This window comes from Xenopus laevis, chromosome 2L (assembly GCF_017654675.1).
Source record: "Xenopus laevis strain J_2021 chromosome 2L, Xenopus_laevis_v10.1, whole genome shotgun sequence".
Taxonomy (NCBI): domain Eukaryota; kingdom Metazoa; phylum Chordata; class Amphibia; order Anura; family Pipidae; genus Xenopus; species Xenopus laevis.
The window spans coordinates 60,783,289-60,927,467 of record NC_054373.1 but is presented as its reverse complement, the minus strand read 5'-3'; the positions used below and the strand labels follow the sequence as shown (position 1 = coordinate 60,927,467).

The 144,179-nt window shown below is 39.2% G+C and overlaps 5 protein-coding genes and 1 long non-coding RNA gene across 11 annotated transcripts in view; 2 read left to right on the top strand and 4 right to left on the bottom strand.

Moving 5' to 3' along the window:
* The window catches only part of slc9a1.L (solute carrier family 9 member 1 L homeolog), a 20,934-nt gene extending 222 nt beyond the window's left edge, over positions 1 to 20,712 (bottom strand). Inside the window, exons 1-12 of one of the 2 annotated variants that reach the window (XM_018246435.2) lie at positions 19,908 to 20,712; positions 13,721 to 14,181; positions 11,471 to 11,721; positions 10,964 to 11,181; positions 8,739 to 8,938; positions 5,914 to 6,003; positions 5,333 to 5,403; positions 4,207 to 4,380; positions 2,934 to 3,048; positions 2,744 to 2,845; positions 2,437 to 2,509; positions 1 to 2,132 (exon numbers count right to left, since the gene is read on the bottom strand). The exon at positions 1 to 2,132 is cut by the window's left edge and continues 222 nt beyond it. In XM_018246435.2, coding sequence (XP_018101924.1) covers positions 1,858 to 2,132; positions 2,437 to 2,509; positions 2,744 to 2,845; positions 2,934 to 3,048; positions 4,207 to 4,380; positions 5,333 to 5,403; positions 5,914 to 6,003; positions 8,739 to 8,938; positions 10,964 to 11,181; positions 11,471 to 11,721; positions 13,721 to 14,181; positions 19,908 to 20,199 — 2,322 coding nt within the window. In that variant the 5' untranslated portion in view covers positions 20,200 to 20,712 and the 3' untranslated portion in view covers positions 1 to 1,857. The remainder of the gene's footprint in view (positions 2,133 to 2,436; positions 2,510 to 2,743; positions 2,846 to 2,933; positions 3,049 to 4,206; positions 4,381 to 5,332; positions 5,404 to 5,913; positions 6,004 to 8,738; positions 8,939 to 10,963; positions 11,182 to 11,470; positions 11,722 to 13,720; positions 14,182 to 19,907) is intronic. The other variant, XM_018246436.2, reaches the window with a different exon arrangement.
* On the top strand, positions 12,922 to 14,852 carry LOC108708101. The gene is made up of 2 exons (XR_001934385.2): positions 12,922 to 13,298; positions 13,658 to 14,852. It is a non-coding gene; the product is annotated as an uncharacterized LOC108708101 (long non-coding RNA).
* A 341-nt stretch (positions 20,713 to 21,053) lies between the features above and the next one.
* LOC121399716 (lamina-associated polypeptide 2, isoforms alpha/zeta-like) lies at positions 21,054 to 23,031 on the top strand. Its single transcript, XM_041581260.1, has 3 exons — positions 21,054 to 21,535; positions 21,623 to 21,661; positions 21,747 to 23,031. The coding sequence occupies exons 2-3, from the start codon at positions 21,633 to 21,635 to the stop codon at positions 23,029 to 23,031; spliced, it is 1,314 nt and encodes a 437-aa protein (XP_041437194.1). The 5' UTR covers positions 21,054 to 21,535; positions 21,623 to 21,632.
* Positions 23,032 to 66,409: 43,378 nt separating this feature from the next.
* sytl1.L (synaptotagmin like 1 L homeolog) lies at positions 66,410 to 93,224 on the bottom strand. Of its 2 annotated transcripts, none has more exons than XM_018246432.2 (15): positions 93,102 to 93,224; positions 83,802 to 84,043; positions 82,439 to 82,587; positions 82,239 to 82,323; positions 81,803 to 81,848; positions 81,363 to 81,405; positions 78,666 to 78,721; positions 78,464 to 78,553; positions 75,447 to 75,616; positions 74,449 to 74,551; positions 71,956 to 72,117; positions 71,472 to 71,550; positions 71,144 to 71,243; positions 69,969 to 70,174; positions 66,410 to 67,220 (listed from the first exon to the last, which is right to left on the bottom strand). In XM_018246432.2, the coding sequence occupies exons 2-15, from the start codon at positions 83,945 to 83,947 to the stop codon at positions 67,084 to 67,086; spliced, it is 1,572 nt and encodes a 523-aa protein (XP_018101921.1). In that variant the 5' UTR covers positions 83,948 to 84,043; positions 93,102 to 93,224; the 3' UTR covers positions 66,410 to 67,083. The 2 variants fall into 2 exon arrangements, with proteins under 2 accessions (XP_018101921.1, XP_018101922.1); XM_018246433.2 differs by having other exon boundaries at positions 75,447 to 75,613.
* Positions 93,225 to 103,031: 9,807 nt separating this feature from the next.
* Positions 103,032 to 114,901, bottom strand: tmem222.L (transmembrane protein 222 L homeolog). The gene is made up of 6 exons (XM_018246431.2): positions 114,724 to 114,901; positions 112,780 to 112,864; positions 110,293 to 110,324; positions 110,118 to 110,214; positions 105,661 to 105,788; positions 103,032 to 105,567 (listed from the first exon to the last, which is right to left on the bottom strand). The coding sequence occupies exons 1-6, from the start codon at positions 114,843 to 114,845 to the stop codon at positions 105,480 to 105,482; spliced, it is 552 nt and encodes a 183-aa protein (XP_018101920.1). The 5' UTR covers positions 114,846 to 114,901; the 3' UTR covers positions 103,032 to 105,479.
* Positions 114,902 to 118,635: 3,734 nt separating this feature from the next.
* wdtc1.L (WD and tetratricopeptide repeats 1 L homeolog) lies at positions 118,636 to 139,914 on the bottom strand. Of its 4 annotated transcripts, none has more exon segments than NM_001091481.1 (16): positions 118,636 to 119,788; positions 119,869 to 120,061; positions 120,149 to 120,314; positions 122,261 to 122,496; positions 122,596 to 122,769; positions 125,486 to 125,570; positions 125,648 to 125,723; positions 125,963 to 126,078; positions 130,284 to 130,375; positions 130,479 to 130,661; positions 131,547 to 131,734; positions 131,955 to 132,066; positions 132,993 to 133,039; positions 137,693 to 137,776; positions 138,554 to 138,687; positions 139,763 to 139,806. In NM_001091481.1, coding segments are annotated over 15 exon segments (2,016 nt in total). In that variant the 5' UTR covers positions 138,602 to 138,687; positions 139,763 to 139,806; the 3' UTR covers positions 118,636 to 119,572.
* Positions 139,915 to 144,179: the final 4,265 nt, after the last annotated feature.

The window sequence follows — 144,179 nt, the reverse complement described above, 5'->3', positions numbered from 1 at the left end:
AGTGCATAGACCCTGGCACAATTATTGCACAACTGTATTATTTGTATTTGTAATAGCTATTCTATACTAGTTTTAATGGCTCACCTCACCCCAAACAGAGAAAAGCAAGATGAAATATTAAGACGTATCTTATATGTTAGCCCAATCCAGGCTGCTTGTGCCGGATTTATTCAGTCACACCAAATAATGGGCTACCAATGTTGTGCAACAGAACCCCAGGAGGGGAGGAATGCATAGCAAAATGAATATGAGTAAAATATAAAAGTGAATAACCACAAATGGGAAGAAGGTGGGTGTATTTCCTGCTGGTGAGGTCCATGGCTAAAGTGTATCTACAGGAGAGCTCGTCACCAACAAGATCAAAGTCACTATCAGTTTACATCCTTTTGCCAACAAGTCAGGCTAACAATATATACTTTTGTGTTGGTGCTTTGTTGTGGGTTTTAGGCATATTTATAAATATATATAGGTACACAAACACAGTGTGTATACACGTATTCAGGTCTATATATTTTTACATCATACATTCACAATAATATAAGTTGTACCCAGGTTAGTATAGAATAATTTGCTATTTGTGGACACTGGAGAACCCAGGAAGTAGGAACCATTGTCACTCCAGCTGCTTGTGAATGACAGCCTCAGCATCCTGACAGTTTAGCTGGCAGCTGGAGCAGCAATGTTGCCTGTGCCTGCCCTGTGCTATTAAAGGAGAAGCTCTCTCTCGCCAAAAAATACCTTTGTATACTGTATGAAATGCAATACAACCATATGAAATTACGGAGCATTTGCAAAGTTACCTAGGAACCTCTATTCACTGAATACTGAAAAGTATTTTTCAGTGGACAGCTCACTTAATATAGTTCTGGATCTATGGTAAACCCTACAGCTACTAGGGTCTCAAAAGGCAAGCTTGGAGAAACTACAGCCAGAGATAGCACTGGTTATTTAGTATGATTGCTCTATCTCTAGGGCTGGTGCTAGGGTATTGTGTACATATGCTGAGATTGCTTACAGATACTTGACTAGAGCACCACTTGGCTAAGTAAGCGCTCTTGGTCTTTGTCTGATGATACAAGTAGATGAACTTCATTCTGTCTCTGTACTTTAGCAATTCTCATCCATATAAAGTATTCTGTAAGCAACAACCCACATGCTATTGTATGATATCATGAGGCATCTGTTTTTAGTGGGTGATTTATTGTTATTTTTATTTATAAGTGCATCTTCCAGTATGAGCTTCAGAGCGATGCATGTGTTTTGCAATGATTCTCTTAAGGGCAAAGGCACCTGTGGGATTTGAGGCATTTCCCTGTTGCATTTTTATTATCCAACCCATTTCCAAATGCCCTCTAGATCAATCACTTGAAAAGACATGTTCACTCATCTAAAAGCACATGGACTAGGTGATTTTCAAATAGGACAATGAAGAATAGATTCTAGCATTGTTGCCCTACAAGTTTTGGCTACTAAAAACACATTGCAGTGCGCCAATGTCCAACATTATATATATATATATATATCACTGTAGGGTACTTGTCCACCACCAGGTGTATACAGCATTAAAACAGGACAAATCCATTTAACTCAATAAAATTTACAATATATTCTTTGGTTATAAATGTAAAAAAAAAAACTTACGTAAATGAACGGAATGGGAAAGAAAAAGAAGGGGGAATGTAAAAGGAATGATTAGGAAAGAGAGAGCAGATTGGAGCCAGGAAAGGAAAAGAAGAGATGATATAAAACCCTTTGCTTTTCCAGCAGTGCAAGAAGATGGCAACTTGTAGATAATAATTAAATGCTCCCTTTCATACACATGTTTCTGTGTCTTACACAGTCTATAGGTCAATTGCATTATTCTTTTTTAGGGATGAAAGGCTGAATCTCCTCTGGGTGAGGTCCTGGGTCACTCAGACAGCGTTGAAGACGCTGAGAGTTGGGGCTTTCTTGGGGAATAAATACATCATCAGCACCAGGTGAATGGGGCTCTGGTACTGTCATAGTGATCCCTGCCTCTTCTTCCTCTTCCTGTGTTTCATTTACCGTATCCACCGATTCTGGCGATGCTGGATCAATAGTGATTGTTGGGATATTCTCAGAATCTGGTTTGGGTTCATAGGCAAGGGGGTCTGGAGAAGAGATTTTAGAAAGCAAAAAGAAATGTGAAGCAGGGAAGAAAGAATTTAGAAACCAATGGTAACAGCGCAAAACAATTATCTGAACATATTACATCAGGAACACGCCATAAACTCGCTTTCTGCACCCATAACACTGAGTATCATTCACAAACAAATGGCAAATATGTCCCAGCACATTAACGCACCAAAACTTCAGATTGACTTTCATTATTCTACTTTCATTAGCTCATTGTTAATGGTTTGTTATGGGTTAATTTATATTATTTACATAATAAGTAAGCCACGCAGTACTTACCTGAGCCAACTCGGGCTCTTGACATGGTAGGGGAATCCAGCTTGTGTGCAGGAACAGTCAAGTAATTGGTCACCTGTTAGAAATACATAAAATAATATTTCCCCAGCATTAGAACTTTCTAATGTATCTTCTACTTACGCAATTTTCTCTAGGCAAATTGCTAGCTTTCATTCAGTTTCATTCAGTGTATTTCTCAAAAATCTGTATTTACACCTGTGTCAAAGCGGAGTTTCTTCAGAACAGAAAACAAATCTCGAGCATTAAATGTGATCCCTACAGAACCATACATCTGTTGTGTTGCCCTTACCCTCTGCTCCATTTGATGAACTTTTTGTCTTCGCAGTAACATCTGGTTCCAGGCTTCTTCATATGGGTCAGCCATCAAAGTGTGACGGTTATATGACCGTAGCTGTAATGGAAAAAGGCATAAGTAAAGAGGCGGTAAAGAATGGTATAGAAATACTAGGTATGCTGTTCTAAACAGGAAAAAACTGTACCCGCTGTCGTGTCTTCTGAAGATTAGTTCGTAGGATTTTGCGAATTTCCTCTTCTTTTCCCTTAGACAGAGTTGGGATGATTCTATCGGACAGTTTGGGTTTAGGCTGAATATTCCTATGAAGGATTAAGAAGTTCCAATTAAAAAATCTTATAGCAATCCAATAATAGCCCATTCTATGAAACTTTGGTCCCAAGCAAAAGGGCCATATAATCTAGTTTCTCCCCATAAACCTGCTATGTGTTTATTAAACAATGTGGATTTCCCCCCTGGTATGTCGGCTCAAGCTTTCTCCTAGTGGGAACAGTCTTATTTAATTACTATACATTCACTCACCGGACAAACAAAATGGTGTCATTCCCACACTTACAATCCACCTATAAAGCTCCCCAGTCTGAATGGCTGCGTTACAGCCAAATCTCGCACTATATAAAGTCACTACATGAAGGGTCTGTGTTCACTTTTCCCACTGCTTTTGAGAGGTTATGTTTACAACTTTTACCTAATAAAGGGTCATTATCTTATCTATATGACAACATGATTCACATGGCACCTGCTAAATCATTAAAATTTGTAAAACAATGGGAAAAAGTCTTACGACAGTGTTTTGATGATGATACTTGGAATGGCATATTTAGAGATACAGTGAAATGTTCTGTTAATGTATTAATACAAGAGACCTCTCAAAAGGTCTTGCACCAATGGTACTTAGTGCCTGAAAGACTTTCCCAATGGTACCCGACCTCTTCCATGTTGTGCTTTAGGGCTTGTAATCAGAATGGTTCTTTTTTGCATGTGTGGTGGGAATGCCCAGTGGCAGTACGATTCTGGATCAGAGTTTACTCGCTGATAACTAGTGTAACAGGTCTCTCACTCAAAAAGAACTCTGCAGAAGCTCTGTTGAATAAGCAAGTACCTGGGGGTAACAAGTACATCAGACGCTTGGTCACATATATTTTTGTTCCAATTAAAAATAAATGATTGCAGGAGAGACCAAATACAAGCATTTGATTCAGAGTCTGATAATTAGCAGAGTAGAACTCATCTATCCTTGGAAGAGGTTAGGCTTTACACCATAGGGGAAGGGGAGTGGGAGTCTTGCTGTCAGAGAAGATGGCGGTCTCTGCATGTGTCCACACATTACTCAGATGAGCAGGGGTTTGCAAGCAAAGCTCGCAGAAAATTATGTGTGATACAACCAAATCCCTTTAACATTCTGCTCTCCTGGTTTCATTGTTTGATGCAAATTAACTTTGCTTTAACTGCTGACTTACTGCATTGACACAGTAGATACTGTGGAGGGGATTTTTCCAATGCCACCACTTTCCACCAGCTCAATTGCCTGCTTCATCTCCATCTTGTGGTAGAAGGCAATAAGTTGTGGTTCGGTAGATCTTTCTCCAGCAATAAGGCACTTTTTCACATAAGTTTTATTAAAGCGGTTCAATCTTGACAAGAGAGGGGAAAAAAAACTTAATTGCATGAGGGAAATTTTACTTTTTCCTCTTGAATTGCTGCTAGGCTACAAACCCCAGCATTCCTAAACAGTGTAATTCAGCAAAAAAAATAAAAAAAGCCCCAATTCTTTTGCAGAGGTAGTCCATAAACATTTCTTCCACAAAATTTCCTTCATTTGTCTCCATATTTAAGCTGCACACTATCCTGGGAAGTTTGGTTTTCCATGGAAGCAATATAATACACCAAGGCTTATGGCACATGGGCAGTTTTAATGAACAAGACCCATGGGCAGTTATAGTTACATAGTTAAATCGGGTTGAAAAAAGACAAAGTCCATCGAGTCCAACCCCTCCAAATGAAAACCCAGCATCCATAAACACACCCCTCCCTATATTCACACAAATTATATATACCCATACCTTATACTAACTATAGAGTTAAGTATCACAATAGCCTTTGATTTTATGTCTGTCCAAAAAATCCAAGCCATTGCTGGATTTAACTGAATCTGATTAACTGAATCAGCCATTGCAACATCACCCGGCAGTGCATTCCACAACCTCACTGTCCTGACTGTGAAGAACCCCCTACGTTGCTTCAAATGAAAGTTATTTTCTTCTAGTCTAAACGGGTGGGGGGGGGAAGGGGTTATGATGGACTAGACCTTCATAGTCAAAGCTGCAGCAATTAAAAGCAACCCCCTCCCCCATAACAGCTGTTTATGTTTCCGGTCCATAAACATTTTATCTATGGTAGACTCTTTTACCTGCAGATGAATATTCCATTACTGTTCAACACTTTTTATATGTTCAACCATTTATATGTATGTTATGTGGGCTGTCAAGAGAGGTGCATCTTTTAACCCTTAAACGAGAAATTGCCCAGGTAGATTTTGAATGATACATATATATACACATCAGATGAAAGTGTTTTATAACCTACTTGTCTTTCCAATGGTGGTGGCCATAATGACCACAGATATCCTCTATACCAGTCAGAAGGTGATCTAAAAACTGGAGGGGAGAGAAATGGCAAACAGACTAAAATGGCAAAAATATGGCATGCTTATATTAGTCACAGATGCTAAAGCAAGTGAAACATTAAAGGTGCCATCCCCAATAAGATCCCCTCGTTTGGCGAGGTTGCCAAATTAGCAGATCTTTCCATCAATATGCCCACGGCGATATTGGGTTTATCCGATTGTTCGGCCCTAGGGCCAAGTGATCGGATTTCAACAATGGGAATAGGAGCGAACAGGACGAGGACCGCATCAACTAGCTGATGCGGTCCTCGATTGCAGAGAAAAAAAACCTGCCCAACTTGATTTTTATACATGGGCAGATAAACTGATGAATCAGTCTAAAGGGCCCGAATAGTCATCTTAAATCTGCCCATTAAGAGTTTGGTAAAAGGAAAAGTTTGGAACAGAGACACTGGTATCAGTATCTGCTTCTTCTCACTCTTGCTTTTTCCCCATTAACTGGTAAGTGCCATAACAGAAAAGGAGTGATGGGATTGTTTACCTGAGTGTGTATCTCTTCATTTATTGATCGCTTAGATTCTTGCTTCTTCTTCACAGCCAGCAGCTCTACCAGTGGTCGAATAGTCATGCCCTAAATAAGTTAGGGACAGGTGGGTGTCAAACAGAGTAGGATTTTGGGGGTAAGCACTTATTTTCTGTTCTATATATTACTGGAACTGTAGCAGAATAGCTAATAAAGCAATATTTCTGTATCATTAATCTTATGAGCTAATTGGACCCCATGAAAAAGGTATGAAATGAAAAGTTACTAGGCAATCCATATAAAAAACATGACACTGTCTGGTCTGTCTGGATGTGTTAAGCATGGTATTTTAGGCTACAGTTCAGAGAATACATTTTACCACCTTGAGTGTCTATGAACAATTAAGTGCAAGATTCCCCAAAAACAAAGTATTCAAATTAGAAAGTATATAATTAATTTAGCATGGCAACGCAAATTTTTTAATATTTGCAAAATAGATCTGTAACATTTGGAAGACTAAGGTAAAGCACTGAAATTACCCACCCAACAGACAACATTTTACATTGAGTCTTTGCAATAAATTCTTCAAGATTCTTAAACCATTATCCTGCTATAAATGCAAGGGTTCTCAAAAGCATTATGCTATTTAAAACAGTATTAGCTGGTCCTGCCAGCTTTACTTGAGTAGTCATACGTAGTCCTGTGTTGTTGTACTCCTGTTCCCAGTAAAAGCTAAATTCTTTAGTATAAATAATATGACAATGACATTCTTGACAAGTCTATGCTTTGTTGAAACAGTTTGCTGAAGGCCCCGCACAATAATGCCCCGATGCACAAAGCAAGGTTCATAAAGGGGTTCTCAGAGATGATTGTGAATGAAAGTGACTGGTTGATGTGAAGGCACCCTGAACACCTCTGGGATGAAATGGAACACAAACTGTGAGCCAGTCCTGATCCTCAACACTCTTTAGTATAAATAATATGTAAATAAAATGTATTATTTACTGCACATATGAAAACTGTGCTATCCAGAAATGCACCATTTGGATGCTGTATGTTTGGCTGGTGTGTGACCATGTGATGCATTCACAGATCTGCTTATCTACCTACAGTGAATTTCCAAAGCTATCCAGACACATTTTTGGCCAAAATTGGTAGTTTCATCTAAAATTACCCCTTGGTTTGAACATTTACTACAGAGTTTCATTCTGTTTTTGGAAGCAAGTTCGGACAAGATTATTTTTTAGGAGCATGGTGTTGTATGTGTGAGCAGTGGAATTGAATTCTATGGAGTGATGACTCACCCTTCTCCATCTGGCAGTTTGAAAGGTTAGTCTGGGTTAGGCAGATGCCAGGAAAACACTACAGGTATGGGATCTATTATCCAGAATGCTGGGGCTTTCCGGATAACGGGTCTTTCTGTAATTTGGATCTTCACACTTTAAGACTACTATAAAATCATCTAAACATGAAATAAACCCAATAGGCTGGTTTTGCTTCCAATAAGGATTAATTCTAACTTAGTTTAGATCAAGTACAAGCTACTGTTTTATTACTATAAAGAAAAAGAAATTAGTTTTTAAAAATTTTAATTCTTTTATTATAATGGAGTCTATGAAAGACGGCCTTTCCGTAATTCTGAAATTTCTGGATAACGGGTTTCCGGATAACAGATCCCATACCTGTACCTGTCTTAATGTGTATAATGGCAACTGTATATTTGAAGGAGGAGGAATAATAGCATGATGCTATTTAATGGTTTGGGGTAGGATCCTAGGTTCTGCACAGTATACAATGACATTCTTGACAAGTCTATGCTTTGTTGAAACAGTTTGCTGAAGGCCCCGCACAATAATGCCCCGATGCACAAAGCAAGGTTCATAAAGGGGTTCTCAGAGATGATTGTGAATGAAAGTGACTGGTTGATGTGAAGGCACCATGAACACCTCTGAGATGAAATGGAACACAAACTGTGAGCCAGTCCTGATCCTCAACACCCTTTGTGCGATCCCCACATGAAAGCCTGCCTGCTGTGCCTACTTACCATATGTTAGCTTTAAAAGGTATCAATACAGAGATTAACTGGTCTCTACATTGTTAACCCTCAAATTCAGACTGTAAAATCTTGCATTGTTCACAGCCCTAAAGCCCTGTACCCGAGACCCAGACTGAAAGTGCCCACATTGTTCACACTCATACAAACTGCTGGAGGGGCACCAGAACTGTATGTAGCACATCTTATAGATGAGATTTCCTGCTCTGTTCTGCCTGCCCTATGCTCCCTGTGTGTGCCATACTCTGCCTGCCCTATACTCCCTGTGTGTGCCATACTCTGCCTCCTCTTTGCTCCATGTGTGTGCCATACTCTGCCTGCCCTATGCTCCCTGTGTGTGCCATACTCTGCCTGCCCTATGCTCCCTGTGTGTGCCATACTCTGCCTGCCCTATGCTCCCTGTGTGTGCCATACTCTGCCTGCCCTATGCTCCCTGTGTGTGCCATACTCTGCCTGTCCTATGCTCCCTTATATTGGCCATATAGTGTACTTGCTATGGAGTCAAATGTTGTTTTTTCTTTGGGAGAACAAACCTTTGGTGTCATGATATTTTACCCTTCAGAACATTAATAGTAGTTATGTTCTGCACCTACACAAACCCAGACAAAATGATGAAAGCAAAGCGTCTTATAAAGTTAAAGGCAACAAATCTCTCTATCTGTACAAATCTTGCCAATGGCAAAGATCATAGTGAACGCTCTTTCACATCCTAGAGGCAACTGCACCATCCTATATGCTCTCCTTTGCACCTCCACTCTCCAATATTTTATCCACTCCATACTTAGCTCACCTGCACAAAGACTGTAAAGAATATCACTGTGATGATTGCAGTTAGGAACATTTCTCTAGGGAAGTGATTATCATCCAGGAGGTATCCCAGCGAAAAAGCAATAGCTCCTCTTAAACCTCCATATGCAATGATAAACTGGTCCTTGGGAGTTAGTTTCACTATACGGAATTTGTTCATGAACCATATTAGGCCCAAGACACCTGTAGAAAAAAAATAAGAACAGTTAAAGCAGCTTGATGACCACCAATAATATAAATTGAAGAAAAATCTCAAACCTGCACCTAGCAGTTTGTGTGAACCAACTCCTATAATAAATGTGGAGTCATGTAGTTAGTCCAGATGGTCCAGAAGTTCTTATAAAACTCATCTCATACTTTACCAAAACATTTCCTGTCATCATCTAACACTTATTACCAGTATGTTGCCAATTGATGAGAAGAAAGCAGATACAATGCATATTATCCAAGAAGGATTATGGTCTCAACTAGGGAAGCGATACCTATAAAGACTATGTTACACAATAAAGAATAATTGCACAACACTAAGATATGTGTGGGGAATTTTATCTTCTTTTATGATTTTTCATGTTGGTGATGCTATATTTTATTATATCAGTTTCCACAGTTATAAAGGAATCAGAGATCCAGGAAGGAAGGGGCAGACTATTTGCACAGTTACATTATTATGCTCTTTTTATTACTGATGACATACCTTCCCATTGGTGGCTGCTTGTTGTGTTTGTCTCCTGACTTGTTCATTCAAAATCATTTAATAAAATTGTTAAAAAATAGGGAAGCTATTATTATTATTATGAATACAGATAAGGGAATTGTTATGCAGAATGCTCAGGGGGGCTTTCCAGATAAGGGGTCTTTACGTAATTTAGATCCCCATAATCGGATAACTGATTCCATACCAGTTCTCTTTTTATTTAGAGTAATATCAACAGCAGCAGTCTACACTAGCTTTCTAATTTTAAACTATTATAGGTATTCCAGTGCACTGCCCTAACAAACAATGTTGTGAAGCTTCAATCCTCAGAGATGGTCTAGCAGTGTATCCACATACAATGCAGAATATGCAGAATCACTGCTGCAAGGTGCTTTATTGGTGGCTACCAAACAATTATTTTCAAAAATTTATATTTGCTTTCTACAAAAAAGTAGAAAGTTGGACAGCCATGTTGCATGGAGATGGGTGTGTATTTGTGTAGACATCCTGAAAGTAACATCTGTAATGCCCTGTCCTTTGTACCTTATCTAGAAAAGCATAGCAACCAGAATTTGGGAACATGCTGTAATTAAAGAAGAACATGTGTCAATTAAAGTACCTGTTTAATACTGTTTAAATCTGTACAGTTTTATATGCATTTTTTTTGCACCTAGCACTTGTCTTTGTAAATTAGCCCTAATGAGTTTTAATGAAGCATCCTTGAGCCATGTTTTAAAAGAAAAACCTAAAAACAATTGATTAGCAGAATTAAATGGCAGATTAAAAAAGGTAGTTCTATTTTAGCTGTTAAAAGTGGTGTCTAGCTTTTTTTTCTAAATATCACATTATCACATGTCTAGCCAGTTGTCAAATTATGATGTTCAGAGACATATAATTTTGACACTATTAATTTATGTTGTACTCTACATAAGAATTAGCCGACTCACATTATACTCATCTGTTTAACCCATGATATTCATAAAAATGGACAAGGGGGCTTTTATTCAAATGATTCATAAAAACCTAAGTGGGGCTGTTGATTTAATTTATTTAATAAACACACAGAAAAAAAATATTAAATTTAAGTTGTTCCATGCTTACTTTTTCATAAACAGAATGTGCTAGTTGAGCACAAAACATGTCAGATTAGAAATATGCTATTGCTTCTTTAAAAAAAACAAGAATTTGTTTTGGAGTAGCTGTAGTGTCTACCCTCTATAAATTCTTTTAAGTTGAAAGTTTGAGAGCAGTACAATCCTTTCCCTTAGCAAATTTTACGTATTGTTGGAACTCCTATATGTGGTTGCTTGTTGGAAGACCCCCAGGCTGGCACAGTTTTTAGCTGACAGGAGCACCTGCTAGGGGTATCAGGTACATCAAAACAATTATTTGGGGGAGCCTAAATTTTGATTTTCCTTCACCTTTAAGACACGTGCATATCTATGTATAGGTTTAGAAAAGAGACGCTACAATATACATAAAACATATTTAAATATATATATGTGGTAGCATACCAAGAACACGGGCTACAAAACAGAAGATGAGTGTACTGATGACATAAGGCCAATTCCATTTATGAGGTCCAGCCACAGTTGAGACCCCAAGGAAGATGAAGATAAGGGTTTCGCTCACACTGCTCCACATCTTAAGAAAGTACTTGATGGTCGTATGGGACTTGTGGGAGATGTTGGCTTCAACATAGGGTCTCATTACAACTCCAGCGGCAATAAGACTGCAGGGAGAAAGAGAAGATATCAGAAGCAATGTGAGAGCTAAAAAAAATCATTAAAAAAGAAATTTATCATCATTTTATATATCATATGGTCAGGGTACAATTAAAAGCATCATATAAGAGAGATAATCCCCTGGAAGTGTCATTAACAAGAAAAGGAAACAAATCAGAATGGGCCAAAACGGTTTGATTGTTTGAAAGGGAGAGATTGCAACACAGAGACAGAAAAATATGAAATAAGCAAAACCCTAAAAAGTTAAAGGATATAAAAGACAGAGGAGAAACTCACGCCATGATGCCTGAGAGGTGGAAGAGTTCTGCTGACAAATATGCCATGTAACTACAGAGGAAAACAAATAGCGGCTCAATGACACGGATGTGGGAGGTGAAACGGGAGGTAAAAGCAGCGATTACTCCATACACCAAACCAACAAACAATCCTCCCAGGGCCACCACTAGGAAACTCAAGATGCCTAGTGAGATATCACGAAATGTGATTTGCTCCAGGTCAGCAAACTCTTCAAAGAGGTGGTACAGGACCTAAGGAAAGAGAATAAAAAATGACCTTGGGAAGAAATATCACTTTAGACTGGAGAAGAAAATGTAAATAATGTTGCTGGAAAATTACTAAAATTGTGGTTGAAAAAATTAGATATATGTAGTAAAGAGAAACAGCACAGATAAAAATTGTATAATCAATTTGTGTAATTTCTGTAGAGGAAGCAGAACACAAAGAAGATATAAGAGAAGAATATAAAAACTAAAGAACCAGTAAAAAGGATAGAGGTAACAAATGTGTGAGACGGGCACAAGAAAACCTGACTAGGGCAAACTTGATAAACAAAAATGCTCAAAAACATGATGACAGTGCCATTCACTGCAGAGTTAAATGCTAACCAGAAACTGATGAAAAAGGAGTGAATACAAAGTGATTCTAAAAATATGTGTAGTTCTAAGAAGAAGAGGACAGAGTAGTTGAAAACAGGAGATGTGTATGAAATTGTGCATGAAATGGAGTACCATATATACATCAGCATCACATATGAGGATCTTCTAATTACACTCCAAAAATGTGTTGGTGTTTTCAAACCATATTAGCCTAAACTGTGGAATTAACCTATGTGCCATTACCCCAAAGATTAAACTGGGCAAATGCAAAATGAAGAAAAAGCTCTCACAGGGATTAATCACTGTGAGGAAGCTGTAAGGTGGACAATGCTCACTTTATATAAAAAACGATCTATAGAAGGCACTGTAAACAAAAAGTGTATTATTGCATTGGGTTGAAAAGCCATATCTCCATATAAAGAGAATGTGTATAGGAATATAGGATTAATTACTCTTTTATGGGTACCATAATAAGAGTTCTGTTTATTTTATGGGTATATATTTAATGTTTTATTGGTGACAATATAAAAGTATAGTTTGTTTTTTCTGAAGTGTGTACAGGTATGGAACCTGTTACCTGGAATGCTCAGGACCTGGGGTTTTCCAGATAACAGATCTTTCGGAAACTTGGATCTTCATACCTTAAATCTACTATAAAATCAGGTAAAAATTAAAAACTATAAAGATGATTACATCTTGGTTTTGATCAAGTACAAGGTACTATTTTATTATTACAGAGAATAAAACAGTATGCTGAAGAATCCAAACTGTGTCACAATGTATTTAAAATGTTCTACACTGCACTCGAGGAACATTTTCATAGAGCAGAATGTAAGAAATTGTCATCTTGATTTTGTTATTTAATATGAAAGCTGTTGTTCAGGGAACTTACATGAAGTCCTGATTATCATAACAAAGGTTTTCCTGTGACTACTAAGGCCTATGTCTGCTGTGGGGACAATAAAACTGATTTTGTATGCGAGAAAACTTGTTCAACAGAATGTAGGCAAGTTGGGGGTTTATCACAGCATCTTGGCAGTTGGGAGGGTTTTCTGTGGGGGCAGGTGAGAAACCAGGAAAAAAGAACGCTGGACAAATGTGAGGGGAGCTGGGCAACTGAGAGGAGGCAGCTAGAGAGCTGGAGAAGCCGGGGACAAGAGAACATGTGAGGAATGAAGACCAGAGGAGAAGACAGAGATGAAGCTGAACTATATTCCCCTACCTTTTTGGTAACAACAATGTAGACTTGTGTAATGTGTAACTGTAAATATTGTAATTATTGTTTAGTCTAAGTGTAATCATTTATGTAGAACAATCAATTGATTTATTTTACAATACATCACTTTACTATACACTCATTGCTGTGGATTCATTGTCTGCTTGCTCAAAAGAACCAGAAACCCTAGTAAGTGGGTTGAGGTATATTATTAATAATGATATAATATACAGAAACTTACAAGAAGACCTGTACTCACCCATACTGAATGCTTTTCGAATGCCCAAAATACTTCCCAAAATCATGCTGTACATTCAGTCTGGGGGATGCAGTTTTATTAAGTCTCACTATGTCTAAATATTTCTTTTTCAGTGCTGCAATAATTATCCCAAATTTATTTTCAACACCTGGGAAAAAGATATTATAGAAACTCACCACAGTGACAGCATCATTAAGCAATGACTCCCCGAACACCAGAATGTGGAGCAGCTCATTGATGTGGATCTCCTCAAAAACTGCCAGAACAGCCACTGGGTCCACTGCTGAAATTATACTGCCGAAGAGCAAGTTGGCCAGGAGGCCCACACTCCTAAGGTCCTCCCCACCAATCTGGCACACACCAAACAGAAGTGAGCCTAAAAAGAAGGCATTCCAGAGTGTACCTACCACTGCGAACATCAAGATAGTTCCCAAATTCTCAGAGAAAGGGCGCAGTGGTAAGAAGTACCCAGCATCCAGGATAATTGGGGGCAGCAGAAACAGGAAGAACACATCAGATTTTAATACAGGTGGCGTTTCTCCAACTGCCTTGATAAGACCACCCACAAGAAGGCCCACAACGATCAACAAGCAGCTCTCAGGGACCACGCTGGATAATGTGGGGATCACATGGAACCCTGGGAAAAAGAGAAAAAGGAAAGGATTCACTAAACATGGTTTCTAGAAGGATAGATCAATAGCACTTCCACTATAGTTTGAGTCTAAACTATCCATCTTCATTTCAGGTTTCTGACCAACCTTGGAAGAGGTCACTTCCCTGTTTGATAGACTTTATTTTCTGAGACATAATATTGTTATTTATTAGGGATGCACCGAACCCACTATTTTGGATTCGGCCGAACCCCTGAATCCTTTGTGAAAGATTTGGCTGAATACTGAACCGTATCCGAACCCTAAGGAAGAAGGATTCAGGCGAATCCGAATCCTGACCGAATCCCAAATTCGGTGCATCCCTATTATTTATATATTGCAATTAACACATAAAAAAACAGAAGATCTGATGTATTAAAGGGCCCTGTTTTATTTACAAATTTTATTACCGGTAATCAGCCTTTTCACATTCACAAATGTTCACTAGTTCTGCTTAGAAAAACATAATTGTACATTTTAATTTGTATTATTTTTCCCCCAAACACAGACATGTGTTTAGGTTTACTGTTAATTCCATTGCGCATTTATTTTATTTGGTGATTTTATTGCATTTATGCATACTGGGTAACTGTTTATAAGACCGCTGACATATATGGGTGTACAAAAATTTCCACTAAACTTTCATTTCTACATTTGATTTGAAGTTTGGGATAGAAAGATTCATTTGCCTATACAGGTATGGGATTCGTTACCCGGAAACCCGTTATCCTAAAAGATCCAAATTACAGAAAGGCCATCTCCCATAGACTCCATTTTATCCAAATAATCAAAATTTTTAAAAATGATTTCCTTTTTCTCTGTAACAATAAAACAGTACCTGGTACTTGGACCAAATTAAAATATAATTAATCCTTATTGGAAGCAAAACTAGCCTATTGGGGGTTTTAATGTTTACATGATTTTCTAGTAGACATGAAGATCCAAACTATGCATTTATTTAAACCTGCTTTTGGAGTGCTGGTTCATTTTGAAGATTGTACATTACGATTATATATATATATATATATATATATATATATATATATATATATATATATATATATATATATATATATATATATATATATATATATATATATATATATATATATATTATATATATATATATATATATACACATACATGTAGCTTGATGTCAGCACTACTCGTATAGGGGTTCAATTCTGCCTGGGTGCAAAAAGCCAAAAGGTAGTTACGAATGTCAGTAAAGGCACGTACTCACACGACTTATGGTGAGAAGAAAATCTCTTTATTTCAACAAAGAATCTGCTAACGTTTCGGCTAGCACTCTAGCCTCTGTTCAAGTGCTAAAAAGAACAAAGATAAACCTTAAACCTTGTCTTTCTTTTAGGAAGGGCACGCAAAATTGAAAATACATTGTTTGAGGTAAGACAGTCTAGAAAAGGACTGCCACCAACTCCTCAAAGAATAGTTATACAGATTCTGGCTATAACACATTTTATTTTTAATACATTTATATTCACACTTTGATCCTACAGTAGACCAATTGCAATTGAAAACATAATCTGTCGGTCTGTTGTTCTCTGCACTGTTGGTTCTGATTCCTGAAACAATGTAGCAATTTTCAACATTCAATATATCCAATCAATATATCCAATACATTTACAAATAAGATATTGAAGATGTTTGAAAGTGTGGTTCACCTTTTTGTTAAATTTTAGTGTATTGAAGAATGTCCTAAATTTTTTTATAATTTTTGAATTGTATTTTTCTTCTGCCTCTTTCAAGCTTTAGGGGACCCCAGCAGCCAAAAAAAAAAAAAATTGTGTTATTCGGAAACTAAAAAATTATTAAAACTTTTTTCACTTAATGTCTTATTAATTCAGCCACCTATTAATATTCCAGTCTTCCATTCAAACCATAATTGCTAAGGTAAATTAGACGCCAACAACCAGTTAGCTACTGAAATTCCATACTGGGAAATTCCATACTGATTAACAAAAAGGTAAATAACTGATGAAAAATACAAAACAAAAAAACAAACCCATTGCAAATGGGCTCTGAATATCAATGGCTACTTCATACTAAAAGTTAATTTAAAGGTGAACAGCCCCTTTACTGCTATCTGCAAGAAATCTGTCTGTTATTCCTGTGCCATAATCATTTAGTGAAATTTAGTATATTCAGTAATCCTACTAATCTAGGGTGGCCATACACGGGCAGGTTAAAGCTGCCGATATCGGCATCTTGTCTGCCCACGTACGTAGGCTTCCGATGGGTCTCGCCGATCGATATCTGGCCAGATAATGAACGGGCGGGTTTGAGTTCTCCTGCTATTGAGGACCACACCCGTTGGCGCCCATTGCCATTGTAATAATCCAATTGTTTGGCCCCAGGTCCGAGCGATCAGATTAACCCGATATTGCCCTGCTGTTGGTGGGCATATCGGGGAAAGATCCACTTGTTTGGCACGGATCTTGTAGTGTATGGCCACCTGTACACACAAACCTAACAAAGATGAAGGGATATTTTACAGAGTGCTGTTATTATGATTGGTCTAATTAATGTCCCTTTACAGTTGTATTGCATAAATAGGTATTGGCAAATATAACTGTAAAGTGTGAAAAAGAGTTTTTCTACATTGCAGAAAATACAGCTAAATTAAAGAGGTAGTTCATTTCACAAACAGTATTGTTTTCAAACAGATCTAATTGATTTTTCCCATTTGCCTCCTATTTGTTAACCACTTTATCTGGCAAGTCATCAAGGTCTAGAGGCACCAAAGCATGCCCAAACCGTGATACTGCCCCCACCGTGTTTCACAGATTGTTGGAATCTGTTCTTATGTTGGAGTGCAGTCTTTGCCTTTTGTCAAACATATCACTTTGTGCAAGGCAACAATGTTCTATTTTTGTCTCATCTATCCATAAAACATTCTTCCAGTAGCCTTTTGACTTAGCCTTATAGTCTACAGCAAACTGTAAATAGGCAGCAATGTAATTTTTTTGGGATAGTTTCTAAAGGTTGGCGACACATTCAAAGATCAGCTTGTTTGGAGAAGTTGCTGAACGAGCAGATGTTTTTCTGATATACCAACCTTGAGGTGGGCGACATTGGATCTCTATGATGGGGATAAAGGCAGACAGAGCAATGAGTCCACTCCCCGATAAGATGTTCAAACCTGCCTGATCAAAATCTACCCTATTATTGGTAAGGTAAACCTATAGGAGGGCCCCATAAATGGGCCAATAATCTGCCGACTCAATCCGTTGGGCCATATATGGCCACCTTTAGTCATTAGCCTGGGGATATTTGAAAACTCTCCCAGTATTACAACACCTTTCTCTTGGTGTGATCTTTGTTGTTCAGCCATATCAGGGGAGGGTAACAATGGGGATGAATTGCCTCTGTTTGTGCCTGTCAGTGGACTGGAGAAGTCCAAATTGTTTTTTAACTTTCTCCAGCCTGCAGAGCATCAATAACTGTTTGTTTGACTGGGTTCTCGTTCTATAGTTTACAAACTTTCAAGTACCACTGTAAGCTGAGGATAACGAAACATACATTTTACAAAAAATAAAAATAGAAAGCAAATTAAATATTTTGCATAGTACTGTACTGATAAATACAGCTGGGAGCATTTAGAACACAACATTCTGTACTTTTCTCTTTCTTTAAAAACACTTTTAGGAACCTTTTTCCTAATGTGGAACAAATTGCCACATAACCCCCTCATATAATCTGTAAAAGCTTTGTCGCGGAAATGTGTGCAAGCATATGGATATTTGATGGCATATTTGATACTACAGAACAAAAAAAGAAATCAGTAACTCAAGTAGGTGATTATCTATGTGAAATGAAAAGCAACACTGCAATGTAAATATTACAACCCCCAATTCTGTATTGCCTACATAAAACTAATGTTCCTCATGTTAACAGACTACTTACAACCACACATGTTGCTAAACATAAAATAGTTATAATTCTATACATTCACAAGAACACAGCTGGAAGCGTGACACTGTACTTCTTTTTTCCATTAATTTGTATTACTCTTTTAAGACACAAAGGAGAGTTCAGAGGAGAGCTTATCTTCATTATGTGATTAGTTCTAATAAAACAAAAAACAGAGTGTTCCCAAACACCATAGTACTCTATTCTTGTCTATGAGGAGGGTTGTGGGTGTTCTCTACTAACTAACAATGAAAGAGAGATGTATAGGCTATTAACCAAAAATTTGATTTATGTATTTACTAGCCAGACTAGAATGGATTAATCATAATGAAATAAAGCATAGTTCATTGATCAAAAACACTGCATGGAAATGGTCCTTTTAAAAAAAACAAATATTTAACATGTCAAGCCAGTCAGAATAAACCTTATTTTTCATTACAATAAAACAATATAGCATCTTATTTAAGGAAATTAGTAAAACCACGAATAGTTCATTTTTAAAAACTGGCTTTTTTGGCTTTGTTCTTTATAATTATTGTATCTCCTCTTCAGAAACTGTTGCTGTTCCATTTCCCATGTTTACCAAGTTATGTGTACTGATCCAATCTCTATCATACAAATATTTGTTAAAGGTGTATGCTATATTTTAAAAAATCCATATTATCTTTTCATTTAAAGATAATTTACCATAGCAATTTGAACCTTGGGTTCTTGCTACAGTTTAACCCTGAGGGGGTGATCTATACTGACCTCTTTTTGTGGAGTTTCAATAGCTTCTAACAATGCTGGTTTAAGCCCCAAAAAAGGTATGGCACTGCACTCATGAGAATTTTTTTTGTGTGGTCTGTGATTTTTGTGGTCTGGGATTGGACTTTTATATTTTTAATAATATAACTTTTGTATTTTTTATGTTTTTGGACTTTTTCCTGATTGGACCACACACGGGGCAAGCAGGTGGAAGGAGGGGGTTGTCAATTTTGTATGCTTATTATTACAATTAATCAATTGTTATATTGTCTGCACTTTGGTTATGTTGTATGCTTGATACAGGGGCTTGCCCCGAAACATTGCACGTTCGCACAAAATAAATAGCAAGGGGCAACCCTGCATTGAAATGCCTTGAGTGCCAGTGTATTCCTATACCTGTGGTCAAAAGACACCATATGTAACCTTTAGCTGTGAACACAGCACTTACAGGCAATACTATTAATCAATAGAGAAGAAGAAAAAAAGTTTAAAATGTAAAAGTTGCAGAGAGAGAGAGAATGCAGGAAATGCAAGGAAAAATCAGTGCATTTTAATCATTTTACATGTGCCTTAAATATGCTTATGTGAACACAACCTTCTAAAAACCTTGTTTGCTATGTGACTGTGATATGGATCTGAGACTGTAAGCTCCATTGGAGCAGGAACTGATGAACAGTCTCTGCAAAGTGCTGCAATAACATAAAGGATAATAATAAAAAAATGACAATTTATAAGCATGTGACTTTCACGTCTTAAGATTGCTGGAATTGAGTGAAAACAGATTTGTTTACATAGTCCCAGGCAAATGGAGACATGTATCCTGATCGTATTCAACAACCGCCATTCCAGTAAGTAGGGTATAAACAACCCTATTGCAACATTTTCCATCCTGCAAATAGTTGGTGTTACAACTTAAGACCTGTGTCACATTGTAACATGACATGGAAGATGAAATTATTACCAGTTCAACTTCCATGGCCAATAAAAAAAAGTTTGGCTTTGGTTTAAGCTCTGACCAACAGCCTCTACTCACCAAGTTTCATAAGTGATGCCAGAAGGATCCATAGTGCTATCTCAAAGGGCATTCGAATACGAGTGTAATCCAGATCAAGGACAGGGAAGGCTTTCTTTTTTCCATGATGCCCTCCATGACTGTGATTGGTGCGATCATAGAGTTCATGGCGGGTATCCTCGGGGGAATCATAGGCATCAGTTATGCCAGGGTGAGCAGATTCAGGAGGATAGTTAGACTCACTAAATACTAAGGGTATCAGGACCAAAATAAATATACAGCCAAAGTAGTTTAGAAGCAATTTCTTCCCCATTATAAATGCCTGTACCCCTTTTGTACCTAGCAGCGTGATATAAACACCAGTGGATAACACACCTGCATAAAGGAATGCATCAGTCTGCTACGCCACACGGGAATACACACGTCTAAAGACTTCTGTGTGCTCCATAGACAAGAGCAAGGCAACCTGTACTCCCACAACGCAACCCTTTCTATGGACTTCTCACCCCTCAGGTCTCGAATACTCTATTGCATGTGTGACGTGTGTCCACTAGTCAATGGGCGAGATAGCAATCTGCAGAATACGATAAAGTGCCGGGTTATACATTTATCGCACATAGCATATTATGCGCACATGGAAATGAATGACACAGAAGTGTAAGCAAGAAAGTCAGAGCAGCAAACGCAGCGGTGTGTAAATGTAAAATTCTGGATACCCTGACTCATAGCTAAAATCCCCTGACGTCCCCCTGGCCCCTCCTCTCCAAATCCCACCCTACTACCAATCTCCTCACACTCCCACTGCTTCCTGGCCGCGCTCTCTCTCTCTGTCCCGCACCAGCCGGCAGCTCCTAGTTTATATGAGAGAGCATCGAGTCGCATTAGGAGATAGAGCGCCCAAATGAAAAGCTAGAGGAACACAGACACCTACGGCAGTAGGAGGAATCTGCAGATATTGAGCAACTTCGATTTAAAGGAACAGTAACACCAAAAAATGTAAGTATTTTAAAATAATGAAAATATCATGTACTTTTGCCCTGCACTGGTAAAACTGATCTGTTTGCATCAGAAACACTACTATAGTTCATATAAACAAGCTGCTGTGGAGCAATGGGGTTAACTAATGGATAACAGATTAGACACCATTAGACAGACAGAGCTTTTCCTGTCCTTTGCATGGCAGTGGGCCAATAAGGGGTTAATCCCCCGCCGGAAGGCGGCACAGGAAGTACAATAAAAGTCCATCCGGGTCCCCCCGCGCCCATCTCAATTTTCCTGTCGAAGATACCCCCCATACCAGAGGTGCTACTCTCTCCCTCTGAATCGCCTGGGACCGAGGTTTTTACCTTGTGTGTGTTCCAGGGGAAGCCGGCGGGCTTCTGGCCTTTGTTGCCGATGGCGCAATCAGCCGCAATGCTGCCTTAACGGAGGTAGCGCATGCGCGATAAGACGCCAGCGCCCATCTCTCTAATGGCGCCTACGTTTTCACGCTGCGAATTCACGCACGCGCCTTTTCGCGCCGGTTTAAAAGGACGAGCGCATCACAGGTTAGTTCCTCTTATGATTTCAAACGAACTGGCTGGTGTTCATTTCTGGCAAGACAAGACTGAGGAATCTGTGTGCACCTGTATTCTCGATTGATCCCAGGTGTAAGTTACATGGAGGTTTTAAACGCTGGAGCCTTATTCTTTGGAATATCTTTTTAATTACTTGACAATGTTATTTATTTCCTCCAGACTGTCAATTATGAGCTGCAGACGCTCAGGCTCCAGGGGGTAAGGCACTAAGAGAGTTTTTTTTCCATCGTGATTGATACAAACTACAAGCAGCGGTGAGTAATTATAATACCTTATTTTTCAGGAGTCCCCCATTAAGAGAGGAATCTCAAAGAAGGAAGACTCCCAGAACTGATTGTATTGCATGCGGAGAAGCAGCAATTCTAGGCAAAAGGCTCTGTGAGAAGTGTCTGCAGGAAGTGGCTGGGCCCTCCTCTGATCAACTGCACTCTATTAAAGACTGGATGCAGACTACCATAAAAAAATCTATGAGTGATATGGTCAATGTAGTTACTGAGAAAGTACTACACAATCTAGATGAAAGACACAAGGCGCCCTCCTCTATGACTGAGGTCAGTGACAGACCTCACAGGAACACGCACTACTCCAGTGTTTCTGAAGGGGAGCTATCTTTAACCGATCAAGAAGAAGAAGAACAGTCTGAAGATACCTGTTCTTTCAACCTTGAATACCTAGAGCCACTCATCAAAGCAATGAGATTTTCTCTGGAACTTGACAATACTGAGGATACTCCTAAACATGACAAAATGTTCAGATCAGCGGTCAAAAAAGGAGAAAAATTCCCGGTACACAGAGTCATTAAAGAAACCATTTTAGAGGAATGGAAGACGCCAGATAAAAAACTTAATTTCTCCAGAAGACTTAAAAAGATGTATCCATTCGAAGAAGAGGACTCAAAACTCTGGCAAGCCTCCCCTAAGGTGGATGCGGCCATCACTAGAGTGGCTCGACGTACTACCTTGCCTGTGGACGAAGGAGTCTCGCTAAAAGATGCGATGGAAAGAAGACAAGACATGACACTCAAAAAATCGTATCTAACATGTGGAATGTCCAACCAAGCCTCCATAGCCATTACCACTCTGGCCAGAGCCAACCACATTTGGATAGAAGAACTGGAACAAGCTGTCAAAGCGGGAACAGACAGAAAAAAGCTTATTGAAATGATCCAAGATGTCAAAACCGCAAACGAATTCACTACGGAAGCATCCATGGATCTTGTCAGACTCTCGGCCAAAGCTATGGGCCTTAGTGTGGCGGCCCGTAGAGCTCTCTGGCTGCGCCACTGGCATGCTGACCCGCAAAGTAAACATAACCTTTGCTCCCTCCCATTCGAAGGGTCACTTCTGTTTGGTGAAAGACTCGACAAAATCATATCCAAAGCCTCTGCAGGAAAATCGGCTTTTCTTCCTCAGGACAAAAGAGACAAGAGGCCCTTTAGAAAAAATCCCCTGCAGGAGGCCAAACAGTATAGACCGGGAAAGCCCTTTACTAGGCAACCCTGGAGAAGAACCCAGGGACAAGGGGCACCTGGAAGAAGGGACTTCAAACAGGACAAAAAATCGGCATGAGGGTGCGCGAGCCCCTCTGTCTTGCCTTGGAGGAAGACTTCAGAATTTCAGGACAGTGTGGGCTCAACACGTATCAGATCAATGGGTTGTAAAAACCCTAAGCAATGGTTATGCCCTGGATCTTCAAAAATTTCCGACGTTTTACTTTGTGTCTTCAGAAAAGCCTCGATCCCCACTAGCTGTTTCTACCCTAAAGATGATCCTTGGGGACCTACTAGACAGAAAGATCATCACAGAAGTCCCCAAAAGAGAACATTACAGAGGTATATATTCTCACCTATTCTTAAGAAGAAAAAAGAATGGGGATTTCAGAGTAATTCTGAACTTAGGCCATCTGAACAAATTCCTCAGAACAAAAAAATTCAAAATGGAGACACTGAGGTCTATATGCCAGTTCATAAACCATGGAGACTGGATGCTCAAGATAGATATACAAGATGCCTATCTGCACGTTCCAGTGTGGGAACCACACAAACAATTCCTACGGTTCCTGATCCTGGGAAAGCACTTTCAATACCAAGCGCTCCCATTCGGACTAGCTTCAGCCCCAAGAGTTTTCACCAAGGTGCTTGCTCCCATGATGGCTTTCTTAAGGCTAAAGGGGATCCAGATTTTCGCATATTTAGACGATATATTGGTGAAAGCTCCTTCCAAAAAACTCCTCCTACAACACCTGAGTATAGTTCTAGATACTCTGAAAAAATGGGGGTGGCTCGTCAACTGGGAAAAGTCCATGTTGGAGCCAACACAACAGATTCAATTTCTGGGAGTTATCATAGACTCCAAAAAACTTCAAGTAAGTCTAACAGAGGAAAGGATTTCAGACATACAACACCAAGCAGATTATCTGTCTCGTCATCCATCCTTGACTGCCAAGAGATGTCAACAAATTCTGGGGAAACTTATGTCCACCATAGAGGCAGTGAAATGGGCACGAATTCAAGCAAGACCTCTCCAGATAGAATTCTTGAACCAATGGAACAGGAATCACCTGGAAAACTCCCAGTTGATTCACCTATCACAGACGACGATATCTCATCTCTCATGGTGGCTCAGGAGAGAGAACTTGCAAGTTCCTGTATCTATCGCCTCCCCTACTTGGGAAACACTGACCACGGATGCAAGCAGAGCGGGGTGGGGAGCACACTTCAAACACTTCCAAATTCAAGGGAAGTGGACACCCATAGAAAGCAAAAAATCCTCCAATTGGAGGGAACTGAAGGCGGTGCTACTAGCGATCCTACACTTCCAAAAACACCTCAGAAAAAAATCTATACTGATCAAATCAGACAACCTAACCACAGTGAGTTATATAAACAACCAGGGAGGAACCAGATCCAAACAACTGTTGTGCTTGACCACAACTATTTTCGAATGGGCTCAAAACAATGCGAACCACCTCAAAGCCTCCTACATACCAGGGACATCGAACACCTTAGCGGATCTCCTCAGCAGGAAATTTCCGGCTATCGGGGAGTGGGAGTTGAACCAGCAGATTTACGACCTAATATGCCGAAAGTGGGGTCACACATCCATAGACCTGATGGCTACCTTTCAGAACAAGAAGAATCTAGTGTTCTGTTCGTGGGACAAGGACCCCAGAGCGACCTTTTGGGATGCTTTCTCATTCCAATGGAACTTTCAACTGGCTTACATCTTCCCTCCAATCTCGATGTTAGCAAAAACCATCAAAAAATTCAGGAGGACAAAGCTCAAGTCATCCTCATAGCTCCCTGGTGGCCGAGAAGACTCTGGTTCCCCCTCTTACTTCAGATGTCTCAGGAGGAGCCCTTCAGACTCCCTGTAACTCCGAACCTTTTACACCAGGGATCCCTACTGCACCCAGACCCAGGGTACTGGGCCCTGACTGCTTGGAGATTGAAAGGATAAAACTCAGAAAGGAAGGACTCTCAGAGGGAGCAATCAACACTCTTATTTCTTCTAGAAAGATGTCTACCTCTTCCAAATATAACAAAATCTGGGAGAAATTTTCCAGCTGGGGATTAGAGAAATTTGGATCGTCTTTCCTCATCTCAGAGGTCACCATCATCGAATTCCTGCAGTCAGGTTTAGAGGCCAGTCTCAGCGCTTCTACCTTGAAAGGTCAGATTTCTGCCATATCTGCTTATACGGACATTCAATGGTCCTCATATCCTCTGATCAAAAAGTTTTTCAAGGGCCTCATCAGAATCCATCCTCCAGTTAAAGACACAGTCCCTCCCTGGGACCTCTCCCTAGTACTGGATGCACTGACCAAAGCACCCTTTGAACCTTTAGATGATTTACCATTAAAAATCCTGACGTTGAAGACGGTCTTCCTACTTGCCATTTCCTCAGCAAAAAGAGTGGGAGAACTACACGCTCTCTCATCTGATGCAACTAAGATTCAGTTCCTTCATGATAAAGTTACTCTAAGAACTCGAGAAAACTTCATTCCCAAGGTTGCCACAAAATTCCACATGTCCCAAGACATAGTGCTTCCTACTTTTTTTGAGAATCCCAAGAACGAAGAAGAGAATAGACTCCACAATCTCGATGTGGTGAGATGCCTAAAGCGCTATATACACAAGGTGTCAAGTTTCAGGAAATCTGAAAATCTTCTTATTCTCTTCGGAGGTCCTAGATAAGGCATGGGAGCTTCCAAAAAAGTAATCTCAGCATGGATTAAAGAATGCATTCTCATGGCCTATTCCTCTCAAACAGTACCTGGGCCATCATCAGTCAAAGCACACTCCACCAGAGGTATAGCGGCGTCTTGGGCCTTCCATGCCCAAGTTCCAGCTGACGAGATCTGCAAAGCTGCTACCTGGAAAAATTTACATACTTTCTCAAAACACTACTCTTTCGATGTTTATTCAAAAAACCTAGCTGGGTTTGGGCTAAGTGTCCTCTCAGCTGCTGCAATAAAAGTTCCTGAATAATCCCTCCCTATGTGTTCTGCTTTTTACATCCCCTTATTGGCCCACTGCCATGCAAAGGACAGGAAAACAGAAAATCTTAACATACTTACCGTGATTTTCATTTCCTGGACTGTAGCATGGCAGTGGGCAGGGGTTTCCCTCCCTATTAGGGGGTATTGTCTCCAGTCGTTGAGATGGGCGCGGGGGGACCCGGATGGACTTTTATTGTACTTCCTGTGCCGCCTTCCGGCGGGGGATTAACCCCTTATTGGCCCACTGCCATGCTACAGTCCAGGAAATGAAAATCACGGTAAGTATGTTAAGATTTTCTGTTATCTGCTGTGTGACCTGAGCCTTTGAATGGCTGCCCCCATTGCTACACAGCAGCTAATTTATATAAACAATAATAGTGTTTCTTAAGCAAACACAGCAGTTTTACCAGTGCAGGGCAACACTGTATTATATTTTCATTACTTTAAAACACTTTTATTTTTGGACATTACTGTTCCTTTAACTGAGCATTACCTATAGAGGATTACCGCCCCGTTGTCATCTGCACTTTACCCGCTTGATACAGTTGATGGAAGTACTGCCTTTCTATTCACTGCTCTGATGGTTCTGACTTTTGAGACCAATGCATAAAGTCAGCCGATTGGTTAGACCTGCAAAGAAGTGTTTCAAGACTGACCCGCTAATTTGCTTTAAATGGGTGGTTGACCTTTAAGTTAACTTTTAGTATGTTATAGAATGGCCGACTCTAAACAACTTTTCAATTGGTCTTCTTTATTTATTTTTTATAGTTTTTTAAATGATTTGCCTTCTTCTGACTTTTGCCAACTTTCAAATGGGGGCAGGCCCGGACTGGCAATCGGTGGGTTCTGGCAAATGCCAGAGGGGCTGCTGTAAGGTTCCATAGACAATCACTATTTAGTAGGCTGGTGGGGGACTATTTGTGCCTCTATGTACTTGGAATGCCAGGGCCTATTTTGACTCCCAGTCCAGACCTGAATGGGGGGGTCACTGACCCCATCTACAAAACAAAAGCTCCATAAGGCAGATTTATCAAAGATGAATTTTCAAATGAAAAAAAAATCGAATATCGAGCCATTTTTTGTGTACTTCGACTAGGAAATATTCCAAATTTCATTTTTATTTGAAAAAAAATGTAAAAATTTGAATATCGAAATGTATCATGTACTGTCTCTTTAAAAATTAGACTTTGACCATTTGTCATCTAAAACCTGCCGAACTGCTGTTTTAGCCTATGGGGAACCTCCTAGAACCTACGTGTAGTCAATTGGTGGACTTTGAAAAATCAAAGTTTTTTTGGGAGAAACTTCGAATCGAATTTGATCAAATGCGTTATTCCTTTGATACGAACGATTCAAATTCGGCCAAATACAGACCTATTAGATCGAAAACAGACCTATTCGACCCAAAAAAAAACTTCAACTTAATTTTGGTCGTTCTTTTTAAATTCGAATTTCGATGTTTTTTTCAATTCGGAATTCGACCCTTGATTAATATTCCCCTTATTGTTATTGCTACTTTTTGTTATTTGTCTTTCTATTTAGGTCCTCTTCTAGTCATATTCCAGTCTCTTATTCAAATCAATGCATGGTTGCTAGGTTAATCTGGACCCTAGCAACCGTATTGCAGGAATTGCAAACTGGAGAGCTGTTGGATACAAAGCAAAATAACTGAAAATACACAAATAATAAAAAACAAAAGCCAATTGCAAATTGTCTCAGAATATCCCTCTCTGCATCATAATAAAAGTTATTTTAAAGGCGAAGAACCCCTTTAAGAGGCAGAAACAACAGTGCAGAAAGGGACAGAAAAATACTTGTTTCGGTTGCAGATATTTTAGGCTAATGTCACACCAAACAGCAGCCTGCTCCTATCTATCTTTTGGTTAGTGTGCACTGACAAAGAGGCATCTTACCTGGTAATGCCAACATGGAGCAGATTTATTCATGAAAATGGTTAAAGTGGTTTTTAGTATGTTATAGAACAGCCACTTCGAAACAACCTTTCAATTGGTCATCACTATTTTTATAATTTTTTTTTTTAAAAAAACTTCTGACTCTTTCCAATTTTGAAATGGGGGTCACTGATGCCACCTTAAAACAAATTGCCCTGTAAAGCTACACATTTATTGTTACTGATACTTTTGATTACTCATCTTTCTTTTCAGGCCCTCTCCTATTCATATTCCAGTCTCTTATTCAGGTCAATGCATGGTTGCTAGGGTAATTTGGATCCTAGCAACCAGGTTGCCGAAATTGCAAACCGGAGAGCTGCTACATAAATCAAAAACCACAAATAATTAAAAATCAAAACCAATTGCAAAGTCTATCAGAATATCACTCACAGACCTGGATTTGTGGCAAGGCCACCAAGGCCTGGGCCTAGGGTGGCAGAATTTTAGGGGGCATCATGCTGCCCAACAACACCCACATCGGTTCAGAAACATTGGCGATGCGCAGGAGATAAAATAGTTTTTTAAATTTCCCATGTGCTGATCCCTCTTGTCCCAATGATGAAAATTTGCACGGGGACGGGGGCGACAGACATCAGTGGGCCTAGGGGTGCCCGCTATGTAAATCCTGCCCTGATCACTCACTACATTGTAATAAAGGTTAACTCAAAAGTTAACAACCTCTTTTCGTGTGCCCGGTGTGACATTAGCTTTGCAAATTACTTTAACGCCACAGAACATTTTTAATGACTGGATATTAGGAGGTTGCATAAGAATTACCTTAACTTACATTAGTAAATATTTTCATTTTGGGTTTACACCCCTTTAATTTACAGGGGTGCAAGTTCCAATACAGCCGCTTATCTTTGGAGTATTCAAGTTTTTTTTTTTTTTTTTAAAAAAGGCAAGCAGTATTCCTCCCATATGTATGATTACTTTTCATGTGAATATAACATATGTTTTGCTGGGAGCCAACATTACCCATGTGTATTTTATGGCTAGGTAGTAATATCAGGAAGGAACATTTTAAATTTAAGTTAAAAAAATTAAAATGCACCAACATATTCCTTTGCAAATATTTCCCCTGTTCTCAGATTATCTTAAAGTTAAAAATATTTGGGGGGGCGTGGCTAGCTGGCAAGCAGCGTGGACGCAGATTTTAGGCGCTCCCAGGGTCCTTATCACAAAAGTTACTTTCCCCCAAGAGTAAAGCCCTTGCGGACTAGCAGTGGTCACCTGCAGCTCTAGGGGGCATCCGCTCCCATGTGCGGCCCAGGTGAAGGAGGAAAGGTGGGGTGAGTGCCTGGCAGACCCTGGGGGCGCCCCTTGTGAATACTTTTGGCTAAATCCCTGTTTCCACCACCTATGAGCTGGGAGGCATGAGGCAGTGAGGCCTGTTGCTACTTCCTGTGATAGAGGGATAGTGACTCTGCCTGCAGCCCCAACTGAGCTGGTCCCAGGGGGAAGCAACCAGTGTGCTCCACGCACAAAGACCATTTGCTACAAGGAGGGGCTGACTTTATAATCAAGTGGTGGGAATTCATCTGGGAGATCTCAGATACCCCTGTGCATAGCAACATACCACTTACAGCCCAGCATCTTGCAATCAAATGCCCACACAGGTTCTACAATAAGCTCCCTGACTAGGGCAATTACCCACAGACCCATACAGCACCTACAACACTGATCTGTCCGGTGGGACAGGAAAAGCATGGCTGCTACTATAATGTAAAGGGCTCAGACGAGAGCTCCGTGTACCGCAACCTACCACTACTTATTGAGATCCTACTCTAGCACCAAGTGCAGTATCTACTATAACAACACTGTCCTCATGATGGGAGGCAGCAAAACACAAAAACCGAAGTCTGATGCGGCATCCAAACTTGAGCAGTTTGCCCGGCAGGCCCCTCAAAATGGCTCCCAACCTAAGGAGACCCAAACAGCGGCTACGAGCTCCCCACCACCGCAAACAGAAGCGGCGACACAGCTGCTACTAGACGCAATTACAGATTGCAGGACCTCGCTCTCCACTAAAATAGAGGAAGTTAAAATTGACCTCTCACTACTTCGGGCTGATCTCCAGAATATGCGTGAGAGAGTGTGTGAGACAGAAAATAGAATCTCAACTCTTGAAGACACCAGCGCGCCAATTCCTTCAGCAATAGCACGCATGGAAGTCAAACTCAAAGCCTGCACTGACAAGCTGGATGACTATGAGAACCGTCAGAGGCGCAACAATGTGCGGCTTGTGGGGCTCCCAGAAAGGGTAGAGGGGACTGACCCAGTGTCCTTTGCAGAAAAATAGCTGAGAGACTCTGTCCCCACAGCTGCCCTCTCCTCATTTTATGCGGTTGAGCGAGCCCACCGGTTACCAGGTAGGAGCCCCCTGCCAGGAGCACCACCTAGACCCTTCCTAGTTAGACTGCTGAACTTCAGGGACTGCGACGCCATATTGCAGGCAACCAGACAAAGTCCAGATATTATGGTAGAGGGGAAAAAGGTATCCATCTACCCTGATTATTCTGCTGAACTCCAACGGCAAAGAGGCACCTTTACGGCAGTCAAGCGTCGCCTGCGGGAAGCTAATTTGAAATATGCTATGTTATACCCTGCTAAATTGAGAGTTCAAGCCGGAGATAGAGCCAACTTCTTTACCTCGGCTCAAGAGGCAAGCGCATGGCTGGATGTGCATGGCAATTCGTCCCCTAGAGCCAGCCCTCATCGCCCCAAATGAGCAGATGACAAATGCAGAAGCTGCAGCAGGTGAGACCATTTCTATTTATATTTCCCTGACTGGATATAGCCTTACAGTACAGACAAAGCCATAAGCCACAATCTTTACCCCCTGACGACACAGGGAGGGCGAAGTTGCCTAAGTGCCTACACTGCCCAGAGGAACATAGTCTTATTGTTTACTCTCCCATCTCTGAGTACAAAAGACCTGGAACTTCGAAACCCTCAAATATGGATTGTTTAATACAGACTATCCTTGTTTATACGTCTGAGCTCTCAGAACTACTCCAGTTACATTGCCAGTTAAATGCTCACCTTGCTCATTGACTATGCCTTCATTTGGAAGGCAGACAGCTCATTCTACTGAGTTATATTGGAACCCTCCCCTCTGCTTTGCTGTTGGGGGAAACCTACACATTGGGATCTACACAGTCCGGGTGTTGTTACCCAATGTACGTGCTAGTTGTTTTGCACCAATGCTTACTGTCCTTGGCTTTTTCAGTCTGTACCTGCTGCAGCAAGGAAAGTTAGGATCTACCTTATATACCTATGCTAATTTAGGTAACACTCAGACTCTGCCCCTGTTTCACTTATTTTAAGAGTTATTGCCGGGTGCTACCCACTCCCCTGTTGGGATTGTTCGAATTACGGGAAAATGTATCTCCAGGTTGGGAGGAGGATACCGGGTGGGGGTTTTTACTGTAATGGGATATTTTGTTTATCTATGTCTTTTCTCTTTCTTTTCTCTTTCTTCTCTGCCTGCTTCTATGAGGGGAGGTTTAAGGAGTAATACTAATTGGTGGTTGACCGAGACATCGCTGTTGACAGCTTTAGATACCTCACGAAAGTCAGAAACGCAGTCTGATATTGCCCAATACAGTCATCGCAGGCCCATTGGAGTCACTATGGCCCCACTGGCTTGTAATTTGTTCTAAGCATGATTATGGCTCCACATAATTTTAAATTATTATCCTGGAATGTGGGTGCATTAACGACAAAATTAAAAGAGCGGTGGTACTAGATACGGCTAAGAAGTCCGGGGCGGATCTTATATTGCTCCAGGAGACTCATCTAGTTGGGCAGAGAGTCCTCGCGCTCAGGCGAAACTGGGTCTCGGTGGCATATCATGCGGATTTTTCAACATACTCCAGGGGAGTTGCTATTCTGGTCAGGAAGTCATTAAACTTTCATTTTCACGCAAACACTTCGGATAAGGGAGGCAGGTATTTAATCTTAAAAGCCCAAATTGCCGGCACCACTTATATAATAGTTAATGTATATTTACCTCCTCCCGCTGATATTCAAATATTAAATAAAATTTTACAAAAAGTGGCTGAAATGGGTAATCATCGTATGCTGTGGGCGGGTGACTTTAACCTGGTCCCAGACCCGGCCCTAGATAGATTACACCCCTCTACCCATGATACAAGAAATTTTGCCCGTTGGGTGGAAACCACAGGCCTTCTGGATGTTTGGAGATGGCTATACCCTCAGCTTAAGCAGTATTCGTGTTACTCTGTAGCCTCTGCGGCGATGTCTCGTATTGATTTATGCCTCGGTACAATTGAAATTTTACTGTATGTTGACTCCATAGAATACTTGACAAGGATGTGTTCAGATCATGCCCCCCTCTTACTATCTCTAGGTGGAACCACTCAAGGACGAGGTGATAAATGGCGATTACCCCCCAAATGGATAGCTAACCCTTCAGTTAGTGAACACCTCCTCCCTTTGCTGACACAATACTGGGAAATAAACCAAGACTCTGCAGCAAACCATATTGTGTGGGATGCTGGTAAGGCTTATATAAGGGGTGCATATATCTCCCTTATTGCATCAACCCACAGAGAGGGAGAGCAAGCCCTATCTCTTGCCAAAACTAACCTAGCTAGAGCAGAATCAGAATTTACACAAAATGAGTCTAACGAAACTAAACAGGCTATGCAAGTAGCTCAGAGAGATTTGGACTTACTTCTCGTAGAGAAATACTCACAACAGGAGCTTTATAGAGCGGCTACCTGGTATGACAAGGGAGACAAGAATGGGAAACTACTGGCTGTACTGGCTAGGGGGAATGTGCCTAGGACTATGATACAGGCCATTGCTAGTGGAAATGACCTAATCACAGACATAGCACAAATGGTACAACAATTTGAGATGTATTTTCAATCCACATATCAATCTCCACCTGATACTTCCCCAGATAGACTCGAGGAGTTCCTAAATACTATAGATTTCCCAGAGGTTTCTCCAGATCTAGCCATGCAATTAGACCAAGACATTACTCTAGATGAGGTTAAGGATGCAATTACTGGGTTCCCTATGGGAAAGACACCTGGACCGGACGGGATCCCCATAGAATGGTATAAGAAATATGTGGACCTTCTAGCCCCTAAACTCCTAGCCTCTTTAATGGAATTACTAAAACGGGGGCTCTGCCCGATTCATGCTATGATGCTTACATCACTCTAATACATAAGGAAGGCAAACCCCCTGATAGATGTGACTCATATAGGCCTATATCCCTCCTTAATTGTGACATAAAGATATTTGCTAAGATCATAGCTAATAGACTCAAACTGGTAGCGCCTGCACTCATACATCCGGACCAGACAGGCTTTATGCCCTCAAAGGCCACTGATATCAATGTTAGACGCCTTTTCACTAACCTGGCGGTCCACCATGATAATGTGGGTAATAGAATTGTAGTGTCCCTCGACACGGCAAAGGCCTTTGACACGGTGCAGTGGCAGTACTTGTGGGAGGTATTGGCACGTTATAAGTTAGGCCCGAATCTCCGGAAATGGATTCAGACATTATATGCGCATCCGAGATCTAAGATTCTGGTCAATGGGCAACTATCGGAAAATATATCTTTGGGAAGGGGCACTCGACAGGGATGCCCTCTCTCACCATTGCTTTTTGCCCTAGCCATAGAACCCCTGGCCATCAGAATACGGGCTAATGAAGGAATACAGGGCTTACTTATAGGAAACCTGTGTGAAAAAATATCACTTTATGCGGATGATATGCTGATATATTTGGCTAACTCTGGTGCAGCCCTAGATAATCTCCTAACGACTGTCTCTGAGTTTGGCCAATTCTCAGGTCTGAAAATCAATCTTGATAAGTCGGTGGTGTTTCCCATAGATCCCCTTCCTCAAGACTCTCCGAACCCCTTACTTCAGCTCAAGGAAGCAGACTCGTTTAAATACTTGGGTATAGTGACCCATAAAGATCTTAACAGATTTGAGCAACTCAACCTGGATCCAGTAGTACAGGCTCTGACTAACAAAGTCTCTGTATGGCAAGACCTACCTCTCTCTCTACCAGGCAAAATTAATATGTTCAAAATGGTTTTCCTACCTAAATTTCTATATGTTTTCCATAATTCTCCCATAAACCCTCGAGCCCAATGGTTCGCCAGAATAGACAAAATAATTTGAAGCTTTCTTTGGGCAGGAGAACACCCACGATTGAGCTTTAGGGTGCTACAGGCACCAGTAACTGGAGGAGGCCTAGCACTGCCGAATCTCAAACTTTATTTCCTTGCGGCCCAGTTGGTATATGCCCGCTGGTGGTTTGTCCCTGATTTGAGCAACTCGGCAGTGGTCCTAGAAGCCGCAGTAATTTGTTCCCTTGAGGCCCTTGCCAAACTCCCTTACAGGGGTGTCTCCCCCTATCACGTTACCACTACTTCTATGCGCACGGTGGTACAGGTATTTCAGAAGTCTCAAAAACTAGCCAGGGGAACCTCTACAGCCTGATCCCCCTATACACCATTGTGGGGCAATACATACCTACCTCATTTTCACTCACTCCCTGACATTGCACGATGGGCACAGCTGGGGATAAAAACGCTTGGTGATATAACCTCTGGGGGTGAATGTAAAACATATGCTACACTACAACAGGAAGTACACCCTCACCCAGATATGCTGTTTCGCTATTTGCAATTAAGACATGCTTTCAGTGTACAATTTCCAGTGAGACCTGTAAATTTAGAGATGACAACCTTAGAGACATATTTACATAGAGTGGACCTAACAAAACCCCTATCCTGGTTGTATACTATCCTATCTACCGCTGGTCCCTCCCCCCTTGAGAGGATTAAGGGCAAATGGCAAAGTGATATTCCTGACTTAGATGAAGAAAAATGGAAGGACGCTCTCAAGTTAGTCACTGAGCTATCTATCTCTATAAGGGACAGGTTTATACAAATAAAATTCTTGAATAGAGTCTATTTAACTCCCTACCGACTGGCTAAAATTTATGAAAATGTTTCAGACATATGTCCCAAGTGCAGAGTGGAACCGGGTACCTTGTTTCATGTGTTCTGGACCTGTCTGGTAATCCAGGGATTTTGGAGTGTTGTACTTCAATTCTTGAATGAAAAACTCGCATTGCCAAGTATTCGTTCACCGGAAAATTGTTTATTGGGGATAACGGGTGACCTCCAGTTACGCTCCTACTCTAGACTTTGTTACCTACAGCTCTTATATTTTGCCAAGAAAGCCATATTAATGCATTGGAAGTCACTTAACCCTCCTACACTACAATATTGGCAAAAGCTGATAAATGATTCTCTCTCAAATCAGAAACTGACCTATCTGTCAAGGGGCTGCCCTGAAAAATTTGATGCTGTCTGGGGTACCTGGTTGAAAGTACAAACAGGTTAACTGCAAGTATTCTGTTGTAATGCATATGCCAGTCTGTACCTTACCTTACCCTCCCCCTTCCTTCACAACTTTCTTTTTCTAATATCTATTTCTTCTCTCTCTACCTCTACTATTCATATTGTGTATGTTGAATGTTTGAAAATTTAAAATAAAAACTTTTAAAAAAAGGTAAAAATATTTAGGGCACATGAAACTCATTTTAACCAAGGTAACATAAACAGGTAAGTTAAACAATTCTGTATCCAAAATTAAGAATTCAAGTTTAGAATTCATTATATGAAATATAATGTAATATGAACAAAGTATGAGGTAACATATACAATTGAATGAGGCTGATTTACAAAGATAGGTGCTAAACTGCCCTATTTGTCCTAAAATAGACAGTTACCTTTCGCGCCTTGCCCAAGATGGCTGTGTGCTTACAGTTTCATGCCTAAACCCTGTTATATTTCTTGTCTTTCTGGGTTGCTGACTGTGACTGTATTTTGACTACAATTTCTTGTGGCCTGACCTGACTCCTTGCCTGTCCTCACCCCTGATGCTGCCTAACCACATACCTCCCAACTGCCCTGTTTTTAGAGGGACAGTCCCTCTTTTGACAGCTCAACCCGCAGTCCTTTGTACTGTAAAATCCCGTTTTTCTCTGCACTGAACAGCCAGAAAAAGAAAAACAAAGTTTCTAACTTAATTGGCTTTAGGCAGAGAGCCCAGAACAGCCACAGTGCAATATAAGATACTTTTGTAACACTTTTGAGATAAGGAAATAAGTAATTGCAATAGGTCCCTTGGGAAAAGTTAGACTCACAGCTTAAGGGTAAGGGTCACACTGGGTGATTCGGGGATATTTAGTCGCCTGGCAACCAATCTTCCCGAACGCCTTCCCTCAGTTTTGTGCCAGCTAAAATGAAAAATCGTGTGCTTGTCACTTTGTTTTCCAAAGTCACCTGAAGTTGCCTCATGAGAAAACTTCGGGCAACTTTGGAATACGAAGCACTATGTGTGCTTTAGCGCAGGTGATTTTTAATTTTAGCCGGTGCAAGACAGAGGGAAGGCGTCCGGGGTGATTGGTCGACTCAAAGACGAGGCCATTAGTTGCCATGCTACAAAATTTCCCAGAATCGCCCAGTGTGCCCCTACCCTAAAAGGCAATTCACCTTCATTAGTAAAAAAAAAACACAGAAATATGTTCAAACTTTCATAACCTGCCAAATTTTGTAAGATGAACATGGTAATTAGGGGGTGTGGCCAAAAATGGGCATGGTCAAAAAAATTTTCACCACGCTATGCGCAGCAACTTTTTTGTCCCTCTTTTTATTTTCAAAATGTTGGGAGGTATGTAACCATTGCCTGTGATCTTGCTCCCATTAGTGCTCTTGCAGTTCTGCCCAGGCTCATCGTAATTCATTAACCTGATGAAAATCCCTGTGTGTACAAGCTTTCTCAGAAAAGACCACTAGGTGGAAGTGTAGTGAGAAAGTTCATTCACGCATGCATGGTCTCCTGTGTATGTGCTTGGAAATGCCTTCTATACTAAGCAACTAAGGAAAGTACTCTTGTTACCTTTGTATGTATGTTTGGATGAATATTTGTATTAAAGGAATAGTTCAGTGTGTAAATAGATAGGCTGTGCAAAATAAAAAATGTTTCTAATATAGTTAGTTAAACAAAAATGCAATGTATAAAGGCTGGAGTGACTGGATGTGTAATATAATAGCCAGAACACTACTTCCTGCTTTTCAGCTCTCTAACTCTGAACTAGTCAGCGACTTGAAGGGGGGCCACATGGGACATAACTGTTCAGTGAGTTTGCTATTGATCCTCATCATTCAGCTCAGATTCAAAAGCAACAGATATGACCGATGTGGACCACTGTGGAAAAAATGAACCCTTTGCCTGCCAAGCACATAGGTACTACATGCTTGCAGCCAAAGACTCTAACCGCCAAGCATGTAGTACCTGTGTACTTGGAAGTCAGAGGCATCTATCTGCAGTGGCAGCTTTTACCACACATAATCACACAGCTTTTAGAAGTGTACACACACGCATGCACAAATATTTATTTTTTAGTTTTTTATTTTATCATTGTACTTAAAGGACCAGTAACATCAAAAAAAAATATTTAAAAATTCGTTAGAGCACAACGAAAAATAAACATCAAGACAAATGAAATTTTTAAATAGCAAAGCTTTTATTAAGAAATAACTTACAGAATGTCCACTTCCTTTCCTTTTCAGAAACGGCGAATAGGCGACCATCCAGTGTGTAGTGATTGATTTCTCCTGCCTGGGTATTCACTGACAGACGTCGGCTTCCCTTCCACTGGCCTGACTGTGTAGTCTCCCGACGCACACTTGCTTCCTTATACTGCCTCGCAGCTTTTCACTGTGCTTCCCTCCACCGCTCACCTCCCTCTCAGCATGCACAATCCAGTCTCGGCATTCCTCTGCATTCCAATAGCGCACATATCCTACACATGGAAGACACAGACCGGCTTATGCCGTTTGTGTCTCAATTGCACTCTGTTCAGCTTTTCACTGTGCAGGGGGAATGTATTTCATATGTATTTCTGCCTGTAGCAAAGTAATGGCAAAGCAAAAAGCACAATGTGCATGCCTGGGTTTGGGGGAGGCGAGCTGGCTGGACGAGAGACGCCTGACTCAGTACACACCATCTGGATACAAACACTTGATCCGACTAAATTGCTGAACAGAGTGCGATTGAGACACAGACTGCATAAGCCGGTCTGTGTCTTCCATGTGTAGGATATGTGCGCTATTGGAATGCAGAGGAATGCCGAGACTGGATTGTGCATGCTGAGAGGGAGGTGAGCGGTGGAGGGAAGCACAGTGAAAAGCTGCGAGGCAGTATAAGGAAGCAAGTGTGCGTCGGGAGACTACACAGTCAGGCCAGTGGAAGGGAAGCCGACGTCTGTCAGTGAATAGCCAGGCAGGAGAAATCAATCACTACACACTGGATGGTCGCCTATTCGCCGTTTCTGAAAAGGAAAGGAAGTGGACATTCTGTAAGTTATTTCTTAATAAAAGCTTTGCTATTTAAAAATTTCATTTGTCTTGATGTTTATTTTTCGTTGTGCTCTAACGAATTTTTAAATATTTTTTTTTGATGTTACTGGTCCTTTAATAGCTGTTTAATTCACAGGATTACTATTAGACTACTAACCATGTTGTCGTCTCAAGTTATTTCATTGATTTGCCTAATTGTAATTGATTTTTGTGATTTTTTTGTCTTGCATTGCTGTTTGTTAAATGTTTTACTGTAGCTTTGCAGTTTGATAGCTTGTAGTATGGAGATGTTTTTACTCATTCAATAAAATATGTATTTTCCAAAAATATATGTTTTTTAGGGATCTTTGTACTGTTAGGTGGTCACCAGGGCTGTCTTTAAGTCTGATGCTGCCTTCGGCCCCTGACCTAAACACGCACCCTACGCAGTGTGTGTGACGTCAGTGTGTTGTAAGTGTGACATCATACGCATGGACAACGTGAAACTGACATCACCTGACGTGCATTCGTGACATCACTTCCCCCAACGAGCCCGGCCCCATACCCCTCACTCCTCAGCTCTTTTAATTTATAGGCACCTGAGGGCCGCCCCCCAAAACCTGCCGCCTTGGGCACAGGCCCTCGGGCTCCTTAAAGTGATAGTGACACTAAAAAACTACTTTTTAAAATATGATTGTAAATTAAAAGTTACCTATAGGTCATGTTGATCGTTTTTTACTGAGAGGTTTGTTTTTGTAAGCAATTGTTAGTTGACATTTCTTTTTTTGTAACTTAAAATTTTTATTAAGAATAAAATTCTCCAGAAAAGAAAAGAAAAATAAAACATTCCATGCTTGTGATATCACATGTATACATTACAGAGGTAGGTGCTAGACAATACATTATAAGTAGACATTGCCGCAATTCTGTATGACAAGCAGAGATCGTTCTGGATATTCTCATACATGTCAAAACATTAACATATAAACAGAAAACATAAGAAAAAACAAAAATAAAAAAGAAAGTTCTACCTTGCATGAAATAATCACTATATTGAGTAGCAAAAAATTATACCGTACATTGCTGAGTAGTTCAGATACCTGAGCAAATTCCACATCTTAAGACAGCATCGGGAGTAAACTAAAAATCAAGAATCTATACTACTTGTATCTCAGCAGTTGCCACCTAGTCAATTGTAAAAATAGTTAGGAATTTTGTGGCATTGCCAACATCTCGTAGGGTGCCCAAATAGCTAGAAACTTATGCGTCTTGTTTTGAGTATAAGCAATCATGTTTTCAAAAGCCATATTCGAAATAAGTCTTCTATGGACTTCTTGAACAGAGGGGGATTCAATTGATTTCCATTTGGCCGCTAACGTAATGCGAGCCACTGTCAATATATGGTTAACCAGAACCTGTGACGATCTAGAGATCTCCTCAATGGGTTTTCCCAATAGGAAGGTTATAGGGTCTTTCACCACCTCTGTGCAAGTGACCTTCGAAATTATACTATGGATTTCGGTCCAATAAGCAGTAATAAGTGGGCATGACCAAAACAAGTGATACAGAGAACCTGGGTCTTGGCAGCCTCTCCAGCATTGATTCGGGATCTGTGGAAAGATCCTATTAAGCCTCATTGGTGTCATGTACCATTGCATCATTACTTTATATACGTTCTCCTTCTGTTTGACACATGTGACTCCCTTCTTGGCATTAAACCAAATAGCTTCCCAATCATCCAGTGACAAAGTGACATTAAGTTCTTGTTCCCAGAGCGTCATATATTTATGTTTTACGAAATCTAGGGGTGGCAACGTTGAGAGAAGTGTATAGATTCTTGACAATAAAGCTTTTTGAGGCCAGCCTGTCTTGATTATTTTCTCAAAAGGCGAGAGAGCCAAATTACGCTGTTCATGGAGAAATGGTTGTACAAAATGTCTGACTTGAAGGTATTCATAGAATTTTAAGGGAACTTCAGGTAGCTTGGCCTGAAGGTCAGTAAACTGGAGGATCTTATTGGTATCATGTGTAATTACATCATAAATTTGAAATAGACCCTTAGTTCCCCAATTGCGATAAAAAGAAACCTGAGTCCCTGGGATGAATTTAGGATTCAGAAGAAAAGGGGTCAGCAATGAGTGAGAAGAACTTAAACAACGCTTATCTTTCCATCTATGCCATACGGTAAACATCGTTTTGGTGGAGGCCAGTATGGTTTTTGGGATAGTCGGACGTATACCCATATCCCAAAGGAAGGCGCCCAGATGCAATGGCGCTATAAAGGAACTCTCAATTTTAGCCCAAATTGGGGATACCCGAAATTGAGACCATGCTGCAATCCATCTTAAATGAGCTGCATCATGATAATTTCGTATGGAAGGTACTCCCAATCCCCCTTGTAGTTTATTGGTTGTCAGTACTGACTTAGATAGTCTATGCCGTTTATTACCCCATATAAATTTATGGAAAGACCTTTGAATTTCAGTCAGGGTGGATATGGGAACCAAGATTGGAAGTGTCCCAAAAAAATATAAAAATTTTGGCAAAATACTCATTTTGAGTGCATCGATGCGACCAAACCATGATAGGGGGTAATCAGACCATTTATGGAATAACAATTTAGTTTGCTGAATAAGTGGAAGAAGGTTCAGTTTAAACAGGTCCTTATACAACGGAGAGATACGAACCCCAAGATAAGTCAGTGAGTCCATCTTCCATTTATAACCAAAGTTAGATCTTAAAACATTCAATAGCGGGGCCTGCATACAAAGGGGAAGAGCCTCAGACTTGTCCCAATTAATTTTATAACCGGAGAGTGAGCTATAGGCATCAAGTGTCTTATGGAGAGATGGAAGGGATACATGGGGGTTAGAGAGAGACAATAAGACATCATCTGCAAATAATGCTATTTTGAATTCAATATTGTCGATCTCAACACCCATAACATCCCTTTGCTGTCTGATGAAAGCCGCTAAGGGTTCGATACTTAAAGCATACAATAAAGGTGATAAGGGGCACCCCTGCCGCGTTCCATTTCCAATCTTAATTGACTTCCCCTTTGCACCAGGCAGTTTAAGTTGTGCTGTTGGGAGGCTATATAAGGCCTTCAAAGCTGTTATAAAGTGGCCAGAGAATCCTATAGGATTTAGCAGAGAGAACAGAAAAGGCCAGCTCAACCGATCAAACGCCTTTTCGGCATCTAAACTCAACAGGACCACAGGTTTGTTTTTTCGTTGGATAGTTTCAAGTAATGCCACCGTACGCCTTGTGTTGTCCCCGGCTTGTCTTCCCGTAATGAAACCCACCTGGTCTGCATGTATCAAAGTTGGGGTTAGGGTAGCTAATCTGTTTGCTAAAATTTTAGTGAAAAGTTTCAAATCTGAGTTTAATAATGCTATTGGTCTATAGCTACTGCAAAGAGTTGGGTCCTTACCAGCTTTAGGTAATAACGTTAGGTAGGAAGTAAGCATTGTGGATGGAATAGGGGTTCCTGACAGGAATTGATTAAATAAAGCTGTGAGTTGAGGTACTAAAATACCTTGAAAGGTTTTTAAATAGATATAGGGGAACCCATCCGGGCCAGGTGCCTTTCCATTTGGGAGGGATTTCAATGTGGTTAATATCTCTTCCGATGTGATCACTGCATTTAGGAGATCTGTATCTTCTGGGTTCAATTTATTCATATTCGCTGCTACTAGAAATTCTTGGAGTGGAATTGTTGAAGTGGGGGGGGGAAGTTGGGGAGCATTCCTTGAGATTATAGAGATTATTGTAGTATTGACAAAACTGCTCCGCTATTTCCTCTGGGTTATGGGTATACGTTCCATTTGGAAGTTTAATTTTGATTATTGATGACTGAGCCTTTCTATCACGTAATTTGTTTGCCAGTAGAGTTAGAGGTTTATCCCCTTGTTCGTAATAAGTTTGTCTAGACCACTTTAAAGTCTTATCTATCTCACGTAATCTATAGTTTCGTAGATCTTGTCTGGCCTGGTTGAGTTTTTGCCAGGACTCAGCTGTGCCTAACAATTGGTGTTGGCCTTGTAGGAGGTTAAGGGAATCTGTTAACTTAGTCAAGGTGGATAAGCAATGTTTTTTCCTAGCAGTAGTGATAGCAATTATAGCCCCTCTTATTGTTGCCTTATGGGCTTCCCACAGAATCGGTTCAGAAGGAGCAGTTGGCGCATTTATGGAAAAATATTCCTCTATAGCCTTTACAAGTTGCTCTTTTGTTTGTAGGTCCGAAAGCACTAGCTCATTCATACGCCAATGCGAAATTCTACAATGAGGGGGGCCAATTGCAATATCCAAGACCAACGGTGCATGGTCTGACCATGATATAGGCAAAATGGTAGTCGTAAAATCAGATCTAAGACATGAATGCGATAAGAAAAAGTAATCCAGCCTCAAATGAACATGATGGGGGTTTGAATAAAATGTGAATTGCCTATCTCTAGGGTGGTTAATTCTCCAGGCATCCTGCAGGATATGTTGTCTCATTAATTGCCGGAATCTCTTAGAGAGAAGACTAGAATTCTTATCAGGTGAGGGATGAGATCTATCCTTGTCTTGAGAGAATGTTAAATTAAAATCTCCCCCGATAATTGTAGAATGGGATAGCAAATGTTGGTATTTCTCAAGGATTTGTTTCAAAAACGCAATTTGATTTTTGTTTGGGGAGTATAAATTGAGAATGGTGAGAGGAGTGCCCGCAAGGGAGCCCTTAACTATTAGAAAGTGGCCCTTAGGATCTTTATAGGAATCCAGAACCTGATAAGGGCATTGTTTGTGAATCAATACTGCTACCCCAGCCTTCCTATGCGGGCCAGATGCATATAAAGCCGTAGTATAGTGCCTAGACGTGATATGATAAGGTTTAAAATTGGGGAAATGAGTCTCCTGGATTAAGGCTATGTCCGTAGACTGTGCCCTTAGCTCTTTAAGTAACAGACATCGTTTAGCGATAGTATTAAGCCCTTTGGCATTAAGCGAAATAATCCTCACCATTGGTAAAATACCTTAAACCATGCATAAGATGCAAAACAGAAAACATAATTGAAAGGGAAATGTACAATTCTTCCAGGACCAAGAGTAACTATATAAGTTAGTGTAAACATTGCATGAACTACTATACATGTGATGAGCATTAATGCAAAGGTAGACAAAAACATATTCAAACTGAATAAACAGCAAAGAAATTGCAAAAAGTATACGTACATAAGAAAAGAGAAAAAAGAAAAGAAAAAAGAAAAAATTCCATTCAACCTGCTTGAGTCACTGTATCAACACTACACTCGTGTTGGGATATCCCTCTCGTCCACAGTATACTCAAGAAGGATATGGATGCCTCCAGGCTTCCTTGGGGGGGGGGGGGAACAGGTCCAAGCAACAAGCAACAAAAGTTAACTCACCAAAAAAAAGGAGTCGGTCCAGAAAGGCCCAGCTGGGACAATATCAGGGAAAAACATAGAAACTTATCTGCAGCACGACACCTGGTCCTCAAGTCGGTGCTCCGGAAGGGCATTCCTCCGGTGATGGGTGAACATGTGGACTCTGAGCCGAAGATGACGGAGTATGTGACGGAGATCGAACCGTAGACCAAATCGGGTTGGAATCCGACCTTGTTGACACGGGGTCCATTCCTGAGGCCTCGGATGTTTGATGTAGGCCGAGAGAACGGAGAAAGTTCTTGTTGTCACTAGGATCACGGAGAACATGTTGTTTACCCGCTCTGTTGACAATTAAGCGAAATGGGAATCCCCATCTGTAGGGGACACGGTTGTCCCGCAAAACTTGGATAACCGGTCGCAATTCTCTTCGCCTCTGCAGAGTTGCAGGAGAGAGATCGGTGAATATAGTAAGCTTGATATTTTGATAGAGTATCTCTGGAAGTTGGCGACTTTTTGCCAGTACCGCTTCTTTCGTTTCATAGTAATGGAAACATACCACTACATCACGCGGAGGTTTAGAGTCCGGTGGCTGTTAGGGAGCGGTGCGCTCTGTCCAGTCGGCAATTATCTTCCGTCAAGGTGGGGCATAACTGCAGAAATAGGCCCTTTAGAAAGCGTTGTAAAGCTTGCGGTTCTATCTCCTCTGGGATACCCCTGAACCTTAGATTCTGCCTACGTGATCGATTTTCCATGTCTTCACATTGTGCTTTCAACATGGCTAACTCTTCACGCACAGCCACATTATCATCTTCAATAGGCATAGCGTTGAGTCAGATCATCCGTAACCGTTTCTACACGATCGGTTCGATCACCCAGATCATCTATGTCTGTTCGCAAGGCCTGAATAGCTGTTGCGACAGCCTTGTTGATGGAATTAGTCAAAGTCTGTTGAAGGCCCAAGAGTTGTTCAGACAGTATTTGCGCCGTAACTGGCGCGTTGGGAGAAGTCGACAAATCTGGGGAAGGTATAGCTGCTAGCTGTGACTGACCTGAGGAAGCTGCAGGTTCGTGGCCGCTGAGCGAGGAGGGAGATGAAGGCAAAGTGCATTCACGTTTCATCTCAGCGCCATCTTGGAACGCCCGAGATCGTGACGCAGATGCAGACTTATGCAGAAACGGAGTCAGAGTGCCGGTCTGTTCCTTCTGCTTGCGTTTACCCATGGATAATGAGTGATTCCGGGTCCCGAATCCACAGTAGCTGAGTAAAAAAGCTAATTTTTCGGTCGCTTAAGAGCCTGTTGAACCGGAGCTCAGGTCGTGTGCGTCTTGCTCAGATCATGGTTGGCCACGCCCCCCGTTAGTTGACATTTCTAAACCTGACTGTTTTGCCAATCTGACTGTCACATCAAAGCCTGCCAATTAAAGTTTCTAATGCCAACGGACTCCTGCTGCACAAATATGGCAGCTCCCTCATACAGGAACATGGGGCATCAGACAGGGAATGTACAATCATTTGTGCAAATATTTTATGGCAAAGTTATAAGTAGCTTTCAAAGGCAATATTATGATAGATGTAAAAAATTGCTGATGTCAGTATCTCTTTAATATAAATACGCCCCTGCTTACAACACATAATACACAACCCCCCGGCCGAAATCAAGGGCAACCTGCAATGTAAAAAAAGGCAGTTTCGTGTGCATTGCGGGCCTCAGGTCCCAACATAGAAAGCAGATCTAGGCCCCCCTCCACAGGTCTCACTAGTTACACTAATAATATACAGACAGTGTGCTCTCTTCACAGACAGTGGATTGTACTATTTTCATTTTATAATGTTTGTATTAAAGAATTTGTACAAAATAAATGTGTCAATTTGTAATATTTTAGGTGCTTTTCAGAATTTTTTTTAAGAAAAAAAACTATACTCCCAAAAAGAACACTTAAGCAACAGATAGTTTATATAAAATTAAGTGGCATATTAAAGAGTCTTACCAAACTGGTAAATATATTTAAGTAAATCTTGCCCTTTTACATCTTGCCTTGAACCACCATTTTGTGATGGTCTGTGTGCTGCCTCAGAGATCACCTGACCAAAAATACTGCAGCTCTAACTGTAACAGGAAGAAGTGTGGAAGCAAAAGACAGAACTTTGTCTGTTAATTGGCTCATGTGACCTAACATGTATGTAAGGGGGTAGCCCTTATTTTTTAAAATGGCAATTTTCTATTTATGATTACCCAATGGCACATACTACAGTATATTATTATGAAAATGGTTTAAATACATGAAGCAGGGTTTTACATATGAGCTGTTTTATGCAATATCTTTTTATAGAGACCTACATTGTATAGGAGTATAGTGTGGCAAATTGTAAAATTTTTAGGCAATTTTAAGAAATGTCATTAAACCCCACTACATTTAGTGATGCTTTGCAGTTTGATAATGAGGAATAGAGAAACATAGTGAGTGATTTTGGATTCAGGACAATGTGTACTTTCCATAAATATATGGTTTTTAGGGGCAGCATACTTTTAAAAATGTTTTTACAGTTTTTACCACATAAAAATTATAGCATGTTTTTGAAGTAGTAAACCATAAAATTTGTATGTACAAGGTATATTTTGTTGGCATATACTTTGTTAAACCTATGTACATCGTACGCAGTAAACTGTTCAGTAGACCATTGGCATTCATATTTAGGATGTTTTATTTGGGTACCTAATGACGTGTAGGAGATACGACTGTAAAATGGAATGCAAAATGGAAGTAATGAGGCGATTTTATCAAAACCAAATTAATACTTTCAAAAAAATATAAAATATATGGCTTTTCTGGGGTAAAAGTCTTGTAATGCAATATACCCAGCAAAATCTTCTGCATTATATTACAACAAACTAGTGTGAGCTGTAGAACATCACAGTCTCCAAGTGCCCTCTGCAGAAAACTGTGTACACAGAGCAGAGAGATAGCCCGTGCCAATAATAGTGTATGTGTGCATAAATTATTTATATGTGCTACAGAATTCATTGTGAGAGCTGGTGTCATTACATGTCTCAGAATACACAAATGCACAGCTTCGAGGTAACATTGTACCCGTTTTTTTCCTGCACAGCAGGAACAGGCAACACAGCAAATCATTTTGCATTACCCCCATAAAATCACCAGTTGCAAGGGTGGTGATGGACATACTTTTTTTCCCTCCATTTAATACTTTAGCCATAGTCTCTGAAAAATTTCAGCACATGCCCCCTGTTTGCTCATGAGCAGTCCCAGAGAGGCAAGGGTCCTCACTGTGTCCAAGTCTAATTGCTTTTATGAATAAAACCCCACTGTCTGATCAAGGGGCCTATTTAATAAACCTCGATTTTTTTCTGGTCGAGTTTTTAAAGGGGAAAATTTGAATTTTCATAGGAAAAAATAACCTTGAATTTATTATATCCAAAAATCTGCTAAAAATCTGCTAAAAATCAGAAATTGCTCCAGCTAAAAACCTAGTAATCAATAGCAGATGTCACTGAAGATGTTTCTTGACATAGTGATCTGCGCTGGTTTTCGTAAGATAATCCAAAAGAGTCGGGGGTTTCGGGTGACAGTTCGAAAAAAATCGAGCGATTTTTACGAAGAATTAGTAAGCTACGAATTGTTGCACGATATTTTGAGCTGTTTTTATAAATGAATGAGTTCAATTTGTGGATGGCAGTGTTTTTTGACTTATTTTTAATTAAAAAAATAAATACATTTGCGTTTTTAGTAAATACCCCCTCAACTTCTCCTACCTCATCTCTTATAATCTTTGCAGAAATGTGTGGATGGAACAGGCCGAGGACCTTAATTTTACAACCTATTAAAACTTATAATTTCTAGTAACTCTCCTGCAAACAGCATGCAATTACACTGTAAAAAGGTGAATATGTAGTTGTAAAAATACACATTTTGGTGAGGGGCGGAGTCAACACCTCATGTGACCAGACGTGTTGCGGAGAAGCTCCGTGCAGGGGAAAATAAAATAGCAAGCTGGAACAGTTTAAACAGCAGCGGAAGAGCCAGAGAGCTAAGCACACGCAACCGGACAGTATGGGGAAGCAGCGGAAAAAACCATCGCCAGTTAAAATGACCGCTTTCTACCCGAAATCCGGAGCGCAGTCTGATACGTGTCTCTCCTCTCAAGATGGCGCCGACTATGGAAATAGCAGCCACGAGCGTACGGAGATAGAGGCAAGTACAGAACCGCAGCCTCACACAGAACCCTGCTCACCACAACCTATTACACTACCGATACTTAAAAATCTACTTACCACACTCAGGACAGATCTTCAGGCGGATCTCAGAGGGGCAGTGGCAGAACTCCATAGAGAGATTAAGCAAATAGGAGGGCGCACAGACCATCTGGAAAACAAGATGGCCGAATTAGTAAACTCGCATAATGAGCTGATTGACTCACATACAGCTTTGGAACATGAAATAGGCCAAGTGAGCAATAAACTGGCAGACCTAGAAGACAGAAATAGACGGAATAACATTAGACTGAGGGGTATCCCAGAGCAAGTTAAAATGGAGGAACTGCATCACTACCTAAACACTATGCTCCAAGAGTTATTCCCAGAGGTCAACCCTGATCTCCTTCTTATTGATAGAGCGCACAGACTGCCAAAAAATAAAAACGCACCCCCCAATGCACCCAGAGAGGTCATATTAAGGCTGCATTTCTTCCATATAAAAGAACTCACCATGAAGGCATTCCGGGAAAAGCAGGACATACCAGAGAATTATAACATGCTCCAATGCTATCCTGATTTATCAACTTACACGATGAGAAAACGCAAAGAATTTGCCCCGATTACCGCCACACTGAGAGAAGCCAATATACCGTATAGATGGCTCTTCCCAGTAAAACTCAGAGTGGTACATAACGACACAGTTCACATTCTGGATACACCACAACAAGGAACTCAACTAATACAACAATGGCATCTCACGCCTAACCAAAGCACACTGCCTCAAACAACCAATAAAATATCCAAAATTCCACAGGAGTGGCAGGTGCAAAACAAACCCAACGACGAACAGAAGAGCGCCGAAACACACCAAACTATGCGGATTCCGGGGCCACAGGGAAAACTTGACTGCCCACTATAACGGTCGACCCCTTGTCTACTCTACGACACCGAGGCGATAAGTAACCTCCATGCTTGAATATGACCATTTTGCGAAATCTTGTCCTCCCCCTGCAGGAAGTCTCCCCGATGACATTACCCCCCCAAAAAACATGGTTTCAGAACGCAACTATTTACACCCTGAAATGACTATATTGGACGATACAGACAATACTAACCATGTTGAACCAGAAACCACCCTAAACGATGCTATTTCTAGCATTGATGTAAATATGTTTATACATGCAAAAGTCTTACTAATGCTGTATATGATGTTTTTTCTCCTCTCTATTTTTCACCCCTTTCCTTTCTTCCCCCCTACCTCCCCTACCCCTGCCCAAGGTTTGACAGCACTCTTCCAAAAGAACGATCCAAAGGTTCAGCCTACATACCGTCTTGGCCCCTACGGATGGCTATCCTCCTCAAACAGCCAAATGTAAGTAAAAATTATAATTACCGCACCTTTACTACACAAGCATGGCTATCACACTGACAACGCTCAACGTCAATGGCCTAAACAGCCCAAACAAGAGGTCCCATCTGTTACTCTGGGCCACAAAATTCAAGCCATCAATGCTATGCCTACAGGAAACGCACCTGGTAAAAGATCAACCTACCAGATTACATTGTAAAGAATATCCACTACAAATCTATGCAACTGGGCCTGTAAAGAAAAAAGGAGTAGCAATATGGTTCCACTCCAAAATCACCCCTCACATCATCAAGCAAATCACAGATCCACAAGGCAGATATATCATTGCCATAATAGACCTGCAAGATCAAATATTCACAGTGGCGTCAGTATACGCCCCAAATGTAAAACAGTCCACCTTCTACCGCTTGTTCTTCAGACTTCTAAACAAAGCAAAACAGGGAAAAGTTCTAATTACAGGAGATTTCAATATACCTCTAGACCATAATCTAGATACTAGCTCGGAAACGGCCCAGATACCTAGAAGAGAAACTACCACACATGCAGCGAACCTACAAAATCACCTAAAAGGACATAATCTTTTTGATACCTGGAGATCCTTATACCCCACAGGGAGGGATTTTACACACTATTCTCACTCCCATGCCAGATACTCAAGGATAGACTATATCTTCACTGATAAAGACTCTCTCCAAACCATAGCTAAAGCTCAAATCGATCTAATAACGTGGGCAGACCACTCGCCAGTCTCCATCCTATGTAACATTACCAAATCCACTCCATCCACAACCCATTGGAGGTTGAATGAATCTTTATTGCTCAACAAAGAGATAACGCAACAATGCAAACAGATGCTCATAGAATATTTTGCTCTTAATAACAATGGTGAAGTCTCGACACCCACAGTGTGGTGCGCCCACAAACCAGTCATCCGAGGACAATTTATAAAATTCGGCTCCCAACTTAAAAAACAGCGGGAAAAGAAGAGGGCAGAGCTAAATAAATTATTACAAGACCTCGATGAACAGAACAAAATTAAACCCAACAAACAACTGTCCAAACGAATCAGAGAAGTCAAAAACCAATTATATGAAATAGACCTTATTAAAATACAATTCCACCTACAGAGGCTAAGACTAACTCATTATACAAAAGGCAACAAAGCTTCAAAGCTACTGGCTAACATTCTAAAACAAAAACAAAAGAACCAAGCTATAGACCACATACTTGATAACAATAAAAGGAAAATTATCAACCCCAAAGAAATAGCAGACAAGTTTGCAGATTACTACTCGACTCTATATAACTTGAGACAGGACACTGATACCCCACAACCAACTCTACAAGAAATCAATGTCTTCTTATCCCATGCAAACCTCCCCCAAATAACGCCAATGCAACTGACCTGCCTGAACACCCCTATCCAAGCAACTGAAATCCAACAAGCGATACAAACCACACCTACTGGGAAAGCACCCGGTCCAGACGGACTGACAACCTCATACTACAAAATATTCCAGGACATTCTCATCCCCCAACTCACACAACTATTCAACCAAATACAACAAGAGGGGACCATGCCCGAAGAGATGCTAAAAGCAACTATATCTACCATCCCTAAACCAGGCAAACCTCCAACTCATTGTGCGAACTTCAGACCCATCTCACTGTTAAATGGAGACACAAAATTATACGCGAAGGTGATAGCAAACAGGTTACAAAAGATTCTCCCAGGAATCATCCATAAAGATCAATCTGGCTTCACCACAGGAAGGCAAGGTGCAGATAACACAAGGAAGCTCATCTCACTGATAGAAAAAGTCACCCACTTGAACACACCAACAATACTATTGGCCTTGGATGCAGAAAAGGCCTTCGATAGAGTTAATTGGATGTACATGGAAAAAACATTGCAAGCCTTTGGATTCCAGGGCCAGATACTCCGATCAATCTCGGCACTATATACAGCACCCACGGCACAAGTCAACAATATGGGCTTCCTCTCAGCACCATTCCATATCACTAACGGAACGCGGCAGGGCTGCCCTCTCTCGCCGCTCATATTTAACCTGATTTTAGAACCGCTAGCAAAAACGATTAGAGACCTGTCAGATATCACAGGAATAAAAAGCTCAAAAGCAGAATACAAACTAGCACTTTTTGCAGACGACATAATGCTCACCCTTACCAATCCGGAAAAATCCCTCTCTAAGTTAACCCAGGTCTTACAAGCGTATAGCCGAATTTCCTACTATAAATTGAACGTAACCAAGACACAAGCACTTCCCTTAAATATCAAGAGAAATATCAAAGAAGAATTACAGAAAACCTACCCATTTCAATGGAGGAAAGACACAATCACTTACCTTGGAACAGAATTAGGAACCACAGTGGCTAAAACGTACAGCAGTAATTTCCCAAAACTCTTGAACGACTTCCAAACGCAGTTGGAAAAATGGAAATCTCTCTACATCTCTTGGCTGGGACGGATAGCCACAATAAAGATGATGCTGCTGCCCAAAATGCTATATTTATTCAGAACTCTCCCAATCACCATACCTAAAAGCTATCTTCAACAAGCCCAAAAAATATTAGAGTCATACATCTGGAATGGGAAAAAACCAAGACTCAAGAGATGTCTAATGCAACTCCACAGACAAGAGGGAGGATTTGGGGTCCCTAGCATTGAACATTACTACAAAGCCTCTATACTGGAACAACTTACCCTATGGAACTTACCTGTAGACCACAAACCTTGGCTAGAAATCGAACAAGAAAGAACCCACCCATATACCTTACAGCAACTCATGTGGACAAAATCACCTCTGCAGATTATAAAAACAAAACCTCTCTACCACACCACTACAACGGCACTTAGAATTTGGAGCCAATTCAAAGGGAAAAAACAAATTCATATGTATCCAGCAAAGAACTCACCCCTTAGAATATTGGAAGCAGAAATCCCAGAGCTCTCTCTAACCAACTGGGAGACACTAGGACTAACAAGAATCTCACAGATAGTCTCAGACGACTTGCTCAAACTATATGCAACTTTACAAACTGAATTCAATTTACCCAAACAAGACTTCTATAAATACCTTCGCTTGAGACATTATCTGAGTCCTTTTGTTGGCAACCTCTCCAGGCCACAGACACCCTTTGAACAACTATGCTTCCAAAAAGCAGGAAATAAAAAAGCTCTATCAAATATTTACAGACTAATCCTTCCTGGACTAGAAGGCCAAAAACCATTGCATACCAGAAAATGGGAGGAAGACTTGCGTCTAGAACTTACAGAACAACAATGGGCCAAATTAGCAAACATAGCCTCCAAGTACACCAAATGTACAAACCATATTGAAAATCATAAAAAAATACTGCACAGATGGTACAAAACGCCCTCACTCCTACACAAAATATACCCAACCATACCTGATACTTGCTGGAGATGTAACACGACATCAGGTAATATGATGCATATATGGTGGAGCTGCCACAAAATTTCCCCTTTCTGGACAGTGGTCAATTCCTTACTTACAGACATACTTGGTATCCGAATCCACCTGACACCGGCAATGGCACTACTCAACCAGGGCTTACAAGAGCTATCGCCCACTATAAGGAAAATTACATTTCACGTGCTCACTGCAGCCCGCCTGCTGATACCCAGGCACTGGAAAAACACGAGTATACCCAACAAGGACGACTTGATCACCCTAATAGACTCAAACCTCACACATGAGAAATATGCAGCTACGACCCCAACACAAATCACAAAAGACATTCCCACCCACAGTCTTTGGGACACCTGGAAAAAGAAACACAACGCAAAATAACTCAACAGCAAAGGACGAAGCGCACTCTGAACCTCTACAGAAGAAACCATGTAAATATGTCAAACCACCCCCCCTTCCATTAAGTTACAAACCAAGGACTATTACAACCCGCTCCATAGACTATCCCTATACCCCCCCCACCCTGTTCTATACTTACCTTTCTATTCACCACTTTTTTTTTTTTTTTCTCTACTGTTCTTCTCCTTTTCATTCTAAAAATCAATAAAAATTCAAATTATATAAAAAAAAAAAAATACACATTTTGGTATATGCTCATTTTAATTACACACAATATTCAATATTTATAAATTAGGTCCTCCAACTGCAAAAAAAATACGCATTTTGGTATATGCTCATTTTAATTACATACAACATTCAATATATGTAAATTAGGTCCTTCAAGTGTGAATGCATCTTTATATTTTCTTAATTTGTTTATAAAGACTACCGGTGTTTCTTAATTGTATTAATGCGCATTGCATGCACACTGTAAGAAGAATACGATATTTCACAGTTTCTTTCTGATCATGTAGGCAGGGCCGGCCTTAGGCCTATTGGACCAATTGGGCCCAATAGGGCCCCGCACCTCTGGGGGCCCCGCACCACAGGGCAGCACAGATAATATTTCCCTCAGCACATGATTCTGCCTGGCCTGCCCCCAACTTTGAGAGTCCAGCCCATCCCCAAATCCATAGGTCCAACCCACCCCCAACTCTGATAAACCAGCCTATCCCCCAACTCTCACAGGCCCAGCTTTCCTCCAACCTTGATAGGCCCTGCCTGCCCCCAATCCAACCAAGCCTGCTCCCAAGCTGAATCTGCCCAGCCTGCCCCAAACTAATTGGCCCAGTCCACTCTCCTATTTCCTCCCTCTCTCTCTTACCCTGTGTGCCCCTATTATGTGCCCCTATTTCATCCCTCTCACTCTCTTACCTTGTCTGCCCCTTTCCTTTCTATTTTGTGCCTGTATGCCCTTATTTTCCTAAATACTTGGTGTGTCAGTAGCCTTCAACACTTTGTCTAGGGGCCCCGCCAACATGGTCCCAAATGGGCCCCAAATTTGATAGGACCAGCCCTACATGTAGGAGGGTATTTTTGTACGTAAAACAACAGTTAATGACAATGTTATCACCACTATACAAATTTACTCTTTCTAGCAGTTAAACTCTGAGCCAATTATCACTGAACTAAGTACCCTTCTGTATAGGACTCGAGGAGTAGACTGGAAACTTGCTCACTTATCTACAGTAGCTAAAATCTAGCTGTTCTCTCTCTCTCTGCCAAAAAGAGCAAGGGTGGTGAAACTTGTTGTATAGGAGGGCACATACTCACTGGATTGGAATTTGTGTTGCTCTATGCTGAGTTTTATATATATATATATATATATATATATATATATATATATATATATATATATATATATATATATATATATAGTCACTTTCTAACTGCAACATTTGAGCACCTGTCACAGTGGACAGGAGCAAGTGCAGGTGGGGTCAGGGTGGGGCCCGGTGACTGTAAGTTCAGTGATAATTTGTAAATGTACTTGCTTTAGAATTAAAAGAAAAGTATCTGTCTCTCCTTTGCTATTGTTTGCTCTGCTAGTTCTCTTTACATCAGGGCTGGAACTAGGGTTAGACCAGGGGTCCCCAACCTTTTTTACCCGTGAGCCACATTCAAATGTAAATAGAGTTGGGGAGCAACACAAGCATGAAAAAATCCCTTGGGGTTCCAAATAAGGGCAATGATTGGCTATTTGGTAGCCCCTATGTGGACTGGCAGCCTACAAGAGACTCTACTTGGCACTATACTTAGTTTTTATGCAATTAAAACTTGCTTCCAAGCCTGGAATTCAAAAATAAACACCTGCTTTGAGGACAATGAGAGCAACATCCAAGGGGTTGAAGAGCAACATGTTGCTCACGAGCTACTGGTTGGGGATCACTAGGTTAGACAAACAAGGTGTCTACCGTTGATGCTAGACAATAGAGGGAGCAGTTAGCAGTTATTACACTTGTGTCCAGCTCTTTGCAGGAACAGTTGTTTCAATACAATGCAATCTGAATCTGTATTGGTAATGCTTCCCTCTATGAGAAACAACAGCTCCTTCTCTTCTGTCAAAGGATAGTGCCAGGCAGGAATTCAAAGTGAGCATCTCAATAGACTTTGTAATCAAGTCTATGGAGATGTGCATGCTCCTGCAGTATGGATCACTCTGCTTTTCAATGTGAGGGAAGATTGTAAAAGAAGAATGAGAGAGAACAATGTTTCAGTAGTCTGTTCAACTCCAGTCAGTACTTCAGTTCCAAGAAGTAAAATGTATGGTGGTAAGTGCACTGCAAACTCCTGAAAGACTGTATATTAATACTCCAGTAACCACACTGCTTGCACACATCTGGGATTCTCTTTCTTTAAAAGTCGGTAATTTACAGAACATACAGTGCATGGCATTATGCCAAGTGGTGCCATGGCACTCCATTAAAGGGACACTCTGCACCCTTATGCCTTCAGCCGGGGGGAACAGGGTTCCCACAGCACCTAATGAACTGAACGCCATTCATGTGGCCTCTAACCAGCAACCCACATGATACTCCTTACGTGGTGACCTCTTTATGCCTTTAGAATCTGCAGCACACATTTGCACATTTAATCTGGAATGCTGGGAAAATGGTGCATTGTATGAATATGGTAATTTGACTATTTTTTGCACCATTTTAATTAAGGAGTCCTATTATGTTTATATGGCAGTTATGGAAGTGTGAAAAACATCGCAAAATTGAAAACATTTTTAAATGTTTTTCATGGGAGTGGAAGCTGGTAAAGAGGCACCATGTTAATTGTTATCTTCCCCCTCTTCTTCCTTGGCTGGAAGCAATTGTATCTACAGGTGTAATGTTCTGTTCCTGTCTCACGTTTCAGTCACCATTTCAGCTTCTTTCTGATGTATGATCAGTTAACAGGTCATAAATAAATTGCACTAGAGTTTGCTCTGGTTGTGTGCCTCCACTGCGTTGGTTTGCTGCACTTGTTTTTTTAACATAAAGAGCATCTGGTCTTCTTTCAGCTAAATCCGTCGTCCCCCTTCGGCTGACATGAAGCAGTTTTGCTATGTTTTGGTCATTCTCTCCGCTGCACTATCTCTTTGCTCTGCAGGTAATGCATTCCAGTTGAACAGATCAAAAAATGTTCTTACTATACTGAATATATAAATGTTTCTATGTATTACAGGGAGCTGCAGGAAACTGGAGACCTGTATAAGATGCACTACATCCACATTAAATATCTCCTGCGAATGGATTACCTGTCGTAATTCAGGTAAGAAAATATGACCAACAACTTGCTTAGGGGGCTTGTATAGAGGCATGTATAGAGGTATATGTTTGGAACATAATACATAAGTACGTATTCTGCAAATTGTCATTCTTCTGGTGTAATGCAATAAACTGTAGGTCAACCAAATTAATTTGTTGCTTTTGCATTAAGCTTCTTAGAGACCTAACTATAAATACAAAAAATACAATAACATAAAAGCGAATTATCCATAAACCAACCAAAGCTTTTTCCTTTTCAGTAAGGTGTGATATTGAATAGTTGATTTATAGAGTTGGTGAAAGCAGAGTCAAAGTCAAGAAAGCATGGCGTCAGTTTCTGCACCACTGTCTAAAAATATTGTGTGTGCAATGTGGGCCACTCTGTACAGTTAATTTCGCTTGGCTTTATATAAAGGAAGAAAGGAAAACTATCATCAACCAACATAATTAACTTGCCAATGGAAAAGTAAGACATAAATAATGCAGAATCTTTAATTCAGTCATTGTTTTATGTGTTTCTGTATTCTTATATAAGATTTTTTTAAAAATATATCTTCGGTTAATACATCTTAATCCTCAATAGCTCACTGTCAGACAACTTGCTTTTTAAGGGAAATGGCTGGCGTCTGATGTAGGTGTACAGGAGAACTACAGCTGTCTGATAGGGTTGAGGGGGCATGTTTATAATATAAAGTACAGGTATGGGATCCATTATCTGGAAACCTGTTATCCAGAAGGCTCTGAATTAAGGAAAGACCATCTCCCATAGACTCCATTATAATCAAATAATCCATATTTTTAAAATTGATTTCCTTTTTCTCTGTAATAATAAAACAGAACCTTGTACTTGATCCAAACTAAGATATAATTAATCCTTATTGAAAGCAAAGCCAGTCTATAGTTTATTTAATGTTTACATGATTTTTAGTAGACTTAAGGTATGAAGATCCGAATTATGGAAAGATCCGTTATCTGGAAAACCCCAGGTCCCGAGCATTCTGGATAACGGGTCCCATACATGTACTTGACTTTTTTTCTCACCCTCACCACTAAAGTTATGTATACAAGTCTTCTCAACCTTCTCTTGCAAACCCAGGGTGCCCCTTTTTCCTAAAATTGCCTTCTTATCTATAAATGGCTGCGCTGACCACTACCACACATTAGAGGGAGGCTAACATTAGTTGTCTCCTGAGCAACAATAAATATGCCAGGTGTGCTTCAATCTTTATTCTGGCTGTATCAGGATATGTAAGGGTTGATATTTAGAAATGTTGGCAAAAAAAAAAACTATAAATAGATCAGACAGCTAAAGATCACCTTCATTTATAATATATTGTTGTGTACACTCTCTATGTCTCTTTCTTTCATTAGGAAACAGTAGCTGTGTTCATCATGGATCTGAACTGGGGGAGTCTTGCTTTGCTACTAACACCAGCAGCAAGTGTGCAGGTACGATGCTTTTATTGGTTGTGATACATAAGTACTAAAAAGGTGCTCAGAATTATTAAGTGTTTTGCAATTTAATATCCAGACTTAATGGAACCTTTACTATGCTGTGAATGCAAAGTGGAATGCAAATGTACTGGGGATGGAATCATGTCTGTCTCACCTTGGCATGTGCTGTCAATAATCTATCAGATTCCTCCGTCACTCCTTGTGTGCATGATATCATATGTATGTGCGTAACACTCTGCTGTGGCACTTTATACTGTAACAGCATCCAGGCCCGGACTGGCAATTTGTGGGTTCTGGCAAATGTCAGAGGGGCTGCGATAAGGTGGGGTCTGTTTGGGTCTCTGTGTGGGCTGATTGGGCCTCTGTGTGGGCTGATTGGGTCTCTGTGTGGGCTGATTGGGTCTCTGTGTGGGCTGATTGGGTCTCTGTGTGGGCTGATTGGGCCTCTGTGTACCTGAAATGCCAGGGCCTATTTTTATTCTCAGTCCGGACCTGACAGCATCGCTATCGAGAGCTCTCTCCCGGTACAGCTGGCTTAGCATTCGGGAGGGTTTAGCATTCATGGGATTAAAAAACTATTAAACTGCTCCTCCAATGGGGGGGGGGCAGATATAGGTGCCATATTATACAGGAGGGTCCAGTATCAAGATGAATGAGAATCTTTTGATTAAGATTACACATACCAGTCGATTCCCTAAAAAAAATACTTTTGAAATGTTTAATTGTATTTTTACTACATCAAATGTATGGCCACCTTTAAAGGGCATATAAAGCCAAGGAAAGATGTAGCAGTCAATAATACATAAGGCCTTAAGGCTAATACCAGATGTGGCTGATTCACGACCTGTGGATAAATGCAAGTTGCACAAAGTTTCCTCGTGAGGCAACTTCAGGTGACTTTGGAAAACGAAGTGCCGTGTGTGCCATGCCGCAGGAGATTTTTCATTCTAGCAGGCGGAAGACAGGGGGAAGCAGTTTGGGGAGATTAGTCCCCCCCAAAGAAGAGGCGATTAGTCGCCTGCCGACTAAATCTCCCTGAATCTCCCAGTGTGACCTTACCCTTAGCCACAGAAATATGAATAATAAACTGTCTATAATACAAAGGATTTATCTGTGGACTTATAATTTTTTTTACTAGCTTCTACACCTACAGGAAGCTGTTGATTCTCTGTCTGATTAAAAGACACAGACAGGGAGAAGAATTTGATATGCAATGTATACCCTTGCCCTAAACCCTGTTCATTGAGCTCATGTTGAAGGGTGTATACTGCCCCTATTTCCTTGTTCACATTACAAACTAAAAATTATATAGCAAATAATTTATTTTAATCATGTAGATAAATTTCCCACTTATTTTCCTCACTTGGTATTTCCTATTACACGGTTCCTTTAAAAAAAAATGAAAAACTGTGCACAATGTATAAGTAAAAATAGCTGACTTTGATATGAGATGATGATATACAAAGGGTTGTATTTGTACTAGCTTTCTGTGTTTATAGTTTTACATTACTTTAAATAATGGTGGAAACAATGTATTGTTTACTGTTATGTTTTCGGTAGCCGAGGATGAGTGGAGTATAACAGTGCTTTATTAGCAGGCTCATGCAGCCACTATACAACAGTAACTTTCACTTTCACTTTTAAGCTATCAGGAAGTATGCATAGTATAAGTCTGGGCACAGTGACATTTACAGGCCATTTGTATAAACATGACATCTACCAGCTAACATTTTGAATAGGAGTTGCATAAAGAGTAGAAGCAGTATGGCATTTTTGACATGTTGGTAAATCCATTTGGAATAATCTATAGAAAAGATAGACTCTAGATAGAAGTGATACGTTGTACTTTTGATACTTTGCGAAACACGTAAATAAAGAAAACGTAACATCTATCATTGTGTCTGTGTATTTTATTCAATGCTTCTTGAGAATATTTTTGGGGAGGAATTTGGTTCTAGCTTTAAACTGCCTGTATTGCAATATGCTATCTAAGATTGATAAACATTGATACACAAGTACTGGTCTCTCTTTTTTAGCCCCAGAAAGTGGTTCTGTGGAAAAGTCTGAGGGTAAGTATGACAAAACATTTGCTGCATTCACTGGGAAACATTGTTAATAACTATGGAAGACATTAACGCCAGATGCATCAAGTTGCACTGAGATGGGTGTAATGGATAGGTCATTACAAGGCTAAAGTAATTAATTGCATCAAGATCAAATAAGTCTGCATTATTTATTCTTAATTTCCTGCAAGAAGCTATTCTATAAAAGACTACAGGGGACCTATTGTTAACTTCTATATAAGAAGTGAAATGTTAAGAAGAAACAGGTATCAAATTTGTACTAAAGAATATAGCATAGCCTCTTCAGAAACAGAAATGGGGACACTTCTGTTGAGCATTGAAAAACAATTCCTACTTGTCTGTAGGTAGGGCATTTCAGGATTTAGTTTTAAAGAGGCAATGTGCACAATTTAAAAAAAAAAAAAAAAAAAGTGGAAAGTTGAGATGTGTTCATTATCCCCCTGAGATGTCTGGGGATTGTACTGGGGAGCTAAACTTCACAGTACAGGGCTCTAACATGTGCCCATGTTAGCTATGCTCAGCTAGTTGAGCAGGGTTTTAACATAGTGCAAGATGCAGAGTGCATAGAAAAGTGCTTATATTGGAATGTGAAGTTGCTACTCATATAATGCAGTCATATAGTAAATGAACACCCGTGTTTCTGTACAGGGGAGATGCAGGGGCAAACTTATCCAGGCACTTGAAAGCCTGTGTCTAGGGTGGGAGTTAGGGGTACACATATGGTAAATTAAAAAAAAACATAACTTCCCCCCAGTCCCCCGCTGCAGTGTCGGACTGGCCCACCAGGATACCAGGAAAACTCCCGGTGGGCCCAAGTGTCAGTGGGCCCTCCTGCTTCTAAGTATTTGGCCTATTTCATGGTTAATACCTACTTCTGTATGGGAACAGAGGGGCTAAATAGATAGAATAATAAAAAAAAGAATAGAAAGAAAAGATACTTGCGGGCAAATTTACTTATGGTCGAATATCGAGGGTTAATTAACCCTCGATGTTCGACTGCCGAATGGAAATCCTTCGAATATCGAAGTCGAAGGATTTACCGCAATTCGTTCGATCGAACGAAAAATCGTTGATCGAACAATTAAATCCTTTGAATCGTTCGATTTGAAAGATTTTAATACATCGTTCGATGATTTTTCTTCGACCAAAAAAAGATTGCAAAGCCTATGGGGACCTTCCCCATAGGTTAACATTGACTTCGGTAGGTTTTAGGTGGCGAATTAGGGGGTCGAAGTTTTTTTTTAAAGTACTTCAACTATCGAATGGTCGAATAGTCAAACGATTTTTAGTTTAAATCGTTCGATTCAAAGTCGTAGTCGAAGGTCGAAATAGCCAATTCGATGGTCGAAGTAGCCAAAAAAACATTCGAAATTCGAAGTTTTTTTTTATTCTATTCCTTCACTCGAAGTAAATGGGCTTCTTGAAGAAGTTAATGAGTTGAGTGAGATGAGGAAGAGGAGAAATAGTTTGGAGAATGGGCCCATGGACTAAGGTTTTCTTGTAGGCCCCTGGCACCCCAGTCCGACACTGCCCCATTGTATTTATCTGAGGGGGGGGGGTTGCATCTTTGCTGTGATCAGCACAGGACAGCATATCCTTCTATTCATGCACCAGTCGCTGAGATAAAGAGGAAGGCTAAGGTTAGGTGCATATGGCAGTACCAGACCTAAATACAGCTCTGGCAAGATGAAAATGGAAACACCCAGACATACAGTATATAGATTGGTCAGGAGTTATTGGTGCACTTGGCTTAACATATTATAATGCAGCATTCACTTTTTTCTGATATAGTAAATGCTTCTCTAATATATTTCATATGCTTAACAATGCTCCATGTAGCTGCTCTGCTTTGTTAGAATATATTGTGTGTTAGTCAACAAAATGTATGCTTTTATATTAATAAATATTTATATGCTGTAGGGTTCATTTAAACATATGGGGCAATGTACAAAGTGCAGGTTAATTTGCAGTATGTGGGCACCCCCTTGATTATTCTCTAGATTTTTCTATGGCAGGCATTTAGTAAACAGTGAACAATTGCTTTGCTCCATTCCTTGGGCACATTTAGCTAGGCCTGGCCAGACTATTGCCTTAGAAGCAACTGCTAAGTCAATGGCGTAACTAGATATTACTGGGCCCCACAGCAGATTATTTTTAAGGCCCCAAGGTTGACCATTTTTACCAAGATTTGATTAAATTGTATATGAATTAGGACCTCAGGGGCCCCTATTCCTCCTTGGCCCGTCTACAGCCGCAGGGTCTGCTTCCACTGTAGTTAAACCCTTGTGCTATGTACTGATGCTCAGGGGTTCAATTTTATACCCCTTAATGCTCTTGCACTTGCTATTGGGGCAATGCTAAATTAGCCCTTATATTAACAAAAAAATCTGGATATGTGCTAGACCAATATTTAAAAAAATAGCATTGCTTCTTCCTTTGGCAAATAATTCAACCATCAATGACTGTAAAACAGAGTACTATTAAAATTAATTGGGTGTGGATGGGACTTGCAAAAAACTTGAAAAGGCCTTTTAAGAGCATTTAACATTTATATATGCTGATTCAGTGTAGGAGAGCGAGGAACAGGTATAGCTGATAGTACTGACATATAAACATATTAACTACAGCTATGGTAGTGCTTCTAAAAGGGATCTAGGGGTTTCAATTTTGAAACATTACAAACTGTAAGGGGCAGATTTACAAAGCTCGAGTGAAGGATTCGAATTAAAAAAACTTCGAATTTCGAAGTGTTTTTTGGGCTACTTCGACCATCGAATGGGCTTCTTCGACCTTCGACTACTACTTCGACTTCGAATCGAACGATTCGAACTAAAAATCGTTCGACTATTCGACCATTCGATAGTCGAAGAAGTCTCTTTAAGAAAAACTTTGACCCCCTACTTCGGCAGCTAAAAGCTACCGAAGTCAATGTTAGCCTATGGGGAAGGTCCCCATAGGCTTGCCTGTGATTTTTTGATCGAAGGATATTCCTTCGATCGTTGTATTAAAATCCTTCGAATCGTTCGATTCGAAGGATTTAATCGTTCGATCGAACGAATAATCCTTCGATCGTTCGATCGCAGGATTTGCGCTAAATCGTTCGACTTCGATATTCGAAGTCGAACGATTTTAGTTCCTGGTCGAATATCGAGGGTTAATTAACCCTCGATATTCGACCCTTCTTACATCTGCCCCTAAATGTTGTATTATATTTAATGTTCTTATTAAGAATAGATAATAGTCTATATTTCTTTAAGGAATCATGCTCAAGCTTTGTTTCTTTAGAGGAAACATCACATACTGAGCACATTGAACCCACTGAGACTGAAGACATTGGACAAAATGAAGAGGATCCATCCCAACCACAACAACATAGTGAACATGACAGGCTTACCCAGGAACAATCAGGTGAGGACCATATTCACTCTTCTAAAATGTACAGCTGATTTATACCATATCGAACATAATAATTAGACAGGACACTGTGAGGTAAAAAATGCTTTTAATCTGTCATATATTGCTGCCCTACCTCTTTGCCTCAGGCATAGAGGCAGGGAAGGCAATTATTTTCACTTTCCATTCTGCACTTCCTAGATGTCACTGCATTCCCCCTCTCTCCTTTTATAAATGTGCAGCCAGTGCATGGGAATGGGCATCAGATTCCTGGATCTCGGAGTGATTTTTAATTTCCAATACTGATGGAAACAATATTTGAATAATTTTATAGTGTAAGTAAAGTAGTATAGTATAGACTTTCGTCACCCTTTAAATGGGGCTCATTTACTAATGGAGTGCTTTTTATGCTTAGTATCCAAAAACCTGCCAATATCTCTCAGCAGTTTACCTAGCATTTTTGAGGCAAGTGGGAAAGACTTACTAAAAATAGGGGAAATACAGATGTGACATGCCATGCTGCTATTACACTGTTCACCAGACCTCATCCCAGGACTGGTATATTGTAGAGGGCATTCCCTGGTGGAAACTTGCTGCAGATCAGTCCTTTTTTCTATTCTTATTCAGCATTATAACAATGTTAGTACGATTTTTACGTATGTTGGGCACAAGTTTAGTAACTGGACCACAAAAAGCCAAGGGACACAGCTACTATGTAGTTGAATAATAGGCAATATGAGACAGCTGACGATGGGTAAGTAACCTGGTATCATGATTGCATGGTAGAATAGTTTGTAAGAAGTCTTGCATCAAAAGAAGTCACCTGCAAGATCCTGCAGGAATTGTGTAATAAAAACCTCAAGCAGTAAGCCCAACAGATATGCAGCTTTACACCCATGAAAACACCTAACATAACATAGTTTTCTTCAACCCCCTGTGACTGTAAATAAAACATTAGACACAGGGTTGTAGCAAGAAAAAGAAAGTACAAAATCTCTGTGTTTATGTGAAAGTTTGTTCAGTTGAGGGTCATAAAAGTTCATGCCCATGGACCACCAATGAACAACCCATTAGAATAAATGTCATGTGACACAATAAACATTGATTATAATTGATTAAAACTGATGGCATGTGTAAGCACTGCTTATCTGCAGAATAATGTACCCTCTAATTGTAAAATATGTGGATAAAAGGAGTAATCTCTGAGTCTGATTACCAAATAAAGACATAAAGCTGAAGGATCTAGTGCAAAAACAGAAAGAGCAGTCAAATATCTACACCATACAGTGAACACCCCAGTTGCACACTCACTACTGATGTACTGTAAAGGTTATTAGGGGTTTTGTGTATTATAGGAAAAATATGGACATTTGATATAACCAATATTTCAAGATTTAAGTGTGTTTTCTCTACCATGCACAATAAATGAAAGCAAGCCTGTAGTTCTATTATCTCATTTAATTGTGTCCTTATTTGTATCAATTACCTGTCTCTGCCATAGATGACACTCCCTCAGCAACTTCGTCTCATACTGTCTTCCATGTTGGGAGTTTCATTGGAGGTGGTGTCTTAGTCCTCATATTACAGGCTATTGGATTCGTTGTTGTGAAACGCCTGCAAGGAACTCAGAGCGACTACCAGGCTATGTAAGATATCCTTTGTGATAATTATCATATTGTGACATAAAGTTACACACTTGGAATATTCCACAGAACTGTTTAGTTATTAGAACCTCTTCTCAAAATAACTAGCTATAATATCAACACTGCTGGTATCCACGTCACCTGTTAACAACATAAACATTGAATGTTGAAAATACACTTCCCGTTGACTTCTACCTCATCTCCACAAGTTTTAAATAGAAATATTTAAATTTTAAAGTTTTTGAAGATTTCCATTTAAAACATTTCAAAAAGTCACTGCAAAAAATGGGAATTCCCTAAATATATTTACAGATAATGTTTACCTGGACTATGGATCCATTGAGCACAGACTAGATATTTTGATAACTGATAAAAATGATAAGATAAAAAGCAAACAAACTGAACAACAAGGACTTCTGATTTACATTTTACATTAGCAATAAATAATATTTTTTACGACAATTTAATAATCACTTTTGGTATTACTAGTGCTTTAATTACTCTCTTACACTCTTTTCTATTTTTTCTCTTGCAGGGAGGAAACACCTCAGTAAAATAACACTAAAACTACCATTTGAAGAATTAATGATAACATTAATGTTTCTTCTGGGAAAGGCATTTTTAAAAAGGCAGCAATCTAATATATATAGCCAAAACCCCATTATCCAGAAAGCATCTCCCATAGACTCCATTATAATGAAATAATTTTAAATTTTTAAAAATGTCCTTTTTTCTGTAATAATAAAAGTACCTTGTACTTGATCCCAACTAAAATATAATTAATCCTTATTGGAGGTAAAACAATCCTATTTGATTTAATTAATTGGGTTTAAATGATCTTTAAGTAGACTTAAGGAATGGAGATCCAAATTATGGAAAGATCCCTTATCCAAGAAAACCCAAGGTCTGGTTCATTCTGGATAACAGGTCCCATACCTCTATATATATTGTATTGTCTAGAATGGAAATCTGTCTGACCCAAACATGACTGCGCTGACTGTCCTCAACTATATTGGAAATCTGTCTGACACTATACAAATGAATTCCGAATCTTGCAATCACTGTATAAAAATAGCTCATTGCATGTTAAAAAATGGCAATATAATAATATGGGGTACTTATGCGATGACAGTAAAACGTAACTTTTTGAATTGCTTGGCAGCCATGTTGAACAAAGCACCACAAGTTGTTGTTGATTGTGCCTGTGGATTCAACGCTTGAACACCCATTCAGACTCTTAATAAAAAGTTTGTTGTGTTTCCTTGATAATTGCTTGTGAGACTGTATTACTTTGGAAATTATTTGGTTTTAATGTGTGCACAATGTTGCATAGGGGAATAGTAGATCATGCCCAAAGAATATATTTATAATTCACTCCTAAAATATTTTGTTCTTAATTATTTATTATTATTTTCCAGCTAATGTGCAAGTGTGCTCAGAAAACATTATCCAGATTTGCTGTAAATATTCTCCTCTGAAATTGGCATATATTTTATTAGAATCATTTTTATACATATTTGCTGTGTTCTGGCCTTTATTATTGGTATGACTTCTTCCCACTTTTTTTAGTGTCTTTTTAGTGTCGTTATTTGCTTTGTGGGGCTTAGGAAGTCTGCTGGACAACACTGTGAACTCAGCGATCCCTTCTTTCTTCTTTCTGAAGGTCACATAGGCGAATATTCACTCTCAACCAGTGTTAAGTGAGGGTAGGTAGCTCCCGGCACTACTGAAGCATCAAGCGCTGTCCCTAGATTAATATCTTATTATGGGGTTGACATTCCCGGACAAAAATCTCTTTTCTAGCTTTCTTCTCTATGAATAATATTGACTTCAAGCATCATTTTAAAAAATATATAGAAAGTACCAGCCAGGTGGCAACCCTTTTATTTTCTGGGGCACGTTCATTCATGTTTCATTTCACTTGGGATTATGTGTAGTAGTTGTCAGCAAACCCTAAGTAAGGGTCTGTGTGAAATTAAAATCCTTCATCGGGTGTATGATTTATGCCTGGAGTAGTCTTCTTTGTAGGTCACCTCTTTAACTGGTATTAATCAGTCTGTCAACGTGAAGTTAAATTTTGTCTCAGTGGCAGCACAATCTCTGCCCATTCCCCTGGATTATTTATAACCAGCGCCCAGAATGCCTTCTCCTCCTCTGTGGAATCCATCCAGCTGACACTTGTTTCATAGCTGCTTCCTACAATACAAACGTTTCTTTAACATTCTGTATCAATTTACTAGGAACTGGTAACCAGTAGTATAAAATAGCATTCTGACAAATATCAGTCATTAATCTTTTACCCTGGTGTAATACCAACATACGTTATATCATATGAATAGATGGCTAGATAGAGAAATAGAGAGAGAGGCAGACTATGCAAATGCTGAAGACTAATGTATCTCTTTAATTAAATTATCCTTATATTTTCTAGCACTATTGTCATTGGAGGCCATGTGCCAAACATTACCTAAAATTGTCAGGAATCCAATTCTGGCATGTCAAGAGAAGAAAAAGAACAAGGTGGCACCAAGCTTTCTGCATGCTTAGCAACTTGCTTTTAACTATTTAAAATTTTTGTTTTCTTTTATTGAATGCCATAGTATAATTACAGTTTGCAGGGCAGTGTAATCCTGATGCAGACACTGGGTAGTCCCTGATGAGATAAATTACCTGACAATGAATCCCACATCAGTATGAATACATGAATTTTTGTCCTGTACAGCTGCCAGTAAAGAAGCTGATGCAGTGCCAGTTGAAAAATAAACATTTTGTGTTGATAGTAGTGTCTTTCCAATATAACAGATAAATGAATAGCACCTCCATTCTTTACAAGAAGTGTTTCTTTTTAAATAACAATAGCCATTGTTACTGACAAGGCTTTGAATGTTTAAAGCTGGCCATAGATGTTGAGATTTTTAAAAGATCTGATCGTCATCGTGAGACCACGATTATCTCGGAACGATCGTACGAATTGACCATCAACTAAAAAAGACCAATTTGCCAGGAAAACAAAGGGGAGCTGCCTGCTTGGCCCTGCAAACATATATAGATTGCACTGGGACTGACAAAGATTTTTTAACCTGGCCGATCAATTTCCTGTCAGATGTCGGGCGAAAAATCGTAAAATGTTCGATCGTTCGAATCCCACTAACCGCACGATAATTTCGAAGGATTGGTTGGACTTCGCTAAAATCGGTCATTCGGCAAGAGAAATCTTTGAGTCTATGGGGAGCTTAAGAGCACCTTGTACCCATTTTGTCATCAACCATTTTATATTGCTCTTCCCAGTGGGCAAAGAGTTACAACGCAAGTGTTATGTGATGGCTAGTATTTGAGCATGAACCCCCTATTGTAAAATATAAGGATATTATAAGTCACCGAGGAGTTCAATGACAATATAAAAGCACAAGGCCAAATTTTTAGTGTGACATTTCGTGTGACAAAAATGACATCACTACTCACCATTTATAACTGATGATATCACTAGTCACTGTTTATAAGGATATAATTTACAAGATATTCATGGCTTTTGTGTATTATATATATATAATACACAAAAGCCATGAATATCCTGTAAATTATATCCTTATAAACGGTGAATTCTGATGTCATTAGTTATAAGTGGTGAGTTCTGATGTCATTTCTGTCACATGACTCACTGAAACTTGTGTATTAAAATAAATAAAGTACCCCAAGTTGCAAAATATATTAGAAGTTACCTCGGAGTTCCATGACCTGTATAAAAACACTTGGCCTTTGGCCTCGTGTTTTTATATGGTCATGAGACTCCGCGGTAACTTATAATATCCTTATATTTTACAAGAGGGTTACTTTATTCACTATATAATTATTTATATATATATATATATATATATATATATATATATATATATATATATATATATATATATATAAAGAAAGCACGAAGTACCGGCACTCCCAGGGTTTGCATAAACAACTCAAATGTTCGATATGTTGAAATAAATGAAAAAAGGTTTATTAAATCCGACGTTTCGGTTCCTCACAGGAACCTTTCTCAAGGACAATTTGTCCTTGAGAAAGGTTCCTGTGAGGAACCGAAACGTCGGATTTAATAAACCTTTTTTCATTTATTTCAACATATCGAACATTTGAGTTGTTTATGCAAACCCTGGGAGTGCCGGCACTTCGTGCTTTCTTTATTTATTCTCTAACCAGAGCACCCAGGTATTTTTTGTGCACTTTAAGGTGTGCAGCTTGCACCCACCTTTCCCTATATATATATATATATATATATATATATATATATATATATATATATATATATATATATATATATATATATATATTTATTTTTTTTTGTAAACATAAACCACTAAAGAATCTCTGTTTTGTTTTTATCCTACAGCTAACTCCCTCTCTCTATAATCATCTTAATATATAAAGCCATTATCTCTTATATAAATAGAGATACGGTAATGGCTAAAGTCACATGTGGCATTTTCTCTGCCAGCTAACACCCAGTATGGAATAACAAACATGAATGGCATATACTAGGGGACTAGTTACATTACTAATTGGGATACAGATTTGTAGTAGCAAACTAAGTTTCATGTGTCAATCTACTTCCACTCGACTGTTAGAAAGTGAGGCATGAGAATGAGTCTAAATCTCTAGCAATTATCCATTTACAACACTATAGCTTGAGGCGATTAGATAATTACATGCAGTCATTCCCTCATCATATTTTCTTTTTAAAATTCATCTTATTTTATAATGTATACATGGTAACAGTGTTGTATAGATTTCTATATGTGACGGTTATATTCATCAAGGTTATGATTAACCCAGTGCTAAATCTAAATTGGACCTGGTTAATCAAAAATAAATGTTTCTTTAGTTCAACTGAATAGTAGCATTAGGGATTGATGGGGGTCTCATAATAAAATATAAATGCCTGTTAACCTTTTCCAGTGCTGAGACGAATGCCTCCAAGAGTTCGACTTCCTATTTTACCATGGTCCCAAATAGTGCATTCCACACAGGCTTCTTTGAGATCCTCTCTACTGAAGCCATCGTACACCATAGTGTGGTTAAACATTGGATGCAAGCTATATGGGATCACACGTGTGCGCTGAAGGTTGGATGGACTGGAATCAGGGAGCACAAAGCTGCAAAGTGCAAGAGAGGGAGTTGAATTAGAGGAATTAGAGTGACTGATGGGAAGAGCAAGAAAAGGAAAGGGCAGTTCTCTTAAAGGAATTGTTCAGTATAAAAATAAAAACTGGGTAAATAGATAGGCTGTGCAAAATAAAAAATGTTTCTAATATAGTTAGTTAGCCAAAAATGTAATGTATAAAAGCTGGAGTGACTGGATGTGTAACATAAAAGCCAGAACACTACTTCCTGCTTTTCAGCTCTCTTTTTTTTTTTCACTCACTGGTTACCCTTCTGACCAAGCAGTAACCAATAAGTGACTTGAGGGGGGGCACATGGGCCATAACTGTTGCTTTTGAATCTGAGCTGCATGCTAAGGATCAATTGCAAACTTACTGAACATTTATGTCCCATGTGATCCCCCTTCAAGTCGCTGACTAACTCAGAGTTAGAGAGCTGAAAAGCAGGAAGTAGTGTTCTGGCTATTATGTTAGACATCCAGTCACTCCAGCCTTTATACAATACATTTTTGCCTAACTAACTATATTAGATACATTTTTTATTTTGCACAGCCTATCTATTTACACACTTTTTATTTGTATACTGAACTATTCCTATAAGGCCATACACAGGCTCATCTGTTTGTGGGGCCACACATGACCAGTCTTTTCCTCCAATTGTTCATGCAAATAGCACAAACTACTGGAACAGCAGAAAGTGAAGAGGAGATGTGTTGCCCTTTTACAAACAAAATAGTAGTAGTCCTAACTTTAGAAGAATCCCATTGATATAATTAACATAGTAAAGCATCACCAGAACAACTTGAATCCTGGGTACCAAAGCTTTGCTGTCTGTTAAATGTGATTTGTTAAAAAGCCTCATATACACAAGTGACCTCCAAATCATGCATTCCATTTTTAATTTATTGAGAAATAAAAGAAGAATAACAGTTCTATTCATAATCAGATGACTTGGTACATTACCACTTTACAAAAGTGCTGACATTTCCAGCCTTGTGAGGTACAAGATGCTGCGCCTCCTTAATCCAAACATGGAGTTCCCCAGTGGGAGGGAGCCCTAAGCCTACAGTGGGTGGAAAAATAAATAAGAGGATGGCTGGGGGAAAAAGCAAGAGCAGAAGATGAAAACCTAAAACAAACAACAGCATATAGGGGGTTCATCTATAAAATGATGGGCCTTGTCTTTTTGCACTCTATATTATACAAATTATCTGCTTATAAAGAGTTGCACCTTGTTCTGTATGCATTTAAAAAAGAGTAAGTTAGAAAGAACAGAAGGAAGACAACTGACCTTCTGACCCTTGTGGAACATATTTCACAGCAACACCAAGTCGACCTCGACTGCAAAGGAAGTCTGGAGATAGAGGGGTCTGTTGGGGGGGAGGGGGAGAGCATTTTTTACATAATTTGAAAGCAATGATATGGTAGGTCAGTTCTGGACAGGCTTTTAATCAATTAAGGCAAAAGGAACACACGCAATTTAGCAGTAGGTTAATATAAAGGCTACACAATCAAGTAAATGTTTCTATTTTTTAGTTTTAGTACAATACCAAGTTATCCAGTCACAACAAAATCTTGCAATATATCCATAGTTCTGATCAAGCTTTACACAAGTGACTGGATCCAATGCATTCATAGACACAACACATTAAAGGGCTCTTTTAGTATGGTAGTGTGGCTTGGATCAAACCTTGTGACTTTTATTACACTATAAAGATAGTGAGGCCACCAACACAGATACTATTTGTTGAAAACAATGATTCAAGATATTTTACCCTTGGCTGGAGATTGTACCAGGCTGGCTGAGTTTTGCTCCAGTCCCAGGATACAAGATCCACTTCCACTTCACCAAGAAAAAGATTTCTTCCCAGTGACCCCCTGTGCCACACAGACAGATTGAGGACTCTGCTTTGCAACTCTGACCGTTCCACCTTGTACTATAAAACGAAGATCGTAACAAGTGGTCATTACACAGTGGTTACCCGCAATCACAGTTTCTGAGATTTTCAAAAAATAGATGTAACAGGACATGGCATTCCTTTGACACAACTTTCCCTTTTTTACTAGTCCCTTTTTTATACCATAAAACTTGTGCCTGTTTGTAAACCTCACACAAGTTGCATCCTTATAATTATGTAAGTCACACAGGCAGGGTATGCTCATCCTTTTGTATGCATTTCATTTGTGTGCAATTTGGTTAGCACAAAAGAGAAATGTGTGCAGGTGCAGCTTTCAAATTAAAGCCTTTATTTCTACACCCAGTCACAGGCAGCTGTTATGTACAGGTGCCTTTGTGCCCATAGTGCTGTTCTTTGTACCATGTGCCCTGATGCATTTTATTTGGGATGCACCGACTCAATCATTACTTAATTCCACGCTAAATTTTTACATGAAAATTTGACTGAATACTGAACCGAATACATACCCTTATTTTGGATAACTTAAGCAAAACAAAAATGTGTAGAATCTGTAAACAAAAATGTGCCACTTTGTGCTGTTTATGATATCAAAGGATCTAAAGGTGACCATAGACGCACAGATAATATCGGACAAAACTAATTTCGTTTGATATTCGGTGCGTGTATGGTGGGAAAAGAGCACACCGATATCGGCTCGTCGATCGGGACGGACAGAAAATTTTCGTGTTTTTATATGGTCATGAAACTCCTCAGTAACTTATAATATCCTTATATTTATTCACTTTATTCACTATATATCTGACAATTCAGCTCTACACGTATGTGTTGAAACAAACGATCTTTCTTGGAAAGATCTTTTCCAAGAAAGATCGCAATTGTTACGTCTATGGCCACATTTATTCACATCAAAAAGGATTAATTGAATCCTTGTAATTTTAGCAGGATTTGGATACCCCATTAATACTTAAACCAAATACATGATTGGTGCATACCTAACTATTATCCCAGCTAATTGCTGTAGCTGTAGTTGGATATCATGTGATTAGCTCAAATAAAATGATAGTTGCAGAAAGTCTGAAGAACTGCATCTTTTGGTAATTTTCATAAAATTTCGGGGTAAATTTACTAAGCGGTGAAAATTCGCCAGCGACGGCTTTGCAGCTATTGCAACACTTCGCCAGGTGAAAATTCGCTCAGACAATGCTAACTTACTCAAATGCGAAGTTTCGTCCTCGGCATCGGATGCTGGCGAATTTTCGCTAGCGTTACTTCGCCAATGAAAGCAAATCAAAGTGAAGAAGCGCTAGCGTTAAAGTCTGCCAAGCACAACTTCATTAGAGGACTTTGCTCACGCTAATTTGCATAGGGCAGGAAATTGAGTGGAGGTCTGTATGTTACATGTTGCAGCTTATACATTACATTTCCACTGATAACTACACATGTCCAGCAGGGGCGATCCTGGCCCCTCCGCCGCCTGAGGCAGCAGCAGTTGCTGCTGCCCCCCCTCCCCCGGAAATTTGCTCTTAAAGTACCAGGAGCAGCATTTTTGCTGCCCCTGGTACCTAGTGGGGCGCTGCCGCCTGAGGCGACAGCCTCAACTTGCCTCATTGGTGAAGCACCCCTGATGTCCAGGGAACCTAAATAAAGCCAATACAGTTGTTTTAATGCCCTACACATGAGCCCACTTTACAATAATGTTCCATATGTTAGAAAATATATGAGGGAAACTGGGTACCCGAAAAAAAAATGTATGCCTTTTGCAGCATATCACCCTGAAAAACTGAAAAGTTGCCAGCGTTTTTCAGACTTAGAAGATTTTCCACTCAAAAATTATGATGTAAGTAACAGAAGATTCAGGATGTTCTATGCACTCCAATGCACTTCCCTTTCAGTCTGGTCTGGGCTGGTGAAGGCAAGTCTGGCGAAAGAGGTAATGTTCAGTAAAATCCGCATCTTAGTGAATTTGCGGAGTAACGGGCATTCGCCAAAGCGAAAAGACACCTGCCGTTAGAGTGTGAATCATCGCTAGCGTCTATCTCCTTCGCTAGCGAATTGTCGTCTGCACCCGTTAGTAAATCTGCAAAGTGGCCAAAAGTGGTCACTTTGCCAATTAGTAAATTTACCCCAGAATGTGGAGTTTCAGTTTATACAGTGAAGGGAAAAAACAGCCAACATGAAAATAATATGAAAGGAATACTGATATCAAACAGGACGTGTTTTGACCAGAGAAAGCTGGAAGATAATCACATTTTACAAAATATATAATTCTACCAGTTCTGGGTCTGTATTATTTAACATAGAATGTGGAGAGCTGTTATTTACAGAGAAACAAGGTAACATTTCTCTGACCTTCAGGGTCTCATTAAAGAAAGGTTCCAGAGTCTTCTTCTTCACCTTCGATTTCCTCTTCCCCTGAGCATTTTTATCAGGGAGCAAATAACACTTTATATAGCTGATGGCAGAGAGATTAAGGAAAACAATAATAATTAATACCTGGTTTTGACCTGCTCTCAAAAAAGATTGTCGATAGTGTGCTACAGAGCCCATGACAATCACACTTTAATGGGCTTGTAAACCCAAAAATAAGATTCTTTTCAATATACATTTATTAGAAATTATATGTGGTTTTAAATGTATTTGTAAATGGAATTGCTACTAAATGCTACCCTTTTCTGTTCGCTATTGCCAATTCTGACTATTGAAACAATGTAGCAAAAGCAAGCTTTTAGCAAGCCAATCACTGAATCAGTAGTCAGAACTTGCAGATACTGCTTTGAATAGCAGTAACCTTTATAAATACATGTAAGTATAAGGATAATCGAATGATTGCTGTGTCAGATAGCCTTTCTCACTAGCATCCCCCTATTAGCTGCACCCAAAGGTCAATCATTCTCTCCTGTTTATTCCCTCTAAGCACGTTCCTTTCTTGTCTTTCTTGTCTGTTATGTTATTTTGTTATTCTCTTACACGTTTTTTAATCACACCTAATTCTGTAAATTCCTTCCCCCTGGAACAGTTATTGGTTAGTTAAAGGGGTAGTTCAACTTTTAGTAAGTTAAAGAAAGGCCAATGGCTAATGGTTATTGCTAATTATTACTCATCTTTCTGTTCAGGCCCTCTCCTATTCATATTCCAGTCTCTTATTCAAATCAATGCATGGTTGCTATGGTAATTTGTACCCTAGCATCTAGATGTGTTGTCCCTGCCATTTTAACCTTTATACTATACTATACTATACTATAGTATATAGTATTATACTTTACAGTATAGTGCATCATGATACATCTCCTTTCTGTGCCACTCAGCTTTGTAAAGACCATCTATTTTAATTAATGCGTTTCACTTACGGATTGGAGGTTTTGCTGTGTGCGGGTGTCAGGTCCCTGCATTGAATAATTAAGACATTCAACTCCTTCTTGGAGGGATCATATTGAAGAGAGAACTGAACGCAGCCTTGAACGTCAACCGATCGCACGTCTCCTGTGCTGAACAGGCTGATCATACTGCCAGATATCTGCTGTGGATAGAAAAGCATGTACCCAAGGGGGAAAATGTGGGAGAATAAAAATTACACAGTTACTTAAGATCAGAAGGGAATAGAAATGTATATACATGTAGCCACAGCCATGTGCTATTAGCTATGACTATGACTAAGTTATGACTATGGTGACGCAGATACAGACAAGGATCAAAATTAATGGATTAAAGTTATTGAGCACCAGCCTTTGTAGTAAACCTGCTGTTATGAATGGAGTGGATTGCTACTTGAATGAAAGTATAAGCATAAGGCTTCTAAAACTAATATTATATGTTCCTAAATATACTCTGTTAAACTGTAGGTTTCATTTGAAATTCTAATTATTGAATGACGGGGGCTTCAGAATGCTTGGGACCCCGGATAAAGGGTCTTTTCGTAATTTCGATCTCCATAATTTAAATCTACTAAAATATAATTTAAACATTAATTAAGCTCAATAGGATGGTGCTTGCCTCCAAAAAGGATTAATTATATCTTGCCTGGAATGAATTACAAGGTACTGTTTTATTATAACAGGGAAAAAAAGGAAATATTTCTTTAAAAATGTGAATTTATGGGAGATGACCTTCCCATATGGATAGGAGCTTTATGGATAATGGATCCCATATGATGAGGTAGATGAGAAAGATAGCTTTCTGTCATACCTTTTTCATTTATTCTAGAAATATTTTGTAACGATTGTAGTTCTCCAAGTATAGCTAAATTCAGTATCAGGAGTGGTGCAAAGTGATGGAAAAAAATCTTTATTAGATTATTAGATAATCATTTGGCTAATAATTTTTGCAGGGATGTCTACATACAACAGTATTGCCACTAATGTGAATTCTGCCTGTATCCTGGTATTTAACTAAGCTCATGGCACAACCTTGAAGCTGATTGCAGGTGGGCTTCATGTTGCTTAATTTTATACTGCAGCAGGCAATCTTTATGAGCCTGTTAATATGTTAACATTGACATCTTAAGGGAACAGTTGATACCACACATGCCTAATCTATTTGCAGGGCAAACATTGGTGAAAAGAGGGACAACCCCAACACTGTATTGGAATGTCATGTTTCTAAAACTACTATACAAAAGTATGGGGAACTTAGTGGTCCAGAAATGCTCATTGTTATACATCTAACTGCAAGCTGCAAATAACAAGCATGCAGAAGATGTATTATTTTGTAGAAAGAAGCCAGTCACATTGTAAACTGCAGTTATACTCTACACACCCTCCCTGTTTCAGTTTAGAGTCTATTTAATGCTGCTAAACAGGCTCACTGCCCTTAGAAAAAGCCAGGAATGTGTCCAGGACTCTAATGATCTGAAATCCAAACAATGCCCTGAAAGCCTTGTAGGATCAATGAAAACTGGAATTACAGGTTCTGCTCTAGCTAAAGGCACATCACAAAGAGGCAGAAGTCTGTTTCCTCTGTAGACAATGATTCATTGCTTAAATAAGGTCATTGCCTGCAATTTCAAGCAACATTTCTGAAGCTCTGAGTGCCAGTAATCCTTCAGTTAATGTTCCCTACAGTGACAGCATGGCCAGTGATGCCAAGATGTAAGACAAGATGTTGGATGACATCATTCAGTCGACTTTTGCTGCTCTAGCTGCACATTACTTCATATATGCCTTGTTCTGCCAGGACGGTCAAGTGCTATACAGTTAGAAAGTTGAGTTAAAGTGACAGTGCTTCTCTCCTACAGCTAGAATGCAGAGCAGATAATCTTAGAGCACCACAGCCCAAGTTTTACAGTAACACAACCCAGTGTAGTGGCCTCATAATTCCATATTCTACATTTTCAATTGCTACCTTATATTAAACTGCTCATGGAACCACTGGGCAGGATAGAGATCTTATCTATCGGATCTAATAAATAATCACATCCAGCACATGGACCTCCAACCACACAGTCTATTTTCATTTTAACAATGAAAAATTACCAAAATGTATCAATTTGATTCTGGGGGAAAGACAGGAAGAATTAAAGACACTATGTAAATCATATTTCACTGCAGATGCAGTGTTTGTCATTGCCACTGGCACCAGGGCATTTATTTCACTTTTTTCTTTCATTTAAAACTTTTTAATGAGTGTTACATAGCTAGCCTCCTGCATGCAAACCAGAATGACTACATATGTGTAAGAACGCATTGTAGGACAGCAAACCTACAGTTATGGCTTTGGATTTGCTTGGCTGCCATTACCTAATTGCAGGAATTGAGCTGAGCTGATATATAAATACTACTGTTTAGCTGAGCTCTCCTCCCAGCTGAAGCCACACCTAACTGAGCAGAGAGTCATGTAAATCTGCAAATCTGGGCTGCAAATTGTTCTATTTGCTGCCTTTGGGGGTACTTTTAAATGAAATACTGAGTTGCAGAGAAAGACTCTGTCTTTGTTTGGCTGAATAAAGTCCATTTCTGGACAACACATTCTCATCATGACCACTGTATAACTATAATGTTCACATTATACACATTCTTAAAATGGAGACTTATATTGTCCTTTATCCCTGGGGTGGTTATGAATATGTGCTCAAAGGAAGTGTACAAATTTTTGATTTCTGTAAAAAAGAATGAAAAATATTTGCCTTATATTAAACATCAATACACAGATAAATTTCTTCTCATCTTCTCATCGTACTTGCATATTGGTGGACACACACTCATGCAGTGAGCGCAATATTAGAGCAGATGGTGACAGTCACACACTGTGTGCACATATACCACACAGTAAAATAGGTGTGATTTCTGCTGCATGATATTGTAACTATGAGAAAACTGTGACATATGTGAGACAAGTTTTACAAAGACTGACAGTAGAAGCATTTTCTCACAGAATTATTTGCGAGGTGTGAAACTGAAAGGCTGTGATTGAGGTTCTGGTGCTTTTTTCTTTCCAGGCTTTCTCCTTTAGTATCTCCACTCTGAAAAGCAAATGGGTCATGTTCTTAATCAGGTTATGTTCAGCACATTGTGTCAAACAACTTCCAGTGCTCATTTGTTCTATGTTCCAATCTGCTCTAATAATCTACTTACTGAAACTGTGCCATTAACTGGAGACAAGTTTATTTCTTCCATACTGTTCATTCCATCTGCAGGGATAAAGCAAATATGAGATGGAATAAAGCTGGTGTCTAGTGTCGCAAAATTTGCGAAACAGCAAAGATTTGCCGAAAAGCATTGAAGTCTATGGGCGACAACATTTTTTGATGCATGACAAATTGTGGGATGAATTTTTGACGTGCAACAATTTTTTCCACCCATTAGAGTCTATGGGCGTCATTTTCGCTGCGAAACTTGACTAAAAATTTCGCTCATCACTACTGGTATCTAATTTTGGCTGGTAAAATGTACTCTATTTATAATCAGGGTTTATCTATCTTTATCATGACATGGGGTCTGATGTACATGAAGATTACCAGGAACTCAATAAAAGGATCTCAATAACAAAGAGAACAAGGTACTTTTCAAAATCCTACAGGGAGAAATGGTCCAGACTCGTGTTTTGCTGAATCGGTGTGTTTTTCCATATATTTTGCCCAGAATATACTGATATGGGTCTACTTGTTGTATCACATGAAAACAATTATAGTGTTATAATAAACAACATTTATTGTTTAAAATCCAAATAATGGGAATACACCCAGATGAGTAATCTAATTGAACTATGAGTGGTTAATGCTGTTTTGCATGATCTACTGATCGAAGGCTCCATATCTACTCCTGTGCACTACTCCTCTATAGCATAATTGTATTTTTTCCTTTCCTACTCTACTTCTTGACTCAAAGGGATATTATCTTCCTTTAGATGTCCTTTTACTATTAATGTTTACTGTTTTATGCACAATAAAATAATTTTGTACAGTTTACCATGATTACCTAATTCATTTTTTTTTTGATTTGGCCAGATACCGGTACTGGATTTTCTACAAATGATTCAACCATATATCAGACGGAATCTTAATTTGCATATGCACATTTGTAAAAACCTAGAAGGAAAAAATCTGCACAAATCATCAATTCCCGTAGTCGCATGGTCTGAAGCCACATGATTTTAAGGGTTTACATTGAGTTCAGCAAGGCACTTGGATTCAGCTGAATACTGAATGAATACAAAATAAATCTGAGATTCAGTGCATCCCTGGCTTTTATATTTCAGTTATTTTTCTCTAGATTTCTTATTACATACCAACAAAAGTATGTATAAGGGCCCTTTAGGCCACATTCCTATAAACAATTGGCTAGATTCTTAGCCACAAGTTATGACAAGATTTTTTGAGAGAAAGGAAGGTTACACACCTACATGACTACCAAGATAAACACAATTTGATCAAAAAAATTGATTATGTTTATGTTTTTTTAATCTAATCACACATCTCATGTAAATATTTTTTCTCTCACAAGTCTAAAGATGATATTTTTTATTATAGCAGGACTTATTAAGAGGTTTAAAAATACAAAAACAGCTCATTTTTTGCCACCCCAAGATCAATCTGGTGCTCTTGAATCAAGAGCAAACATATGTGCCTTGTCCTGTATGCAGAACTGCATGCTGGAAGGGCACCATATGGGAGAAAGGTGGGAGTCTGTTGACGAGGCCCTATTGTGAGATATATAAAGAAAATAACTGCAGGTATGTAATCTATTATTTTGAACCTGTGGATTTCTGAACCACATTACTTGAAAGTGTTTGTGACAGTTTTAAAGGGGTTGTTCATCATCCAAACACTTTTGCAGTTCAGTGGTTTTAGATTTAGAGTACACTAGAAATACATTTCAATTGCTTTTTTTCCATTTTTCAAAAATCGGAATGTAAAGTTTAATGTTCCTGCCTCTGGTGTTCCATTCTGGCAGCTCAGTAATCCAGGAGCAGATTTTGAACTGTTGCAATTTGCTACATTAGTTGATGTATCTGTGGAATACTAGCAACTGTGATATCAATTTTTTTTACCTGTGAGAAACATTCAATTGTAAAAGGAGCTGGGGAGCAGCACAAGCATGAAAAAAGTTCCAGGGGGTGCCAAAAACAGGCTGTGTTTGGCTATTTTGCAGCCCCTATGTGCACTGGCAGTCTTAAGGAGGCAACCAAAACATGCTTCCAAGGCAAGAATTCAAAAATAAGCAACTGCTTTGAGGCCACTGGGAGCAGCATGATGGGGTTGGTGAGCAACATGTTGCTTTCTAGCCACTGGTTGGGGATCACTGAACTAATGTATTATTTAGAGCAGTTTACAGATTCAGTCACCCTCTCCCAGAGCTGCTCCAGTGAGACATTAAACTTATACTTCAATATACTCAGGGCCGGATTTACATAGAGGGCGCCCCTAGGCCCACTGCTTTTCGTTGCTCCTGTCCCCTCCCCTTTATTCATGCAAATTTTCATCATCAATGGGGAAATTTAAAAAATTATTGTATCTCCAGTGCATCCCTACGGTTTTTAAACCAATGTGGGTGTGGTTGGGCTGCATGCCCCCCCCCCCTAAAATCCTGCCGCCCTAGGCCCGGGCCTAGATGGCCTTTCCACAAATCCGGGCCTGAATATACTGCAAAAATATGAAAACAATTGAAAAGGTTCTTACCATCTTACTATTAGAACTATTACTATTAAAACTTTTTAAAAAACAATGGAAAATAAAATAAGTTTTGGAAGGTAAACAACCCCTTTTGGACCTCCCGACACTGTTAAATGGTCTACCAAACATTTATATGTAAAGACATGGGAACTTGACAGACCTGTTGTATCTCCTCCCTCTTCCTCCTTTGAGCTGCTCCAATCCTACAACAGAAATAGTTTTGAGTTTTGTAAAAGCAAAATATTTTGTACAGTTATAGGACTTATCATCTGCATTTGTACATGTATAGGATTTATCATCTGCACTGCAATATTATTACCCTATAATTATCCACTATCCCTGGACTGTGCCTAAACAGCGCACAATCAGGAAGACTTCTCACTATTTATCTTCCTTATCTTCATTGATATTCAGGTACCTCTGTCCATGTTATGCCACTTATGAATTGCACAAAAGTCCTCATATGAAAGACAACAAATTTCTACTGGGGCAGGAGGAAGATAAGGCAGGGTAAGGAAAAAATGCATTGGCCAGAGCCTAAGTAGAAGAACTAGTTCTTTGAGGTAGATGTGCCATGGTTTGTTGCTTAAGGACAAATACCTGTGCATCACTGGAGAGGCGATCTGGAAGGGATTCACTAGATAACCTGTGGCAAAGGACATAAATAAAGCAGTGGACATATTATTTGAGTACAGCCTGAATTTAAAAGATACTTGGTGAGACATTTTGACAGTCAGTGATGGGTGAATAAATGTGAAAGACATGAATTTGAGTGCAAAACTGCGGTGCAATCAGAAATCTGAAGCATCAAAAAAAAAATATTGTTGCGCGTCAAAATTGTCATAAAAACTGACGCCCATTGATTTTAATGCATTTGGACCAAATAGTTGTGCATATAAAAATTGTTGCTTGCGTTATAATTGACGCACATCAAAATTATTTTGACACCCATTGACTTCAATTCGTTTCGTGACGTTTTTTTGTGCCACCTCTAAGACCATATTATCACCTATGCCAGTTATATCCTGTGTCTTACTTTCTCACAGGTGTGCATGTTTCTGTTTCCTCTGGTCCTTCACTTTCTCCATTCTCATCTTGACCCCAGTTTACATCACATTCACCTGGAATGAGAATAATGTCATCCAATCTCTTCTCAATGTGTAATACTTACAGTGAAATATTTTCAAAATGTAACAGACAAAAACATAGGGATAAAAGGAGGGTTCTAAGACCTACCCCTGATCTTTTTTTTTCTTCTAATTGATGCCCGCACAATGTCAACACCACCTGTCTGTCCCCAAGGACGTGTAGACCTCACATCACAGAACCATTCCCCTGACAGACGTTTGAATGCTTTCTTGTCTGAGAGATTTGACCGCAGATTCCTAAGGGAAGAGAGAGAATTAGAAACTGATGAGGTGTACAACCCAGAATGAAAAGTGGACTCAGTCCAGTGTCAGTCTAACTGGCCTCACAGCATCTAAAAAACTTTACTGTAACTGGCATTTATTATGTTGCCTATATGCCGCTTCAGCTATGAAACTCTTCATGCAGCACCAATTAGGTATAAAGGTATAGAGATTGTTGTGCCAATGTATATTTCCCTAAAATTTCTTCTATGATGCAAATGTGCATCAGACCCCTGCACCCTACAGAAGTGTACAGGATGTTGCTCTCAGTGACATCAAAAGCAGGTTCTTATTTTTAAATTCCAGGCTTGGAGGCAAGTTTTAATTGCATATAATCTAGGTGTACTGCCAAATAGAGACTCCTGCACGCTGCCAGTCCACATATGGACTACCAAATAACTATTCATAGGCCTTATTTGGCATCCAGAGGGGCTTATTTCCATGCTTGTTTTGCTTCCCAACTCTTTTTTACATTTGATTGTTGCTTATGGGTGAAAAAGGTTGGGGACCCCTCCACTAGTATATAAATAAGCAGATGGCAGGCAGCTGACGGGGCATTTTGTAGTGTAGTAATGTTGCTAAATATGTGCTAAGCCAGCCCAAACACACCTAACAGACTGGTAAACCAATGGGTCTCATAGATTTTGGGCTGGCCTGCACATCACTAGTCCCCATATTGAGTCCCAACTGAAGTTATCACCCGGAGAATGTTCCTATTTTTTTACTCAACCACCAACAAACGTCCTTTTATTTTAGAGATGTATAATACATTGCTGAATATTTGTTTTTCACACTACATGTCCCATTTAAATATTGATGATCCAAGGCTTCAGTATTTACTATTGACCAGATAGAAGGAAAATTATGCATTTCATCACATATAAGTCTAACTCATATGTCTGATATCTGCTTAGCTAACACATACTGCTTAGTAAAACACAGTGCTCATCTATTGCTCAGTGAGGAAGGGCCATTTGGGTCCTGAAATGTTTGATCGGGTGTGCAGTGTCTGAAGCACCTTGCAATAAAAGTTGGGATTACCCTGTTTGAAGCACAACAATGTACTGGTGTTCCATTTTGTTTAAAAGTATATTGCTGGTGTGTGGCTAGGCCAGTACTGGTACCTGCATCTCTATACATGAACTTATTACTGCCAGTTTAATGAATGAATGGAATGATATATGTCTTACTTTATGCGTTGATCTTCTTTTGCCTTCAGCTCTGTGTCTCGCTCTAGCACTTGCACTATCATTAGTTGCTCTTCTCCAGTGAGGAAACTGAGGTCCAGAAGGTCTCCACTCTGCCCCACATCCATTGTCTCCCCACATGGGATCATTATAGCTTTGATAGTAAGAAGGTCACATGCTTCTCATGCTCATAGTGCATGAGTCCTATTCCTTCTCTCATTCAAGCAGAGATTTGATCCAGTCACCTGCAAAGAGAAATACATATTTACATTACACCTGCTTGTTAGTTTTACAGAAAGCCAACACATATAATACACAAACACAGTATAATAATAGTGTACACACAAAAAAAAAAATACACCGTATGAAACCAAAATTATATTCAGAAGATATATAGAAACAAATAGGCTAAAGGAATGAAATACTTAAAATGTCATATTTAAATACACACATAAAAGCACCACCACTGACTCCACAAAGAACAATAATAAACATATACAATTTCTCTGCATTTCTGCAGCCTGCTTTATGTGTTTATGCAGGAAGTGGTTTAGCGCAGATAGCAAAGTATTTGAGGTAGGAAATGATGAGTAATAAGTTGTTATAAATGGGTTAACCATACAACAGCCCTCATAATGCTGGCAAAGGAGGGGCAAATAGCATAGGGAAAAACCAGTACAGCCATGCATGACATTTGCAGGTTTAATACACCCCACCCAAAAAGAAAACACTGATTTCAGCCACCTTTCATCCACATTAGAATAACTCTTATGCACCTAAAAATTATAGACACTATACCAGTCTGCCGAGCTCAGACTTATATTCATGTCATTGGGGAGCATGGTATAGAGTAAATTCTAAATAAAGTAGATGGTAAATGCAGGTGGCCCAGTATAAGGTTTCCATTTATGTGAAGAAAATTAACCCACAATTTTATTCTTAAAGAGGCAGTATACCTACTTGTGCAACATAAGTACATTGAATAAGGCTTGTGCTAGACATAGGTTTTGCTAAAGCTTAAGGGTAGAGACAAACACTGCTATTTCGGGAGATTAGTCACCCAGTGACAAATCGCTTCTTCTTTTGGCGACTAATCTGCCAGAACTGCCTTCCCGCCAGCTAGAATGTAAATCGCCGGCGGGATGGCACTTGGAACACTTCATTTTCAGAAGTTGCACGAAGTTGCCGCATGAGGAAACTTTGGGCAACTTTGGAAAGCCAAAGTGATCTAGGCGACTAATCTCCCGAAATAGCAGCGTGTGTCTCTGCCCTAACAGTGCACAGATACAGTAACAGTGCCAACAAAACAGTGACAATAAACGGGGAAAGAGGGGTTGTATACTGACAAACTAATTAAATACATCACAATGACCAAACATGGATTAGCTTGTTCAGTTAAAAAAAAAGAACAGAAAACAGATTCTTCATAGTTAAAACAATTGACAAATAATATGTTCCATCCAAGCCCTGTTCATTGCACTCATGTTGATCTGTATACCGCATCTTTCAGATATTTATACCAGACATTAGTGTGTAATATTACAACATATGTACTATGGTATAATTAAGTGCATTTACATAGCAAAAACATACATCACCAAAGATTTTTTCTTTTTTACCCTATTGTTATCTCTTGATAGTATAATATTTGTTCTAAAAAATTTCCATGTTTTTTCCTAGAATTGCAGCTTAATAATGGGCACTGACAAACAGAGTGTACCACTACTGACAGGTATAATTCAAACACAAATTAAATGTATTGAAATGTTTTAGATGTTTCTTTTTGTCAGCTTATTGGTATCAATTGGTATCAAATCTGGCACAATAATGCACTCTTTACCATGGGATATATTCTCTAGGCAAGTGTTATTTCCAGGGCTCCTTTTGTCCAAAAGCCATGTAATTTGTGCCTTACTCATGATTGCAGCAGGCTTAACCAGTACTTTAATGCTGTAGATAATTACGCCAATTTTTCGTGCGTTGTACTTGTGTAAATGAGCCATCCTTTGTTTCTCCAACAATGATCAGCTCCAGCAAGCACATTGTGCACATACTCTTCACTTCATTGCCTTTGGTATTAAGACAGGAATTTTACTGGCCCAAAGTGTCTACTTTTTGCACAAGTTTTCCACTTATCAGTCCTTTCCTTTCACAAAGAACAAGTCATGGAAAAGCACAGATACTAAACAGAGAAGAAGGAAACAGCACATATCCTTGGGCAATGTATGGAGAATTCTGATGTTCTTAGGTTACATGAGGTTGTCATATTTATATTTGTGACCTTTTGTAGGGAAGAATATAACTGGGCAGCCTGTCAAGTTTCATTATTAAGTTTAGTTTTCCCCATATAATTGAATATTCTCTTTGTTTTATTGTTGTTCAGCAATTGTTGGTTCTGATGTTGGTTTCTGTTTCTGGCATAGAACAATGAGATGATATTTTAGGCAGAAAGTCTCAAAGCTGTAATCCTGTTCCCCGTGTATCAATGTAAAACAGTGTGCAACACTTGTATATTGAATCCCTAGGCTTTTATATTTTGTAGAGTAACCTTTTGCAGCAATAGCAGATGTAAGTCATTAAAGAGTATGTATTAAATTTGTTTAGGAGAGATTTTGGTACATTATTTAGACAAAATTGCTTCCTTTTTGGATTGAGTTCAGGGTTTTGAGTGCCCACTGGAGGAAAATGGCTTTGAGGGTCATTGTTCTACTGAAAGATGAACATTTGCCCAGTCTTCAGTTTTAGTATATTAAAATAGTTTCTCATGAAGCAATTTGGCATTTGGCACCATCCATTCTTCTTTCTATTTTAAAAAAGATGCCTAGGATAATGGTCCAAAATACAAGACAAAAGTAACATTGAAATGGCTCAAGAAGTAAAAGGTGATCATCTTACAATGGCCAAGTCCATTATTGGAGTTCATATACATAAACTGGAACAAATCTGCCCAGGAGCAATATATATATAGTGAATAAAGTACCCCCTCTTGTAAAATATAAGGATATTATAAGTTACCGAGGCCTTCGGCCTCGTGTTTTTATATGGTCATGGAACTCCGAGGTAACTTCTAATATCCTCATATTTTGCAACTGGGGGTACTTTATTTATTATAATACACAAGTTTCAGTGAGTCATGTGACGGAAATGACATCAGAACTCACCGTTTATAATTGATGACATCAGAACTCACCGTTTATAAGGATATAATTTACAGGATATTCATGGCTTTTGTGTATTATATATATATACGATACAACAATGTTACATTAAAATTGAGTTTCTGTATTTTGAAAGAAAAAAAATCATCCCATAGAACATTTCAGTGTAGTATTTGTTATTCAGTAAGCAAAAAATGCTGATTTTGATTCAATGGCACCACTAGAAGTTACAGCAAATGCCCCACAGCAATATTGCTATATTGCCCCTTAAACATTGCGAGCAAGACATTTTTCATACACATATATTAAGACTCAATGCTCCACTGGGCCCCTTATTATTCCTGGATCCCCAGCAGTCACAGGGCCTACTTTGTTTATATTTACATCTCTGTTTCTATCTATCTAATCATTTTTCTTTCACAAAAGGACAGCTGAGATTCAGACAGAGTATGTGTTGTTGCTGTACCACACACAGTTTGAATGTCAGCATGACCCAGTAGATTTTCTTAAGATCTTATTAATCAGTGATATGTACACAGTTATGGCTGCCATGAAGGGCGGGGGGACTTTTTTCTAAGACTTGAACAAATTTTGATGGGGGAGGGGCGCTAGCACAAATGTATGTAAATTGTGTAATATATATATATATATATATATATATATATATATATATATATATATATATATATGTGTGTGTGTGTGTGTGCTATATCAAAACGTATGTAACTTACATAGTATGATCCATAATAACTTACATATGAAGCAATGACAACAGAGCAGCTAGACGGGGCAGGCAGGCCCGGATTTGTGGCTAGGCCACATAGGCCCGGGCCTAGGGCAGCACATTCTTGGGGGCGGCATGCCGCCCAGCCACTCTGTGGGGAGCCTGTGCTCAGGCGCTCACACGCTGGCGATTTTGCGTCAGCGTGTGGTAGTGCGGGCAGGCGCTAGGACCGCGCGGAGCGCACGGCCTAGGGGCACCCGCCCAGCGAATCCGGCGCTGGGGGCAGGCAGGTGTGTAGGGTTTAAACTTAGGACAAACTCAGGTCCGGACTAAGAATTAAAATAGGCCCTGGCATTTCAGGTACACAGAGGCTCAATCAGGGGAGCAGTATTATTTCTAGCAGTTGGCCAACCCCAAAATGTAAGTTAGACCAAGAGCTGGTATCCAGGTGCCAGTTTGGGTTAGGCTGCATGCAGGCAATTTATTTCTCTCTTTAATATAAATGTATAAATCCTGCCCAGCAACCTGCCTGACACCTATGAGACTCTAAAAGAAAAGTGGTGACTGGCTGGAGCAGGTTACAAACACCCATGTGTAGCCAGGCCCTTTCGGTACTTTCTCTTTAATACCAGAAATTCAATGTTTTTATTCAAGTTTCAATTCAATTAATTACTATATACTAAAGCCACAATGGGTAATATACTGTGTCATATGACAGTATTTTATATTTTTTTTTGTATTCTAACTGTTACTTTAAACCCATACTTATAATTGTATTCATATGTTTCTTCATGCTGAATTATTTGACTGGTGTGTGATTATTTTGCTGATAAGGTGATAATACAGGTATGGGACCTATCCAGAATGTTCGTAAAACAGATCTTTCCATAATTTGGATCTTCATACTTTAAGTATACTAGAAATGCATGTAAACATTAAATAAATCCAATAGGCTGCTTTTGCTTCCAATAAAGATTAAATATAGCTTCATTTAGATCAAGTACATGTTACTGTTTTATTATTGCAGAGAAAAAGGAAATCATTTTCAAAAATTTGAATACAATGGAGTCTATGTAATTCGGAACCTTCTGGATAATGGGTATCTGGATAACTGATCCCATTTCTGTACTGGCAATATATTAGAATATAATGATAACATTGTGTAGAAAAATAGAGATGTACTTTTTGCATACATCATCCATATTTACTCGAAGTTTTGCTTGGTTGTATAGAAAATTAAAGGGAAAGCAAGCCATTTTTAAAACCATGTAGCAAAAGTCAGCTTTCTTGCAGCCAAGATGGATCAGCTGCCTTCTACTACTGTTTGAAAAGTTTGGGTTACTAGTGCAGAAAACAGAATGATACTAAGTTCTAACTATTGAAAATGTACTTAGAATTACATTTTCTTTCATTAGACAAAATTGTATTTTTAGCTTTACATCTCCTGTAATCAACCTTGATTGACTTTCATTGCCCAACTTTAGTATATGAGTCTGTAAATGGAAAGTCAGAATGAGAGCAGCGAGGAAAGCACTAAAATATACTAGGTTGGATTTTTAATTTTTACAGCCTTACAACCAGGGCCGGCCTTAGGCCAATTGGACCAATTGGGCCCAATTGGGCCCCGCACCTCTGGGGGCCCCGCACTGCCCCTTTCCTTTCTATTTTGTGCCTGTATGCCCTTATTTTCCTAAATACTTGCTGTGTCAGTAGCCAGCAACACTTTGTCTAGGGGCCCCGCCAACATGGTCCCAATTGGGCCCCACATTTGATAGGACCAGCCCTGCTTACAACTATTAAAGGGAAAATATTTGTTTTATGGAGACATATTTATTTGTGCAGCTATGCATATTGTGGAACCCTTTCAAGAATGAAGACCAATTCTGGGTGATGATAGACAGATCAGAGTTAGATAGAGATAGATACATTATTTGAAAGGGATATTCTCTTTGGTTGTAATAAGCTTCCATGCTGTATACCCAAATGGTATAACATGCACGTTTATATAATACAACCTATATTTTTGTGTTAGTGTTCATTAAACTCAGGGATATAGCTAATCCAGTTCTTGTGTCACACTCAAAAGTGCTCCATAAAAAACTCGAGGTGTGACAAGGAGGGTTTATAGGACAACAGCAATATATACTTATTGGCATTTTACATATAGATGGACTGCATAAACATTCTACAGCAAGTCTCCCAAACTCAATGTCCTTCAACTGCTGGAAAACGTTAAGAGAAGTTCAATAATAACAAGAGGGAGACCTATATTGCTAACTATGGCTAATTTATAGTAAACCTGTTACAAAATCCCAACAAAGATGTGTTGCTGAAAACACGGTACAACACAGGTACAGGGGTTACAGCCACGACCAGGCTGAGGTACTACATACACAACAAATAAAGAAATGATTGTAAGTCACAGCCAATACAGTACAAGGAAGTAACCTACACACACACAATGTAAAACATAAATCAGGCATGTCCAAAATCAGGCCCGGGGGCCAATTGCGGCCCGTTTTTAAATTTACACCGGCCCTCAGCCTCCATCATGAAATTAATAATATGTGGCCCCCCAGCACAGTGCAATCAAGAATCGTGTAGCCTTAGCAGCAGGTCTGGACTGAGAATTAAAATAGGCCCTGGCATTTCAGGTACATAGAGGCCCAATCAGCCCCCACCAGCCCACTAAATACTGACTTTCTATGGCACCTTATAGCAGCCCCTTTGGCATTTGCCAGAACCCACTGCGTAGCAGTAATATTTGAGCACATTAGAGAAATAATCTGCCACTTGGTCTATACTCCTGCCTGTGTGCTGAAGGTGTTAGCAATAGACACGTACTGGCATGTAGTGACGCACCGCTCTCGCATACTTCTTTAGGGCTGAAGGTGGAATAGACATACTAATGTGCCAGTACAGTGAACTAAAGAAGTATGCGAGAACGGTGCGTCACCAGTAAGTGTCTATTGCTAACACCTTCAGCACACAGGCAGCAGAATAGACCAAGTGGCAGATCATTTCACTAATGTGCCCAAATATTACTGCTATGGCTACGTGATTTCTTATTTAAATGAGGCGCTGAGAATAAGTCCAAACAGACTCCACTTCCTAAACGCCGAGTACGCGTCCATCTCCAGGAGTGAATGATCCTGATCACAAGCTAGCTACCTTGGAATGGATGTCAGACTGAATGATTGGCCCTCACACATTTTCACCTCACTAAATCTGGCCCTCATTGCAAAAAGTTTGGACACCCCTGACATAAGGTAATATGTAGCACATTCCTACATTTCACAAAATAGTGTCTCTTTGCTCATTTTCTACTCCCTGTAAACATGCTGTGCCGATCCTGTGGCTTGGGTTATATGAAAATGTAAACACCATATTATGAGACACCCTTTTAGTATTAGTGGCAGAAAGTTCCCTCAGGGCTCTATTTCCTATGTACTCAAGAAGTATGAGCCTTCAGGCTTACAAAGAATGCTGTTTCTTTGGTATGTCACTCTCTCACCCACATAGAATAAGCTTTTACCTTCTGTCAGTATCTCACACACAAGAGATGGCCTTTTCAGTTCCAGAAACAGCATATGAATATATGCATTACAAACAACAGGAATTCCTTCATAGGTTAAATTCATACATGAAAGAAAAGGTAAGCACAGAAACTTTAGCCATAGGTCTTTTCCAGAAGCAGAAACATTGTATAACATGCAGCATAATGGAAAGATACATGGGACTCGGCCAGCACAGTAAAATATCTTTTAGGTGGCCACCCAATCCCTCAGTAAGTCAGAAAGGACCTGGTGGCACACCCAGGCTGGTCATTTAAAGGGGTTGTTCACCTTTGAGTTAAATGTTAGTAAAATGTAGAGAGTGATATTCTGATACAATTTGCAATTGGTTTTCATTCATTATTATTTGTGTTTTTTGCGTTATTTAGTTTTTTATTCAGCAGCTCTCCAGTTTGCAATTTCAGCAAGTCAGTTGCTAGGGTCCAAATTACCCTAGCAACCATGCCCTGATTTGAATAAGAGACTAGAATATGAATAAAATAGGAAAGGTGCTGGACTAGGTTGTGAAAACTTTAACCCACGCTGGTATCTTGAACTTTTTGTCCTCTATAAAGTGTGATTGCTATACCAAAGTAGATGTAGGAACAGATACACTTAAGAAACTATGCTGCTAAACATGTTGTGTTTAATAAAGAATGTAGCAGCATAGTTTCTGCAGAAATGTATCTGTTTCTTCATCTACTTTGGTATAGAATATGAATAGGAGGCCTGAATAGAAAGATTAGTAATAAAAAGCAATAACAGTAAATTTGTAGCCTTACGGTAGGGGCAGACGGGCAGATTGTGGCGCTTAGATTTCCTAAATCGGCCGAAGTTTCCTCGTGAAGCAACTTCGGGCGATTTCAGAAATCGAAGCGTCGCGAGTGCATTGCGCTGGCGTTTTCTCATTCAAGCAGGCGGAAGAAGGCAGTTTGGGGAGATTGTCGCCCCACAGAAGAGACGATTAGTCACCAGGCGACTAAATCTCCCCGAATATGCCCATCTACCCTTAGCCTTACAGAGCATTTGTTTTTAGATAATTTTATCAGTGACCCCCATTTGAAACCTGGAAAGAGTCAGAAGAAGGCAAATAATTGAAAAACTATAAAAAAACAAATAATGAAGATCAATTGAAAAGTTGCTTAGAATTGGCCATTAAATAACCTACTAAAAGTTTACTTAAAGGTGAACCACCCCTTTAACATGTGTGTGTATGTTAAAAAGAAGTACAGTACATTGCGTATTTTTGTAGTTTAGATAAAGAGACAAAAGGGATTTCTGCTACACATAAATGCTAAGTAAACAATCCTTCTTTTGTATTTTTTCATTTTTTTACCCACAAGTTAGATACTTTTTTGTAATGGGCTTATATGCCCATATATCTCATTGGCATTACAAGTGAGTATAGTTAAGGGAAAAGTGACTACGGCCTCTTCAAAAAGTGTTATCTGTAATGCCAGGGTCTAAGCCTCCAACATGTAATTCACACCAGCTGGCTTGCTCTGCCAGTGCCACGACTAGCAGATTCTGTGCATTTCTTGAAAAGGACTTTTTTAGACGGTATTCTAAAGCAAAATTACTTTTCTGTTGCTCTCAACTGACCAGGAATGCCCAAAATACTCATTAGGTCTGTAACAACAACAACACACACACATAAGAAAGTGTCTGTCTCAGTCAGCGTCACAAAGCACTTTCCAAAGTTTCAAACAAAAGTAAATTGCCCTGCTGGCATCAGGCTCCATTTACTTAAACTAATACCAGGAAGTGTTATCAGGTGACAAACTCTCTCCTCTCTGTGCCCAGTTTCTCTAGCTTCTACCCATGTCATTTTGGCAAGGGATATACAGCCCCTGTTCCCACTCCTTACCTGTTAATGGCTGTGCAGATCCAAGCCAGGTGTGCAGGTGTTATTTATTTGAGTCCAGGTATGTGAATGTGTGCTTACACTATTTATAACACTGACTCACTGTAATATACTCCACCCACAGGCCCTGACACACCCCAGTTGGCTGCACAACTCTGCATTGGAGTATAATGTTACTGAGTGATACTTAAAACACTGAATATTGTCTATGAAATTGTCATTGCAAGTGATCTACCTTCACCAAATACTTCACCAAATACATAAAGGCAAGTGTAGCGGGGGGGAACCCCTGCGTGTTTATTTCACGACAATGATGTAACGTTTCATGGGCGGACCCCTTCGTCAGGCATACACTTGCCGTTGTGTGTTTGGTGAAGTATTGTTCATTGCGTATAGTGTAGAGGTGCCGACCTCTTTTCCAAACACCGGGCTTCAACTTAGGAGAGGCTGGGGAAAAAGGAATCGTTTTCGCATGACTACTTTGCACAAACCCATTGTCAGTTAACTACACAGTGTATCAGCATAGCTATTTTAAAGAAATAATATAACATTTACCTTTCATCTGTCAATCTGTCTCTGCTTATTTAAATGTATGCATTATTGTTGCTACATTTGTTGCTTCTGTTGTTGTACAGTTTACTCTGCAAAGACATTTTATATGTTTTGAATATATTACTTCAGGATGTGCTGTTGTGAGTTGTCCATAAAGAGTATTTCTGTCAGGAAAAATAATAAATCCCATTCCACTAACATGTATACATTATACTCTACTCATCCTCGGCTACCCAAAACATAACAGTACCCCCTCTTGTAAAATATATAGTGAATAAAGTACCCCCTCTTGTAAAATATAAGGATATTACAAGTTACCAAGGAGTTTAATGACCATATAAATACACCAGGCTGAAGGAGTTCCATACAGGTCATGGAACTCCGAGGTAACTTCTAATATCCTCATATTTTACAACTAGGGGTACTTTATTTATTATAATACACAAATTTCAATGAGTCATGTGACTGAAATGACATCAGAACTCACCGTTTATAAGGATATAATTTACAAGCTATTCATGGCTTTTGTGTATATGTATTAATGTAGAGTGAAATATGGGTTTGGGCTTAGTGCCTGGTTTATATTTTTATTGTTAGGTATGTAGAGTTAGGAATGTGTCGGGGGCAGCCTTACTCACAGCTGATGAGAGCAAAGAGGAGAATTTCCTGTTTAAAGCAAGTCATTCAGCTCTTAAACACATGCACTCTGTTGAAGTACATGTAACTTCTCACAACAACTATTTGCCAATCCCATGAGAAATGGGGCAGTCAGTACCATACATGTGCCTAAGCATCTAAGGATGTCTTACAACGCACACAGCAGGTTTCATTGTTTATTTTATTAAATGATTTAACAAAGCAATACTGGTATAGGTTGTGTTATCCGGAAACCCATTATCCAAAAAGCTCCGATATATGGTAAATCCGTTTCCCCAGACTCCATATAATCCAAATAATCCAAGATTTTAAAAAGGATTTCCTTTTTTTCTGTAATAATAAAACTGTTACAAGTATGGGATCCGTTATCTGGAAACCCATTATCCAGAAAGTTCTGAATGAACATTTCCCATAGACTCTATTATAATCGAATAATCCAGATTTTTATAAATGATTTCCTTTTTCTCTGTAATAATGAAACAGTAACTCGTACTTGATCCAAACTAAGATATAACTAATCCTTATTGGAAGCAGAACCAGTCTTTTGGGTTTATTTAATGTTTACATGATTTTCTAGTAGACTGAAGGTATGAAGATCCAAATTTCGGATAGATATAATTAATCCCTATTGTAAGCATAAAAGAAAGTTTGTCTTATTTAATGTTTAAATGATTTTCTAGTAGACTTAAGGTATAAAGATCTGAATTACGGAAAGATCCATTATCAGTTAAAACCCCAGGTCACAAGCATTCTGGATAATCAAATTCAACCAATAATGATTCTTGAATATTTTGGCTGATCTCCAGTCTGACAAATATGTTCCATGGGAACATGATCTACTGCTGCCCAGGAGACAACCACTGCCCTGGTAGAATGCGCTTTTACTCTTTCAGGGGTTAGCCTGCCTTGAAATTGATAAGCCTAGAAATAGTGAGAGAGAAGGCTGCTGGTCCTGTTTTTGCACCAGCTGGAACAACAAACTATTTGCCTGTCTTTCTCAATGGTTCTGTCATCTTCAAATATTGAGTAACTGCTTTCACTGTAACAGCATATCAGCTGATTGAGGTAGAGAGTGCTGGGAGAACTATTTCATGTTCCAGATGGAAATGGAACAGTCCATTAAAAAGAAATGAAGCATAAGGCTTTACATTAATCCATTTGACTTAAAAAAAAACCAAAAAAACAGCATTGTTGATATAAAGAGCTTGGAGCAGACTTAAGATGGCTACAGAAGTGCAGATTATAAGGCTATATTGGATGAACGAGCATCCGTTCCAATCTTCTGACCTGCAACTAACCATTCAGATTAAAATAAAGTAGTAAATAGAACAAATCACACGATGCTTGGGCCATTAATTGGCAGACAGCAATTGTACAAAAGTTATGTCCGACAAATAGTAGTCACAGTCTCCCATTGATATAGTCAGATAGGCAATAAATTCAGAGATATATTATCTGTAGCTAATATAAATCTTTTTAACCTGTCCAATCAACTGAACGACCATCGCCGTAGCATGAAAAATTGTATTTTGCACGATGGTATCTTTGCGTCTATGGCCAGTTTTACACGTGCAGCAACCAAAATTCTTTAATGTCAATAACCAAATAGAAAACAGTGGTTTTAAGGGTGAGATGGATAAGGCATAAAGTCCAAAGTAGGAGGCAAAGACTTCTCTGGAGGACGCAGCATTACAGCTGCTCTAAAGTATCATTTGTAGTTATATACAGTATGTTCTATATTGTAGACCTTATTTAGCTCACTCTGTTGAAAGTCAACTGATCCAACTGATGCTGAGACTACCAATCTAAATAAGATATCTCAAATTCTGTAAAGCGTTGGGCAAATCTGACCCGTGTCGCCGAAAATTTGTGAAATGGCGAAAATTTTCCAAACTGCTTTGAAGTCTAGGAGCGACAATTATTTTTTTGACGAGTGACAAATCGATCATCAAATCGAGCAACACATTTCTTCCCTTTAGAGTCTAAGGGGGTCATTTTTGTGGGGAAACTTGGCAAAAAAATTTGCTCATCACTTACCTCAGGTTGAAGATTTCATAGATCTTAGAAACATATAGCCTACTGCAAGGATGTCGTAAGTTAGTCTTGTACACTCATTAATGAAAGAGACACTGGATCCAGATGAAACACTAGCCCTTGCAGAAGGTTCTGCCTGATTACATAGCAGAGGAAACCACAGATGCCTCAGCCAATTAGAGGCCATTCAAATTTTTTCCACTTTCTTCTATCAAATCTTCTTCAGTACTGCAAGGAGAAGGGTGCTGGTAGCAGTGGTGTAACTAGATATTACTGGGCCCCACAGCAAATAATTTTTTAGGCCCCCAAAATGTTTAGAGTTAGATCTGTTTTAACAATATTTATTGAAATTGTTTACGAATTAGGCGTCATGTTGCCCCTGTACCTCCTGGTCTTCTCTGTAGCTGCAGGGTCTGCTTCCTCTGTAGTTACTCCCCTGGCTGGTAGAAACAGGTATGAGGAAAATTCCACCTCTAAAGGAGGGCATCTTTGCCTGCTGCTTGCTGGATGATAAGACTTCAAAAAAAATTAGGGGCAGCTGAGCATTGCCTTGACACCCTCCATTTTCCATCTGTGGAAAGCTTCCATTTGTGTTTGCACAAGATATTCCTACTCAAAAAATCTGCCAAATGATTTTGTGAACCTAGAACATGACCTGTTGATAGAGCTGTGATAGTCAATTCTACCCTCTTCAGTGTTGATGTGAGAGCTCTTCATGCCTCTTTACATGTGGTATTGTCTATTCTGAACTCTACTCTCCCAGTCCCACCGAAGAAACTATAACAACCCCTGTAACAAATTAAAGATGTCTTGCCACAACTGTAAATCCATGTTTAGAGAGCGAGAAATAAAAAATCATCTGGGATCAGCAACATCTTGGTGAATGTTCTGGGAATTGTGGATAGCCTGAGGGGCCTGAACTGAAAATGATTGTCTGTGCAAACCATAGAAATTGAACGTGACAGTCCTTCATTGCTATGTGCAGATAGGCATCCCTTAAAATAGTCAAATTTATTCAGTCCCCTTTTTTAATCACTAAAATAATAGAATAGACTTCTGAAAATCTTTGGAATGCTGAAGGAGTTTATCTTCTTTGGGTCAAGGACTGGTCTCCATCTCCTCCAATGATTTTCTTACCAGAAACATGAGTTCAAAAAACTTTTTTTCCCTTTTTCTTTATGGCGTCAGAACAAGAACCTCTCGATGCATTAATAGTTGCAGATTGCTCTAGAGCTGCTTGGACATGAGGAATTGGAGAATCAATAAAGACATTTTGGGTTGAAAGACAATTAAATTCTATCCATTAACCTGACTCTATAATGAAAAGAACCTACTGATTGCTAATTGATCACTTCATTGTGCTCGGAAACTCGCCTAGCAAGACGACAAGACTTGTTTTTCTTCCACAGGATAAAGAGAAACAGAAGAATCAGCCTTTTCAACCTTTTCTTTTTCGAGGGGCAAGTCATAGTAGGGATATATATAGCCTGTGGCACAGCCTTAGAAATACATGCCAGTCATTTTTAACTCCCTCATATATGTGTAAAAAACATTTTTTTTCTTAAAGATGAATTTAAGGAAACTGAAACATAAAAGGGTTTGATGCATTTAATTTCAAACAAATTATGAATTCTCAGTATGGATAAGGAATTTCCCTTTATTAGAGTAATGTAATAAACACCAGACTGCATAACCTTTTTAAAAGATTTTTGAATATAAAATGTGGAGTAGATATCCAATTTCTATATCTCTTAAAGAAAAGGTTTGTATGTTTATAGAATGCCTTGCAAATACATATTTATCTTTAAGCAAGTATGATTATTTAGTTGTGTCTCCTTTATATTAATCTGAGTTTTTAATGTTAGGGGGAATGTATCTCATAGCAAGGACAAATTGATTTGTTACCATGAATTCTGACATCAAAGATTGGTTATTGTCTAGGGTCAGAATAAGAGTATGCAAACATATTTATTATATTTTTTATTAATTGAAAATGTATGGCTGTGACTTTAAGTGGGTATGGTCAAGAGGCAGGGGAAGTGGTCTAAAATTAGGCATGACCTAAATAACATTTTACCAGGTGGCCTTGAAAGGGCCTGACTTGTGAGATTGCTCTTTTTGCACTTTGAGCCTTGCTTTGCACGTCGGAAATTACCCCTATGGACTACTGTGGACAGCAGCCATGTTGAGCAGAACACAAAAAAATGAACATGAAAGTGCAAGCTTTCAAGATTACAAAATTAAATTTCTTCATCAGGTATAATATATTCAGTACTGCACTTATGACCCAATGCCGACATTGAATGATAGGATTTTTAGTCCAGCCCGAACATCTGAACAAAACACAATGGTGTTTGGTGGTCCATACATTGAATCCCTATACCTCAAGTCTGCTAAAAACCATTTAAACATTAAATGAATTCCATTTTGCCACCAATATAGATGCATGCAGCTTAGTTAGTATCAAGTACAAGCAACTGTTTTTATCATTACAGAGGAAAAGGACATCCTTTTTAAAAAATAAGGAATTGTCTGCATGTAGTCTATGGAAGATGGCTTTCCTGTAATTCAGAGCTTTGTGTAGGTTTCTGCATAAGAAATGTCATACCTTTCTATATTTATTGGGCCCAATGGAAATTTAGAAGATCTTGCTTGCTGAAATTACGAAAAATTCTTTGCATGTTAAATCTTAACATTCACGGTTTCCCTGCCAGGATAGACCTATAAACATTCCTAGAAAATTATTAACATAAAAAAACAAAAGCAAAAATTATAATTTTACAGTACAAGGTAGAAACAGAGAATAAAGTCAGATAAATAATTATCCATGGCTACCAAATAAAATATCTGTTGGTGAAATCCTCTCAAAGAGGCTCCCCTTGTCTCATACCTTGATTCATCCTATCCCTATAAATATGTATAATGGCAAAGGCACAAAGAAGATGGATCATCTATTAAAACATGAGACCATACAATGGACCCCTCCATGGTAACTAAACTTTTTTTTTTCAGCTGGATATTGTGAATGAAGTGAATAATTGTATGGGCAGAAAAGCATCAACATGTTTATAACCATCTTGATTATTCAGCTTTTTACCTGTCTTGTGAAATTCTTTCATATATTTAAGGACCTTATTTCATAATGTTTTATTTTCCTTCTGTGTTTGTCTAGTCGTAACATTAAGCAGATCATGTTTACATATTTTCATGGTTCTTTTTTCTGCTATCTTCCATGAAGGTTTACAGTCTCAGCTCATAACATCCTATAGCATATTATGTAATTCCCTTGCGAAATTTCAGCAAGGCTAGAGGCCTAGCACACCAGTCAGATGTCATTGGTGGTGTGGTCTAATAAGGTCATAAAGTTATTCATAGCAACAACACTGCCCATGTTTTCTAGTATATTTCTTGCGTGAAGTGACCCTTTAAGTTTGAATACATGAATATCAGGCACTGTGATAGGTGATTAGGAAGGATCAGCTTCGCCATTCCAAATACTGCAGAACTTTTATTCCCTGCTTCTACCGGGCAGCTAATCTTTCTGTTATTTCTGCCACTTGTTGACATTGTCTATTCCTGATTCAGAATGTAAAAACAGAATAAAGGAAATAAGTTGTATTAATGACAGCTCTGGAACTCTTTGTAAGTGGTTATGGCAATTGGCAGATCAGCTCTTTGGATGTTTGTTATGTATGCATATTTAAATTATAATAACTGGTACCACAGAAAATAGATAATGATGCTCTGCTAGCAACTCTGTGAGGTACAGTGCTCAGTGAGTTGTGAATCCATACTGTAACCTTTCCTGCATCCAAAAGCATAGTAATTCCTCTTTAATCATATTATTATGTCATAGGACATATTATTGAAGCTAGAAATACTGGTTATATGCTTCACTCAGATCTTTGCTAAGACACACCACTCAGGGGCGCTCCACCAATGTGGCAAGTTGAGACACTCATCTCAGGCGGCAGCACCCTCCTGGTTGCCAGGGGTGGCAACTAAGAGCCAAATTTCCGTTTTTCAACCCGTAAATTCAGCTCTTCTAATGCAGAGATCACAATTGCGCTCTCTGCACTAGCGACCTGGACTGCCCTGACCCCCTCCAGTGCATCGTGGACTGCCCCCAACCCCCTCCGGCGTGATGTGGAGCACCGAGACCCTGTGGCGGCAAAAAAAAAAGGCTGTCTCACACGGCAAAATGTCCAGGATCGCCCCTGACACCACCAGTTTCTTCAGAACCGCAACATATCACTCCCCCCACCATGCCACATTTGAACCCAGTGACAGACCAAGACTGGAAAAGATTGTAATTTTATTTGTATGCCCCACTGCTGGATAATATTGTGACAGTCACAAGCAATAAGCACATTCATTCTGCAGCTGGTCATTAAAGAATGTCCTATTTTCTGTCTGCGAGACTAAATTTTTTGCATTAATGTTAGTTTAAGTACTTATCTTTCTATTCAGCCCCTTTTCTATTCATCTTCCAGTCTCTCCTTAAAACTAATTCCTGGTTGCTAGGGTAAATTGGACTAAAGCAACCAGATAGCTGCTGAAATTCCAAACCAGAGAGCTGCTGAATAAAAAGTCAGTTATAAAACCACAAAATACTAAAATTCGAGTACCAACTGCAATTGTCTCATAATATGTTACTGTCTACATCTTACTAAAAGTTTACTTACATATGAGTTAGCCCTTTAAATGGGTTGTTCCCCTTTGAGTTAACTTTTAGTATGATTTAGAGCAGGGGTCCCCAACCTTTTTTACACGTGAGCCACAATCAAATGTAAAAAGATTTGGGGAGCAACACAAGAAAATGAAAAAGTCCCTTGGGGTGCCAAATAAGGGCTGTGATTGGCTACTTGGTAGCCCCTTTGTGAACTGGCAGCCTACAAAAGGCTCTACTTGGCACTATTCTATAGTTTCTAAGCAACCATAACTTGCTTCCAAGCCTGGCATTCAAAAATTAGCACATGCTTTGAGGACACTGAGAGCAACATCCAAGGGGGTTGGAGAGCAACATCTTGCTCATGAGCTACTGGTTGGGGATCACTGATTTAGAGAGTGATAGTCTGAGACAATTTGCAATTGGTTTTCATGTTTTATTATTTGTGTTTTTATAGTTTTTAATTCAGCATCAGCAGCTCTCCAGTTTGCAATTTCAGCAATCTGTTTTTGACAGTTCAAATGTTTCTAGTAACCAAGCATTGATTTGAATAAGAGACTAGAATATTAATAAGAGAAACCATGAAAGGAACAAAAATTAGCAATAACAATAAATTACAGAGCATTTGTTTTTTAGATGGGGGTCAGTTACCCTCCCCCCCATTTGAAAGCTGGAAAGACACAAATAATTTTAAAAAATAAAAAATGAAGGCCAATTGAAAAGATGCTTAGATTAAGCCATTCTATACAACAGTAAAAGTTAACTTAGAGGTGAACTGCCCCTTTCAGGCTACAAGATGGATTTTGTTTAGGCTGATGTATACATTGGTAAAAAAAATATCATATGTCAAATGGTCTCATGGAGGAAGATTATTAATTTTGCTGTACAAGGACTAAAAGTCACCTAAAAATAGATAGAGCTAGGAGGATGTACAGGCCGAGTAAACCAAATATATACCTCTATTGGGACCTTATTACATTCTAGAGACATCTCTTAAATTGAACTCTTGAACTCATGCTGATTAGAAACCTCTGGTATTACCTCTGGAAATTATGCTGAGAAGAAAATGTCTTTTTTAAGAATGTAAGCAAGGGCACGAGCATTTTAGCACAAGGGGGATTGAAATGCTTTACAGCAAGGAGACTGGTTTATGGCCTCTCATGGAAAATAACCTATGTTATACAGTCAAAGGATTTTAAGAATGCTTAAAATGTGAGGAGGATAAAAAGAGAGTCCATACCACTAATCCAGCAGGTCTGTCTCGATGGTCGATGGCGGTGTTCACAGTAGATAGATTACTGAAGAATGGGTGCGGCTACGGCCTTAGCAATGGATAATAAATCATTAGGATATGAAAAAAAGGGACCTATTTATGCTATGCAAAATGATTTATGCTGGAAAAATTGTGTCAACAGTGTTGTAAAATAAACAGCTTTTTAAAAATTTTAAAGCTGTGTATTTCCTTTATGCCACCCAATTGCCTTATTTTGTGTTGTATTATTTATGGTGTAACCTAGTGCTTTCCAACTTCTGTGAGACTGAGGGCCAGCGTTTTTTTGGACTACACGGTTGAAGGCCGATAATGGAAGCCAATGTTGAACAAGCACTTTTAAGACCATGTCCACCTTAGTGGTGGTAGCACACCAAATAAATAAATAGTTGGTGTTAATTGCAAGGATATCACTCATCACTCATAGGGCTGCCATCTGTCTGGTTTTCATCCCAACAGTCCTTCCAAAAACCGGACTGTTCAGGTGAAAACCGCAAGTGGCAACCATATGAGTGATATCCTTGCAATGAACACCAACTATTTATTTATTTGGTGGGCTACCATCATTAAGGTGGACATGGTCTTAAATGTGCTTGTGGGTGGGGGGTTAGGAAATCTGGACAGGACATTGAAGTTAATGGCATGGCAATCAGCCCCGCTCACAATGTCACCCACCCCAGACATCACCCAGCCTCCCCCGACACCACTTGTCCCTCCCCCCAATTGTCGACACAAAAAAGATTAGAAAGCATTGCAGTTGTGATTTTATTCGAGGTCTAAAAAAGCTGACATAACTCTTAAATACAAACGTTTCATAATTAACCCCCTTTAGCAATACATTCATTGAGATTTCTATCCTTAGCACAAAACTCCACTTGACCCAAAGCAATGATGCAAGCCTTTCTCTGTTCTGGCCATATCAGATCAATCATTAACCCCAACAAACTAGTTCTTCTGGAAGTGCTGTACTGGAGATTTCCTGAAGATCTTTGTAGTAGTATTGGATTACTTATGGAAGCACAGTATTTCTCTACAATTGTTTGGAAGCACAGCATTTGTTGGATAAAAATATCCGTTTATCATCTCTGTCCATTACCAGAAGGGACTCCCTGCCCTTCTCTTGTGTAACTTCCTTTGTGTGTTCTGTGTATATGAAAGCCAGTAATATTACTTACAAACAGATTCTTCTAAAATTACAAAGAAATCTCTTATTTAAAGTGCACTGCTTCACTAGCTAGACTCCCTTAAGTATTCTTAGCCTTCATCCTCCCTCAGTGTTACCATTTCTGAATCTTACTGATGCTCTACAAGACAAAATTCACAATGGAAGATTGGAGATGCAGTATATGTGCACTGTCCAATGGGAACAATGTAGCAAGCGTCTCATTGTGCAGCTTTAGAAATTCTAACCTTTCCCAAAAGCAGTTAAAGAAAGAATACAACCACTAAGAGCATTGAACTATTTGGAGAAAAAAATCTTCAAATTATATCAGTGCTTAAATGTACCTTAATGCCTTATTTGATAAAATGTTAATTGTAGCCAGCCTTCATTCCCTGTTCCTCCCCAAATTAGTGACCCCTTCTGTGATGCAAACAAAGCAAGACCCTCTGTGCGGTTAGCTCTCCCCAATACAGTCACCCCCCCAAGTTCTATTGTAAGAGCTGGGCACTCTGTAGATCCCATTTGCAGACTAAACTGGGCATATGCTTACCAAATAGCACCCCATTGACCCAGCAGTATTAGCTGTGATTAATACAATTACAATTCAGAGCCTGACTGGAATGCCAAATTATTGGCCAACTGTGAAATCTGCTTTAGTGGTTTACAAAAAGAATCAAACCCACATCTGCATTTGTGACAGTAGTTGTTCCTTGGTGGCTTTCAAAGGTATTTGCCAAGAACACAATGTTAAGCTGGCTGTACATGTAAAAAATCTGATTTAAACAGGCAGATGTTTCGCAACATGCCCACATCGAGTTGGGCAATATGCGATCTGACGGTTTGGTCCTCATGCCAAATCATCAGACCATAATGCTGGGAATGCAGGTTGTAGGGACAAGGCCCCATCAACAAACCAATGTGGTCCTTACTTGTTGGTGGCCACATACATGGGCCAATATGCTGCCAACTTGGCGTGGAAGGACTGACTTAGCCGATTTTATCAGCCAGTGTATGCAATCCTTTGTCTTTTTACACATGGAAGTTTAAAGTACCAGTCCCCAACCCTGGCATCCTTCACAGGCCAAATCGTTAAGTGCAGACTAGCTGCCATAGAAAAACATGTGACATTGAAGTTGCAATGCTGCAATTAATAGCCTCATTTGTTAAAAGCATCTTGTGTCCTACTCAACCTACACCCACGACCACCCATAGCCTGGAGTTGTCACACTGCATGTTCAAGGATTATATTTCAATAATATATAATGATATAAAAAGTGTACAAAGTCCTTAAGCAAAGTTGGGGGTATTAATAATCAATTGGGTGTCATATCTGACCTGTGGGCTTCAAGTTGGACAAACTGCATCTGAAGGAGGGAAAGAATATGTTGAGCACACAGGAGCTGAGATAAACCATGTGAAAGTAAATAAGGTGGATATATTTTCCCTTTAAAAATATTTTAGGTCTCCTTTCTTAGCCAACATATCCCTCCCCCATTATGAATTATTTTTGTGTTTCCACTGAAAGACTAATTAAGGGGAATCATGAAACAGTAATAAGAGAAAGTGCATACTGGTCTGAATTTATGCTCACGCATTAAAAACATAACATGTAGTATGATTTTGTGTTTTTTTTATCAGAATTTATTTGTACACCTTCAGAAGTAACCCTGCAAGTCGATCTATATTCTAGTAGCAGGTATTCAAAATGAAGGAATTTTCATAATTTTCATTGCATACCACTTACTGCACTGGGCATTTTATGGGCATGATATGACACCAACTGTTCATACAGTATCCTACAGTCTGCTGATCAGAACAGAAGCAGTACCATCTGTCTGAGCCACAAAATTAAAAACAAGAAGAACACATTTGCCATAATATTCCATGCAAGTCTCTATGAAACTGAGTGATGTTATCAGGGGACTCCATAATGAAAAGGCATTGTCCTCTCTTTTAGATCAGCCTTAGTTCCAGAGTATGACACTACAAGTATCTTGGAACATGAGCTGATGCCCCATTACAGATAAGTTATCTGCCTCAGCGCAGGTGTAAAGTGAGAACCACTGTCATCACTGCTCCAGCCAACAAGATGAAAGGCACCCAGGTCTTCAGGAATGCGCCAAAGCTAAAGAATGATAAAATAGAAAATAATAATTATGTATCCACAGACCCTGTAATTTGCTTATGCACCGGGAAAGCACAAGGCACATTAACTTACCTGATATATCTGCTGTATACAAGGCATAGAATGCATAGTTTTACCATGTTCCAGGAGGTGTTGTTGTATTTCATTAAGTTCAGAGCCAGAGCAACGTGTGAGTGACAGTTATCACAACACAAGTTGTGCTGAGTGGAGAGAAAAAAAGCACAATATAAGATGCAGCAAGTAACAGCTTGAAGGGCAGGATTAACACAGGGACCAATGGAAATGTAGCTCCCCTGGGCACAAACTGCATGTGAAAGGCATCAATTGCATTGTAAGGTCTCCACACACTTAAGTCAACTTTCTGTCAAAGTAAATTCTCTTGTCATTTACATTATTTTCCAATTTGTCTCAGGGGAAAAAAAAAAACAATCAGACCAGTTGCTGAATCAAGTTTCTACTAGGGGCACTGATTTTGCTTATAATGTAGAAAGCTGTAAAAAACATACGCAAAACGTAGTAGCCTGAAATGTCCTTGCTAGGTAATTTCAGGATACTATGTAATTCATAAGTTTTACCACCAGAAATTTACATTAGAGCTGATAGGATTGTAAATTCAGTATATTTGCCGAACACACTGGAAGCAATTAAGCACATAAGCCACATTCAAATGTAAAAAGAGATGGGGAGCAACATAAGCATGAAAAAAGTTCCTGGGGATGCCAAATAAAGAATATGAGTGGCTATTCAGTTGCCCTGTGTGGATTGGCAGCCTAAGGAGACTGTTTGGCTGTACAAATGGTTTTTAAAAGGAACTACTTTAAGGCCACTGGGAGCAAGGGCTTGGTGAGCAACATATTGGGGACAACTGCCATAGACCCATATACTGTGGGACTGGCCTTTAGGTGGTGAATGGGAGCGGCAATAGTCTGAAAGCCAAAAAGTGGGCAACTTGGATAGAAGGAACTCGGATGAAGCAGCGCACACTCTCCTCACAGTTTGGCAGTTTGAGCCCGGTGCACAGTGTAGAGGGCACGGCAACCCCCAGGAATACGTACAAAACAAACAGAATCACTGGCACACGTGGCAATTCAAGTGCCGGGTTACCCCGTGCTCTTTATTGTGCGGACGTGCAACGTTTCGGGGTAACAACCCCTTTATCAAGCATACTAAAAAAGACCAAAATGCAAGTATATATCATGTGATCAATTAACATGTTTAGCATAATTAATAAAGTGACCAGCCCCTCGTCAGTAGACAGCGCGGATGGCGGGTTTACTACACCAGCCTCTTCCCAGCAACAGCCTGCGGTTCCTTTTTTAGGAGGAGGCCAGACAAGACATATCGGAAGATCCGGAGGGGGCAGAGGCAGACAAAGCGGCATATACAGGAGCAAGTACAAGGGACAGTACCACAGGTAACATCGGTGTTTAATCTGTCTACATACGAACTGAATACCTGCGAACTGACTGTTTTAGAGAAAGGTTTGGGGTTTGTTCCGTCTTTTCTAACCCCTGCATTCAATGTTTCTGTGGACTTATTTAAGTTTTTGCGTTCGTTAAAACTTAAAGTATTTTTTGCTGATAAAAATGATGCATATAGGCAAGACCCGAAGTTGTTAAGTTTGAAAAATAAACTAGGCAAGAAAAGTAAATTTATGCCCCCTGGAAATTATCCTTGTATTGACGCCTTTGAGGCTGTAGTCTCTACTGAAATTAACCGCTTGTCTCTTAAAACAAAAAGGGAACATACTAACAATTTATTGAAAAACGAAAAGGCTGCACTTAAGACATTACAACAGAATTCTGACATCACCATTATGAAAGCAGATAAAGGTGGAGGCACTGTGATTTTAAATGCATGTGATTATGAGGCGGAAGCAAAACGCCAACTTGAGAACAAAGCCCATTACAAAATGTTATTTTCTGATCCCACTTTGAAGTTTCTTAACGAACTCAAAATCTTCTTACATTCAATGGTGATGGAAGGGTTAATAAGTGATTCGCTCTGTGAAACATTAACTACTGCTAATCCTAAGGTACCAATTGTGTATTTTCTTCCCAAAATACATAAACATCCCACTAATCCACCAGGGCGGCCTATAGTGTCTAACATTGGGTCTATTTGGCAACCAGTTGCTATGTATATAGATACATTTTTACAGGAGGTGTTACCAACCCTTAACCCTTGCTTGCTTGATACTACCGATTTTCTAAATAGATTGAGAAATATCATTTTACCGACAGGAGAATTTTTCTTATGTTCACTCGACGTGAAAGACCTTTATACTTCAATCCCACATGGGGAAGGAGTAGAAAGCATTCGCACATATCTTAGTAAGGGTGCCCTTCCCAATCACATGATTGGTTTTATTTGCAACCTGTTGGAAAGCGTATTACAGAATAACTATTTCCAATTTAAAAAAGATTTCTATATCCAGATGCAAGGCTGTGCCATGGGTGCCAACATGGCACCTGCCTATGCAAATATATTTATGGACAACTTCGAACAGACCTATATCTTTGCCAATGAACAGTTTTCTCAATACATTAAAGCATATATGCGTTATGTGGATGACACGTTCTTTTTGTGGACTGGAACAAAGGAATCTCTGGGTGACTTTTTAATATATCTTAATGAAGTACATCCTACCATTAAATTTACCATGGAAATGAGTAATTCGGAAATTCATTTTTTGGATGTAAATGTAACATACTTAGATGGAAAATTGGTTACCACTGTCTATACAAAACCCACTGATCGCAATAACTTACTTAAATCCACATCTTTTCATCCACCTGGTCTGATTCGAGGTTTGCCCAAAAGTCAATTTTTAAGGGTTAAAAGAATTACTTCGAATGATGATCTATATGAATGTGAATCAGAGAAAATGATGGGCAAATTTCTGGAAAAAGGTTATGATAAAGCACATTTGAATTTATGCAAGGAAGAGGTTAAAGGATTGTCTAGAGAACAGTTACTTACTAGAAAAGCCCCGATTGTTAATAAATCACAAAGAATACCGTATGTATCCTCATATGATAAAAATTCAAAAGCACACCGAAGGATTATTCTAAAATATTGGGGGATACTAAGTTCAGACCCCAAACATGGTCATTTATTCCGACAGCCTCCCTTGTTCTCCTACAGACGCGGGAGAAGTATTGGAGACTACATAAAACCAGATAAGAAAGGAAATCTAAGAGGTAATTTTCCAGATAAAACACAGCTTCATGGGACATTCCCCTGTAGAAATTGCGGGAATTGTAATAGTATTATACAGGGTAACTATGTCACACATCCACAGAAAGGATCAAAACATATAATAAAAGGCTGCTTCACTTGTGATAGCAGTGAAGTTGTTTATTGCTTGAAATGCCCATGTGGATTGGCATACATTGGGCAGACATCAAGATCCATAAAAGTTAGGCTCAATGAGCATAAGAGCACGATCAGAAATTACAAACCATTGGTACCCATTCCTCAGGGAAGTAAAAATAAGGAACAAGATACAACCAAAATAATGAAAAAGGAAACACTATTAGCAAAGCATTTTTTCGAGCAGGGCCATCAGATAGCGCAGTTGAGATGGCAAATTTTAGAGAAGGTCATCGTTCAGCAAGGGCAAGAAAAGAAATGTAGATTGCTCCAAAGAGAATGCTTTTGGATATGGCTCCTCCAATCCAGAAGCCCCAGGGGTCTCAATGAAGAATATAATTTATCCTGTTATTTATAATTCATTACGGTATTCTTTTCAGCTGCCCTATGAGAAGTTAATTCATGTTGAAAATTGGATCAGAATGATTAATGCTCTTTTTTCAAAAAAAATTTTTCAGATAAGAACAATCTTGTATACCCCAGGGACAGGTAATTAAATTTCCCTTATTAGCAGGGTTAGAGTGTAGCTTAATGTTTTTTAACCTGGTTTTAATTATGTATATTTTGTAAATTTGTATTGGTTTATAACACATTGTCATAAGAAATTTTAGCACAAGGAGCTTGTTATCAGTACATCTTTTATTCTTTTATAGATGCAACAATGTTGTAACTGTTGAACAAGCGACACATTTTTTCCACAAATGGACACTTTGATACATTTGTTGCATATACGAAACCTTTTACTCTTCACTACAATGTCATCTGCTTGGACACTTTCACAAGGATTTTAAGAATGTTTTACTATTTTGTATGAACCCTTAGGGGCTGGTCACTTTATTAATTATGCTAAACATGTTAATTGATCACATGATATATACTTGCATTTTGGTCTTTTTTAGTATGCTTGATAAAGGGGTTGTTACCCCGAAACGTTGCACGTCCGCACAATAAAGAGCACGGGGTAACCCGGCACTTGAATTGCCACGTGTGCCAGTGATTCTGTTTGTTTTGTACAACTTGGATAGAAGTCTTCTGCTCTATTCTCAATACTTTTCAAACTGCAAAAGCATTTCTGTTATGTCAGTTACATATCTGTACCATTTCAAGCTATAAATACAGGATTTTCTGATGTTGCAACATAAACCAATGCTCACCATGTGATGCTTATACTCCTCAGAAGCTTCATGAACAGCTGTGTCCCATGGATTAGAACCACTGGCAAGAATAAGACTGGGGTCCAGTTGCCAGTACCTAAAGAGAAAAGTGAGAATAGAGTGGTAGGAATACAGAAGGGAAGTAGATTGGTAGAGGGAAGCATCTAATACTCACTTTACTGGTTTTCCAAAGGCCATACAGTCCTCCTATAATCAGAAAGGACGTTTTAGGGTTAAACAGATGTTTATTTCTGCACAGTGGCAACACATCAAACCACAGTGTTTAAAATAATCTAAAAAGCATACACAATACAAGTCAACACTTCAGCTGAACATTACTCAAGACGAGCACTGCACTCAAACCATTATGCCAATTTGTAAGATGTGGGTAAGATGGCTGCGCCCCATATGTCTGTACTCTGCTTCTTATACAAGAGTTAACTGTTTTAAAGCAAAAACGTGTGTTTTACAGAGCCTTTTTGAATAGCAAGTTAGTCAGTTTGTTAGAGGGCCTGAGGGATCAATAAGACTGGTTTTGGTAAAAAGTTCATGTGCAGTTTTGTAGTGTGGAACACAGCAAATATGCTCCATGCCAAAGAATACTCTCTCTTATAGATATATATATTTTAGATATATATCTGGAAGGTAAACATCTGCTTCACCTTCAGCGATATGTGGTTTAGGTGTTTTTTATTTAAGGAATATGATGAGCACAAATAGGTGCTGTCTCAGTCCACCATGTGCTCTGTGTATGGGAGCGTCTCCTAAATTATTTCACAGCCTTATTCCTACCTGACTAGTGCCCATCTGTATTTACCCTGTCCTAGTATAGGTCTTACATTTGACCAAAGGCTTTAGAATATACAAAATATATGGATCACTGTTTTGTTTTTTGTTTTACACATAGTCTTCCCCACTCACGTGAGAAATGTTTTGCATGTTTGTAGTTATTGCATTATACATCATGCATTAACTAGTGGCTGTATGTTTTGCTTCCTACCTGCCTATGCCTGTTAAAAGCACAGGGCTTTGAAGCACAACCTCCTATTTCTTATGTCTTTTCTGTATGAAAACTTTTAATAAAACTCAGAATTAAAAGAACACTAATTTGGCAATCTACAAAAAAAAGCATGGAACAGGTTTCTGAACAGATGGCAGCATTGTGTGTGGACATCTGGTGGTCAATTCCACTTAAGTAAGAAGAATTCAGGATACAGATTACTGTGTGTGCCAAAAATTTAGTTATATGCAGTTCTATATAAATTACTATTTGTAATTACTATTTAGGTGCGTGTCATATGTCTTGTAGTTTCGTTTCTGGCTCCAGGTCAGCTCCACTGTATATTCTAAACAATTTTCCAACATACATTCATTACAAATTTTTAACGGTATTTTTAATGTAATTGCTAGTAAAAACTGTGCTAGTGTATTCCTTTTTCTGCTCTTGGCTGTTACAAAAATCATCTCTCCTTTGGCTGGCTGCTGTTGCATTGTTTCAAAGTCAGAGCTACCAGGACAGAGAACAGAAATGCAATTACATTTACAATTAACTTTAATACCACTGAAAATTTGTAATGCATGTATATTGAAAAGTTTATTTTACTAGGCAAAATGTTATTTTTTGGTTGATGTTCCCTTTAATCCCTATGCTGAATGTCTCCTTCTTTGAAGAGACTTTTAAAGAACATTGTTTTCCCAGACAGAATCTGGGCAGTTTGTTGTAGTAAAAGTATCTACCTGGGACATAAAAACACATGGATATTGTATTTCCAAATATGCCCAACATTTATTAGTTGCTCTTTAGTCTTATTTGCATAGCTGTTCACAGACTGAATAATAATCATTAATGGTGGTTTTTATCTACAAAATTTACATTTTAGTTAGTTATTCGCTAGTAATAGTCAATAGTAAGGCAGTCATCTCATTGTTGTTTAACCCATACCTCCCAACTGTCCCGTTTTGAGCGGGACAGTCCCACTTTTGACAGCTCAACCCGTTGTCAAGGATTTGTACTAAGTCCCAGGTTTCTCTTTGATCTGCTACACTGAATAGCCAGAAACAGATACAAAGTTTCTAACTTAATTGAGTCTTGGCAGACAGCCCAGAATAGTTACTTGACATACTTTTGTGACAATTTGATAAGATTAGAACTTATTACTCACAGCTTAAAGGGCAATTCACCTTCATTTGCAAAACTGTAATAACATATAAAAACCACAGAAATGTGCTCAAATTTTCATAACCTGCCGAATTATGTAAAATGAACATGGTAATTAGGGGGTGTGGCCACAAAATGGGCATGGTCAAAAAACGTAGACGCAAAATCTTTTTGTCCCAATTTTGTCTCCTAAATGTTGGGAGGTATGATTTTACCTATATAAACTAAGAGCTTCCACAACATAGGGATGCATATAGCATACCTCAGGTTGTTCTATTTTACTTTAGATTTTTTTTTTAAACATACTGGAATATCACATTTAAAGAGAATTTCTAGCTCAGTGCCTTGAAATTAAAAATGACAAAAAATTAAATACCATGATTGGTTATGCAGTAAAAAGTAAGTCAAGTGCCTATGCTTTTGTAGAAACATTTTTATATGTGTAATTTCTGGGAGATTTTCTTCTGCCTGTTTACACTTGAACATAATGTGTACATGACTCACAGACACATAGTAAGGTCCAGCGAAGTCTCGGATCACACCTGATGATGTACAAATCCCCATGTGGCCAATAAATGGAAATAACCATCTAGGAGCAAGAGGAAGAGTCAAAGTAAATACAATGGTTCTTGAGAAAAAAAGCTGGAAAAAAACAGCAGTTCTTGAACATAGTTTGCAATGAACACAATTTTAAAAAAACAGGAATCCCCTGGGGAAACAAGGAAAGGACAGAAAAGAAACCTTGAACCATCACAAAAAAATTAGAGAAAAGGAGAGCCTTAAAAAGATGTGGAAGAAAAGGCATAAAATTGGTCTGAAAACAAAGATTAGAAGAACACAAAGGAGAAGGAAAGGGAATGTCTAAAAGGAAAAGTGAGAAAGGAAATAGATTTGCGGGACAGGAAAAAGAAAAACAGAAGGGGAAATGGAAAGACTGAGGTCAGAGGAAGGAGAATGTAAAAAGAGGAGGGAGCCAGAAAAAGGTTAAATAAGAGAAAGTGAGGTAAGAAGAAAAGCAAATAGAAGCAAAGTATTGAAGGGCGAAAGAAGGAGAAAAAAGAATGGGAGAAGGGGGACAAACAAAGAAAGATAACGGAGAACAACAAAACTGTTTAGGAGAAAAGACTAAAGCAGTGGAAAGGTGGACAATTAAAAATGTATTTGGTGCCTTGTGTCTGTATGTATAATAGGGACCTCATCTATATGGATGTAGGTATTTATATTGATGTCTCTTTGCTGTGCATTTAGAAAGAAAAAAGGCAGATTGAAAAGCAACCATGGGATATCCATTGTCAGGCCCTTCAATATAGGAGTTACCATACATCAGACATTGAACACCATGTGGTGCTAAAAAGCTTAAAGCAGTGGTATAACTTCAAGTTAACTTTAATATGTTATATAATATGTTATTTTACATTCACTTATTTTTAAGGTTTACTTATCCTTTAAAGGCAGCTGTTAAAATTGATACAAATAGTTGCTAATATTCCACAGATCCTGCTGTATCAACTAATGTAGAATCTGAATCTGCACTCGGATTACTGAGCTGCCAGACTAAAACACCAGAGACAGGAAAATTAAGCCTTAATCTTGGAAAACTAAAAAAAATATTCTGCTGAATAATGTGAAAAGAACTGAACCAATGTTTAGGAGTTGAACACCCCCTTTAAAAGTAAATTTTGCAATATAAAATGTTTCAAAGTCCTTCAGAGCTTGCCCACTAAAAGCTACATTTTGGAAGGACAGACTGACAGGCTATGTATACTGTCTGGGCATTAGTTATTTCTTTTAGTTTGTAAGAAAACTGGCAGATGTAATGCTTCAAATTTTGTAGGAACAAGTGCAATTCCCAGACAATTTTCCAGACATAGTTGTGAGTGCCTGAAATATATATATAAAAAAAAAAAAAAAAAAAAAAATTATATTTATATATATATATATATATATATATTTTAACCATTGGTTGCCCATTGTACTCATATGGAGTTGAGCTATTTTATTAAAAAATATATAGTTAAATGTTCAGATCGCCATGTAATCTGTCCCAATGTAATTCTACTGAGAAGGGCAGCAGGATAATCATATGCCATTGTGAAATAAATCAAACTCCATCAAATAATTTTTAAATACACTACATTTTTATAGGAAGGTGAATTATGCTCTCTATTCCCAATGAAAGCATGTTTAAATCCAAGACGAGTGATGTTGTGTTCTGTCAGAGCATGTAAAGGAACACACACAAATAAACAATTGTTATTCAGCCTTTTAGCCTTCCAGCTGCCGGAAATTGCTATGAAACAAAGACTAAAGAGCCCAAAAGCGCATATTACACATTTAGTGTATTTGTTTTTATATTTGTGTTTCCGATAAAAAAAATATTCACAGAACAGAACTATTAGACATGTTTAAAATACACAGGGGAATAAATAGGTCCCGACACGTGCTTACGTTAAAACTGGTATCGGGGTCCACACTATACAATGCGGATAGCGACTACGCTCCGGGTCCAGCTTCATCTTCTCCTCCAGCACTTCCGCCATCACGGGTAGCAGCAGCGCTACTTCCGCCATCACTAGTGCGTTTCTGCTTCAACATAAAGTTACCAATATTACATCATATCCGTCATCACTCTTACTCCAGTAACTTGTGTATTTTTGACTCACATCCGCTCTGGTTTTCGTTTATCAACGTGATTTTGTTTTAAAGAAGTGCGTGAGGCTACAATGTCCTGCATACCCTGTATATTTTTGTAGCATTTGTTGAGATCAGATTGTTGCTCTGCTGCACCTTTTCTATAAACCAAAACTAATTTTGCCACACTAGTTGCCAAAACAGATGCCTGTTTTGTTTTATTTGTTTTAGGCTATGAGTAGTTTTGTCCAAAACCTTGGTGGCTCCTTTATGAAGTTCACGTTGGTCTGGGTCCAGTATGGATTTTCAGCAGCTATCTGGTTGCAAAGTTCCATTTAGACTAGCAACCAGTGTTTTGAATAAATATGAGAGGACCTGAATAGAAAGAGAATAAAATTGTAGCCTAACAGGGCAAATGGTTTTTAACTGTAGGTGTCCATGACAGATGTCACAACATAAATTAAATATTATAAAAAACTATAAGAAGAAATAGCACATGAAGACCAACTTTATATATAATAAGGTAACTTCCATTTCTGAATAAAATATTTTAAGCAATTTGAAACCTGTGCCAAACATACACTAATTTGTCTTCCTGACACACAGATTTCCAAGGTGCATTGCAAATAACATTCTCTGTTACAACAGCTGGCTTATCCTACAAGTAAACAATTTTTAGCTGTGGAATTTCACAGCAAAACTGTGCCAAACTTTGCAAAATGCCACAGTTTGTATCACACTGAAGTACTGATTTATAGTGCTGACAACAAACTCCCACATTCTCCATGTAGTTCTCCACTGATAACATTAAGATGACCAACCTCTAGGTAAAATATGCAATTATCAAAATTGGAGTTACTGAGAGAAAGGACAACACTGCAGTACTAGCTGCTGAAACTCGTGTTTTTATTCCACACTTGATAAAGGGCCTTGGGGCCCGAAACATGTTGTGGAATAAAAACACGAGTTTCAGAAGCTAGTACTGCAGTGTTGTCCTTTCTCTCAGTAACTCCAATTTTGATGATTACTCCATGCACCTGAGGTGGGGGTGCACACTGAGATTGAGAGGATATTAACTTGGACTCCAGAGGCACAGTCAACCCAATAGTGTGGCAAAATATGCAATTAGTTTCAAATTTCACTGAAGACGGTATTTTTATCCCTTTCCCAATTGTGAATGACACTGGAGGAAGATATCTTACTGTTGTCTCTATGCTAAAGGTTAAAATGTGAAATCAGGAATGGTTTTCAGAGGGGTGATAGTAAAGCATGCAGCTAGAATTTTATTTTACTCAGTGTGTCCCTGGTGAGTATCTTTTTTTGTCCCACTTCTATTCTGTTGCTTAAGAAATATGCTGTTACATGATATAGTTAAGCGACTGCTTAAAGAGAACAGTTGTGCAATGTTTCGTTCCCAAAACATTGCAAAACTGCAAATAAACATGCAAGGGTTTGTCCCTGCATACATTAGTCTTTGATTGCCATGTCCCTCAGGCCAATGCCCAATGCTCCCCCAAAATTAGGATCATTGCCTTAGGCCTATTTCATATGGAGCATTTTGGCGGTCATCTAATGAAAACCAGCAGTGACTGAAACAGCCCTCTTCACATGTTAAGGTTATAATTTATTGGTAATACATTGCCTGAAGCACACATAATGATGACCAATTTGTGTGATTCAGGCTGAAGCTGTTAGTCAAAAATAAGTATTTTTACTGCTGCTGTTTTTGCCAGACTGCAGTCAAAACACCAGACCTGACTAACTTTCCCAAACATAAAAGTCACCCTCATGGATGTATGTTGCCTAATCTGGACTCAGCCTTATTTGTTGCAGTGTGGTGTCTCTCATATGTATAGTAGAAAGGTTAGTGATACAATGGGCAAGATTTTTACTTTCTATAGTAGTATTTCTTCTATGTCCACTAGAGTGGATTGTGAGGATACTAATAAATATTTTGCTCCTCTGGTAATTGTACACAATAGCTGATGTGCTTGTCTATCTGATCTTGTCTATCTGGACTCATTGTGATGACCTTGTCTTGTAGGAACTGTGTGTGAACACTGATTGTGATGCTATAAGCCATCAGCAAATATTCAGATAAGCTAATGCTCTAGTGACACCTTTGATTATTAACACTGGGGGGAGTTCCTGAAAGTGGAGCAAACTGAAATTGGGCTAAAATTATTATTGGAGTTAAAAGAAAGTCAATTACAAAAAGCCTCAATCCATTGTGTGAATATGGTTTTTGAGTTATATATTTAACTTCAAGATTAAGATTAAGGCAGAATTCCATTAATTCAATTAAAAATAAATTTGGAGGGGAAAAAAAAAAGTGTAGACAATTGTGATTTGAAGTTTGACAGGGTTTTTTTTTGGCATAAACAAACATTTTACTCCACATTTGTCTTAATATAAGCTAGGGGAGAATTTAAAAAAAATGGCATTGTCAGTGAATCTGAACACAAGCTGATGTAGTTCTTCACTGTTTGTAGACATCGGCTGCTTGTTTAACTGATGTTCGTCCAGAAGTTTCCAAACCATAGCCTTGTTCCCTTGAAAGACTCCCAAAGGACTTGATGGGACATGCCCATGCCCAAGGTGAATGCACTGAATGCCTATTTGCTGCTCTAGCTAGTACTAGTTAATTATTGTATGATTTGAGATGAACACATGTTGTACTGGATATTATTGTAACTATAGGAGGATGACCAAGTATTTTCACATATTTCTAATTTTGTGTAAGCCAAAGAAGCCCCTTACCAGAGGATATACGCAGTATCACTGACATGTCCTAGCCTAATGATGTCCAACTTCTGTGGTACCAAGCGCCGGAATTACTCTGGCCTGCGTGGTGAAGGGCCAGTAATGGAAGACAGTGTTGAACACTCCATGATTTTTAAACCACACCTACTTTAAACCACACCCATGTTACCACAACAACTTTTAAGAAAATGTCCACATTAATGGTGGTAGCACACCAAATAAGTCATATTAAACCATATGCCAACTCCTTCCCTGTGGATAACACATGCCCCCCCCCCGGCACATGATTAAACACCTTAGGGGCCCCTAACAACAATTTAAAAATGTTAAACCCCTACCAGGCTCACATCCCACAGGTAGCATACAGCAGGCAGAGTATGGCACACATAAGGGGCACAGAGCAGGTAGAGTATGGCAAACAAAAGGGGCACAGAGCAGGCAGAGTATGGCACACACAAGGGGCATAGGGCAAGCAGAGTATGGCACACACAGACAGCACAGGTCAGGCACAGTATGGCACACAGATAGAGCATAGGGCAGGTAGAGCATGGCACACACAGGGAGCATAGGGCAGGCACAGTATGACACACACAGGGAGCATAGGGCAGGCAGATAATGGCACAAATGGGAAGCAGGGTGTCCCTACAGCAGTTTATATGACGTGTGAACAGGTGATCAATGTGGGCACTTTCAGTCTGGGTATGGAGTGTGAACAGTACAGGGGTTACAGGTGTGAACAATGCAGGGGGGGATTACAGGTGTGAAGAAATCACGACCTTACTGTACTGAATTTGAGGTGTTAACAATACAGGGGCCAGTTAAATCTCAGTAAGCAGTCACAGCAGGCAGACTTTCATGTGGGGGGAACACAAGGGGGGGTCGCAGTCCGGATGCAGCCTGCGGGCCACCAATTGGACAGCACTGCCCTAGCCAAACACAAAATAAAGAATAAAACAGTACCATTCATTTAACGTCTGCTCAGAAATAAAGAAACTTTTATTCATATAGATATACATCCATACAAACTGGGAAAAGGCCACCTGCAAACCTACAACCCAAGCTAAAAGAGGATAAAGGATAGGTGGTAAATACTGGGCGGCGGCAAAAATATTAATTTAGAGCTATGGTGGGCCTGAGCAATTTAGTATGGAATCCTGTATCATATTTTGATAGAGAACAATACACTGTGCTCTCTAATTACTGCCCTTCAGATGCAATTACTGACCTGATTTAGAACACATGTGAATCTTTACTAACCTAGTGATTCTAGGTAAATAAAATGTTAACTACAGTCTATACTTTATGATGCTGAAGTCATCAAGAAAACTCACCTGAAGCATTCAGAAAAGCATACAAACAAATCAAGAGCATCCCACCTGTTGCAGACCTCTTATCAAGGATATCTGAAGCATATTTAGAACCCATAGTTTACTTTTGCACAGACCAAATCACCATACTTGAAAATAACTATTCTTTGTACTTAAATTTAGGACCCTCATTTGTTTGCAGAGGACCATTATGCAGCTTAAATTCAACACTTCCATATGGTGTTGAAAGCATAACTAATGTCTCCAGACAGCATAGCTTGTTGGTCTGGATTTGGCATAGAATTAATGTATCTGTGTCCATTCCAGTTCGGTGCTGAACTAACTTCAGAAGTTGAAGATGTGTGCATTTCATATATTCTGGAAGTCAGTGAGGAGGAAAAACCTGTCATGTTACTGATATTGTGTATTCTGAAGAAAGTTTGGGGTCCCTTCTTATCCTAATGCACAGAGGATTGCAAACTGAGCCAGGAGATAAACAGGTCCACACGTACTTATGTGTGAGCAGGATGGGTGGCTGTTACAAAGAGTCACCACCTCCCAATACTGCGGCTTTTTATACCATACACCTCCGAGGGTTAGCTGGGTCGACACTGCACCTGTCCTTCTGCAGTCTCCTCATCATCATCATCAGATTCTTCCCCACCATTTCCTGACCCCCCACCGCTGAGTCCTGTGATCCTGTAACCCATGTTCATCAGCATCACCTCCAGTGGGTCAGCATTCATACGCCGCTGGTTGGCCTGACAGGCTCCCTCCATATCCTGTACCACCCGTCGGTCTAGGCCCTCACTCTGTTTGAAGAAAATCAAAATTTGAAGATCAAACATATCCCATGTACATAACATGTGAATCGCTGTGCAGAACAGGTTACCTCAGGCTGTGGACTCCACAGTCGGACAACTGGGTCAATACCACTTGTAGCCAGGAAGCAATACGTTGGATGTGGCTGGAGACAGTTAACAATAGACTCATCTCCTTGGAGAACCCGTATAAGAGCCCGTGTGTCTTTTTCCCAGATGAAGAAGGATCCATCATCTGACCCACTCACAATATATTGACCATTGCTAAAAGATGATGAAAATGACAGTAAATTACAAGGGAGGGGAGGGAACGGTGAAAAAAGTTTGCTCTTTTTATAACATGGCAGTCACCTTCCCATGAAGCTAGCTTCTTTAATGTCTGTGGTGGTATTGCAGTGACCACAGTATCTGTGTTTATAATCCAAACTTTTCTCTCTCAGCAGAAGCTCATCCTCTGACAGAGAATCCTTTCTTCCCCCAGAACGCAGACGGACTGAGCCCCCTTTTTTATCTTCGTCTGTGGAGAGAAAACAGATGAATGAAAAAAATGTATATTGTGGAAACAGAGCAAAGAAAAAAAGGACATCCAATGTCAGAAAAGTGAAAAGCAAACACTTGGAAAATACATCAAATATATTAAACCACATCTTCTAATATGTAGAACAGTTTCCAATCATCCTGTTTCTATAATGTATAATGAAGATCAATACCACCATCACTCTGCAGCAACCAGAGACTGAAGAAGAAATCAGTGACTACCCTCTTTCTGATTTCTGATCTCACCCTGGCTTTGCATTAAATTTAAAGCTGGGGGGAAAATTGCCCAGGGGATTCTTAAACGGTTGATACAATTAAAAGGGTTAATCATCATTAGAAAGAATAAATCTGCATTCTCTCCACAATTAAATTCTGCAGGAAATTGTGTTACGGTATATTTTATGTAAGTGGATATTTTTCTTGTTTGGTATGCTACTACATCATCAATCATTTTAGCTATCGTATTAAGTATGATAAAAATTGAAGACAATCTACACAAGAGTGAAATATAGTACAGTATGTTTGAGCGAAGCATATTACAAACCCTCAAACTAAGTGTACATGTGCACGTGTAAAACAAAAAACATAAGTGACCGCACCATACAAATAAGTGTCCAATATAAGCAAGTGGTAATCTTCCTCAACGATTCACACAGTGAGTTAAACCTACTTACCATACTCAAACAAAAAAACAGGGCACATTAATAACTTCCACTTATAAAAGTGGAATCTCCAATGCTTTATTAAAATCCCACTGAAGAGGAAAATGCTTCAAATGCTGGATTAAAACCCCATGGTGATCATTTGAGAAATAAAATCCAATATTGCATTTATTAAAGGGTTATTAATAACCTGTTTGGTTATTATTAACCTGTTAATAAAAAGTCACATTAAATGTTTTTATTTTTTTGTATTACAAGTGCCCATACACACTCGGTTTGAGGATGCTTAATACGCACCTCTCCTCTCAAACATACTTTGATTTATCAAAGGTCGAAGTGAATTTTCGAATTACAAAAAATTCGAATTTCAAGCTATTTTTTTGTGTACTTCAACTAGGGAATAATCCAAATTCGACTCTTTAAAAATTCGACATCTAAAACATGCTGAAATGCTGTTTTAGCCCATGGGGGACCTCCTAGAACCTATTTGGAGTCAATTGGTGGACTGTGAAAAATCTAAGTTTTTTGGGGGGAAACTTTGATTCAAATTCGATCGAATGCACTATTAATTCGATTTGCATAATTTGAATTCGAACGAAAACGGAAGATTCAGCTCCCTCCATAGACTTCTTCGTCAATGACTGCATGTAAGATGTCCTAGGAAAATTTACTGTGGCAATGTAAAATCTCTTTTTCATGGTTATTGATATTACTCTTACTCAGATGATGGCTTGGCTTCTTTCCTGTTTCAACATTACCATTATGTTTTTCTTTCTTTTTTGCTTGTCTGTTTAAAATCAAAAAACAAAAAAAAAAATATTTGGGTTTCAAGTGTAATTTGGAAAGGGATTTTATTATACAGCTTTTCATTTCTGGATGACCGTTCCCCTTTAACTTTTTTGTCTGCAGTTCACCAGCTCACGCTTTCAACAATGATAAGAAAAAAATGTAGTTTTACATCAATGTAAATAATAAAAAACATGAAGAAAATCTTGACCAATAGAAAAGTTGCTTAGAATTAGATGAACGTACCAAACATTCATTTAAAGGCGATCTTCCACCATATGTAAATTTAGGCTATAGCAGAGTTTGGTTTATGCACCTTTAAGCCAGTGAGATAAATCTGGTTTTATGTGTCAGCACTGTTGCATGCCAGCCATTAATTAAATTATGCTATCCTGTCATACATAACTTTTAGACGGCTATATATTTTTAGAGATTTGCAGCCAAGCTTACAAATATTAAAATAGGAGTAAGGACTTACGTGTATCATTTTTGGAAAATAAGGCCACCCTGATGTCTCTGTCTAGTGCATCACATGCACTGCTCCGTGCCTGGTCTGGGAACTTGACTTTGAACTCCTCAAGACACTCTAAAGCTTCAGACACATAGTGCAGCTCAAAGAGGCAACGGGCCAATCTAAAATGTGCCTTCAGATGGGCAGGGTTAAGGGCTAAGGCCTGCAAGCAATCTCGCAAAGCATCATAGTGGTCCCCGTCCCTGTGGAAGAGATAAGGGATTGACAGAAAAACCAATGCAAAGTGATTTAAACAGCCATCATTCAGTTCATCTGTTCATTTACTATTCATCCCTCCTTACCACTTGCGTTTCATGTAAGCAGCTGCGCGATTTCCATACAGCATGGCACTGCGTGGAGCTCTCTGGACAGCCTCACTGTATAGCTCAATAGCCTGACTCCACTGCTGCTGAGCAAATGCATCATTGGCTTTCTGCTTCACCTTCTCAAGGTGTGGAGGAAGGTCAGAGGCTGCTCTAGACAGATGACAAAAATGAACAGGAAAGTGAGAATGTAGCCACAAGGTAAAATAAATGGAAAATAGTGTGCAAGAAAAATAGGGCAATGGATATTAAAAGGAACTAAAGCTCTAGATAAAGTTGGGTAGTTTTTTATTTATTGCACGGGGGGGGGGGAGCGGGGAATTCCGGGTTCTGTCAAAAATCTCCCAAACTCCTATTTAGATTAAAACAACCTTTTCTCAATAGGAATGCATTATTTTTTATTTTTTTTTACCTTTTTTAGTCAATTCTGTTCCAAATTTCTTCCTAGCGGTTACTTATCCCTTATCCCATCCATTGTCTACAACTCCTGTTAAAGACCTCTGAAGTGTAAAGTAGTTGGCATCACAAATCTTGACATCATCATGTTTAGGAGAAAGCCCAACTTTAACCCCGGATAACCTCCTTTTCATCCCGCCCCTCAGCGTACGTTCAGAGATCCTTGGGCAGTGAGATTGATTAAAGGGATACTGTCATGGGAAAATTTTTTTTTTCAAAATGAATCAGTTAATAGTGCTGCTCCAGCAGAAAGCTGCACTGAAATCCATTTCTGAAAAGAGCAAACAGATTGATTTATATTCAATTTTGAAATCTGACATGGGGCTAGACATTTTGTCAATTTCCCAGCTGCCCCTGGTCATGTGACTTGTGCCTGCACTTTAGGAGAGAAATGCTTTTCTGGCAGGCTGCTGTTTTTCCTTCTCAATGTAACTGAATGTGTCTCAGTAGGACATGGGTTTTTGCTATTGAGTGTTGTTCTTAGATCTACCAGGCAGCTGTTATCTTGTGTTAGGGAGCTGTTATCTGGTTACCTTCCCATTGTTCTTTTGTTTGGCTGCTGGGGGGGAAAAGGGAGGGGGTGATATCACTCCAACTTGCAGTACAGCAGTAAAGAGTGATTGAAGTTTATCAGAGCACAAGTCACATGACTTGGGGCAGCTGGGAAATTGACAATATGTCTAGCCCCATGTCAGATTTCAAAATTGAATATAAAAAAATCTGTTTGCTCTTTTGAGAAATGGATTTCAGTGCAGAATTCTGCTGGAGCAGCACTATTAACTGATTCATTTTGAAAAATTGTTTTTTTTCCCATGACAGTATCCCTTTAAGGTAAGGGGAAAGGGTTTTTTTACTTTTTCCTCATTCATTTTTATTGCTACTTAGGAGCTCCGATTGATGTGCAGGAGGGAGGGGGGGGAAGGAGCAGGCTACAAAGAAAACACTGTGGTAAGAAGAGCCAAATCACTGTTCCGGAGACTAATAAGAGATCAGGGGAGGCATTATGGGGGATGTAGTTTTTGGTCATGTAATTTGAAAAAGTAGTGGTGATGTTAGAACCACGTTTAAAACTCCTACATTGGAAACCTTTGGAAAAACAGATTAATGCTGCAAGTTTTCAGCAGTAGAAAAGAGGTAGAATAATATTCAAGGATTATGAAGTGGAGTTTTTTGGATGCTTAATATTACATATTAAGGCCACTCTTTTGAAGATCTTTATCATAAACCCGGAGTTCCCCTTTAAATTGACTTTCCTGGTTATACCAGAATTGTCCTTGTTTTTTGTAAGACACACAATTCACTGGCCCAGGGTGCAGCATGCTATTCTGCATATACATCAAGTACCTTGCACCCTAAAGCAGTTCTCTTTGTGGACACATTTGTGGAACTTGAAGGAGGAGACATGTGATGTGGTTGCTGGAAACACCTAGCAATTAAAGAAGCCAACTTTATTTGGATCTTTAGCTTCACTGAAGGAGGGATAAAGGAAAAAAAAAAATTATAAAAAAAAAAAAAAAAAAAAAAAAAGTATGAAGATGTGGATATGGAAAAACTGTAATTGAATTGACGGGTAAAACAGGTTGGTGGCACTGGCAGAAAAAAGGTGAAGGTAAAAGCCTACGAGGCCAAGGAGAATTGAAAAATTGTGTACAAAACATTACAGAAATTACATTAATCCCTTGAAAAGGAACAATGAAATTTGAGAGTGAGAGGAAGAGAGATGAACACAGTTGTAACACAGTTAAGATATTAAACTGTATAAGAAAGCAAGAAATTAAGAAATATGAAATACTGAACTTAAGAGAGTATGTGTATGCAAGACAAAGAGTCAAGCAAGCACCTAACAGGAGGGGCCCACTGAAACTTCAGCCTGAGGAGGTTATTAAATAGAGAATCATGATAGAGAGAGACAGAAAGACACTGTAAAAAAAAAGATAAACGTATATCGAGCAGAGAAGAGTAGTGAGGATGAGGCGAATCGTGTGATATTTGTTGTATATGTTATAGTAAATTGTGTGTTGAAGAAGAGGCAAACCAACGGGAGAACATGGACCAAGTAGTGCATGGAAGAAGCTAGAAGCTTGGTTAAAATAAGGCCAGCAGTAACTATGAATGAACAATTTTATCAATGAGGGTAAAAAGACAAATGAGACAGAGAAGCCAGTGTGTCAATTTTATTGTTAAAACAATAAAAATTGATGAGTGTTAGACTGGGGGAAAAAAGTGAATGCATAAAAAACTGGGTATAAATGTCTCAAAAAAGAAACTGAAGAAAAGTATAAGCCAGAAAGAAGGGTAAAAGGGTACAATCTCATATGCATACAAGGAAATAAACATAAATGGCATTTAAGCACAATACATACAAGAGATGACCAAAGTGTGCTGAGAATACCAGTTTCATGTTTTTTCTCACCCCAAGTTCCAAGTATCAGCCACACGGAACCCGTTACTGTAAACCTGAATTCCATTGGTTGTTGTTTTTCCATTCTGCACCTCTGCTGTGAAAAAGTGGACTATAAGCATCTTATTTAAATTATATTAATTAAAGGACAAGGATCCTTTTTAACAGGATTACCTCCAGATGTGCGAAGTGATTTGGGCAGTAGGAAGGTACAAGGTCTCTGCTTGAATGTCAGATCGAAGAGATACACCTTTAAGACAAAAGACCAATTAAAGATGTTGTGGTATGATTCCTCTCCCCATCATGGAATTCAAAACAAAATGGGACTTCCCAAAGTCCCCAAAAAACTGCAGGGCATAAACCCCTACAACTGCAGACAATATACATTAATCAAACAAAACTAAACATTGCACACATACTAATAATTTACCACTTTTCCTTCTTGGATGTAATTAAAATTAAAAATATAAAGAGGAAAATAAAACAGACCTGCTCTCCCCCCATGTTGACAAGTAGTTCAGTCCCATCTGGGCTAAAAGTTACATATGTGGCCACCAACACACGCAGCCGGTTATTATAATCTGGGAGTTTGACGGGTAGATGGCCTAAAATAAAAGATTCAGAATTTGAATGTCAGTGTGCACTAGGGAATTAGGAGTAAGGGTGGTGAGCAAGTAGCCTGAGAGCCATGTATAAAAACGTTTGAATAAAGAGGGAAAGCAGAGCCAAACTTATAGAGGCATGCGAACCGTTATCCAAAATGCCCAGGACCTGTGGTTTTCCAGATAAGGGATCTTTCCGTAATCCCCATGCCTTTAGTCTACTAAAACACAATTTTAACATAACTTAAACCCAAATTATATTTTATTAATCCAATAAGGATTAATTATACCTTCTTTAAGACCAAGTAAAAAGTATTGTTTAATTATTACTGAGAAAACGGAAATTAATTTTAAAATGTTGAATAATTTGATTAAAATTGAGTGTATGGGGGGCAGAGCTAGACGCCATGCTGTGATGACGCATCTTAGGGGAGCTCCGCATCGTGACCGGGAACACAATAAGATTTGAGAGACTGCCGCCGGAACAATATTCGCATACGCAATGTCTCAGAAACATATACTTGCCATAATTGCTGGAACTATTGTTCTCAAAACTATTACTGGAATATAGACCAGACCTGCTCCTTATAGATAGGGTGCATCACTCTTTGCGTCTTAAACCGCGAGTGGGAGAACTCCCACACGATATCATTCCCAGACTGCACTACTATGAAACTAAAGAAGATCTTCAACGTTCCTCTAAAGAACAGGAGGAAATTGAAGTTGATGGAGAAGCTATACAATTATTTCCAGACCTTTCAGACACTACTTTAATGAAACGCAGAGCACTGCGCCCAGTCACTGTACAACTCGAAAAAGCGGGCTTGAAATATCGGTGGGGATTCCCATTCAAACTTACTGTGCTGAAGAATGGCACTATGCACACTATCACGGATCTGGCAGAAGGCACAACGTTTCTTTCTGCAATGGCATGGATGCAGATTTGGAGATTCCACAACCCTCTAAAGAGGATATCACATTGCAACCTATCTGGGAAAAAAGGCCGAGCAGACGTAGGATTGAACCACAACAGTATCCTCGGAAAACGAATACGACAAACAACTGAAGGCCATCCAGGATTCATATGGCTGCTCAGAGACTCATATCTTAGTCCTAATTTCACATTGATAACAACCAGGGGAGGTGGAGAAGCCCCATACTGGATGTGTTATTGTGCAGCGTGAACTCTACCCAGACCTCCAAAATTAGGTTCAATTTCCTATGGAGCTACCACAATGGTTTTTGTGGACCTTCCTGAGCCTGTTGGTGCTCAGGCTTGATTTTCAGTTTAAGCACAAGTTTAATAAATTTATATCCTGGTTTTTGTCTATTTTTGCTTCCTTTTCCTCATTTTTGAGTATTTTTCCTTATTTTTTTTTTTTATTATTGACCGGAGCTTGGAGTTACGACCTGATCTATGGTGGTTAGCATTTTGGAATAGATATACAATGTATGCTATGCAAATTGTTTTGGCTAATGTTATCAGTATTGCAAAGGTTTATATTAACACAATGGGTGAGATGCATGTTGTATATTGCGACAATTGAATGGCGTGGGGTTCCCAGTAATAATATGCGAAGGACTACTAGATTTGTGAGGTGGGGGGAGGGCTTTGTGCAGATATGGCGGTGACTATAGTTTCAAATAACCTGAAGGGGCCGAACTCCCCTATTAAAAGACGTATGGCGGCCACATATTATCTAAAACTGAAAGCAGACATAGTAGCTCTGCAAGAAACTCACAAAGGCCCTCCTCCATATCTGCATAGATCCTTTCCTCAAAATTTTGCATCACTGTAGACATAGCCTTTCGCCCCCATGTCCACTTCGCCCCACAAAAAATTATTGCAGACCAAGAGAGTCACTATATTTTCTTGGTAGGGTTACTACAAGGCAATCCATACACATTAGTTAATGTGTACAACCTACAACATTTTTTTCAAAATTTGCCTTAATAAATCAACATTCCCAGGGGGCCGTGATATTGCTGGGAGATTTTAATTTAGTAGTTAACCCGATTATAGATTGCAAAGGCCCTCTGACTGTCACAGCTAATGCTGCTACTAAAGGGGTGAAGCATCTTTTTACGGATTCCCACTTAATTGATGCCTGGCGCTATCAACATCCAGTAGACCTGGAATACACTTTCTTTTCTGTTCCTCACAACTCCTGTTCCAGGATAGATTTTTTTCCTATTCCCTCAGAACTTTCTCCCAAGGATATCCGATACTCAAATTTACCCTATCTCCTGGTCTGACCATGCAGCAATAACGTTAAGCTTTACCCCTACTTCATACACGACCACTCGCCACATGTGGCGTTTGAATGAATCTCTTCTGGTTGCATCGGCAATTTTGTCTAATATAACGGATACGTTTATAGGAATATTGGGTTCATAATTTAGACGCAGAACTTCCAATGTCCACTATATGGGCCGCACATAAAGCTACATTGAGAGGGGAATTTATAAAGTTGGCAACCCTTTTTTGGATAATATTAAAACATTGGAACCAGATATTGGAGATTTGGAGAGACTGCATTTAAATTCACCTACCTCACAAATATTTACACGTTTGATGGAAGCTAGGCATAAATTGCAGAATCTATTACAACATAAGGCTGACAGAGCATATAACTGGACCAAACAAAAACTGTTTAAATTTAAGGACAAACCGGATTGGTTGTTAGCACACAAATTACGTCAGGATCATAGTTTTAGGCCCTATCCCATATATACTGTCAAAAGAGGGCAAAAAATTAGTTAACCCAGTAGATATGGTTAAGGAGTTTGAGTCCTTTTATACCAGATAACTATGTATGCAGATGATATATGCCTCACATTGACAAAACCTCTGACAAATCCTAATCTATTCCATATATTGAACCAATTCCACCGTATCTAAGGATTGAAAGTTAACCTTTCTAAAACGGAAGCACTCACAATCAATATCCCTAGACCACAAGTGAAATTGCTGGAGTTAAATTTCCCTTTTCAATGGAGGCGGGAATCAGTAGACTATCTGGGCATTAAACTTACAAAAACCTACTCCTTACTGTATAAATGCAATTATAAACCAATGTATCAAAAGTTGTTTGATTTGTTGACTGAATGGGACAAATTGTCGATTTCATGGTTTGGACGGATTGCTGCATCTCGTATGGTGATTTTACCTAAGATTCTATATTTGTTTAAAACTTTACCTTCTCCAATATATAAGAAAGATATTGATTTATTACAAAATAAGATGTTTAATTTTATTTGGCATAATAAATACCATAGAGTCAATAAGTCAACACTTTACAGATTAACATCTGATGGAGGTTTAAAGGTTCCATGTTTATATAATTATTATAAAGCAGCCCGACTAGCCCAATTGATTCAGTCATCCAGCTGTTCATCGTTGGGTAGATTTTGAAAACGTATCTATTGCTCCGCTATCCACTGCAGCACTTTTATGGGCAAACCCACTGAAAGTTAAACAATGTAAAATACAAAATCCAATTATAACTTTTCATCTGCATTTATGGGCAGGGACTTCCTCCACATAAATGCCCCATCAGACACGGAGCTACATGCAGCCTTTATTAGGCAATCCAGATTTTCCTCCAGGATTATCACACTCTTTGTTCTCATGGTGGATAGACAAAGGCCTTCTAACTTTTTATAAATTGCTCTCTCCAAGAGGACTTAAAACATTACAGCACTTGCAAGAAGCGCATGATCTACCCAACCTGGAAATCCCATTTTTTCACTCTCAAACACCGAACCCACCTACGCTGGAAGGATCTGTATTTCAAAGACGACGCCTAAACCCACTTACTACTACCAGTAATATCTCCATAATTTACTCTCACGGAAGTATCTGACCTGGAATGCTCATATATGACTCTCTGGAATACAGATCTCCACCCACAGGATATGGCGGATAAAATTTCAGCTTTAGAGATTTAAAAAAAAAAAAATTGAGTGTATGGGAGATGGCCTTACCATAATTCGCAGCTTTCTGGATAACTAGAAATATACCACAAGTGTAATACACAAGTAAATTTGAAGACTAAAGCAAGTGTAGAATGAGAAAATTCTTGCAAAAGGAACAAGGGGACACAATTAATTAAATGAAGGATGATTTAAGAGTAGTATAATAAAAAAAAAGCTGTACAGGAAATACCGATGAGGAAAGCATAACAAGCTAAACGGATTATTCCCACCTGCAACATAATATTGTGCCGCTCCTTCTGGAATTGGTTTCTGTCTGGAGCAAAAGGTATGGATGCCAGACTGAGTCTGCTGCAGGTTCTTTCTGTTAAAAGAATACGTGAAATCGAGATTGTAAACACAATTATGTCTTTCACCCATTAAGTTCAAGTAAATGTTCTCCCATTTTAATTACATGCCCCACTCACCTGTGGCTGTGAATCATACGAATGTCATAGAGCCTGACAAACGGCCCACTGGCCCCTACTGCCAAACAGTTGTTATCCTGTGGACTGATGCTTACACATTTGGCTTCTACAAGCTGGCCACAATACTCTGTTAGATCAATCAGCACTTCTGAGTGGGTACCACTCTCTCGCAAATCATATTGCCTAACACGTATGATGAGAAAAGATTAGAACATTCAAAATATGACAAGTTACTCATATATGAAGAACCCATATACGAAGAATATAAAAGAATATATAGTGAAAAATGTTCCCCCATTGTAAAATATATGGATATTATAAGTTACCAAGGAGTTCCATGATCATATAGAAGCACAAGCCGAATGCAGTGTTTTATGCAGGTCATGGAACTCCGAGGTGACTTCTAATATCCGCATATTTTGCAACAGGGGGGTACTTTATTTATTTATACACAAGTTTCAGTGAGTCATGTGACAGAAATGTCACTAAGCTCCAATTATAACCAATGACATCACTAAGCACCATTAATAAGGATATCATTTACAGGATATTCATGGTTCGTGTATTATAAATTTATAAAGCCTGCTTATAACTTCAATTTTATACAAAGTTCATATTGACATCCGTTAGAATATAACCCCACACGTTATGTTCAAGAGAGAAGAAAAATATAAAACAAGGAAGTATGAAAGGAAATGAAAAACAATTTTGGGGTTCACATTCACTTTAACAGATGGAAAGCTATGCGTGTGCAATAGAATAGGACCACACAATCGATTTTGTTAACTTCAGTGCACAGGTGTTCCAGATTTGGATTTTGTGCTAGTTTTTTTGTTTGTTTTTTGTCCTTTGTGCCAAGCTCCTTTGTTTATTATTTTGCACATGAGCAATCAAATTTTAATAATGCAGAACCTTTTATAGCATATCTTTAAATTTATATACAGTATAATGCCTGTATCACTACTGTTTTTTGGTGTTACAATCCCCTTTAGCGCCCACTGTAGTATGGTATATCTTCACTTAGTTGCAAAGTTAATCTTTGTTTGTAAGAGGCCTTTGGCCACTTACCTTATGAGGCCATCTTCTCCTGCACTCCAGAATGTGTTAGGCCATAGAGGTGCTGTGGCGATGCGTTTCACCCGATTTGTATGTTCCGAGAAAACATGGAGTGTTTCACGAGATGTAATATCATGGACATGAATTTTGGCATCGGCTGCTCCAGTAATAAGGATGCGGTCTCCAGAATGAGGAAGAAACTGATGTTGGAAACAAACATATGGGTAAAAAGAATTTAATACAAACACAAATATAAAAGTATGGTGCCTGGAAGCGAAAACTAAGAGGATTGTGGTTAAGAATGTATAATGGGTAATGCTTATGTATTATTCCCGTTATTTTTCTTTAAATTAAACTGGTTATTTTCCTCAAACTGGAGAGTTTATAAATTTGCCCCTCAGGCTCTTGAGTACTACTCACCTTTACAGAGAATATGTTGGCAGTATGTCCTGTGTGCATGGACAGAAGTTTCTTGTGATGGAAAGGATCCCACAGCATCATATGCTGGTCATCAGAGCCAGAGGCTAGTAAACTGTGGCACAGGCAAATTTGAAGGAGAATGTTATTACCAGTCAAGATGCAAAGGAAAGGTAGCTTTAGCATAAGGAACTTAATAAATGATCTAAAAAGATTGTATGTTTTGCATTTGCAACGCGAATCTAAACAGAACATTTTTCTAACAGACAAAATAGAACCCAATTTAATGGCATCAATAATGTTTTGTTGCAAGGGGCATAGTCATCTATGTTGAGGCAGCTTCATTCACCCCACTTGCATGATTGCTACAATGGGAACAAGCCTATGCCTAGGAAGATTCTGCAAGGAGAAAACTGAACACAGCACCGGCAGGGAGCATAACAGATATTAGAAATAAATCATTTCTGGCATGATTCAGTTAAGGCTTGTGCCACACTGGGAGTCATCACACAGGTAAACTTTCAGCCTGCAAAAGTAGAGAAGCAGTTCTTCTTCTATATGCATCTCACTAAAACTGCACTGACAAGTACAGCCACAAAGTGCGAAAGCAAGCATTTTCTGGCCGGCCTCCGCTCTGCAGCTTCCACTTGCACGCAAGTAGGAGATGTACTTTTCAATGCATATAAAGAGTGTGGATCTCAGGGTAAGAGCAGTGGGGAGCCAAAGCTTCATGTGCCCTGGCCCTTAGCTAAGCCTTTGAGCAGGTTTATCAGCTCTTTATCTGCTCTTCGGGACTAAAAAATTACAGGAAGTGCTAAAGTAAAACTGGTTTAATTTTCTTATATTGTGCCATAACATAACAAAAAAAAAGTGATATTTCTCAATTAAAACAAAAGGCATATACATATTGAGTACAAGGCCCATTTATTAATATCATGTTGAAAAGAAGTATGCTGCCCCTTAAATAATTCAAAGGTAGATATTCAATAAGTTGGGGAAGTAAAGGAAACAACAAAAGGCAGAGATCTTGAACATACTCACTTTCCTTTCTCATTCCATTCCAAGCAATTCACACATCCAGTGTGGCCCTAAGCAAAAGTAAGCAAGAAAGCAATTGTTCCGTTAAAAGCAGTAAACAAACATTTGTTTTGCTTTTTAAATATTAATAATAAAAATAATAACAAACATACTTCAAAATCTTCTTTTAATACTGGTCCATTTAAAGTTTTTACAGAACAAGAAAGTGTATCAAATGTAGGTTTCTTTTTAAGTGGAGAATGTGAAAATGGGCTTTGGACTTTACATGCTTTTAAATAAAAACTATTGAAAGAAAAATGGTATGTGGAAATGTAGGTTTAACAGAAAATGGTTGTTACTGTTACCCCTATTTGTGAGTTGCTGTGTGGATATATCATTGCTGTACCACTCAGTTCTCAGTACCAGACAACATCAATACAATATATCACATGCCATAAAATGTTTTTTCCTGATTATTAGAATAGAATACTTTTTATTCCTTACCTAAAATGCACAAGTTTTTGAGTGACCCTACTGGTAGCCCTACTGTTTCCGGTCCGGGTGGGGGGGAGAGGGCAGTGTCACTCACTGATTTAAACTAATTGATCTAGTATTGCATCATTATGTGAATTGGATTGATGTGTTGTTGAGGGAAGTGGATTGTGTTTTGGTTGGTTTGGATGTAGAGGCTTTATAGGATCGTATACCCTATGAGTTGAGCTTTTTTGAGGACACAAAAAAGGCATTTTTTTAGGATAGCTGTGGAAATATCTCCTAATTCCATTAATTCATAAGGGAAACAGTGGACATAATATCTTTATATTTGTCAATACACACTATCTCCAGATATAGAGCGTAGCAGTGAGGACCAAATGCAGCCCCAAATGCACCAACCTGTACTTAGGACTTTGGAAACACTTTTTTTTTGTTTGAAGGATCTCGATATGTACCTGTGCCACATCCCCAAATGGCACAGCCACGTAGAGTATATAATGATATGCTATCATCATCTGGCAAGGGTCTGAAGCAGAGTTAATAGACTTCTCAAATAAATTGGTGAACAATCTCTTTATGAAAAAAAGAGGTTAGAATTTGTATATATATGCTTAGAGGTGGATGATGAAGCATATACAAATACCAAATTATTGGTATTCCTAATGGTCAATATCCGAGGCTTCATATGATTTATCCTTCAGATCTAGAATTTAAGGCTCAATCTTTAATTGTATGGTAGATTTAAGGCTCTCTGATATAAATCTCAGATGTTACACAAGGAGTATACGTGTGCATTGCATTAATCTAAGAATATTATAGAATTTGAAGATTTGGTCTCATTGATGATAGACTTGGTTGTCATATAGGAGAAGTAGGAATATGTAGTACATGTTGGTTTCAAGTGATTACAAGGATATGGATAATACAATTTACTGTAAAAATCCTGCACCTTTCAATGTAACTGAACAGTGCAGATGATCAGACATTCAGACACATTAATTGACAGATCAAAACAATTTCATATACAACACTTTATTAACAACAGCACCACCAATGTACTCTATTTGTTCACCTGTCATTGTGTTTTAAGTAGAAAAGACCAAGAGGGTATTTAATTGAAGGATATATGAAAACTTACTAAATATTCTTAACCTTGCAATCTAGTATAACAAAACACATTTATTGTGTACAGAGATTCCAGTCCAGCAGCACACAATTAGTGAACACAAAAGGGTTTTATTGTGCCACAAACAGGCAACATTTACAACAGCCCTTTATCAAGCAGCTATCTATTGTGTACATCATGGTTACTGGCAAGGAATATCCTTTTAGGGAATAAACAAAGTACATAGTAGTTTGAGAGGAGGAGATCTTATTAACATATTAACACAAATAAAAACTGAAGGCTATTTAGGTGAAATACATGCTCTAAAAGTGATCTCAATGAAGTGGTTCAGTCTTTTTATAATCGTTTATTATTGTCAGTTATTAGTCTTTTGAAACCTTTAACTATCCCTTAAATACTTTTCACATGAGGCATATGGTTAGTGGGGGAAAGAGCATGGTAATGGTCCATGTGGGAGATACTGTATATATGCATCAATAAGTGTAATAGGAGCTTTGACATTGAAGGGGAAATGTTTAATATTTTTTGTGAACATTTTACTCATGAAAACAAAAAATTGCCAGCCCTGGCACCTTAACATGTATCAATAACACATTATTTACACTGGCTACAATGAATGTAAATATACCGTAATGTGGATTCCTATGCACAGAACTGGATGACAGCAAAAGTCAAGATGCTGTGATGATATGGATTCCCCAGAGCTACAGTATATCCAACTGTCTGTTAGTGCTTATTTTGTGAACGTTTCCAGCGCCGGATTTCGATGAGGCGCGCCCCTAGGCCGCGCGGTCCGACCAGGCGGCCGCGCGGTCCTAGCGCCCACCTCACCTCCCCTTCCCAGAGCGCCGGCGAAAAAACGCCGGCGCAGCTGCTGTAAATGAATGGGGATGCACGCGTCCCCATAATGCGGCTGGGCGGCATGCCGCCCCTATATTTTTGCCGCCCTAGGCCCGGGCCTATGCGGCCTTGCCGCAAATCCGGGCCTGAACATTTCATTCTCGTTTTTGGATAACAGATGAGTGTTTATGACAAGTACTTCAAGCACAGGGCCACTGAAATTGGAGACAGCATACACCATTCACCTCATGACAAAGTTACATTTGTAGCAAAACAATCGCTGAAGGATCTTGTGGTGTGCATGGGCCCTCCTAAGATAACCGCAGCATAGTCTGACCACAGATAAGACTTTAACATTGTATACCAGTCTGGTTTTGCACATCAGGGACAAGAGACACACAGTGAGGGAAGTCAAAGCCAGTAAGAGGCATACTTATTTTTTATCTACTTAGGACACTAAGGGCCCATGTGGCTCAGACTTTTCATATACATATTGCATGCTCTATGCCCCACGGTCATTTTTACCAAAACTGCTTTAAAGGAGAAAGAAAGTAATTCTGCACTTGGGGGTGCCAAATGTTAGGCACCCCAAGTGATTGTATTGACTTACCTGAAACCCTGGGCCGGTGCTCTTATCAGCAGAAAACTGCACTGGCCCGGGGTTATAAATGCACAAAAAGTCCGGAAAGGTCCGGAAAAATCGCGAAAAAAACAATGCACAAGTTTCCTAGGTAAACTAAAAATCCCCCCCCCAGTATAATCATGTGCCTGTTTGCCCTATTTGGCTTCAATGGCTACACAGTAGCTTCTTTACATGAACTGTATTAATGCTTTTTCAAAACAAGGCTTTAAGCTGACCCGTTTCTATTTTAAAGCTGATACTCCACCAGTATGTGTAGAAAAATGGTATGGTAGACCCACCCGATCCATGTTTTTTTATAACACTACATGCATTTTCATATTTATTGTAACTGGGGTATTTAAAAAAAAAAAAAGTATACGACATTTGAGATCACCTGGGTCTTGTTTCAGAGCCATTTAGATTCATGGATGGGTAAAAACACCAAGGGTGACGTTTAAAAGGAAAATATGAAAATATTACAAAAATTTATAGTAAAATATGAATCCGTCAGTGACAAAAATGAAAGCTCTGCAAAACCAGAGTGCAGTAAATAGGTGTTTTCTTTTTTTGCCAAAGAGCTCCACAGGTAGACTTCTTCAATGTGAGCAAAGATAGCAAATTCTTTGGGACAGTCCTTTACCCCAGGCAGGTAGTTATCACAGCCGTACTGTCACAGCACAGCCCATTCAGTCCTTTCTGAAGTGAGTTAAGCAGCTGAGCTGCCAAGGACAAACTAATAAGATGCCATATATAGATATCTGCAACACTTTCTGCACTGCACAGTCAATAAACAAATGGAAACCCAAGCTCAAAATCCTTACAAGGAGCTTAAAAATATAGTTCACCTTTACATTAACTTTAAGTATGATATAGACAGTGATATGCAATTTGCAATTGTTTATTTTTGGGGAATTTTTAATTATTTCGATTTTTACTTCAGCAGCTCTCCAGTTTGGAATTTCAGCATCTATCTAGTTGCTAGGCCCATAGAAACCCAGGCAACAGTTTGAATGAGAGACTGGAAGATAAAAAGCAGATGGCCAATTTAGAAAGGTAGGTAATGCAGAGCAACAACAACAATAGAACTGTAGTAGTGTTTGGCACCTAGGCTCAGTGACTCCCATTTGAAAGCAGAAAAGAGGCAGGCAAATAATTCCAAAACTATAAAATCCTATAGGATATCTTATAACATAATAATAGTTAATGCAAAGCCAAACTACCCGTATAATGTAAGGCTGACAATGGAAACCAAACTCTAATTATGATACTTGAGGGTAGGAGTTTAAGTCCTGCATATCGATGACCTTGGGAAAGTCATTTTATCTCTGTGAGCTTTGTGTATCTGGAATTGTTGCTTGAAATTAGTGCTTCACGGTGTGAATGAAGAAGAAAATAATATATTACTTGTGATAAAGGTGTTGCCACAATCTTGTCACAATCAATCTTTTCAATTTGGAATGCCTTGCGGCACATAAAAGTGTAGACTTTAGAGAGCACTACCTTCTTACATGTGTCATATGCCTACTAATTCCATTATGTGTACCAAAGCCATTCTAAAAAAACACAATAAAAAAAAATGAATGTGTCATTAGTATTACAAAGTGACCTATCTTAAAGCTATGTACATCTAAATCCACTTACTTGTAGTTCGGCCTCCAAGCCCAAGCGCCGGATAAAGGGGTCAGTTACATGGTGTCGTCTCTGAAAATTCAACACTCTTTTATCCTAGTGAAACAAAAGATTTATAGCTTAAAAATAACCAAACTAAATTGCAAGATCTTCCTTTTAATTTGCAAAATAAGCAAAAATCAGGTGCCATTGCATAGATTTCCTTCTCACTGCCCAGACTAGTTTACTAGAGTGGAAATGAAACGGAAGGGAAAGGAGACCTGTCAATGAATGAGAGGAATAACTAAGCAGAAAAAGGTAAAGGTTGAAAGAAAGGAGACCAGAACAAATGAGACAAAATATCATAGAATGAAAACATAGAAAAAAGGAAGGAAATATGTAGAAAAACAGTAGAGTAGAAAACACAATGCAAATGGAAAGGATATCTATGCAGTTAGTTTTTTTTAAAGAAATTTGGCATTTGGAAACACTGGCATGAAGGGCCTTTAAAATACTGGCCAGGTGTCAGGCCGAGAGACTGACAAATTTGGGGCACCATCCCATGCATAGTATATATTCAGTTGGTGGTAAATGTGGTCAAGGGCAGCTGCACAGAGCTGTGGATAAAATAGGATCCACTTTTCTCTGCCTGCCTACAAAACGCATAGAGAGAAGCCAAACACTACTCAGAATATTGGAGCCTTGGCTGAAGGAGTGCTGCCAGAAACTACGATCAGTGCAAATTACATTAACAGATAACATGCTGAAAATGTTTAACGTATATCGAAAATAAATTCCAGAACATGCACAGTTTATACATTTTTAAAAAGTAATGAACCAAGTTAAGAACAAAGGAGGAGACATATTTTGGACCATTTTATCTTCTACACATACCTTTATCTGCCTGTTAATGATGTCCTGAGCAATATTGACTCGGGCCATATCAAAGCAAGGGTATAAATCGTCTCAACCTGCCACACATTTCAACGTCACCATTCCCACGCTTTTCTCACCCAGTCCCCTGGTGCCTGTAGAAAGAATTATCACATAAAAAACTTAGCATCTTGGAATAGGAGATCTTTTACCAAAAAGTATCGGCACGCCTAAAGAACTACCACAATGAAATCCTGACTTTTTCTGGCACATTACCTATAAAATCCTGTAGCTACAGAGGCTTGATTAAATGAGATAAATGAACATTTAGTCAGTTCTGCTACTAAGGTTGGCCATGCCTTCGTTGAAGGGCAAAGTGAGAACTCGAAGCAGCCATAAACCCTTGTCCTATGATACCTAAACTCCTACAGACAGACAGTAACTTAGAGACAAACTTCCCATTTGGAACAGGAATGTTAATGTAGGGCGACAGCAGCAGTCTATACACAAGAGTTTTCCTGCCTCTACTTGGGTCTAGACAAATATAACAGATAATGGAAGAGAGGTAGTACATTTAGCCAGGGCCGCCATCAGGGGTCCCTGACGCCAATGTTTGTTTTTTTTTAACTTATAGGGGGGCCCTGTCACCAATTATTTTTTTTTAACTTGTTAGGGGGGGCCTGACCACCAATGTTTTTAAAAAAAAAAACTTTTTATGGGGACCCTGGCACCACAGTTTTTTAACTTATAAGGGAGCCCTGACCATCAATAGCTTTTTATAACTTGTGTGTGTGGGGGGGGTAGTTTTTTTAGTGCTGGTGTCTGTGTGGTCTTTTAACTGTGATGTGGACGAGATCTTAAGTGGGGCTTTGGGGCCCGTGATTTCTAATGGCAGCCCTGCTTTTAGCTATACTTTGCTTAATTGCACATGACGTATTCGATGAACTATATCGCCTTACATCTAGGGACTGATTATCCTCTAAAGCCATAAATGCAATGTATTAGTTATAATGTTTACTAAGTAATTCATACTGGAGGAGAGGTAACTAACAAACTGTGTTGCTACCAAAACAATTTTTTCTGCTGCTGCGGAGAAAGTTCAAACTTCACTTACAAAGTGTGCATCTCACTGACAGCAGAGCCAAGTAAATACATACGCCTGACAGTCTCGCTTTTCGTGGACACTCCCAATTTTCCTACCACAGCCCTCAGTCCCGTGTCGCTACTTACACCTCTCATAAAGCTGTACATTGCAAGCTCCTTTTCCTCCTGTCTTACAGAAAAACCCCCAACGCCACAAGTCTCTTCACGCGAGACTGTGGGGTCACGACCACACGTAGGCGCATAGACGCGATACGCAGCCGCCTTGTGGGCGTGACAAGCAAAGGCGGTGTAATTCAGTTTACACAATTGGAAGCGGCTAGAAATTGGCTTTAGTTACGCATTTTGTTTGTGCTTGCACCTTTTACTTTTGTGAGAGAACAAAAATAGAAAATAAAGATTTTTTTTCTTGTAGGTTGCTCGTCTTAACCTCCAGCTCCCAGTATTCCCTCTGATGTCATTTATATGATGTCCTACTGTTATGACAGGGAACTTAAATACTTTCCCTGGTCACCAATAGGGTTGACACCTTTTGTGGAAAAAAATACTGGCCTTATTATATTTTTATGGTTTTCCCTATAAATAACATTGGCATCAAGCAACATTTTTACCGGCGGTAAAATACCAGCCAAGTGGCAACAAAAGTGATGGCTAAGCCCAATGTTATTAATAGGGAAAAAATATAGGAAGGCCGGTATTTTTTTCCACAAAAGGTGGCAACCCTAGTTACCAAAGGTGCTTGCCACCGTCAGAGCCTCTCTTACTGTACTAAAAAGGTAAGAGGTTTTGTGCAAACTAGGGCCAGGTTAAATAAAGTTATATTTTTAGATTTTTTTTGTACTTTGAGTGTATTTTTGTGCAACCAAGGGACAAGGCCACCATACACAGGCCGATAAGAGCTGCTGACAGACGAAAGCTTATTGGCCCGTGTGTGGGGCCATCCAATGGGCTTCCATGATCGTTATCTGGCCTAACGTCAGCCAAATCTAGATTGGGCAGGTTAAAAAATCCGTCAGATCGTGGCCACATCTGTGCGTCTATGTGGTCCCGTGATCCCGCCGCTAGGGTTGCCACCTTTTCCAAAATTCTTTTCCGGCTGGGGGGGGGCGGGGACACAAAGGGGCGGGCCGTGACACCAAAATGGGCGGGCCGTGCCGTCAAAAGGGGCGGGGCCGCTCCACAGACAGTTTGAAGATGGAAAAGAAAAGTTAAGTTCCAGGGGATTGGGGGCAGGCTGAGGAGTCTTTTTAATCGTATTAGAAATTTACTGGCAGCTACATTGCCGGTAAATTTGTAATACCGGCCCCGGCCTTGGCAGGTATTTTACCGACTAGGCCGGTAAAATAATGGCCGGGTGGCAATGGCAACACCACCGGCCAAACATATCGGATCCATTATGATACGATCGTTGGGCTCTAGGGCCCACGATCGGATCAGCCTGATATCGCCCACTTCAATGTGGGAATATCGGGGAGAGATCCGCTCGTTTGTCAATCTACGTCTATGGCCACCTTTAGCCCAGTTTAGAAGAAGACAACAAAATAATAGGAACCAGAGGTCACAGTTTAATTAAAGATTTAGCCAAATGCAGCCCAGTTGACATCACATGTAATTTGCTTCCATCAAAGAGGAGCCCAGAGCGCTTTGCTCTGCTCTCCCTCGTTTCTCTCTTCTCAGCTCACCCCATGGTGGTCCATACCCCAGGTTTCCACACAATCCTAACCAAATATACCTCCCAACTGTCCCATTTTCAGGGGGACAGTCCCGCTTCTGACAGCTCAACCTGCAGTCCAACGTTTATACTGAAAAGTCCTGACTTTCTCTGCACTGAACAGCCAGAAAGATATACAAAGTTTCTAACTTAATTGGCTTCGGCAGTGAGCCCAGAACAGCCACCAGGTGCAGATAAGATACTTTGTAACAATTTTGAAATAAGCAAATAAATAACTGTAACAATTTAGATAAGGAGGTCCCTTGGGGAACACTCACAGGGCAATTCATCTTCATTAGCAAAACTGTAATAACTGAAAAAAAAACAGAGAAATATGTTCAAACTTTTATAACCTGCCAAATTTTGTAAAATGAACATGGTAATTAGGGGTGTGGCCACAAAATGGGTGTGGTAAAAAAATTCACTGCGCTGGGAGGTATGCGATCACAGCCTGCAAGCCTGGACATTCTTAGCAACTTTTTAATTGCTCTTCATTTTTTATTTTTGTTCTTTAATTATTTGCCTTTCAATTTTAATTCTTTCCAGTTTAGGGTGACTGAACCCTATAATTTAAGTGTAATTGACACGTTTTATTATTTATCCTTGAATAAAAGGTCTTTCCGTTACATCTTTAAATGCATTAAAAAATTTATTAATTCTATCCATTGCCTAGAATGCTATCTTAAATTAGTCCCTATTAATCAGATAGCTGCTGAAAGTTGAAGCTAGGAAACTGCCGAATAAAAAAGCTTAAAAGGGGAACTTTGATAAAGAGGCCCACATAACACAGAAACCCCAATATATCCATCACAGTTACCTGTTTCTTTAAAAAGTATGAATAAATGTTATTTTCTATGCTGAAATCCAGCTGGTTAACAGTTCTTCTCTTACTGCATCATTTGAAATCCTGGCAGGGAAGGAGGGAATAAAACACTGATATTACAAATTGTAACAACTACTCCACAGTTTACAGACAGCATGCAGGAACTACATAACCCAAAATGCACTGCACTGGGATGTTCCTTTCCTTATTGAAATCACGTGTGCAGGGAATTGTGGGGTTTGGAGGATGCAGGCTGAGGACAGCTGGCTGTTGATACAAAGTAACAGTAGTCAGCCAGCTCAGCAAAGTTGTCAGAGAGATCAGCAGGAGACCTGGGGGCTAGGCTTAGGGAACTGTCAGTAACAAGTAATCATGAAAAGTCTGCATATTTTTAAATGATGTATATTGCAATGTTGTTTGAAATTATGTTTACTTTTCAAAAAGCTAAAGTTATGTTTTTGTGTAGTTCCCCTTTAATAATTTAAAAAATGAAGACCAGTGGTAAATTGCCTCAGGATGTCACTGTATCATATGCAAAGTACTTTAAAGATAAATAACCCATTTAATACTTAGTTTTTGTATGTAGGCTTGATCTAGGAAAACAGGTTGCTTGATGACTTGGCAGATGCTCATGGCTGGAGGGCTGCAGCTGCTGAGGACCCCGGTATTATACAGGACTCATTGGTTTCCTTGATAATTCCTTGATAATTTCAGTTTGAAACAGCGAACATCCAAAACAAACTTCAGTTCTGAGCTTTGGGCTCAGTACAAGAATTGCTTTGTGACCAGCTAAAAGTAGTTATATAAAGACCATGCAGTTAATGTGCATAGCCCCCCCTAAAAGGATATTTGCTAATATTGCATTGCTTTTTCCCATAATTTAAGCATCTTTAAGGGTCCTTTATACATAGTACAAGTTTTTGGCAGCAAATTGCCATGTTTTTTAATCAGAATTTAGAATGTTTTTTAACAAGAATTCCAGCATTATGGCAGACACCTCGGTTGTGCCTGATTCATCCAAAGGTAGTGTGGGATTGTATAACATCTGGCACCACTAAAAATGGTATTCATTTGTGTTTCTTTTCCTTCTGATGCAACATGCCGTGGGATCCCTGCAATTAATACCATGTTCAGCCTGGTGTTCACCCCCAGAGTTCCTTATATGGACAGGCCTGCCCATTCCCTGCCCATTTCCATGCCCCTTCTGCCAATGTCTCCACCTACTCCACCCATTTCCCTGCCCAGTGACATTGTTGTCCTGTTTCATATGGCATCACTCCTCAATCCAAAGGCCGTTTTAATAAAGGAAAAGGGTGGAGACCCTACTCTGAGCAGAGGGTATATCATAAAGCTAGAAATGGATGGAGCTGTGCCTTGGCTTCTTTCCACCTGCGTTTTCTCCCAAAGTGGAGAAAAACCAATACATGAAAATGTGTTTCATTTTCATGACAAAATCAGCTCCATGTATTTGCACAGAGGCTAATGTAGTGCATGTCAGTGCAGAGAAACAACAGAGTGCCCTTCCTTATTGGTGCACTGAGATGGTCCATAAAACACTGCATTATGCATAAGAAAATTCCTGGGCACAATCTCTGAGTTCATGTTTCAGGTCATCAAGCAGGGTCTGTGCAAATAAGCAATTCCAAAAGTGTGGAGAGCTGTTTCTTCATCAATGATGCACAGTGGACAATTAGCAATGTCACATTTGAATTGATTTCTAGTGCTTGGCTGAACCAAATCCTAACCCTTAATCTCGTGACTCAGACAACTGAAGGTGAACATGGGGAGAGGCAAATTTGGCATCTTACTTGGTTTGCTATTACCCAAATGTTTTGTGGAAAATCAGAATTCAGCCATGTAAACATGGATTCACTGCATCAATAAAAAGTTAAGGTTTTGTGTGCACAATAATCTATGCTGTGCACATTTTATTTCATATAGAAAATAATGTAATAATAATAAAGAAGGTGCAGGGTGGTGCAGAGGTATATATATATCATGCATAATATAAA

Coding starts and splice junctions, on each gene's coding strand:
- wdtc1.L (XM_018244989.2), bottom strand. CDS start 138,601: ATGGCCCGAGTCAATATTGCTCAGGACATCATTAACAGGCAGATAAAG. Junction 132,067..132,992: donor GAATGGAATGAGAAAGGAAA/GTGAGTATGTTC, acceptor CCTGTGCCACAG/TTTACTAGCCTCTGGCTCTG. Junction 125,571..125,647: donor ATCACTTCGCACATCTGGAG/GTAATCCTGTTA, acceptor ACTTTTTCACAG/CAGAGGTGCAGAATGGAAAA.
- tmem222.L (XM_018246431.2), bottom strand. CDS start 114,845: ATGGCGGAAGTAGCGCTGCTGCTACCCGTGATGGCGGAAGTGCTGGAG. Junction 112,865..114,723: donor ACCCCGATACCAGTTTTAAC/GTAAGCACGTGT, acceptor TCTTGCTCCTAG/ATGGTTATTTCCATTTATTG. Junction 105,789..110,117: donor AGGAGTATAAGCATCACATG/GTGAGCATTGGT, acceptor CTCTCCACTCAG/CACAACTTGTGTTGTGATAA.
- LOC121399716 (XM_041581260.1), top strand. CDS start 21,633: ATGAGCTGCAGACGCTCAGGCTCCAGGGG. Junction 21,662..21,746: donor AGACGCTCAGGCTCCAGGGG/GTAAGGCACTAA, acceptor CTTATTTTTCAG/GAGTCCCCCATTAAGAGAGG.
- sytl1.L (XM_018246432.2), bottom strand. CDS start 83,947: ATGATCCCATGTGGGGAGACAATGGATGTGGGGCAGAGTGGAGACCTT. Junction 82,588..83,801: donor AAAGAAGATCAACGCATAAA/GTAAGACATATA, acceptor CTCTTCCCTTAG/GAATCTGCGGTCAAATCTCT. Junction 72,118..74,448: donor TCTTTAATGAGACCCTGAAG/GTCAGAGAAATG, acceptor TTCGTTTTATAG/TACAAGGTGGAACGGTCAGA.